At 41.1% G+C, this 143,125-nt stretch overlaps 9 protein-coding genes across 15 annotated transcripts; 2 read left to right on the top strand and 7 right to left on the bottom strand.

Annotated features, from left to right (window-relative positions):
- Positions 1-9,693: 9,693 nt before the first annotated feature.
- pitx1 (paired-like homeodomain 1) lies at positions 9,694-20,184 on the top strand. Of its 2 annotated transcripts, XM_053441631.1 has the most exons (4): positions 9,694-9,739; positions 14,222-14,380; positions 15,579-15,781; positions 18,844-20,184. In XM_053441631.1, exons 1-4 carry the CDS (start codon positions 9,694-9,696, stop codon positions 19,390-19,392), a joined length of 957 nt encoding a protein of 318 aa, XP_053297606.1. In that variant the 3' UTR covers positions 19,393-20,184. The 2 variants fall into 2 exon arrangements, with proteins under 2 accessions (XP_053297606.1, XP_053297607.1); XM_053441632.1 differs by lacking the exon at positions 14,222-14,380.
- A 10,307-nt stretch (positions 20,185-30,491) lies between these two features.
- LOC128457618 (pterin-4-alpha-carbinolamine dehydratase 2) lies at positions 30,492-43,515 on the bottom strand. The gene is made up of 4 exons (XM_053442401.1): positions 43,330-43,515; positions 42,133-42,264; positions 33,235-33,315; positions 30,492-30,759 (listed from the first exon to the last, which is right to left on the bottom strand). The coding sequence occupies exons 1-4, from the start codon at positions 43,450-43,452 to the stop codon at positions 30,664-30,666; spliced, it is 432 nt and encodes a 143-aa protein (XP_053298376.1). The 5' UTR covers positions 43,453-43,515; the 3' UTR covers positions 30,492-30,663.
- Positions 43,516-44,154: 639 nt separating this feature from the next.
- Positions 44,155-47,612, bottom strand: txndc15 (thioredoxin domain containing 15). Its single transcript, XM_053441422.1, has 6 exons — positions 47,398-47,612; positions 46,015-46,334; positions 45,532-45,669; positions 45,123-45,286; positions 44,582-44,712; positions 44,155-44,510 (listed from the first exon to the last, which is right to left on the bottom strand). The coding sequence occupies exons 1-6, from the start codon at positions 47,492-47,494 to the stop codon at positions 44,314-44,316; spliced, it is 1,047 nt and encodes a 348-aa protein (XP_053297397.1). The 5' UTR covers positions 47,495-47,612; the 3' UTR covers positions 44,155-44,313.
- Positions 47,613-47,950: 338 nt separating this feature from the next.
- c15h5orf24 (chromosome 15 C5orf24 homolog) lies at positions 47,951-54,837 on the bottom strand. 2 transcript variants are annotated; one of them, XM_053441475.1, is made up of 2 exons: positions 54,598-54,837; positions 47,951-53,514 (listed from the first exon to the last, which is right to left on the bottom strand). In XM_053441475.1, exon 2 carries the CDS (start codon positions 53,487-53,489, stop codon positions 52,884-52,886), a length of 606 nt encoding a protein of 201 aa, XP_053297450.1. In that variant the 5' UTR covers positions 53,490-53,514; positions 54,598-54,837; the 3' UTR covers positions 47,951-52,883. The 2 variants fall into 2 exon arrangements, with proteins under 2 accessions (XP_053297450.1, XP_053297451.1); XM_053441476.1 differs by having other exon boundaries at positions 47,951-53,503.
- Positions 54,838-56,289: 1,452 nt separating this feature from the next.
- ddx46 (DEAD (Asp-Glu-Ala-Asp) box polypeptide 46) lies at positions 56,290-66,712 on the bottom strand. The gene is made up of 23 exons (XM_053441657.1): positions 66,571-66,712; positions 66,168-66,338; positions 65,586-65,708; positions 65,182-65,269; positions 64,921-65,089; positions 64,437-64,702; positions 64,176-64,286; positions 63,918-64,083; positions 63,111-63,231; positions 62,648-62,823; positions 62,384-62,505; positions 62,145-62,223; positions 60,970-61,052; positions 60,627-60,791; positions 60,314-60,476; positions 59,779-59,972; positions 59,418-59,555; positions 59,144-59,293; positions 58,711-58,941; positions 58,161-58,379; positions 57,351-57,495; positions 57,155-57,228; positions 56,290-56,972 (listed from the first exon to the last, which is right to left on the bottom strand). Exons 1-23 carry the CDS (start codon positions 66,585-66,587, stop codon positions 56,925-56,927), a joined length of 3,219 nt encoding a protein of 1,072 aa, XP_053297632.1. The 5' UTR covers positions 66,588-66,712; the 3' UTR covers positions 56,290-56,924.
- A 1,258-nt stretch (positions 66,713-67,970) lies between these two features.
- camlg (calcium modulating ligand) lies at positions 67,971-72,703 on the bottom strand. Its single transcript, XM_053441063.1, has 4 exons — positions 72,387-72,703; positions 71,137-71,591; positions 70,866-70,931; positions 67,971-70,500 (listed from the first exon to the last, which is right to left on the bottom strand). The coding sequence occupies exons 1-4, from the start codon at positions 72,535-72,537 to the stop codon at positions 70,288-70,290; spliced, it is 885 nt and encodes a 294-aa protein (XP_053297038.1). The 5' UTR covers positions 72,538-72,703; the 3' UTR covers positions 67,971-70,287.
- Positions 72,704-77,368: 4,665 nt separating this feature from the next.
- On the bottom strand, positions 77,369-102,221 carry LOC128457500 (gastrula zinc finger protein XlCGF57.1). Of its 3 annotated transcripts, none has more exons than XM_053442211.1 (2): positions 101,823-102,221; positions 77,369-78,593 (listed from the first exon to the last, which is right to left on the bottom strand). In XM_053442211.1, the coding sequence occupies exons 1-2, from the start codon at positions 102,106-102,108 to the stop codon at positions 77,605-77,607; spliced, it is 1,275 nt and encodes a 424-aa protein (XP_053298186.1). In that variant the 5' UTR covers positions 102,109-102,221; the 3' UTR covers positions 77,369-77,604. The 3 variants fall into 3 exon arrangements, with proteins under 3 accessions (XP_053298186.1, XP_053298185.1, XP_053298184.1); XM_053442210.1 differs by lacking the exon at positions 101,823-102,221 and adding an exon at positions 92,275-92,583; XM_053442209.1 differs by lacking the exon at positions 77,369-78,593 and adding an exon at positions 99,755-101,346 and having other exon boundaries at positions 101,823-102,203.
- A 1,825-nt stretch (positions 102,222-104,046) lies between these two features.
- Positions 104,047-124,027, bottom strand: sec24a (SEC24 homolog A, COPII coat complex component). 3 transcript variants are annotated; one of them, XM_053440854.1, is made up of 24 exons: positions 123,873-124,027; positions 118,096-118,662; positions 115,375-115,614; positions 114,947-115,024; positions 114,331-114,393; positions 113,783-113,949; positions 113,136-113,323; positions 112,703-112,805; positions 112,088-112,214; positions 111,789-111,898; positions 111,547-111,659; positions 111,143-111,261; positions 110,437-110,492; positions 109,960-110,166; positions 109,352-109,475; positions 108,913-109,071; positions 108,619-108,792; positions 108,408-108,518; positions 107,364-107,539; positions 106,991-107,128; positions 106,651-106,755; positions 106,269-106,361; positions 106,040-106,143; positions 104,047-105,559 (listed from the first exon to the last, which is right to left on the bottom strand). In XM_053440854.1, the coding sequence occupies exons 2-24, from the start codon at positions 118,637-118,639 to the stop codon at positions 105,445-105,447; spliced, it is 3,414 nt and encodes a 1,137-aa protein (XP_053296829.1). In that variant the 5' UTR covers positions 118,640-118,662; positions 123,873-124,027; the 3' UTR covers positions 104,047-105,444. The 3 variants fall into 3 exon arrangements, with proteins under 3 accessions (XP_053296829.1, XP_053296826.1, XP_053296827.1); XM_053440851.1 differs by lacking the exon at positions 123,873-124,027 and adding an exon at positions 122,164-122,595; XM_053440852.1 differs by lacking the exons at positions 114,947-115,024; positions 123,873-124,027 and adding an exon at positions 122,164-122,595.
- Positions 123,239-131,691, top strand: sar1b (secretion associated, Ras related GTPase 1B). The gene is made up of 7 exons (XM_053440855.1): positions 123,239-123,435; positions 126,225-126,300; positions 128,290-128,409; positions 128,687-128,752; positions 128,979-129,082; positions 129,466-129,597; positions 130,032-131,691. Exons 2-7 carry the CDS (start codon positions 126,243-126,245, stop codon positions 130,146-130,148), a joined length of 597 nt encoding a protein of 198 aa, XP_053296830.1. The 5' UTR covers positions 123,239-123,435; positions 126,225-126,242; the 3' UTR covers positions 130,149-131,691.
- The last annotated feature ends 11,434 nt before the right edge of the window (positions 131,692-143,125 follow it).

The following is a 143,125-nucleotide window of genomic DNA, read 5'->3' as shown; positions in this document are numbered from 1 at the left end:
GCAATTCGGTCTCAGCAGTCAATTGTGACGTTTCACCCCCTTTTTATAGCATCAAAAAGCTGATTACAACCAAACTTACCAGAAAAATGAACACTTACATACATCAGTGTGATGAGAACTGACTTAAATGACAGAAACCAATGTATTTAAAGTGTACTTTGACTATTTAGTTCGGTCCATGTCCCACACACTAACATGCAAATTATGGGGTTCATGACCTATATATGCTGCAGCCAGCCACTAGGTGAAACGCTTTGGCTTCACTTTTGGGGAGCTGGCAAGTCGGCCAACTTTATACACGATCTATGGTTTTTCCACTGCTGGGTCACAACGTTGAGTATGTGAGACAAAACCTTTTGTTTACAATTAGTAAATTACATTATTTTTTCAGGTGCTAATAATGAACTAGCATCCCTCTAGCCTCTTTTGCAATGACATCCAAAGGAATCTCACACTGTTTGCACAAATCAATTTTTCGGCTCTGCGTAGCATGAATTACCTATATTTGAAAACGTGGATGAGTCACTCACCCACCTGAAACATGACCACCTGATCAACAGGTACAACAATAATCCAGAAGTATAAATCAGCCTGTAGTGTAACCTAGTCACTGAATGACCTTAAAACTGCAGTGAAACACAGAGTATGAGCGTGTGTGTGTGAGTGCATGTGCGTTGAGGGCATACAGCTGTAGAATGCATGTGTGTCTGTGCACACATACACATGGGAGCGTGTTTATAACTGTTTACACTCTGCAGGTTCAAGCGTTTGCTCGGCCTGGTTCCACAGAGCGGGGCAGGTACACCAGCAGGCAGGGAGGCCGTGGCAGCTTCTTAATCATTTCTCCCTCCTTTTTGTTTCTCGTTTGACAGTCCTTCGCTCTTGTGTGACGGCTCGCGCCGCCGCCCCGACCTGCTTACCTTTTCACGGCTCCTGAAGCGAGACTACTAATGCACTCGCTGCTCCGCTCGCCGCCTCACCGGCCCGCCCTGATCTCCAGCCTCCCGTGACAGCGCAGGACGCTCACTTTGTCTGCCGTGTTTGTCCAAAAATTGTTTCAATATGTATTTTTGGGAACGGTAATGTTTGCATAATAAATCTTTGTGTCAGGGGAATACAAAGAGAGCTATAGGTCGAAACCTGGGTGGGTCAGATTGGACACTCTTTCCCTTGCTCTCTCTCTTCTGCTTTTACTCTACTTTCCATTCTCTCTCTCTCTCTTTCTTTCTGCCAGGTTGTTTTTCCAGCCTGCTGTCACTAGGTTTATGTAGACGTGTATCAGACCATGTGCACCGACCTTCTTCTGAATAACCTTTGGCAGTTCACATGCCCTTGCATCCTACTGCAGTCACGTGCCCGAGCCACGACTAGGTGCTGATAATCTGTAAAGATCTACAGCGTGCGATATCCACATGCTCTAAACACTTTGTTGTCATACATTCCAAACGTGATCAGCAGCCTGTGAATCTAATATTAGCAGTGATGGGCCATGCGCCAGAAAATCCAATTATACAGCTATGAGTTGAGTCAGCTTCAAGCTCTTGGCCCATCTACAATTCCATTATATTCAAACATAAAATTATGGGAACTCTTTGAATGGGCCAAATACATTTTACAGATACTCCGGGCAGTTGAGTGCGGGGAGAGATGAAGTGATGCACCTCAAATGAAGGAAAATTAGATCTGCCTTGTTTCTGCAACAAGTGACACAGGCCAGAGAAACATGGATTTCAGCCACAGAACAAAAAGTGGATCAGCATTCAAAAGTCACAGTGACCTCCAGCGCCTGTTAAAGATCATTTTACTGAAATAAGAACAAATAAATGTCATTCGCACTGAGCTGCTTCTCTTTGAATACTCTTCGTCTCATCCACAATAAAGCCGTGATTGAGAGGTTTTTTCAACCGAAATGACAAACTAGGTCATTTGCAATTTTAAATCTTCCTGACCTGCTGCTGCTTTTGGTAGAATCGTTGTTTATCAGTGACTATTTCTAAATATATATGAACATTCTTCTATTTTTCTTCCATGATATAGTAGATTTAGATCTTGTCTGTCTTTATTCCTCACAGACAACTGTCACATAGATACATAGAAAGGTATCATGTAAATAAAACAACCAATGCTCTTTACTAGATAGTCTCATAAATGGATCATGGTCGAAATTATAATTCCATCAATTTATGGAAGCGTATTGAAGTTTTTGGAGGATCAGATTTAAAATAGCTACAATTCATAATTTTATACTAATCATGACAACAAAGTGACTTTATGAAAGTGGTCACACTAAGTCAAGGACCTACAAACAAACAAAGTATAACCGGAACTTATAACTGTTGATCGGTCCAAAAATAAACTGTTTACACTTTCATAGAATATTGTTTTCTGCAGGCAGCTGTTTATATTGAAGAGCTTGAAACTCATGTACATGACCTTTTTAGGAAGAGCTGGTGTTCATATTGACCAAAAACAGAGCAAAAGGAAAGTGAGTATTAGTCTTCGATCGAATTTAGGCCAGAAACATAGTTCTCATAGGATGATCATTTTGAAAATGCTGTATTATTACTGTAAAAAAAGCAATGATTGCTTTTCACCATATCAACACAAGGGGTGGTATGTGTTGTGTGTAGGGCCTACAGCTCGTGTCTCCTGCCCCAAGTTTGTAAAAGATCAGTTATTGCAGTTTTTATCAAAGATATGATTGGCTGTTAAGTAAGGTGAAGTAACCCCTCCATTTAATTAACTGTGTGGCTTAAATATCAGTTAAACCACCCCAATGTGAAGGAGGCGACCCGCAGCACAGTCAGGCCACTTCGCTACAAACCGCAAATGCCAGAATCCTCCTGTAATCAGAGCAGCCACATGACCACGGGTTTTATTGTCCCTCGCTGGTGACAGACGCAGACCGAGAGGGGAAGAAGGAGGTGGACAGTTTTCCCTCGATGAGCCAGTGGCTGGATTGAAAGCAAACGGGGGGACTGCAGGGGCGGGGGTAGAGAGTAGTGATCTTAGTGGGACCGCGCAGGGCAACGCTATCCCAAACACAGCAGAGTGCTATAAGCCTTCGCAATAAATCTCCGAGCTCGCTGAGCCACAGCCAAGCTTGTTCAGTGCTGCGTGCCGCTCCAGAGGCCAGAATCCAGATGTTGGAGGGAGTCGGTAAATAAAACAATCTATCAAAACTGAAGAAGGAAAAATTGAGACTTGCTTTTGTGCAAGTGATATCAGAACGAGAAAACTACCTGTTATAGGCAACTATCAGATACAATGCACCAACCCCCCAAGCACACACACATCATGTCCAATACACACTCTCTCATTGACTGAAATCAGTACTTTAATCCCATTTGGGACAACACAGATCTTATAGCACCATTTGCTTCATGTAGCTCAAGGTGTTTCTGAATACAAAACAGGCCTGTTCCTCTGGATTAGCTCTGATCATTTTATAGATGCAGGTGGATTGAAGGGATAAACAGATATAGAAATCTCATTGTGGAATAAATATCAACGGCTTAAAATCTAATCGTGCAGAGCGTAGAGATGGTTCTCTGTAAGACCTTTGCCTCTGGACATGGACTGCTGCCGGCCTGGGACTGAAACCTGGAGGACGGATTTGCATCCTGGGTCCCTGCTGCTAATGCTGCTGTTGTTCCTCTCTCAGTTTTCAGACAGTTTGATACACATGAAACCGAACATGTCTCCGATGCCATCAGAACATTTTGATATCTAACTTCTTGCTGAAACAGAAAGGATGAAGTGGATTTGGAGATTTACAGTTGCAACAGTTTCACTTGCGCTATTCAAATGAGCTTCTTGTGTCAGGTTTGATCAGTGGGTGTAAAATGCATCTAAACTGATCTCAGACAAACCCGGTTGATGCTCATCAGAGCCGTGCGTGCAGGTTAAAGACGTCACATTCAAAGGGTCAAACAGTTACACGCTGCTGCCATTAGGAGCCGCCACCAAGCACAGAGGCCGGGTCCAGCTTCTGTTGGAACACCTACTACTATTAGTTTTAGGATTAAGAATCTCAGGCCAATTAAGCTGTTTTCAGTAATTTGTCTTTTTACCTTCACCAAAGATGTCGCGTTTTAAAACCTGTCTATTTAATTGTTGCCTTGTTAGTTTTTAAGCAAGATTACAAAAATATACTGTGCTGATTATAACTAAACTTGATGGAAGGATGTAGAATGGGCAAGGCCATTTTTTTAACATTGCAAGACAATTCATGGAAGTGTGTGCACCTTGATGCAGCTTGGAGGTATGTATGCGTTCATCTGTGATATAGTAGTAGTATATTTCATGTACCTGACTTTCCCCAAATACAAGAAGAGATTAAATTGCTTCTGAAATGATGCAGTTTAGTCCAACATATCAAGTATATTAGCATTTAGTATTTAAAAATGGTTAAAGGGTTAAAGAAAATGTATTTTGTTGTCATGGTTATATATGTTCAGATTTATGTATAATTTAATCCATCGTCTCCAGACAATTTCCAGAGATTATGTTAAAATTCATCATTCCAACAAATTAGGTCTTTAATTTCTCAATTAAAATTATGTATAAATTATGTTAATACAAAAAAAAAACAATGAACTAGTTTAGGATAAGGTGTCTTCAGGAGATTATTAACATATTGTTAGGGAGTGAAGATAAGGAGTGAAGTTTTAACTCTGTGGGTTATTTTTAAATCCAGTGTAAAGGTTCAGGAGTGTTCAACCTCTATCATCGGGATCCTCCATATTAAAATCTACAATAGCCAGCAAAACTCCCTGGAAGGGGACAAATCTGGAACATTTTCTCAGACAAGCTCGTTCTAAAGCGTTGAGCCAAACGCAGCTGGTTTCTGGTGGTTGGCCAATTAAATGATCTACCACAAGGAAATGTCACTTTAGCCAGCGTGAGGTTTATGCAGATGAAAAACTGGAAGCTGGACGTCCGACTCTCATCAGCACTAAGCCAAAGGGGCCTGCTGAGTTCGAAGAAAGTGGAAAACGGGGATGATGCCTCCTCTTGAAACAATGATCTATGCACAGGACCTGTTTACGTTGGTAATCTCTGGGCCCTGCGTAATCAAAACATCACTAATTTCACCGCTGTTTGGAATCTGTGACATATGTCTTTTCAGCATACTTCAAGGGGGACTGCTTAGAAAAAATCCAACTGGGAAGCTTCTATTCTTCATAATAGCACCAGTGATGAGAGGGTGACTTCATCCTCGTCCGCTCACATGTTTTGAACTGGAGCGATATCCATAGTAGTGGAAACATGCAGTAAATAACCCATGTTTGTGTGTCTGTGTGTCTGTGTGTCTCTCTGTCTGAGAGTCTTGGCAAGCCGGCTGGTTGGGTGTTTGGCTTGTTGACATTCGGGCGGGCTCTCCACGGCTCAGCTCCAAGTTAGAAAAACGGCTGCGATGCTACAAAAGGCTTTTCCATCCTGTCGAGCCGCCCGGCCTCGAGCTCGCAGACCCCACCTGATTGATTCTACAGAGTCTGGACGACACACGGTTCAAAAGCACTTCACCGCTCTTTGCTCAGCGGAAACAGGCCTCACGTACTAATGCCACCAGCTCTGCTTTATTATGATTGTCCCGCATGGAGCTGGCTGCATGGTAGTCACTGGTTGAAGGGCTACGGCAAAGAGGACGGAGGGAAAATAAGTTTTATTTCCTGCAGGTTTGACTAAAAACTGCCAATTCTGCTGATTCAGAAAGACACACAACTTGGCAAGTGTGTGTGTGACGCACACATCGGGCCTCCTCCAAACTCAAACCCATCTGACAGGGTGTGAGCTTGTTTTCGAGCCTCCCAGTGTGTGCACCAGCCCTTCTGTTATTTAGGAATAACTATTTATGCTGCAGAGGTGACCATCAGACAGGCCCTGCATGGCCACAGACACACACAAAGACACACACACACCTCCTCCCCCTTTCACACACTCACTCCAAACGGGCTAAATAATCCCTCCACCTATTTGCACAGGAGAGATGAGGCCACGGCCTCACCTTCAGGGTACTACTTAACTCCTTGAGTCACTCGTTGAGTAATCACAGCATTCTCCTACCTGCCTGCCTACTGCCTAATTATAGAAAATGTGTGTGTGTGTGTGTGTGTGTGTGCATGTGTGTGCGTGTGTTAAGGCCTCATTATTTAGCAATGCAGGCCTCACAGGTAGACAATTACACCATCATTACTATTTGGTGGATACAGTTGCATATTAATGAGCTGGGGTCAGTATGGAGGCCTAATGGGGGCCTAGGGCACATTTGTATTGTCCTTGTCGAAACTGGATGACTTGCTCGTTTGTGTGTTTGAGGCCTGCGCAGACTGACTAACATCAATTTACTGTCAACCTAAATGTGGAACAAGTGGTTTTCAGCTCATTGTTCAATTTAAGGGAATGAAGCTCGATTTTCACTTTATTTATCATGAAACTTTAGAAAGTGCAGCTCTGGCCTCACCGGTACACCACTGCGTGCACAGGACAAACATTGACTCCATTTTGATACAGGAGTCCCGTGGTTTCCTCCTGGGTTAGACAAAAAACAGCTTACATAAGGATAGGTTGGAGAGAGCCCTCGGTGTCGAGAGGCACCCTGGGGAGGAGGGTCTGTCCGTGTCCTGGAGGGAGGCCCGCAGCTCCCCTTTAATCCCCCCGCGATCCCTCTGTCAGAGCCGGGGCTTTGCTCCGTGCGCAACTCTTGGCCGAGTTAAAAAGGAAAAGCGCATAAGGGTGGGACAAATTTCACACTTTCTCCCATTATGTCTCCGGCCAAAGAGAAAGAGCTTGTATAGCTAAGTATGTGGAGCTGGAAACGTTGCTCTGCCACACCGACGCTGTGCCGGTCGGTGGGACTGAAGGAGGCTGCAGCCTGGATCCGGCACGAAACAGTGTTTATGTCTTAAAGAGCCACTTCGCTAAATGTTATTTGGTATATAACTTAAATGATTTTATTCCATTTATTTGAATTTCACTGTTTAACTAAAAGTTTTAAGTCATCTGCAGATTATCGTCTAAATACTTTAATCTCGCTCTCGGCTACTTGTGACTAACTGTTCCTTTGCCTTTTTTGGGGCTCTAGTCTAAAACACTAATGCACAAATGCGTAATACCTGAACTGAATCATTACTTTATTTTCTGTTTAGTCTATTTTAATTTTGTTTGTGGTCATGGTTTATATTGCTTTTAGTGTTTTGACTCATTACTCTTCACATGACACACACGTACACACACAAACACACACAGGCCTCAATGTTCCCATACGCATCTCAAGAATTCTGTTTATTTTTTTCCAGATATTATGAGGTGAAAATTAAGTCTACTGTCCAGAATTTGAGCCAGCAAAAATAATATCTATAAAATATTGGCCCTGAAATTACAAAGTTTTATTAGTGGAAAAAAACAGCAAAATACAAATATTAAGATTCGAACAATAAATTGTTAATCATCCGTTAACAACAGCTTTTAAGATAAAATGTGCAATTCATATATACAAGACAAACATTATTAGTTTCCGCACCAAAACAATCTGTATAAATATTGGGTTATTTATAGAAATGCAACGCTGCAAAATGTTTGAGATCAATTAAGATTTACCTGGAAAATCTAAAAGCTCATGTGTTGAACTAGAGATTTAGATTTGTATCCTTTTCTGTGCTTTGTAAAATAAATAAATATTCAGGCACACTGTTCTAGTAAAAACTCAAAATGTATTTTAATATTTAAATTTTTCTACAATTATCAATCTTTAAATATAGTCTTGGTGATTTTCAAGTCTGAGAAAACCTGAGTGTGAGTTTACTGAGAGGCTGTTACAGAAATAAAAACTGGATTAGACTCAAGTGATGGGCTCCGTTAATGCGCATCATAAAAACTCTTAATCCCCAATTTCTTACACAGAAAGTGTTTCTCTTCACAGCGGCTGCCACAGCTCACACATACTAATGCCAGAGAGAGATGTCAGCAGAAACCGGGTGTAATTAAAAAATATATATATATTACTACAAAGTATTCTCATTAAAAGTATTTATATTATTATTGTGTTTGTTTTTCCCTTTCTTTAATTTCCCCCTCCTCGCTCCTGCTGGGAAATGAGGAAGAAAATACTGATGAAGTGACCTTTAGCTGAGCTGAGGATGATGAGGGAAGGGGTGATGATGAAGATGACGTCAGTTGAGGATGATTAGGATGAAATCGATGAGGATTTAATAAATGATGGAGGATGAAGAGATGGCTGGAGGCTGCGCGAGGATGAGGAGGATGACAGTTAACCGGGGGAGACGGGAGGTGGTGGGGGTGAATAGTGAAGGGGGGGGTTTGCGGTGTTTGTGACGTCACCGCGAGGCGTGCTGCGGAGGGCTGCAGAAGAAAACCACGGCAGCGGCGCGGGGACTCAACCAAAGCGCCGATTACCCCGGACACAGCGTTTCCCCGCAGCCGACGCGTAAAGTGGATTTACTGAACACCTGCATGGAGACGCTCTGAGACTTGGCTCCGTTCTTTCTTTTCTTTTTCTGTCGTCTGCCTCTGCTGGGAAACAACTGGTGAGTAAAAACAAGCACGGCTCCCCGGTGGAGTCGCCGGATTTGGGCTCGAAGAGTCGGTCAGATTTTTGGCTGCATGGCGCCTCGCTATGGGTCGCTATGGTGCTCGGATGTTGCAAATATGACGCGCCGCGCATGAGCCGCGTGTTAAGCATGATGGAGTTAAAAGTACTGGGTAAATTAAAGTGGAGCATGTTGTGGTTTACTTGGGGTAAAGAAGAGGCTGAAGCGGGCGCACAGAGGCCGGAGAAAGGGCACTGCGCGCAGCGATCACCTGGAATTAACCGCTTTAAAGTCCGTGTCTGAGCATCAATATCAGCCAGATGTAGCCAGATGTCTGCTGTGGTATTTACTCTGTACTGAAGAGTGTTAAATGTACAGTGTGTGTTACACTATAGACACGCACGCACATGTGTGTGAGTGTGTGTGTGTGTGTAGAGTAGTGAGGCAGGAGGATGGGTCAGAGGAGCTTTGTGAAGATTTACTGAGGACATAAAAACAGCAAAGGGATTCCTGCAGATAAGAGGGGCTATGTGTGTGTGTGTGTGTGTGTGTGTGTGTGTGTGTGTGTGTGTGTGTGTGTGTGTGTGTGTGTGTGTGTGTGTGTGTGTGTGTGTGTGTGTGTGTGTATACGTTTTTAATAATGTTGTCTTCCACGATGTTGTGTTATTGGATGGTACTAAGGTTCAAGATATAAATATCTGCGTAAAACCATCAACATCACTACAATAAAGAATAAGTGGCATTTGAAGGCATTTGGAAAAAGGCTGTTTATATCTCGTTATGGCTTCACTGTCTTTTTCGTTTTTAACAATAATTATAATAATGTATCATTATCACGTTTTGTGTAGGCCTTTTGATTATTACCCTCTCTAAAAATAAGTGTTAATAATTCAGACAAGGACAATGATACATAGCATGAATATGAAGGTTCCTGTTGATTATGAACAATGAGCAGTTTATTCAATTTCATCTGCAAAAAAGAGATGCATCACAAATCTAGCACAGTCTTGATGAAGAGGGGGAAATTAATTATATATTTTTTCTATTATTTTAACACTGTTTATAGGAAAACTGTCGACTTTTCTCAGAGAATAATGTCGCCTGATGCAAGTGTTCTCGTTTTGTTTTTCAGGCAACTGGAATGGAAATGAATCTGTCAAAGAATGTGATTTCTTGTGGGGATGCAGGTAAGAATTCATCTCTGTTCTACATTAAAGAGTTGGGAGTTGTCATAGTTTAATGATATTCACCATCCGTTATAAAACTATTTGGGGATTCAATGAAAATCAACATGATGCTGCACTGTTGTTGTGGAGCAGGGTTATAACTGTGCGTGTTCTCAGGAATCTGCTCTCAGGCTCAACATATTTGATATGTGGTGAATTGATAACATCCCCCTGCAAAGAGGAAATGGAAATATCAGATAATGAGATGCAAAGGAAATCAGGCTGAAATAACCTTGACAAATGTACAACATGCGGATGAGTTATTTTTGTATCTGGTTTCTGATGAAGCCATTTTCCAAACCAAAAACTCCATTGCGAAAGAAAACCCAAGTGATCAGTATTTTTTATTTTTCTATAAACCCACAGAAAAATATTGCTGGTGCTCAGTTAGCAGAGGGTATGATTCATTAATGCATTTCAAGCGATACAAGTTCAACTAAAAGAAAGTCGTCTTTAATTTAAAAAGCAGTTTCCATTTATTTAAATGTATTTCTTTCTTCCTCTGGGTGTTTCCCCTGCGTGCGATTGCAATGATAGGTTTGTTTTATTTACACCTGCATCCTCTGTCAGGATTGTTTGTTGGTTGTCAGGCTGCAGGTCAAACAGGCCTCGTTATTGGACCAAAGCAGAGGAGCCATCGCCAAGGCAATAATCAGCCCTGTCCTTCTCCAGTTACGCACCGTGTCCAGTTACATCTCCACTGCCCTCCCTGCCTCCGAGTCTAGTCTCCACAGCTTTAATTCTATATATCGTGCTTTGTTATTGGGGGCACAGCTTCTCCTCGCAGCCTCGCCATACATTAAAGAGCGGATGGGGGGGAGAAAAAACACACACAATTTCTGTGTGTGTGTGTGTGTGTGTGTTTGGTGTGAGATTAACGGCGCTCGCCGCGTTTATTTTCACTTCTTAGAGGAAAAATATGAGTGTTTGCATTGCCACTGGCCTTTAACCTATCCTGCCGGATGGAAAGGCTTTTTAAATCATCCATCACACGCAAGTGCCCTCCAGAGCAGAGGAGGAGCGGGACGCAGGGATGCAGGCAGAGGAGTATTTAGATTACCCCCCCCCCCCCCCCTCTCTCTCATCTATCAGCCTGTAATATCTGCTTGAGGACACGAGGAAGGTGGAACTCCTTCCGTGGAAAATCATGTGCTGTAAATCTGATAATATTGCTGTGGGGACATAAGGGGTCAGCGGGTTTACGGTGATGGTATTGTTGTGTCTTCTGGGTAAGGCCAGGGCGCAATCCTTCCGTAACAAACCTTTGGGACTTTTTAGGATACAGTGAGTGTATTTTGGAAATAAAGAGTTGCTCCAGTTCTTTTTAGGATACAACTGCTCTTTCAAAATCACGCTTTATTTTCACGGAGGCATCCTGTGTACCATTTAACTCGCAGCTAACGCGAACCCGGTTCGACCTTGGCAGCCTGCATAGTAAAAACCACCTGCTGACACTGGATGACCAGGTCTTTGGGGTCACATAATTGCATAATACATCTTCTATTGCTTTTCCACTCACTCCTTTGTTTGGGTCACATGCTGCAGTTTTCCTGCGCCAAACGTCATCAAAAAGGTGGATTTTACGCACGTGATTACAGCTTAGAACCTGCGTAAAAGAGGTAGCGAGTGGAGTTTTCCTGCCCAGGGGTTATTTCGGTAGAGTAATGTCTGTGTGAGGCTCGACCTTGTTGCAGACCGAGCCGAACAGGCCACCGTGACTCATGTTGGACTTCTAAAATCAACATTTGCAGAATTGTTAATCCATTTTCTAGACGTTTAGATATTTTCATTAAAGTCATATGACAGGTCTAATGTGTACAAATGTAAGACAGGCCTGTGTCTGAGTCCTTCTCTTTAACGCGCTCATGTGCACAGACACTGAACAAATATATATGGTGAGGAAAGGGGGGGGGGGGGGGGGCATCGAAATGCTCGTTGGGAGCTTGCACAATTGTCTTCTGAAGGAGCCTTCAGGGGCAGTTTTCTGGTCGGACCGGGATCTCCTGTCACACAATGGCCGAAAACGCTCAAGACTGGCGCCGGTGACAGTCCGAGTCTGAAACGGTCTGAGGCCTGAGCCGGTGCGCGTTTACCTGACACATGTGGGCTACAGGCTGGGGTGGCGTGGTCTCAAGTTGCAGAAGAAACCTAAAAACTTTCATAGTTTTCAATCAACCTATAAATGTAAAAGGTGACGTACATTTTATGGTTTGGAGAGATTTAATTTGCCCCCCAGACGCCAGTGCCCAGTGGCACAAGAAAACATTTGTCCTTTAATGATGGTTATTCCGCGAATTTTTTTCTCGGAGATATATGTTGGACAGTTTGACTTGCCTCGATTTATAGAAGAAAAATACTTATTACATCAGGATTAAAAACAAATGTTTAAATTAGAGCTCGACCCCTAAAATAGCAGTGCCAATATTTTGGGCCTTGTTAAACATCACAGACAAAAGTCCCTAATTCTACTCCAATATTTGTGCTTTTCTTAAAAGATCTTAATAGTGTAGATATAATACACACAATTCAAACTACCATCAACTACTTTCGCACATGCACAGGGTTAGTTATAGGTCCATTATAGGTTGATGTCTCTGCCCAGGGTCCATATTGCATGAACAAGAAAAACCTTCATTAAAAATGCCATCTGACTATAAATGCACCATCCTTAGTTTAAATATGAATTATAATAAGGTCTCGCCAGACGCTGTCATGGCTTCATATTAATTTTGTTTTGCCAACAGGAGAAACTGAGTTTTCTACCTGAATGTTTTACTGCGTGTTCCTCTGCACTGCAGCACATGTTCAACATCTGGGAGATTCTGCAGCTCTGAACACAGACATATGAATGTTCGGTGGGATGCAGTTAGTTTGACGGATTATAATCTGACCAGAAAACCCTCTGACGCTACAACATATGATTTCGAATGTCGGTTTTTCCAATTCACGCGTGGCTCTTTGAAAGTTCTATCTCAATTATCCCACTTGACCTCATTGAATCTTGGTTTCAGATTGCTTAAATAGGTCGCCCCAGTCTCTGCGAGGTAAAACAGACAAACTGCCTATTTAGTCATGTTTGCAACACTGGCTCCCATTTAAAGGTCATTACCTACAAAACGCACTCAATGCAAATGTGTAAGCAGCCAGAATCAGAATATCTTTAATAAAATCAGATGACCTGGATCATCACGATTTGATTTGTGCTGGAAGGTTTGGATCTAGTATTACGCTTAACGCCGGAATGCATAGAACATAGTGAGGCCGACATGTTGTTGGAGTGTAGACGTTTTTAAATAAAGTTTGAATATGCAGCGGTGGTTGTTTGCCTAAAGACAGATCTTATTTGGTAGATAAAAAGCCTGGTGTTGGTCGTGCAACAAGAAAAACACAAGTGCAGGCGTGAGTGGAGTAATAAGAGCGATATCCTCGGTGTTGTTGGCTTCCATTAGTCCTGGGTGCTGAGTGGTCGCAGTGTGCAGCGCGACGCTTATCAGTTTGCGTTCAAACACACAATATCTTTCATATCACCGTGCACGCGCTTAATACTGAGGGAACCCAACAGGGCCTGGACTGCAAATGTTTATTCAGCTCAGCACATATCCGAGATGTAGGGCCTATATTGTGTATGTGTGTGCGTGTGCGTGTGTGTGTGTATACATTCAAACATGCCTGTAGGAATAAAAGGCCCATTTTACTCTGGGAGCAAAGCGCTGCAATGCGCGCTCCCGACAAAAAAATGCGATAGCACACTGCAAAAAATATCCACGTTGACCAGAACCGAGTCTTATACTGAGCCTTATTAAATGACCTAACTTCAATTCTTAGGAATAGTCCTATTCCGAAGATACGTCACTATTTCTTACTGCATAAACCGATTTAAAGACATTTCGTTTGGGTACTTGCATGCGTTAAAAAGTCCAGTTTAGGGACACTTTTTGTTGCACTGGTTCCAGTTTGACGTGACGTTAAATATCCTGGTGTGGGAGGGTGTTTTCTTGCAGCATGAAAGTGGGTGGGACTGCTCTTTTGGGGGGTGTTGATCGCAGCAGATGGGCGGGTCTCATGTGTGGACTCCTCTCAGTCACAGCGGCCACAACCGTTTCTCTGCTGCGGAGAGAAGGAGTGCGCACTGGAACGTCACTGCTGCACGGGACCGAGACAAGGAGGAAGAACTCTGTGTGTGTGTGTGTGTGTGTGTGTGTGTGTGTGTCGCTTTAATTGTCTTCCTCTCCAAGTCTTTTCATTCCGTGGAGGAGCTCTCGTGGAACTTCTCTCCTGCATGGTTCTTCATCCTCTCATGTCGCGGTGTGCGTCTGGCAGCGGGTGGACTTCTCCTTCGTCTTGTTGTTGTTGCTGCTGCTGCTGCGTACCGGCCGAGGGGAGCTCTGTGCGGCCCCGGGACTCACACACCGTTTCCTCTCTGTGCGCATCCTTCTCTTCAAGGTGGGATGAATTTGGACAGAATCGCAGAGGCAGTGAGAGCCGCGCCGCCGCCGCCGCCCCGCGACGTGGGCCCCGCGTTTCATTTACCCAGAGCGTCAAACAGCAGCCGAGAAACGTTACAGAACTCAAGCAGCGAGTCTTCGGACACAGAGTTGGCAGGTACACGTCAGCGTGCTTTCAGCATTCCTTCTTCTTCAGTCTATTCCTTTCCCGTCCTCTTACGCAGGTTTGCGGCGAGGCTGTCACCGAAGCACGCCAGGCCACTTCTTACGCACACGGGGAATAGAAGGAGAAATGTTTTACTTAACTTGTTTATCCCAGTGTTTACTTATTTTCACTGCAGTGGCGAGTTAAGTCCGCGTGCTGCCATGAACGTGTATATATCCAAACCATTTCCCAGTTAATCTTATCCGAATCTTTATTATTTTCTCTAGTTTAATATGCAGAAACACAACAATACATGGACACATTGGAGGTTTCAGGGCAGTTACAACCCCATTTGTGTTGTTTATTGCGCAGGCTGAGCCACATATTTGGCAGGATCCCGAGGTCTGTCAGGGAAAAATGTGCAGCACAGCCTGGCCTGCTGTCAGTAAATGCATTAAAACAAACTATAAATACTGGACCCATCCACCAAACTGAACTCAAAGCCAACTCAAGCTCAAAGAATGTCCGTGTTAAAAATTCCCGGGAGAACTTTTTTTGTTATTATTGTCTTCAGATTTTTCTATAATTTAAAACAAAGACTTTTTTCTTCCCTGTTTCAGTTTTCTGAGGTAACAAACAAAGTCTGGTTGTCGTTTATTCACAATCCCCTTGGTTGGAATTACTCATGGGGTTTAAATTAAATGTGTTTTGTGGGATTAAGTTGAAGTTGCTTTTTATTTTTTGGCAAACAGTCAAAGAGAGGGCTCGTTTTTAGTGATTAACCTTTGCACGTGTTGATGCTTCAGTTTAATGAGGCAATCTTGTTAGGACACGGACACACGATAGCAGAGATAAGGGTGGTCAGAGCTCCCCATAAAGAGTTATTGACTGAGAGCAGATCTGATGTGTTTCAAAGAATCGATACAAAACTCCGAGTCACGTTTGTAAATATTTGGCTTCAGGCGGCTTAAAGTTGGCAATTTCTATTATGAAGAGCTTTGTAAACCATTTATTTAGACCCCTGGCTTCGGTTGTTACTTGCTGTATTGACCCAACGCTTTCATTTGCACGTTGTTGCTTTTAATTTCAGGCTTGATCATTTAAACGTTAAGGTGCAAAGACTTCATAGTGAATGCAAAATGTCCCATATGTTCATTCGAAGTGTATTGCTGCAACCTATAGTAATGTCAGCCTGATGTGTGATCCACAGAAAAGGAGAGGACCGCCGAACAGAGGAGCGATGACGGGAACGCGGACGACCCCAAGAAGAAGAAGCAGCGGCGGCAGCGGACTCACTTCACCAGCCAGCAGCTGCAGGAGCTGGAGGCCACTTTCCAGAGGAACCGCTACCCGGATATGAGCACCAGGGAGGAGATCGCCGTGTGGACAAACCTCACCGAGGCGAGAGTCCGGGTAAGAATCCAGCAGACAGGCCGCCAACTGTGCGTAAAGTGTGCGTAACTCATGCGTAAAATCGATTTATCAAATAAATTGGAACAAAGTTGATGGTTCTTTTGGGATGGAACAAATTTGTTCGTGATTATTGAAATACATGAAATAACTCCAAGACACATAAAACCAATTAAAAAATAAAATGTTTAGCCAAAGCCTTGAAATTAAACTACAAGAAGATAAACACATTTAAAGTTGTTTTTAAAGTTCTTAACATTTAACATTTACAAGAAAGAAAGCGTCAATGATATGTTGATAAAAAATAGATAAGCTCAATTCCAATGAAAACGTCTCGTTTTCACTATATTTAAATTCTTAATTATCCATTGATTTGTCTAAACTGAATTAATTATATAAACAGAGTAAAACAACCTCATCCGCTGTCAACTCTTACGAAACAGACTCACTCTCCCCGCATCTGTTTTATATCAGGACTGTTTCATGTGGCATTGAGGTCGATGCTTGCGCGTCGCTTTCCCTCTTACGACCTGTGCTCGGTGAAAATCCCGCTCATGGACAGTTTATGTAAACTTCTGCATAGACACGAAATGAATGTCCTGACTGGCAGCTACGACGCATCCAACTAGAGACAAGTAATAACTGCAGTTTTGCAACACACGCTCATAGTTCGTGTTTTGCAGAAAGATAGATTATGTCTACTGTGACTGATGTAATTCACACACGGTTTTTAAAGGTGTATCTGCAAATAGATCAGTAGAGGATTTGTCTTTTCATGACATTATCGTCATATGCCTGGACCCCTTATTTCTCCCCGTGGAGGAGACGCCAGATCCACTGGTGACCAGCACCGTGATACATTCATAACTTTTACATCTTTTTGAACAGCATCTAATTTAACTAATTTAAATAGCAGGAGATGAGCGAGGTCTTAGTATGGGAATCATCGGAAGTAGATAGTAGCTGACAGTGTAAGAACTGACAGACGACACTACTGTCTTTACGGACAGGTATAACAAATGCTGGATTGATGCGAGAACCTGGCGTTGGACACCAAACAATTGCAATCGGTTTTCGTTTACAGGAACTGGCGCCTGGCGGCCGGGCCTTGCAAAATCCAACGTCTCATATTGCATAAAAATGCATACAGCTATTTAAAGTGCAGGGGAAAAAAACTATTTATTTTTGAAAGTCTCAGAGCAAGTCGAGAGAGCTGGATTGTTTATGGGTGAGTTTGACAATAATGCGGCCTTTTTATTCAAGCGGAGTAAAAATAAAGAAGTGTAAAGACTGAGGCAAATTACAGACGGAAAAATCATATTCATATCTGTGCAACTCATAAAATATTGTTTTTACCAGCTCTTTTAATGCCGACCTTGTTTAACCAAGCCTGGCAGATAGAGCAATGAGACTGAATTATACTATTGGATTTGTTTAGAGTTTTGCATGGTTTAATTAGCTCGTTAATTACATCTAAAGAAAACAATATAATTTTTTTTTTTGTGGGATTATATTTTTCTTCTTGCTCGGTTCAGGAAGCTGCAAGTGAAACGCACCGTTCGTGTTTCCTCCGCAGCTTCTCCTTCACATCGCTCACGTCTTTGTGGACAATTTGTCCGCGGCACCTTGTCCCCCGCGCCGCTATAAATAGCCCGTCCCGACGAGTCCACTTGTAAACTGTTTCTACTATGAATTAAAAATGACTCGCAGAGTGCCAACGAGCGGCTCTGTTGTCAGGTTTCGATAAGAGGTGAGGATTTCCAGAGGCGCGTTTCTGATTCATTTACAGCCAGTTTGACTCATGGTGTAAACCTGTTGGTTTTATTTTGGCCAGTCTGACCTACATACTAACAGGCCCACGGAGGCATTCACTTCACCAGACGAAAAGCCATTGTTGTATATATTTATAGCAGAATAAATAAATAACAGTAATAAACACAGTATTTCCTCGAGCTCCAGTTGCAACACATCAATGTTTGCGACATGAGATTTTTTTTCTTTAGAATTGTTTCATTTAAACCGATATCCAAAATAAGAAAAATAATGTTATCATATAAACTTTCTCATGCCAAATTATTTAATTGCCAAAATACTATATTTATTTATTGTGCAGAAAGGTTGGATATTCATTGTGTCCACATTTCCGCACTCAGCAGAGATGATCTTAGGGACACTTAGGGACACGCTACACCCTTTGCGTAAATAATGAAACTTTGATCAAAAATTGTGGTTATTAAAAATTTGAAAATGGAAAAAAAAGAAAAAAAAAGAAGTTTGAAACTATGATATTCAAAATTAAGATTGAGTTTTCAGACAAACTGATTTTTAAGTTTATGTCTGGTATATTAATGTAGCCTCACTAAAATGACAATTGGACATAATTGGTGTGTGTGTGTGTGTGTGTGTGTGTGTGTGTGTGTGTGTGTGTGTGTGTGTGTGTGTTTGTGTGTGTGTGTGTGTGTGTGTGTGTCTGTGTGTTTTCTAAAATACAGACTAAATGTGTTTTTCTCCTGTGTTTATATTGTGCTATAAGCAAATCTTCAGACATCTGAGAACTTCAATCAGATGAATATGTATAAACCGATCTGTCAATCTTATTCAGCCCTGCAGCTTCACATTTTCAATTTCACTGTAGGTCTCACGATTGTGCCTCGATACTATTTATGCCCAGAATAGTATTTTTCTAAAAGAGGCCCCGAGTCTATTTATTACAATAAAAAAAAGAATTCGTTTCAAGATTTTTAAATAGCACACACAATAACTCACTTTTATTTAACACGCCCTGGAGGCAGCAACAGCAAAAGGCACCATGTGATTGTTATTCGAAAGTTAAATTGTATTCCATCAGTGCCACGTAGGCTCTTTGAATGTGGAGATTATACATTTCAAGGGGTGGAATTATAAAAAATACAAATAATAATTTCCATCTTAAACTCTTTGCTCTCCATGACAATTCTCCATGTAATAATAATAATAATAATAATAATAATAATAATAATAATAATAATAATAATAATAATTATTCAGTCAATGTCCTTGGCTCTAACCCTGTGCGTCCCCCTCAGGTTTGGTTCAAAAACCGCCGGGCCAAGTGGAGGAAGCGGGAGCGCAACCAGCAGATGGACCTGTGCAAGAACAGCTACCTGCCGCAGTTCAGCGGCCTCATGCAGCCCTATGAAGACATGTACCCGGCCTACACCTACAACAACTGGACCAACAAGGGCCTCACCCCGGCGCCGCTGTCCACCAAGAACTTCACCTTCTTCAACTCCATGAGCCCCCTCACCTCGCAGTCCATGTTCTCTGCACCCAACTCCATCTCCTCCATGACCATGGCCTCCAGCATGGGCCACTCCGCCGTGCCGGGCATGCCCACCCCGGGCCTGAACAACATCAGCAACCTGAACGGCATCGGCACGTCCGGCATCAACACGGCCATGTCCTCGTCCGCGTGTCCGTACGGGCCCCCCGGCTCCCCGTACAGCGTTTACCGGGACACTTGCAACTCCAGCCTGGCGACGCTCAGACTCAAATCCAAACAGCACCCCACGTTCGGATACAGCGGCCTGCAGAGCCCCGGCTCCAGCCTGAACGCCTGTCAGTACAACAGCTGACGGGCCGGCCCATGTGAGTCTAGATGCATATATATATGTACATATATATGTGATGAACGGACACGGTGTCAGAGCTTATAGAGGCGACCTGCGGCGGAGGGGGATTCAAAAAGACAACTGGATGAGTTGCACTCATTTCTCAAAAAAAAAAAAAAAAAAAGAAGCAAACATGGATTATGCGGGTTTTGTGTGTTTACCAATGAACTTGCACAGCAATTGAAATGTCCTTTTTTTAAACAATGAAGACGTGTACCATTGCTGCATTGTACATTTCTAAATGTAAATATACATTCAGCCTAACATGAAACTGACGATGGGATTTTGTTTTTGCGCTTGCTTGCTTTTTGGAGACCGGATTTGGGGGATTTCTCGACCAAAATAAGGATTTGCAAAAAAACAAAATTATATCAATAATTATAATAATAATAATAATAAAGTGTCGAGCCTGTCTTGAGTCCAGACTCAGAAAAAAAAGAAAGAAATCTTGTCTATCTTGTAAATATTTTATACCGCTTCTGTGTGCTTTGTATGTACCGTCTCTGCTGGGTCTGACTCCACGACGCCTCCCGTTCACTTCACTTTACTTTCAATACTGTTTATTCATTTTTGTTTGCTTAAAAATAGAGAAAAGTAGAAAAAAAAACCTCGCATGTTTTAACTTGACGTGTTTTCTAATGTAAGACTCTGCAGGAGTGAGTCCATCAGCCTGAACTGTGTACAAAAAGGTGATTCTCCCAAGTCCTCATGTGTTTATGGTAACATGTTTGTTTGAATAAACTCCAGGAAAAGAGAGGTTGATTTTACACGTGATTCAAAGGAGAGGAGACGCAGTGGCGCAGTTTTCTTTCCAAAGTGGCGCAAACACAAATAACTTAGCACAAAATCCGAGCAGCCATTGATCCAAGATGATCTGCGGGAGGGTTTAAAGGAATAATGGGATTAACCGGAAGTTAACTGGATTTTTGTTTTTTAATTATTCTTATTCTTATAGTAAACTGACTTATGATTAGTTTTATTTGACTTTCAAATGACATTACACAATTACATTTGGACTCAATTCAGGCCCCTGCGCATTTGTGTACCTATGGAATCCCATTTTAAGGAACATAAGTCAAATAACAATAGGCGTTTTGCACATTTTTTATTATTCGTTGGATTAAAAAAATATGTATAGGCTACAAAACTTGAAGCTTTTATTCGAGGGACAAATAAACGTGCATCTCCAGTGTATAACCCTCCCGGACACGTGCGTCCACGCGAACACACACACACACACACACACACACAAACACAAAACACACACACGTAAACTGAATTCAATCAATACCATATCTGGTTTTCTGACACCTGCAGAAATCCTCATATCTATATTACTCACCATTAGACTGATATTAGTGCAGCAGTCATGATTGTGAGCCTGGCTGATAATCTGCGCAGTGAAGGGAGGACGTGACGATGACAGGCTCTTTGTGGAAAATAGTTTAAGCCCTAATAAAACAGCCTGTGACACCTGAAGAATGGTCACATAGGAAATATGATAGTTTTGTACTGTGTTCCTAGTCAGCAATGTAAACCAGTGTCTGCTTTGTGCTTCTTTTTTAATCCTTCAACCTATATATCTTTATTAATAATTAATAGAAACTCCAGTGAGAGCACTGCTGCCTCCTCCAACTTCAGTGTCCTTACTCCAGATTTTATATTGTTATTTTCTTTTGGCCTATTTAATCTACAGCAATATTCCTTAAAGAGTAAGTTCAACCTTTTTGCGTTAAATCACCTAGAAATTTACCATCAAGCCAAAAAGTGTGTGTGAGACATCTTGCACATAAGCCTTTAGAGGCAGATTGGAAATTATTATCTTATAATAGGCTACCAAAAAATTATTCCTGTAATGTTTTATCACATTTTGCAGTGTACATCTGTGAATTTAAAAGAGTTAAAATTTGAGATGCTTTTTATCATAATCTGACACTCCAAAGACATGCATTTGGCAATTCAACAATATTCCTAAAAGATTTATCTCAGTGTGTGGTGATACTGAATTAAGTGTAGTTTTGGGGTGTGGAACTTATTTTTTCCCTTGTGGTGCTTTTACCATCATATAAAGCAGCTACCACCATCACTCTGACACAGAAGTTAGTTTAACTGTAATCAGGATAACTCTTTAAAGAAAGTATCTCATATGGGTCAGTGATTGTACAATATTCACGAGCCCAAAAGTCAGCTCATCGACAGACTCAGATACTTTATTGAAGTGTATTACACACAATGGCTCTATAATATGACTGCAATATATTATATTTAACATGGTTTTTAGTTTCTTAAAAGTACTCCAGTGCTACATGGGCATACACTCCGTGATGAAGGATGGGTAGAAGTTGAACAATTGGTGTTTGAAGAAACTTTATTGGAGATTTTATACCCTACAATGTATATATCTACCTTAACATGTATGGATTCTAGGACACAGCTGAGTAAATGTATATCTACAGGCCTTGATGTTAGGTGTTGGTCTTTGGTGATGTACGTTCCTTTAATAATTTAGCCTGTATCTTCTATAGTAACTGATACTGAGGCCAATAGAGTGTTAAGGTGGCTCATGATAGTTCCATCTACTTTCACACTCTTGTTATATTTTACCTCGGTGAGTCTGACACTTAAAGTGAGTTAATGTCTCCTCAGGTGCGTATTAAAACCCTATATGTCTATTTTAACACCAGTCTATATTTATATGAATAGACAGGCTGCTGTGTTTGACCCTGTCACAGTAACTGAAGCTCTACTGTCTCCTCCATCATTCACAACAAGTCACAACAGTAACATCATCATCAGCGTGCGCCGCCTCGAATTCTTTCCTTGGGCGCGCCTGCGTGCAAGGTATGGGGGGTGGGGTGTGTGTGTGTGTGGGGGGGGTTACTCAAGGCGGTCATGCGCACTGTGTGTAGCAGCAGAAATCTGCTGTGGTTTGAAGATGTTGGAGAACAAAGTGACTCGAGGATCATTGTGATTCGTAATGAAAACAAAGCACGCATCATGCTGCTGTAAATGTTACCCATAATTCTTCTACCAAGATAAGATGTCGTGAACGCGCCTGATCCTGGAGGGCAAAGTTCAACTCACCACTTTATAGCCGGTAAATATTTGAACTAGAGTTTCCCTGGTGAGGAATTCCCCCCCCACCACCACTGAATTATTAAAGATACCAATGAATAGAATATGGAAAAGGTCTGACAGCTTATGTGTTGTTTTTTGTGACCCTGCGTTGGGCGCAAACAGTTTGAAACTTCATATGAAGAGATGAGAGAAAGCTAGATAAGAAATAAATCAATAAGAATTTCGATAATCAAACAATGTTGACTAATTTAAGGGAAAAACATTCTCAAATATGACAATTTGCAGCCTCCAACGGGGTCTCAGAAATAAAAATGACTAGTTTCAAGCCTTTTGTGACATTCAATAGGAAATCGATTTATTGAGGAACTGAGGAAATGATGTGCAGATTAATCATTCATGAAAACAACAGATTCTCCTGAGGTCACATGCAGGGAGGGCTGCAGCCAAACTGGATTCAAACTGTTCCTTTTAAAACAATTACTGCAAATTAACTACAACGTACGATCAGGACGACGTAAAGAAGAAATGTTGCTGGATGACTTTTCTAAATAGTCCTGTGGTAACTAGGAGAGTCAATCAGCCAAACTCTAGTTCTATATGCACCATCATCATCAACTTGACAGTACTGGTTTTCCACAGAGGCACATTTACAACTTGAGTGTGCTCTTCCTTACCACACTGCGTCTACCTGCACGGTTTATCAACTGTTGTTTTTTTGTTTTGACAAGTACAATATCAACTCTTACAGGTTGCACATTGAAACAAAAAAGTTAGTTCATATACTAATTATTAAAATGTGCATCCTCTCATGGTTTTAGTTGTTCATAAATAGTTTTTATGACCCAAGGCCCCCTTAGAGTTTAATGTGACCATGGCTGGGGTTATGCCAGAGTGGGCTATTAAGGAAATAGAGTAAAGAAAACAAAGCAAAGCAGAGTTATAGTATTTGTAAATATGCGTAACAGCTGGAAAAAGGTGGCTGTAGTTATTTTCATTATGGTTGCACACAAATTAGTATTTCATGTTTGACAGGCAGAATTTAACACCACTCTAATAAGAGACTGGAATTTGAAATTAAAATGTCACTACATGTCTGTGACTGACATCTGAGCATTCGACATTTAACTAAATTAACTAAAATTGAGCTCTGCAAAACAGAGGCCGTCCTTCAGGGATGACTGCAGCTTCTGTTCGTTTTCTACTGCCGCTGCTGCTACTGCCGCTGCCGCCAGGTCCTGCTCATCTGGGCCTGCAACCTGCGCTACAGCTGCTGCGTCCCATAAACACACCAACTCCCTGTTTACGTCTCAATTTGTAGTTTATCCAGAAGCACTGCTGGGACTTTGTCCTATAACAACACTGACCCTGTAATCAAAGAACAGCAGCAGGGGTCTAGCGGGACAACATGGCAGCAGCGGCCTTCCTGACGAGAGGGATGTTTATCTCTCTGGGTTTTCGGCAGCTGCTGCACCTCAAAAACAAGACAACACTGAATATAGGTTTTACAAGTATGAATTTTTTTTCCAATCTTCCGTGACGCCCTTTGGTTTGAAAATCAAATTGCTGAGGGAGACATACCATCCCTCACAATAAAATCCCGCCTGTTTTTCTTATCCTCGCTGTTATTGCAGATAAGGACCAAGTGTACCAATCAGTCAATAAAGGCAGACATTTTGACAGATGACCTTTTATAAAACAAGCATATTTCCAATGGTCTCTGCAGGTTGATTCTGATACCAGACTGAAATCAATCAAAAGTTAACGGCTGCTCGGAAAGTTGGAAACATGCATTCAGTCCGAAAGAACTGTGGAATGCTTTGAAAAAGTGATTTAAAATCCATATGATTTGTAAGTGGTGTTAAAGTCGCTGCATAGCTGCATAATGCAATTCACGATTACAAAGGGTTTTTCAAATCTGCAGAAAAGGCTGAAACTGCTGCTGACGTCCGATTGCCTTTGGATTACTGTTGCCATGATGCTCCTATAACAAACAAATAACGCAAAGATGTTACGAGAGAGCACACACACACGCACACAGTTAAGTGTCAATGTTTGGCTTTATAGTGTTGTGTGTCTCTGGTGCAAGTTAACCATGGCTCAACAGGATTGTCACACTACCACAGCTGAGTGAAGACTGATCACACCGGCTTCAACATTCAAATGTAAGACACATGTACAGTAGAACGGATTCTTTTGAATTAGTTTTCCCAATATTCAGATCCATCAGGTTTTTACACAGATGTAAAATATAAGATCTGTTACACTGTGAGAAATACGGCATTTGTTTGCAAAGTAAATACAATGGAAGACAAGATGAACTGTAAAAGCTTTTAAGAATACCATTTGAAAAGGTATGGCCAAAAGTATGTAGACAGTGACAACTTGACAGCATGACAATACCCGCTACACAAAGCCAGTTCCATTTAGAAGTGGTTTTCCCAGTTTGGTGTGGATGAAGTGCACCGGCCTGCACAGATACACGACCCTTAAAACCACCATCGACTTTGGGATGAACTGGAACCCAAGCCAGGCCTTATCACCCAGCATCAGTGGTCGACCTCACTAATGCTCTTGTGGCTAATTGGGAGAAAATCCCTGCAGCCAAGCAGGTTCCAAATCAGGTTCCCAGAGGGGTTATATAGCAGCAGATTAATACCAGTGGTTCACATGATGTGTCCACATATACTTAGTTTAATGTTTATAATACTGATATCATGATTACTAGGTTAAAATAAAATGAGGCAGCAGCATATAAACTCATGTGACCTTCATGACAGTAATTAGGCGATGGCCCTTTCCTTAGCCACACTCTTATAGCCGAGTGAAAGACACTGTTAGTGATTTTTCTCAGAGCAGCTGATAGTCTTGCAAGTGGCTTTTATCCTCAGAAAAGTCCTGCAAATGCTCCAGACATTGCCCCACCAAGCTCCATTTAAAAATCCAGCAATTTAATGTTTTCTTGAGCTGGTGGTTATATAAAGATTTCAAACAGAGATTTATTATGAATACGATTGTATAAATTATAAATATCTATGAGGCCAAGCTGTCTTACTTTACAGCTAGCTCCTCTACTATTGCTCTAATCCACTTATATAGACTATTTGAGGGGTGATCGTGGTGCTGGGGTTTTCCAGGCACAGCCATATATCACCTCAGATCAGTTTTGTTAAGAACAGGGTGAAATAGCACATCCATGTCGATCCTTGTGCGTTCAGGTACCCTGCGGAACAAGACAAAGTTCAAACAGGCAGAGAGTCAAAAGTTGAATTTTCAGCTTCAGAGGGGAGAAGCATAATGTGGAGGTAAATCAACAGTTGCACCGAAATTAGGAAAAACAGGACAAAATGGAGACAAACACTCTAAGAAACACAGCTGGCATGACATAAGGGAGTAAAACATGAGCCGGTAACAATAATCTGACTGAGAATCACACTCTTCATTTTAGGAAGACAGTCTCACTGGCCTAAAAATGTGGCAGAAGCTTGTAACATGCATGAAATATACGATGGTACGACAGGAAATTATTACAATAATGGAAATTATGTTGAAAACCATTGTAGAAGATATATTTGAGGTTTGAGGTTGAGCAGAGACTTAAAATCACGATTAAATAAATACTACTTTCTTAGTTTCTGGTGTATTAAAGACCAGCTGCCCTCACAACCTCCTATAAACCATCAATATGATCTCAGACATTTGAAGTTTCAGAAAAAAGGCATAACATTTCAACTGCAATAACTTATAAACTATACAAGATACATAAAGATTAATACAAATTCTGTGTCTTAAAGTCTTGTATCTCATTGAAAGCGTAAATGAAGTTCCAAGCTCAAAGTATACTGAGGTAATTTATTTTCTTAAGAAGTTTTAGAAGATTTGAACTTTTGATCTATTTTTTTTAAACATCACATTTTCTGACAAAACTATGAATATTTAAAGTAGACATATACATAAAGTATGTCAGAAAACTAAACAAATCTGATAACTAATCTAATCCTTCTCATATCAACTTGGATTAATGGAGCTGAATATTTGTCACAAAATACTGATTCACGATCAAAATAGCATTTGCCCAATAGCCTATGCTGTTACAAGTCTTGAGTACAGCAGCATAAATCACTATAATTATATGTGTCCTGGGAAAATGATGTAATTACCACCAAGATTGTATCTCTGTACCGCAGTAACACAAAGCTGACACATGACATATCATTTTAGGATTAGTGACTGTGCTGAATCGAGCTGCAGTGACCCCACAGCAGTGTGTGTGTTCGTGTGTGTGTGTGTGTGTGTGTGTGTGTGTGTGTGTGTGTGTGTGTGTGTCACTACAGAGAGGCTGTCGGTGGCTGAGTGAAGAATGATTCTCACTGTACGCGGGATCTGGTTTGACATACTTCATTTAAGTGAACCAGTTATTTCACTTCTTAATTCATCAAAACCTCTAAATGGTAGTGGTGCACATGTTGTCATTTCAGAGGCGGGGATGAAAAACCAAAGAATTCACGTAAAGAGTTCTGGGTGATGTAGTAAAATACACAACACTAAACATATTACAAATCATACACAAATACTGACATAGCATACAGTCAATTTATATGTTAGGCAGATTATTGTTTTAAATATCATTGTGAAATATAATAATATTTAACATAATAACTTAGTTTGCAATTTGTATGTGAATGTATTGAATGTGTGCACAGAAATACACAATAGAAAATGATCACATATGTTGTAACAGTGATAGTTTACATTTCTTGTTCTTAGTAAAAATGCATGGTTCAGACATTCATGTCCGCCTCAGGATGAACTGTAATAATAATCATATTATTAATATCATTAGGATCGATCCTTTGGTTTACAGCCAAATACCTGCTAAACTAATGATATTCAGTCATTCAGCTGCATTTTGTCATAGTGCCAATAAGGAAATGTTAGAATTCAAACATTAAATCAAACTATAGACTGTATATAAAGATAGATGATGTATCTTCACTTCCTCCCGCTGTCCAGATATGAAGCCAAAATATTCCCGATATGAACGCTGTCATCTTGTGCCATTTGGATTCTGAACAGTAGTGATCAGGTGATAGAGTCACATGATCGAGGTCCCACCGATACAGGCACTTGACCAATCACGAGTCAGTCTCAGCTGTCAATCATTATGTTCCTCATTTGTAGTAGCAAATAAATAATTAAAACCAAACTTATCAGAACAATAGTTTTGATGGTTTCCCATCTGGCAACATGGAGGAGGTGAGGTGAATGACCTATAATGCAGTCAACCACCAGGGGGCAATCATTAAATTTTGGCTTCACCTGCAGCAGCTCAGATGTTTGTGGGATATGTGGAACCATGTTACCACGGGTTGATCAATTACTTTCGGTTGATTTGAAATTATTTAGTAATTCCCAGACCACTCTCTGTCATTGGAGGAGAGCGGGCACTTTTAAGTGACCAGACAGCCATTCCTACACAAGGCCGAGCCAGACCAGGCCAGGCCAGATGTGGCCCCTTCAGATAATTGGCCTCGGCTGATGGCCAGAAGCAGCAGGCAGCCAAGCCAGTCCTCCTATTACTGAACTCCCTGGATTCTGGCCCCTTAACCCGTTTCCAGCTTCACCTTCTAATTCTGCAAGGCCAGCACACACACACACACACACACACACACACACACGGAATGAAAAAGGAATAAGAAGCAGAGAGTGTGGGGACGGCAGTTGACAAACTGAGAGAAATGAGATGAGTGCAGGGCAGGTGGTGATTCCTCTTTCCAGGACCTTGACACGGACAATTAATAATTTTCCCCTACATTAAGTCTTGTGCCCTTGAGAGCAACACTGGTGAAACTAGAAAGATGGAGTGGGACCTTCTTCCCTTAGTGACAGAAGAAACCACAAACACGAGAGAAGCTGTCTGGGCTTTTTCCATGGAGCCGCTGTGTGTGATTGAGGCCCATATTTCTCCTGGAGTGTGCCAATCGCAATTTCACGCCCTAGTCTTGTGCGTACATGGTTGGAAGACTGGTAGTTGCAATCTGACACTTCCAAATAAAGATAACGATGACACTGAGAGTCAATCTTGACTTTAGTCTGCTTTGGGAGTCTCCAGGGGCCGGTGTTTAGCATGTGGGCTCGTCTGATGTGGGTTTGGCTGCACACTCACCACTGATAGTAATCACTGCGAGATGCCAAAAAGCAACCGGGAGCTTAACATCCGCAGAGACATTTGTGTGGAATTTGTTATTTGATCAAATTCACCCTGTTTGTACATTTCCCATGTGGCTCGGCAGTAACTACTGGATGATCACTGACGGTTCTCATCTGTTTGAACAGAAACATATTGTTGTCTGTATTACTGATAAATGGCAGTTTCGCGCTGTCTTCTTCCATTTACAAGACAAGTTGTCAGAACTACTTTTTTCATCCAAAGGAAAACACATTTTCCTCTGGTTATGTCGGATCTCAGTAATGGATGTCATGCTGATTCCAGAGTGAAGCTGCCCATGCAGTATGAAAATCATGTCCAGTTGTCAATGAGCTGTATCTCCAGAAATATACACCCTGTTTTAGCTTAGTGATTTTTTAATAAAGGGGTTTTATTAAAATTGTAAAATCACTAAAGTTGATATTTGTATTTACTGGAAAGCACTAAACAGTGAAGCAGTGAAGTTTTGTCTTTTTTTCAGAGTAGCTGTGTACATCAGTGTTGTGCACTTGAAAACATATCAGATGCAAGTTATTCTTCGGATGAACGAACAGGGGCCCAAGTGCTCGCAAATAATCTATGCAATGTGATATATGTCCTATTTAAGACATGTGATCTATTGTGACCGACATGTATGTGGGCCTGGATGGCCTTCACTGTAAAACAAATGTGAAAATTATCTAATTTAAGTAAACACAGAGCATGCAACTCAAGATCCCTTGACACCTTAGGCTAAAGAGAAATGGGTAAACTGAATTTTGAGTTTCATGGGTTTGAAGTGAACTGAGATCCAATAATGTCGTCTGATACGCATTCGCTTTTCAACATGAGAAACCTAAATGTTTTATATCCTTTTACAGAAATCATGTAAAAACATAGAGTGAGCCACATGTAACACATTCATCCAACCAAGGTAGTAATTATGATTTTAGTTTATCTTTCCCCATAGGAGTGATCAGGATTTTGGTTAAGATAATTTCGGTTTGTAAATTATGATTTACTTTCAACTTACGATGAATTTGCTTTGGTATGTGGTGCATGTAGCAAACACAGCAAGTACAAAAATAGGGGGGAGTAAAACATATTAAGAAAGTGCAAAAAAACGATAAGAACCTTAAGTACAAGAGCAATACGTGAGAAAACGATACAATATAAATAAATATATAAATAAAAAGTAAGAAATGTATAAAGATATGTACCATAAAAAAATATTGTAAGAATTAAGGAGTAATTTGAAACTGCACTGTATAGTTTTTACACTTTGGTTTTTGAATCAATCATCACAGCGTCAGTGAGCTGTGGCTGCAGCTTCATATTTCCCATACACAAATGTGGGTGGTGAGAGAAACATACAGCGTGAACACAGTCCTACTGACTTGGCTTCCATTTCTCCCTTTCCTTTCCTTCTTACTGATCTTCTCCTGATGGCGATCCAGTCCGGAAAACACAGCAGCCCCATTCAACTCATCCCCCACCGAACCGTAAATCAAATAAATCCCCTTCCTACTGACTTTGACCCCTTCTTCATTCTGCTCCACTCTCCGGGGCCAGATGAGAACATGTGGTCTGGTGGAGGAGTGACAAGGAAAAGTATCTTCTGGATCGTCGGGACACTGTTTCTGCAGAGCAATTACACGTCCTAATTCCATGTGTGAAAATAAACACTGGTGAAAACAAGAAAACCACACGCTGACATACACAATGAAGGGAAATCTGCCAGAATCAGCAGTGATGGTGTAAGGTTTTCTACAAAGTCCATATAAATGAAAAAAAAACACTGTTTGATTTCGGTGAATTTTATTCTCATAGAAAACATAAAAAAATGATCTGTAAACATTATTTTCACAGATTCTATTTGAGAAAAGAATGGGTACTGAACATGAAGGAGATAATACATTTCTTAGCTGGGATTGAAAAATGAATTAAACTTTCAGATTGAAAGACAAAAAATATCACATTGAAAGGGAAATCTTGTCGATAAACTTGGCCATCTTGATGTCCCGTTTCGACAGTCCTCCACAGTCGTGCGTAGTCAGTGTAATCTGGACCTGTGAGGACAAGTCACCATTGTTTCACATCACAAAATCAGGTCAAAGATCAAGCAGCAAAAAAAAACAATGTTGTAATCACAGTTTGAATAAAAAATATGTTAGCATGTTAAGAAATTTTTTGGTAAAGAAAAGGGGACAATAGAAGCTGAATACTTGTTGTGTATACTGATATAGACCTATGAGTCTGAAAGTCCCCTTCCAGTGAAAATCAAGTTGTTAAACATGTTAACATGTCCCTCTTGTGAATGTTATAAGCTAAAATAAACTTTGCACGAACTCAGCAGTCAACTCCATGGCTGATTGGTTCCACCTCCAACACTGTAGATAACAATTGCCAGTCTGAAAAACTGTTTTAAACAGCAAGGGTTTTGTAATGTCACAGACATAAAAAACAAATCATGTAAAGTAGTGGGTGGAGCTCAGGAGCTGCAAAAGGCTCCCAAACTGCAGATGAGCTGTGAGGGTGGGGAGACGGGGAACAAGATACTCATAGATTCCGGTCATGAAATGATGAAGGAGGTCGCCGAGTTACAATTAAGCCCTTTTCATGACAAACCTTTTATATATGTAATTCTGAGGGTTTTAGAGAAGAGTAACATATTACTGAGAGGGAATTTTAGGTTCAGTCATTTGAAACCCTAAAGTAAATTTGCAATCCTTTGTCCTGGATCTGTCAGTTTATCCAGATCCGCTCCAGAGTTCGATGGAAAGGTCATGCCCCTGCCTGCCACTAAACAGGCACGCAGAAAGACAGCAAAGGAAACATAACCTCGTGGGCAGAGATAATAAGCTGCTCCTTTATGCTTTTATTCTCGCTTGTAAAAGCGTAGCTTGACAATATTTTCTGCCGGTGGTCGTAAATGTGCCTCGTATTTTTGTTGTTGACTTAAAAGCTTACTTTCACGGGCAGTTGGGTGTTGGAGGTAATTCTTGACTAACAGCAGTTTATGTAACAGCATGTACTGTGCAGCTTCTCCAGTCGACTCCACCTCTGCACTTAAAGGCACAGACGTGACATTCTTCTTCATTTCAGAAAGAAAGCGGAAAAACACACGTCTCCCCAAATGGAGAAATATTACAATGAGACTTGTGCCCCAAAAAGTGACATACATTACACTGCTGTTTTATTGGAATAGCTAAAACGATACACAATAGACCTGCAGTCATTTTCTCTTCTTGAAGATTATAATATTCTTCTTTAGTTGAAAGTGTTTCACAAACGTGCTGATTCAACTGTAATGTTTGATGCTTCAAATTTATGGTGTGTGTGTGGGAACTAAAACCTGGCAACCGGATATATATATTTGATAAATTCATATAAGTGATAGATTCAGTGAACCTCCAACTCCAACAAGATAGACGACGTGTCTCCACTTCCTCCCTCTATCGAGAAATGAAGCTAAACCATCTTGATCGGGGGACGGAGCCGCGGTATCAAAGTGCCGTCTATACACATACTTGACTAATCATGTGTCAGTTGTTATAGCATCAAATTACTAATTACAACCAAAGGTATATTTTAACTTTTTTGCTTGGTCCATGTCCCATCATCTAACTAGAAGGAGGTGGGGTCTATGACCGATGCTGCAGCCACCCACCGGGTCGTGTCGTCCATCTTTCTACACAGTCTGTGTTCACAACACATTCAGAAACATATGAGGGGATGTTTTTGGCTCCACCCACAGAGGTGCGACTCAGCCAATGGGGTGCAGCTTTGGCTCACAAAACAATTTTCTAACATTGACAGCCACAAAAACAGAACAGACTGGGATATTAGCAGTAGCTCAGTACACAGCATCTATTTTGTCAAGGCTGAAGCTCAGTCATTGTGGGATTTATGTGTAAGTGTCTGGTGGAAAGTGCTGTGGGGCCCAGAGACCTGTAGCACTGTGCTACAGCCACTTTAATAAAGAGTGGATTAGGAGCAGCATTCCTCTCAGAGCGGCCGGCTTCCACCACACAGTAACACAGTGGCTGCAGCCTAATGCTGAGAGATTTTCAGGGACTGGGTTTGTCATATCAACCATTACTTTATTTCGAAGGCAGAGAAAGTGAGTGAGTGTTTGGGCTGCGGGGGCTTCGTGGAGGGCTTGGTTCAGATATCTGCAAAGCTTTTCACAAGAAAAACGATGGGATTACAGTGTGAAGCTACTGTGTTTTCTTTTTTTCTGACAAATGAACTGTGTGTTTCAGGCTCTGTGTGCAGAGCTCTCTAGAACCAGTGCAGATTGTTTGACATGAACAAAAAATCTGACTTTATCCAGAGTTGACTGATCTTGATGTGTCTGTAATTTGTTATAAACCGAGCGCAGAGTTGTAAATATGGCCGTAACTCAAACATTCAGACATGATAACACTGTTTGATTTTACAAGCTACGATTTCTGTTATGGATACTACACACAAGCAGCACTGTGAGTGAAACCTCAATTACCAGAGTGTGACTCAAGCCATAATGTGGAAACAGTTATTACCTTATTATATACATTGAACCATTCTGGGTGATGGTTCATCTTCTCGGCCTGCAGAGCCACACGAGACATGAAGCCAAATGCCTGGACGGGAAGAAACAATCGACTGTCAATAGAAAACAAGTATCTTCTTACAAAAACTGCAAAGCTAACTCTGCAATATAATGCAATACAGTTCAACAGCACCAACATCACTATAAGTTCAAATCAGTAGTTAATTGTCATATGGGGAAATTAGATAATTTGTCATTAGCCATTTAATAAAAGTGTATTTATTACCTTTAAATGCTAAACAGGGGTTAACATAAACGGATGAACTGTAGCACAGACAGTTTCAATAGAAGTAGAGAGGAGTTCTCCTGCAGCGTCTGCAGGGTCAGTTCTGACCAGGCCCTTCGCTGTGTGTCTTCCCCCATTCTCTCTCCCCATGTCACACTTTACTGCCCTTTCAATGAAGGGGAAATGCCCCCCTGATAAAAAATAACAAAAAAACAATAATCTTTTTTTATTTTATTGGGAAAATACATTTATTTCTGAAAGAAACTCTGGATCCCCAAAACTTGAAATACTCAATCCACTGCAATTGCAGCTAGATCAAAAAATGTGTTGAAGTACTCAAGGTCTGAGTCAGTAAACTGAAGATGAAAGAGATTTAAACATCACCAGCAGCACCAGACTCACACACGCAGCCCAAGGAGCAACGCTGCCATCTGAGGCACAAGTAGAAAACAGTCCTGAATGCACATGTGTATATTACCAAGCAGGGAGCAGAGATCTTGCATGCACACACTCGTACACAACATGCACACTTCATATTTCAAGTTGGGCATGTGGCCCTCTCCAATCACAGGCCATCCAGGGAGTGATTATGGTTATTTTAATTATCTACAAAGGGAAGAGTGAAATCCCTCGTCATGCCCACTGTGAGGAGGAGAAAAAAAAACTGGTGGACCTATTTCAGAGCAATTTCCCACTGCAATCTCAATTAAGCCCCTAAATACTTCCTCCCTGCCTAATTAAATCAACTGAAACGCCATTGTTTACCGGCCGTGGCTGCAGCCCCGTCCACCACCTGACATGACAAAATAGAATTACTCTCACAGAGGAAATTGCGTTGAGCCTTTTTAGTGCATTGTAACCAATTTCTGAGACGTCCTGTCCGTTGGCCGTGCAGCGCGGCTCGTGTAACACGATCGGCAGCTCGATCAAATTGCTTATCAAGGAAACCGTCTCCCGATCAATTTAAGTAATTGGCATATTCCTGCAACTTGACCCCGCTGGCACCAATTTAGAGACTGAGGCGGTCTGCTTTTTCTCAACTCTCATAGGCTCTAATGGAGATGGTTAGGCAGCCTGTCATGTCAGGTGTTGTCCGAACATGTCCCCTCGCTCTTTCATGGTCGAGCTCGGGCTAATCTGCCGCTGAGAAACTTTGAGTGACAGGTAAAAGGATTCAGTGTGAAAACTTAATGGCTCATGCACATTGTCCAATTTCCCATTGATAAACTCCACCGTCCATTATTTGAGTTATTGCAGGGGGAGACATATTAGTTTCTGTGCCAAAAATAATCCAGAATTAGTTTCAAAGTAAGGCTGCTGTAACGAATATTTTCATAAATAACTATTTACAAAAAACAATCCTAGAACTTGAAAGGGCTCGATCGTATCAGTGACATTTACCACTTGAATCTTAACAGCCAGATTCCAACACGTGACAAATAAATTCATAAACATCAGACTCCAAAATATGATATTGTTGCTCTGTAACTCTTAAACTTAAATAAGTTCAACGCAAAAGGTGATAATGTGTCACTGTTGCCTTGCCTAATTTTGAGGATTTTGATTCGCCGTGCAAATGTTGAATGTTGATTGAGGCTCATAACTTTAAGAGAATATTTTTGCATTTCACTGGTTTCTGGACTCGATCACCATGTGTGAATAATGGACATCCTTCCCCCTTTAATACAGGGAGGATTCCTTATTTTGCCAACTGGGTCACTCCACTCTAAAGCAAAATTATCAAAATAACACAGTTGTAGATTCCCTGATATTATGACGGGCCTGTAACTGCAAACATCTGCAGTGACATCTGTGTGATGCATTTCCAAAACCTGGCAGAGGAAGGAACTTCTAGTCTGGACCAATAATTGGTCACTTCACTTCAGTTTTAATTCAAGAAGTATATTTTTCTTACAAAGCCAGCTCCGGGCACGATGAAGCTCGTCGATGATCAATAACAAATGTTGTATTAGCATCCAAATAAGTGTGTTTTTTATTTAAATTCTGAATCAATTGAGTGAATCAACCCCAACCGGAGCTTGTGCTCGCTATCCAAACTTCTGTTGCATTGCTGTTGTCACACTTTCCAGGCCTGCTTAGAACCACAGAGCGAAAAGTCCTCCTGGGGAGAAGGGAATGTGAAACAGAAGACGATAAGTTCAGTCTGTGTGCGACATGAACCCTGAGAAAGAACTTCTCGTTTCTCAAGAAGAAAAAAATGCACAGAAAGCCGTAATCTCCCTCGACAAGTGAATTGGAGTTGAATGTCCAAAAAGGCTGAAATACTGAAAAGGTCTGCAAAATGGTAACTCCTGTCACAGGTGGTGGTCCCTTGGGGGCAGTAAGCAGAGTAGCGGGAAACAATGCTGGTGCAGCGCCTGTCTGTCACCTGTGGGTCACCTCAACGCCCTCCACTTGGGCCAAACAGGAAAATAAAACCAACGCTCAACTCCCAGCTGAAGTCTTATGTCAACAGAGGTCAAGGACTCTCCTTCTCTGAGTGCTTTGTTTACCCTGTTTGTTTTGCACGGGGCCACACGTCTCGAGTCAACATGTCAGCCGGCCGGGCGACCCGCCATCCTCCCGGCCAGCCAGCAGCCATTCTTTCCAACTGGCCCAACAAGCTGTAGCTGTCAGAGTCAAATAATTTGACATGACAATATGCAGGCCCCCATCTCAAATAATCAGAAACACCCGAAGGCAGACCCTCCTCTATGCCCCTTTCCCCATGCGCCCGCTTTTGAGGAGTCATTTTGGTGCTATTACGGCATGATTGTCATACAACACTGGATGAGACAATTTGACGTCGGAGCAGAGTGGTGTTCTCTCTCCCATTGCGGCCGTGGGCTGGAATACAGGACTCAGTTTCAAACACATGTGTCTGTTATTTACAGATCGGTTTTCCACTGCTGCGCGGTCCAGGGGCTTAGAAACGCCTGCTCTGCCTTGCCAGGACTAAGTGCATGCAGATTGTGCCTACTCTGCTCGCCTCTGACAGACACACGTGCACGCGCTGATGCATGTACGAATGCACACATGCAAACCTCCCCGGCGTTGCACACAAGTATGCGCCGACACACAAGAAGACGAGCTGCTCTCCTCCATTACACACCGCCATGACTACCCGATGATTACCGTGCAAGCCCCATCATCACCCGCGTCAGCATCGGTCCGCTGGAAAACCTTTGCTCCTCTGCAGTGAAAGGCAAGAACGCTGTGAATTGCACGGTGGTGCTGGTGATGATGATGATGATGATGATGACCACACCTCTTAGGTCTCATTTCTCTCCTTACCCAAACACAAGCTTCCAGCTGGCCGGATAAGGCTGCCCGCTAAGTTGACATGTAACTTCAATATAGAATATCGAATAATGATGAAGTGAAGCTGCCAAGTGCTGAGGTTCTTTCATGTAGAGGCGAGGGCTCTGCTCGGCATGTGAAACATCATCGTCAGGTATTAATCTTCTCAAATTATCGTTCGTAAAGTGGAGAAACTCAGCGAAGAGCTTCAATTTGATACCCTGACAAAGATGATTCATACACCGCAACGACTCTTTAAGTGACTAATATCTTGTGTAACAAATGTTCACGCATGTCACCTCCTATTTATGTAAAGAGTGTCATGTAATGCTCAAGCATGGCGCTAAGGCGGACTAATGCAAACCGTGTCATTAACTGCAGGGTTTCCAGCCAGGGCTTAAAAAGACACTGGGCTCGTCAAAAGCGCAGCAGACGTCAGGGCCATCTTATCTTACCCAAGAACCGATAGCCAGATTATCTAACCAGCTCCACTCAGGCGCCACACCTCGCAGCTTCCCTCCAGCCATTTCCACGAGACGAAATGAATGCATGACGCCTACAGTTCCCAGGGAAAGTTCCCTTTTGGAGACAGGGGTGATAACTGAACACCACTGAGCTGGGTAACCAGCCTCACACAGTAAGGGATATGGTGAAAGCACTTGTGTAGGGACAGTGTGTTAGATCAGCCTAAATTGACATTCTGTGACAAATATTCATGTTTTTTGTTTTTTTATTGCAACCATTTAGAACATTGTCTTGTCAGAAAATGCCCAGTCTTCTGTATTGCCATTAGAATTATTACTTCTGTTACGGTGGAAAAGCCACTGAAACGGTTTATTACCAAACCAAAACTGTCAACTAGCAAAACATTTTGAGGGTTAGCAGCTCTTTAAAAACAAGTTGTCTCACCTCACCCATCACATAGTAGTATAGAAGGTTTGGCAAACTCTGGGAACAACGTACTTGAATCACTCAATTATATAGATGAATTAAACAATTAATTAAGTGGGAGCTGATTAGTTCCAATACTGATCAAATATAGATTTTCTGTAAGAGTATAATATTTATTAAAAATTCACAAGTGAAAACATGCTAATCATAGTAATTTTGGAGCTGTAGCCTGCAAAGGTTCACTTTTGTCATCATGGCAAATAGTATTGACATTAATTAACGAGGTGAACTCAGTGGATGATTTGTTCAAAATAGGATTAAAACTTATTGACCCATTGATTAATTGATCAAGTCAGCATTCATATCACTGTTTTCCAAAATCAAAAAGTCAAATTGATTTTAATTAACAGCTTTAACTATCTAAACCCACCATACAAGTCTAGATAGGTAATTTAACATGATATGAAACAGCAAATCTTCATGTTTGACACCTGACACTGATTTGAGTCTACTAATCACTTATCTGGAAAACTCAAATGAGCTCTTCATTGATGGACATCCTGAATCTCCTGTTTTAACCCATAAAACGTATCAATGCTCATTTGCCTGGTTGAAAAGTTTCTGATCTTCAGCAAAGGACAAAGGCACTGGAATGTCATCATTGTCAACCTCGGCTAACCCACCACAAAAGTTGAGCATGCACAGCTCACCTTCCCAAAACACACACACACACACACACACACATCTAACCCATTTCACTTAAATGTTTCCAACTCCATCCACTAAAACATAAAGCAGACCGTCGTCTGTAAACAGTTGTGACATAAATGTTGATGCGTAAACAATACCAGTGCCTGCCACTTTAAAAAAACAAAAACAGAATTTAAAGTATTAAAGACACACACATACACACACACACACACACACACACACACACACACACACACACACACACACACACACACACACACACACACACACACACACACACACACACACACACACACACACACACACACACACACACACACACACACACACACACACACACACACACACACACGTTTCCACATATAATTGAAGGTCTTCTCACTGACCAAAGGGAATCCAGAGAAAGGATTTCACCACTCAAACCTGATTAAATACACTGGACTTGACAAGGAAAAAAACTCACATTTACTCCTCAGACTGCTGCCACTAACGACGCACAGTGTACCCACACACCACAGATAAATGACTGTGCTGGTTACAACAGCATCATAACACTTTCCACTTGCTGTAATCAAAGAAAAATAAACTCAAAAAAAACCAAGCTGTCATGTTCCTTCTAAATTCATTTGCAGCTATGAGGTGGCTCAGAGCCTCAGATCCACTTCGATAGGCCGTCCCTGTGCATTGACATAGTTATGGGTACAGCTCTATCGCCCCCTAGAGACCAAAGGATGACGTGTCTCCTCTCAAAGAATGGGGATTTGTTATTCTCATTATAAACTCCCAGGGATCTGGTTTCCTCAAGCCCATCACTCGCAGATAAGTGGCGAATGGAAATCAGCCAGCATGTCCCTCCTCATCTCCATTCCCCTCGAATAAAAGCGCTTTTAAGAAGCGCCACGAGAAACCCGGCGAGAAAGTTTTTGAAAATGTTTCGGTGGGTGGTGGTGGCTGGAGAGAGAATAAAAGAGGGTGAAAAAGAAGGACAGACGGAGAGACAGACAGAGAGAGTTGCCAACATGTAAAATTAGAACAATGTGATCTCATTCTCCCAATAACATGGGGCACAGCATGGGAATGAGAGACAGACAAAGACGGAGAGACAGAGGTGGGGAGCGGAGGGTGGCAACGAGTAAGAAGAAGAAAAAAAACGAGAACATCTACCAGAAGGAATGATGGGGTTGTTAGTGGTTTGTGAGCCAGATGAAACATTTTAACCAATTTGATTGTTTGTGAAAGAAATCATTCTGATCGAAACCCCAATTGCTGCCAACTGGCCGCCTGGCGTGTGTCAGCGTAATGCTGCCTGACGTGTTGGGGTAAGAGGAGAGGCTTTAGAGCCAGGACGAGCAGATGGGGGAGGTCAGTGCTCGGCCCCCCAACTTCAAACACGGGGAAGTGTAAAAACAGACTATTTTAGGGGCTAAAACAACTAACGACAGGATTAGAGGAAGTCCGCTAAGTGGCCTTGAGATGTTGCAGTTTACGTCGCTCAAGTACAGTTGCTGCTGAGGCAAAATAGTGAGCTGCCTATCAGCGCTGTGCCAAAATACATTTCTTCAAGATTTTCTTTCATCCACAGAAGTGTCAGAATTGGTCTCAACTCACACACAAAGCCACAGAATCTATGTCACAGTTGAGAGGATATGATCTGACTTGTCCTGCTTTGATAAACTCCGTCCGTCTGCTATCCAGGAATTCTTGAGGTAGCTCCATTAGTTAGATGTTCCCCCCCCCCCCCCCCAAAAAAAGACTAATTTCACAAGAAACGCGTATCAAAAATACATATCCGTGGAAACAAGAAACTATGATAATATATTATCATCTCAGCTTTCAGTCATATCACACTTGGTAATTTGTGCACTTGGGTTACAACAACACAAGTTCCCTTCACAATGGAAAGCTCCAGGTACATATTAAACACAAACCTTGAGCTCAGAATATTTTAGAGAAATATTATAAGGATAGTGTTTTCTTCATTTATCAAACTGTAGTAAATGTGATACAAGCACTGAAGACCTGTTTCAAACATTTCCATCACATTTTCTCACAACTCATCAGGACCACAAAATGAATGAACAATCTGTTATACACTTCTAGGTGTATATTACATAACTGTGCATAGTTTTCTTTTTTTCTTTCTGAATTGTTTTGGCTTCTGATTAAAATAATTATGTTACAGTGTGCTTGTTAATAATAATCTAAATGCAAATATAACATCAAATGGAACAATTTCAGTTTTTTGTGTGTAAATATTGTCTGTTTGTTTACTTTGTTTAGGAGCCGACATGTGGTATGAAACTGTGATTTGTCTTTGTTAACTGCGGATTTCTATACTTGCATGTTGTGTCATTGTATGTCATGTAATCCAGTGTAGGATAAAACAGTCCAGTGTTGCGACATACAGTTAAAACATGAATTCATTTTTTTCAAAAACAAGTTAATAGGGATCAAAGAGTGAGAAACTTTTTTTTATATTCTCAGTATCGATATTTATTATAACTTTGGTCTACCTGTTCAACATTATTGAAAACTTTCAATCCAAGATATGATCAACTTTTTCAAAAACTTTGCCAATGCCAATTCCAGTTATTTACATTAGCACTAAAATAAATAAAAATTATTTGACTATTATAGTCACATGTAGTAGATGCAATAACACTTTCAATATAAAAAAATATTAAAAAAAGAGTTTCATTTGCGGTTTCCAACATGCTTTGTCTTAGTTTAGACCCAGATCATCCATTTTACTTTCACTACAACAGCCAGTAACAATGGAGGCTTCTCTCAAAAACATTTTTTTTTTTTCAATATTCATCAATGTTTCTATTTATAGGTAGGGACCAAAAAAAATTGAATCAAAAAGGAGCAAGTGAAAGCGGATAGGAACTCACTACACCTGCAACCAATCAGTGTATAAACAGATGAATTTGTTTGATTCCGATGTTTAGCAAGCTGGCCTGCATGCGGTGGTCTGCGTCCAGATCCCCATCAAACAAACCCCCAGCCAGCGTACGACAGCCCCCTGAAGACCACAGCAGATCACAGACACACACTGATTTCCACCACTGCAAACTGTACCAGCCGTCTGGAATAACACACTACAAACACTGAAGCAGATGTCAGCTGCCTGAGTGTGTGTTCTTTCTTTAAGAAGATATATAACCTACACAAACTTTACATGTGCAGTGATGGACATGATTTGTTGTCGCACTGCTGTGGAAGGATATTATTTTTACTTATATTATTCATTGGAAGAAACCAAAAGTCAGAATCACCAACAGCTAATCTCCATGTACCTGCCTACAATGACCCAGATGTGATCTCCGCCTGAAATCCAAGTTTTAACTAAAGTACTATTTTGAAACACTTGTTTGACCCTAACTACCCATCAACCCATGAACCCATTAAACGCGCTGCAGTGAGACTTAACAAAGCGAAATAATTTTCTCTTAAATAAAGGATGTCTGCATTATGGTTTATTATTGATTTCATTAATATATCTAACATCTGATTCATGACCTTTGCTGTTGTTATTAGCTTTTACCTTGTTAAATGGTGTACTTTCTTACTGATCAATACTAATTGTGAATTCCGAAACAAAAATCGAAGCTCTGAAGCCAAACAAAACCAAAAGCCGCGACAAAATAACCTTAATTTACAACAAATGTCAGAAAAGAAGCGCATCAACATATCAACAAGACTAACACACATACACACCTGATTAAAAGTTTTAAAGTGAAGCTCTTTGAAGATGGCATCTCGGTCCTCCACCACCATCCAGCCTGTGCCCCTGAGCTCCATCACCATGTCCTCCCGGTCTGTAGGGGAGAGCCAGTGGGCGTCCGACGACTGGAGACACAACAAACACACAGTGCAACTCTTTTACCTGTATAGCCCATATTAACAATTTACAACTTGGCCCCTGGTGCAACAAAAATGCAGAAACCTCAGGTGGAGTCCCAAGGGAGGGATCCTTCTCCCAGGACGGACAGACCGTGATAGATGGTGCATGTTAGAGAACACATCAACAATATTCACAATATTCATATAGTCTATCAATATTAGAAACATATGCATCGGTTTATCTGTATTAATTGCAAACACACAGACCTCTGGTTTAGTTTCATTTGTATAAGAGAATTTATTTAAATACCACAGGTTGAGAGTAAAGTTTGAACACATTACTGCAGCAGTTACCTGGATGTTACTTTTACTGCGTCCACACGGTGGCAGCAAACCACTAAAAACGAGTCACTCTGGCTTCACCATGAACTAAACAAACAAGTTATAACTTCTCCTGTGAACTCTCAATAAATCCTTATCAAAACCCAAACCAAACTCCATTACTCATTCTGATTCAATTTAATGTTGACCTGCTATTTGGCAAAATATCCGTACACAGCAATATGGATGTTTGCCTTGACGGACCTGTTGCAGGCAACGCTTCACTTCGGCACTGACACAATCTACACAACACACTCTATTCAAGATATTATAACAAAATAACATCACAGTTGAGCACTTAAAGAATAAGAGGAGTTCTTGAAGACAGAGTAATGGATTAATTAGTTCAAGTTGTATACATTTCGAGTTAATAACTTTCAGAAAGTTATATCTACAAAATAATTCTCGCCGAATTGAGCCATGTACACGATGTAACGGGAATACTCTATCAAATCTGCGACATGTCTGCGTCAGTTCACAGCTGCACGTGGAAACCTTTAATTTGAGTTTTTCCGAAGGGGGTTTGGCGTGTTTCACCCGTTTCCCCGCGCTGCGGCGGGTTCAGAGCCCCCGGGTCCGCGCGGTGCTCGGCTCGAGTCTCACCGTCGCACCTGTGTCGCTTCCAGCCTAGCGTGCGACGGTAAATATGCGTTTACAGGCGAAAGCTAACAGACGCTAACTGTCACTCACCATTTTGGACGCGCTGTTGCTGGAGGGAGGGGGCGGCAGCAGCAGACTGCGCAGCCCGGACAGGTGGTGACTGCCGCGGGACCATGAGCTGCCCGTCCTCAGGCTAAACATTAACCCGAACATAGTCCGCGCTTTGTCCGCTGTCCTCCTTCTGCCCCTCACCTCTGCTCTTCCTCTCACCCTGCGACTTAGCTGCTCAATCTACTGCCTGATTGAAATAACACCCTTTTTACCCGGGAGTCTGGTTGACCCACGAGTTTTTGTATGATTCATTCAGTAAGAATGGGAGCACTTTTAAACCGTTAACAGTTCACACTTGACCGAAAAAAAAACTCCAGCAGTGGGGTGGATGTGCCCCGACCGGTCGGGGAGGGCTTAAAGAGAGGAGAGTGGGAGAAGAGAAACCAGGCACAGTTTTGTAACCATCATAATTTATGGGCTGTTTATCCCTGAAACTCCAAGTGTTTTGTGGACTCAAACACTTGATATAATATCTAAATAATATTTATGTATTTTTTATTTAATAATAATAATTGCTAAGAAGCACCAGATCGGGAGATTCCTGCAGAAAAGCCTTAGTGCATAATTTCCCAAAGAAAAATCTAAAATGTTTTAGAATATTTTCCTCTTCTTTCTTTTCATTATTCATTGTCATTATTTTTTGGGGATATATGCTATAAACTGTAAAGGGGTTATTTATTTATTTTTAAGATCAGAGGCCTTCAGCAGCCTACCCTCAGTGTTATATTCTGTTCGGTTTATTTGTACTTTAGCATTATGGCTGAAAAGGTAATAAAGTGCGCAGAAGAGAAAAGTGACTCAACAAAAGGTAATCATTTTTTTATTATAAATCCAAATGGCTCAGTAAATTAGTTTTGACCAAAAAACACTTAAAATATCGACAAATTAGGTCATGATAAATAACACACTTAATTGTTGATCAAGTGATGTTTACATCTAGAGATTTGCAGTGCTTTTCCGTTTTCAGTCCTGATGCTCGTGCTCCTGTCCCGGTATCAGCCAGCGGATGCTGTCCGTTCTCAGGATGGCGTAAATAAAGAAGCCTGTGATGAAGAGGATGGAGAAGACCAGTAGCCAGTCGATGCTGCTCACAGGGACGCTGGGCAGGGGGCCCAGGCGGTCAGCGTCCGTCACGTTTCTGTCAGTGACCGATTCAAACCCTGGGACAGACGAGGTTTTTTAGATACAGCATACTTTATGTCTTTAAGGATAAGTCTTTTACCGTTCATACCTGTCTGGTTAGCAATGAATGAGGTGAGTGTCTCCAGCGTTCTATCAGTATGGTTGAAGCGAGCCATAGGTTTGGCCCCCTGGAACAAAAGAATGTTGGGCACAGCCACGGTCCCAAACCTTGTGGAGAGGCTGGTGGAAGATGGAGCGGGACAAGATAAAAGAAAGACAAATCTTGATTGTTTTAAAGATTCACCAGAGTTACTTATTTCAGGTCTAGTTTACAAAGTCCTCAATAGGATCTAAAGGAAATTATCTGTACAAAAGCAGAAAATTATGTACACAAAAAAATTAACACACAAGTAATCAGAGCAGGTGTTTTGTGAGGCGGGCCAGGATCTAACAGAGCGTTTCAGACAGAGGGAGCTCAGCAGAAATGCATGTGTATAAGACAAATAATGTGTATTTTTTAAATATTAGCATCTAAACTTATTGCAGTTAACCCCAAAATAAAAAATGATGAATTTGCATTGGAAAAAATACGAGTGCTTTAAAGTGGGTTTTTCACTTGGAGCAGCATGAAATGTTTATACACCAATTACCTGCTGTGTTGAGAGGCATCAAGTGCCAAGAAGTGCATGCCGGGAAAGACTCTGGGCAGGGCGTTGAAGTGAGGGGCCAGGCTGGCGGAGAACTGGCACCATGCGGTGAAGAACAGCACAACAGAGCATTCTGTGCTGTTCACATTCAGGTACTCCATCAGGTCCTGAGACAAATGAGGGGCAGGCAAACAGGTTGAGGGATGGGTTTCGATTTCTTCTCATGGGAGAAACAGGTATAGTAATCCACCTCTCTGACATTTTGAAAATCTGAGGGATATAAGGCTAACAATATTACAAAATATGAGTTTATATATATATATATATATATAAGAAATGAAGGAAACTGCAATTAAACCTGTTGTGTTAATGGCAACCCAACAAGTGAACCTCAAGAGAGCCGCATAAATACCTGTGAAACGTTGAGGACATGCACAGCAAAACTATCCATTTCTGTGATGTTCCTCTTATCGCAATTCACTTTGTACGTCTTGGCCGTTTCTGTGGTGTTCTGCTCCTCGGAGATTGCGTGCACTATGTCAAGGGTGACCTGGAGGGAAACAACCAGGAATAAGTCAAATGCTGGGAACCATCACTTTACTATGTATATTTTATCTTGCCTGAGGCCAGCAGACTGTGCTCTGAATAACATTTGAAATCAAAACCAGTACAAAGCTTTAAGGGGTACTTAGACACCCTGTCTCTTATGCACTTATTCTAAGAACTATTTTTTGTATTTTGCTGTGTCTCATAAATCACTTAATCAGAAACAAAATACTGAAATCAAAAATGTGCTAATCACCAGCCTTTTGGAGAAGGTGCTTACTCCCACTACACATTTCTTTTGCAATTTCCAAAACTTAGAATCACATCTCTTCTTCTTCAAGACACCAACCTGCTGTGACGGTTCGGTGCCCATCTCCTCCAGTGACGCTCCTTTAGCTGCCGCAGCAGACGAAGCGCACTGGGCACTGACCTCGTCACAAGGCGGAGAGAAACCTGACTGGAAGTCTTTTACATTTTTGGGGAAAAGGGACTCGATGTCAGACGGATTGATGGGGGCTTCAGTGCCCATCACAGCATCTGCAATCTCAGCTGTCTTGAACTGCCTCTTCGGCAGAGTTTCCAGGTCTTCTGATTCAACAAACTTGGGGCTGTTCTCCAAGTCAGAAGCAGCCTCCTCTGACAGCGTGAGCGCCAGTGCCTCATCAATATCTGAAAAAATAATATTATGATTAATAAGCTCAGTACACAAGACTTTCTCTCTTTGCTGTTCTGTCTGTAAGCCTTACCTCAAATAACAGTCATCATTTATCTGCCATAAACTTTACTTTATCTCTCAATTGCTGAGTAACCTAAATGTCCAGATTATTTCTATTTGAGGCAAGTATTCCACATTTGGAAAGTGAGCTGAAAATGATCTAGCCGAATTCCAGGCCAATACTGTATCTGATTCAAATAGAAGTGAAAATAAATATCACTTGAGTCTGTGATCTGCAGACTTCAACTCATTTAATCAATTAGTTATTTGGATTATAAAATATCATAAAATTGACAAAGTGGCTCCTTCAAATTTCATATTTTATTTCATCATCTGTCTACAAAATAAAACAGATAATCCTCAAACTGAAGCCTCAGGAACAGCCAGAGATGAGTATCGTTTCCACTGATCTATTTAGGTGTTATAAACAGGGTTACGGAGGAAGTTAGGTTCGGGTTGAGGTAACTTTAACACACTTTGCTTTCCCCAGAATCTGCACTCAAGTGGTGGAATAACAGCAACAAAAGAACCAAGCACATATTGGAAAAAATGACCTAAAACTGTGGTGGATTGATTGTCAGTCCATCATTAAGTGAATATCATCTTATTGAGTTGACTCTAAAACTAATACAGTCTACAATAACAGCCCTGCAATGACTGATAACTTCAGGAAGGTTTCACTTCTCACTATCTGTTGTAACTATTCAGTTTTACCGACAGATTTGATAGAGCTGATAAATAAGTACTTTTTCAGCTGCTGTTCAGTTAACATGGTCGTACTAAAATGTCCTGAACTCACTTATACCTCTTCCTTACACAAATGTTATTGTTGGATCGTGTATCACTAGCTTTTCCTAAATATATTCATAACGATCATTAGCGTTGATCCGCAGCGGGTTATGAAGATGGTCAAATGTTTGAACATTATATTCCACATATATGATATTCGAAATAAACTGTAGTTATAAGTAGTGTTGTGCTAGCTCTGTTTAGCTAGCAGGCGGCTGGGTCTCTTACCTTGGGCTGTCACCGACGAAAACCTAAAAACACCAGAATGATAACTTATAAATAATAAAACGCACGAAATGTAAAGGCTGTTCAAAACCCCCGTCATAGCTTCAAGCCGTGTGCAGTTACACCTAAAGATAAACGGTTATCGTGACATGCTGTTGTTACTTCATGTTCTGCAGCTTGTAGGAACTAAGGTAATGTGATGTAGCAGTCCGGAACAAAATAAACATCCCACTTCCGGGTAGAGCGGAAGTCGTTTTACCCCATCAAAATATCAGTATGTTCAGGATTTGTGGTTTATGTCGCCAGTGTTTTTATTCAGTTTCTGTATGTGTTATTTTAAAGTCATATTTTATATTATATATATATATATATTGTAATATTTATATTTATTTTTGTAATTTTGTATTTTTCACGTTTATAAATGTCCTTGTTTTGATCAGCTATTGTGTGGTGTAGGGTTAGGGTTTGTGCCTGATGTAATGTGTAGAATTTGTGAGTTAATAAAGTTTTTATCTTTCTCCGTGGACAACAATTCAAGAAACGTTTTACCTTCAGATTTATTACACAACTTTTGAGCATTCCACAGTAATCATGCAGGAATAAAGTAGGAATGATACAAAGCTTCACAGGCCTCTCCAGTCACACACTTGGAATAACTGAGCTTCACATCTTCTCCAACCAAAACCCACTCAAAATAATATTTTAAGATAAGGGACCAGGTCAGGATTTTACACTGAAAGGTGGTGTGAGAAAAAATATTCACTCAAAAAGTAAGAGTGCTGATTGAACTTGGAATATTATCGCTACAAATGACAAGAAGGTGAATAAATCAACCTCTTTACTGAGTCTGTTTTTCATTAATCCACCTTCAATAATCATCTTTCAATCAGGGTCCAGGTCCGGAATGTCAGTGCACTCCACCCAATGAACAAATACAAAAACAGGGAAAACATTTTTTCAGCAGCATAAAATTGTAACACCTTGTCCACACCTTTGACAAATTATTTTAGATATGAACTTACCAGTGAAACAGATAAAGACCCAGAGAGTGATTCAAGGTTAAACCTTACTGGCCAATACATCAGTCACGACACTGGCCTCGTACCCCCGTCTTTAACTTTCATACTTTAGTCTATGATCACCTCACATGTCTGTGATACTATGACACCAAATCCATGTGTTATTCAGGTGTTCATGTGATGAAGAAGTCCTGCTTTAATTCTTATCGAAATCTGACATCAGCCATTTCTAGTCCTATAGTCTGAACAATCTATTTTCACTTCAAGCACTTTGATGCTGATCAGATGAGCGTTCAAAAGTCCCACTTTCCCTGACATAACCATAAACCAACATTTACAGATTAATTTACAGGTTTTCCTTCATCGAGCTGAAGCGTGTTATGTTTTTTAAATCAATTTTCTCAACTACACGAACATCAACCAAGACTGATCTGAAAAAAAAATTGTAGAATAATAACCTGATATTACCTGAGTGATTACAATCAACAACAAAAAAAATATCCCCCTAACTCAGAGAGAGCCAAACAGCTTTTCTGTTCTGGAACGATGTTCTGTTCTAGATAATGAAAACATGATTCACAATAACATAATAATAAATAATAATAAATAAAAAAAAATCAAGATTTACAATGTAACCTTGCAATCTGATAATCAGACTGGAGGGACACTTTGATTGACTGAATCTGATACAAGGACAGAGGACAAGGCTACAATCTCAATGGGACATCACTGAGGAGGAGGGGGGTACAGTTTTCAAATTTGTGGTATTCAATTAATGTAAATGTTAATTATTTTCACCAAACTCCATCATAAACAAGATCAAGACCTTCATGAGCCTTTGCAGGAAGCTGTGGAGCAGCCTCCAACAAAGTAAGCACCAGGTCAGAAGTCAATAGAGCTGTAGCTGCTGCAGCAACAGTGGATAAAGTCTATGGTAGAAACCCAGTTAGCCAAGAATAAGGACAAAAAGTCAAACATGTTTCAGCTTTTCAGTGAGAAATGCTCATCAGGTTTCAGGAGCGACTACAACAGAGGGAGATGACTGAGACAGACAGAATACCTTTTTCACAGCAGACAAGTCTCAAAGTGTAACAAACAACATTGATGATCTATTCAAGTGTCAAGATGTCAGCCTGCACAATACCGATTAGCTAAATAGAATCAAACCATCATTAACTTTATTATCTATAGCCTGCATGTACCTTTCGATCTCTATCTAAATATCTGCTGTGAAAAAGGCAGATGTAATTAACAGTGCATCCAACCAGCATTTTGATCCTATTACTCTTAATGTGTGAATCTAAAAACTATAAAACAAAAAAACACTTAAACTGTAAAAGAAGACACAAACCTCAGGATTATGCGACCGGCCGGCATCACTTCAGCCATAACCTCAACAAGAAATGTTCAGTCCAACATCAAACACGTGGCTACATATGAAATCTATGAAAAGAGACCTTTTTTTCCAACGCAGAATTAAAACAAGGACCTAACTTTATATCGTCAATGTGTTGAAATTTACAATCCTCCCAATCGACTATCCATGAAACAATTACACCTGCGTGTTTCGAGGCTTTAGACGCAGTGATTACTCAAAGCTTTTTGCATTAATCAAAACAATCGTACCATCTTTCATGGGACAGAGCTTTTCTCATTTACATTTTATACAGAAGTTTTCATGCTCAGGTTACTTTGTGAGACATTGGATTATTTTCTTCTATCAAATAAAGTTAGTTAACATCATATTCTTTGGTAGAGGGTGGAGAGAGTGTTTGTATTTGACGTTTCAATCACCTCTGTTAACACAAACACACGTCAACTAAACCAGTGAGAAAAGGTCTTGTACAACAGTATCAAAATACAACAATAATAAAAAGTGATAGTATCAAAGTTTACACAGTACAATATACATACGACAGGTTATTGCACCAAATTAAATAAATGTCTCCACTTTCTTAAACTGAATTCCCAACATATGAATTATACCAATGTTTGTTCTTCAGGCAAATTGTAAGATCAAACTCCCGAACAGAAACCGACACAGTGGCAAATAGTTTAGATCAAAATCATGTTTGACTACATGTGAATGACTGTATTTACGATTCAATGAACATGCTGTGAAATACCTGTGAACAGTAAACCAATCAAACTAGTCCATTTCTTAATTTCTGCCTGAATTTCAGACAAACATCAGCTTCTGATTCAAGTGCTATACGAGGCTATGATTGTGTACTTTATATTGTAGATACCTAATTAAACAATTTTTATATGAATTTGACCCTTAAATTATATATTTCTATAAAAACTGGACAGATTGATTAAAACAATTGATACAATTATTTTACGAGCAACTATGTAAAGTAAAAAACTGATTAAGACACTAAGACATCAATCTGTACTTGCCAAATTCTTAAACCTTTGAGTCTTGTTTTCCTGTTCCTGATAATTATGAGTTTTGGCTTGTCGTTCTGGAAAAACAACGCCCCCTGTCTGCAGATATCTCATGGAAATTCAAACTGGCAGCTCACATTGTAAAAACGCAGAATATAAACCAGCTCAGAGAGCTTTCTCAGCAATGGGGTCATTTGTTCACAATAATATCCTCTGCACTAATTTAATAAATCCAAACATGTGTCATGTGAGTATCAAATAAATAATAATAATAATAAATGTTTCTTCCTTTAGGATATTTTGTGTAAAATCGCTGAACAACTATAAGACAACTTCCATGTTAATCATTGTCGTTGACATGTTCCTGTGACAAAGCTGATTCTGTTAAAAAATTTGGGACAAATAATAATCAATATGAATGTAGCACAAGTGATTAAATCTTTGGGTGACGACTTTCCATACAAGACAAAATTACAAAGCATCCACTCTGTGTAAAGCAATGTGCATTTAACGTCACAAAGTCAACACTGACCTTATTATGCTGTTTTCTGTTGTGTAAGTTAAGACTTTACAAAACAGGAAGTCCAAATTTAGTAAGATTGGATTGACAACCACAAAATAAATATTTTTAGAAATGTTGCCAATAGACAATTTAGAACGTAATAAATATTAAATGACCAAAAATCATCAGTTATTTAAAGTTGAGACTGAACATATTATAGATTTTTACTCTCGATTACTTCCTCACTGAGACGATATGACATGATATTTTATGTATATTGAACTGAGTACACTTTTAGTTTTGCTGCTTTGGGTTGAAACCAATTCCAGCACAGATGCTTTTGAGAAATATGATTTTTTATTATAAAAATGTGAAATTTTGGTTTGTGTAGCAGCACCTAGTCCTTGGTAAGGAGACAAGTGCACTCCAGATAGAACAGTCCTAACAAGAGTCCACTGACAAATCCTCATTTCAACTGTGAGTCCACCAGTGAGTCTGGGGCTTCGAACATCTGCGCCAAAGAGGAAATATGACATATTTTACTATTGTGAAGAGCGATCAAGAAACAAACAGGAAATATCAACACTGTTCATTCACAAATACACAAAAAACAACTTTTCCAGGGTGACTAATGAGCAGATGAGGCAACCATAGGGCACATCATCTCATCTTTGCAGGTTGTATTAAAAAGCAGGACGTCTCTGCATTTTTTGCTTTATACTTTTGAGTGAAAAAGATAGTACTGACTTGGATTTTATACAAGAATCTGTGACTTTGAGAAGATTTGCATGCAAGTAACATGAAGACATTTAGTGGCTTGACCTTTAGAGAGTGAACAGTGATGAGTGAGTTTATTAACAGGAGTATTTTTCTGGGTGTTAAGTTTGAGTGGAAAAGGTTGTATTAACTAGACTTCAGTTTTAAGTGTGTGATTATCTATTGCCATTTTACAAATATGACACAATGGTCAATTAAAGACTGTAAAAACGACATTGCTGCTTGTCCCCCTTCTTAATTATTTCCTATTGTTTGATTAAACAGAAAGAAAAAATGCGACGGTCCATCACGACCTGATATGATATTTAAACTCTAGTATGACGATAACTTAAAGTCCATCAGTCCTTGTTTTGTGCTGTAAACATCTCAGAAAGGTTCACACACTTGTGGCTGCAATAAACATTTTAAAATGGATACTTCAACTATCTGTTGATGTTAAAATGAAAAATAAATAAGAAATGAATTACCACCACAGTTGTTACTAAGTTAAAAGCACCTTGCTCTGTGAACATCAGGAGTTCTCTCCCCCCCCCCCCCCCCCCCCGATGACAGAAACAGTGTAGAGTAGTTAAACCTTCCACAGGTTATAGATCTCCAGATGTAGCACTGTAAAAGTAACAGTGTTATATCAAGTGGCAGGCACACAGATGACACCAACACCAGTCATAGAAAATCATCTCGTCTCAGTCACAGCAGACTGGAAAAGATTACAGTCACCCACTCCCCCAAACACCTGCAAGGAAACCTGTACACGTGCATCACTTATTCCACTTATGGGGGGGGGAGCAGAAACAGAGCCTTCACACGTTTGTCGTCTTCTCTTTGCAGGAGGGTTCACAGAGAAGTTCTTTGTGTGCCAGCGGATAGGGGAAAGCCGCTCCGCTGCAGGTGCTACCGTAAGCCAGTTTGTTGAGGCGAGAGAAGCCCTTGATGCTGCCGGGGGGCCGACCGGGGCTGACCTTGTACCCCGCCGCTCTGGTCGTACCCAGTGGCCTCCCTGGGCTCGTCTTGAAACCAGCAGCTCTGGTGGTGCCAAGTGGTCGACCAGTGCTGGTTCTGTATCCGGCCAGCTTGGTGGTTCCCAAAGGCCTCCCGCGCCTGCCCGTCTTCCCCGCAGCCTTGCTCTTCTTCTTGGCATCGTCTGGTGCTTGATCAGAGCTTTTAATGCCTGGTATCTTACCCTCGAGCACTTCCTGTCGCTGGCACACCATGGGCTTGTGGCTCAGGGCGGGTAAGACCATGGGCGTCAGGGTCATCTGAAGGGACGACGACGAGGGAGGAGGGTAGAACTTGTTGGACTGGGAGGCGCACAGGTCGAAGTGGGAGGCGGGGTGGTGGCCGTCCTCCGCGAGGCACGAGGGCCGGCTGCTCATGCAGAAGTCACTGCTGGTCACCTGGCGCATCATCTTCTGCTGGGAAGCTGAAATCAGACTGTAAATGTGCTATTATTACACATCTCAAGGACTCACATCTTTGTGTAGACTCAGTGCTGTTGTGTGGGTTCCCCAATGGTGAAAATCTAAGTTAACTGAAGTCAACAAAGTATGAAACATCCTCAATCTGCAATAGAACATGCAGACAGCAGCATTTTGCATAGAAAATAAAAATGTAATGTCCCGAGTCTGAGACCTAAATGGTTCCAGTGTTGTCTAAAGAAAGTCTGCTAGTGTTTTGCTTTGTTGCTGAAAATTGCTTCCCTGAATCTCCTGCCTTCAATTCACTCTCACTTTACTGTGCCAGGCAGTGTTTTAGTATGTTTTCGCCCCTGTCCGTTTCTTGATTGGTTTGTATGTATATTTTTAAGGGCAGGGCGTGTTTAGCAACTTCCCAAGCACGTTTACGGAACTGATAACTATGAGTGTGTGCGATTTGGTGCAGCTTGATTGAGTTTCAGGGCTGTTGGCAGTATCAGTCAATGTGCTCTACAGAGGTACCATTGTCCCTCTTGTATTTGTGCTTCAATGCTGTGTGAGCCTCAAATTGCTTCTAACGGTTTCCTATTGTTTTGCATTCAATTCTTCATGTTTAACTTGTGTGTTTTGAAATGCCCCATTTAGGTAAGGTTCCTTATCAATAAAAGAATAAAAAGCTGAAATTCCAAAATCTGCCAACACACAAAAGCTGTTTTGACTAAAACCCAATATACATTACACAATACAGTGCTGTTAAGAAATGTGAAATCGTTTTTTAAAACCAAAGTCAGAGTGTTGATGTTGATCAGAGGATGAAGGGAGGAGGTGTGGACTTTAACACACACACACACACACACAAACACACTGTCTGTCTGTCTGTAGTACTCGACAATAAACAGACAAACACAGACACGAACATGTACACACGCACGCACGCACGCACACCTCCTGCCCTGCATGTCACTTCACCTCCTGTGAAACATTAGAACGTAAAAGCTGCCGCCGGCCTGAATTTATATAAAAAAACACATTAGGAAACACATGGATCATTCATCACCACCACAGGATGTCTGCAGACGTGTTCGCAGGGAGGTGACTGTACCTTGATTGTTCGCAGATCTGGGAGCAGAAAGGGTTAAAGAGAAAAATGATCTTTCATCCCTCAAAGCGTGAGTGGATCCATTTTCCCTCAAAAATCTTCCTCCTCTCTCCGCAGGACGTGGGTCACACAACGTGTAGAGCCGGGTCGCCTCAGTCTGAAGAAGGTGAAGAGGAGAGACGGTGCAGAGAGATGAAGGTTTTTATTTCCCAGCTCCAGAGGTTTGGATAAGAAACGCAGCCATTTTCCATTAAAAATTAATAAGACGGAGGAGCGCAGTCTGCGCATGCGCACAGCAGGGTTTTTTCCTCCTTACCCTCTCGAAGCAGCTGTTGTCACTCCGACAGCCACTGTGCTGAACATCTGCATCCATCAAACTGCTCCAATCCAACTAACACTGCTTTCTGAAAAGGGATTATTGTTCCTAGGCTGAGATATAATCCAGCTGCACTGCTCACAAAGAGCCTAAAGAACAATACACACATTTAAGCCTTTTGAATAATTAAGCATGTACAGTATCCAGTGCTGGATCCAGGCTATTTTTACATCAGGGGCCACAATAAACACAAAGGGCTCAATTATATGTCCAATATTCATGCACAATTCCTGATTCCAAAAGGTGAACATTCAAGTGAGGAAATTAGATTGGAAACTTCAATGTCTTTTCTAAACTCATGGCTTTAACCTGGTTTTTTCCTTCTTTCCAGTTTGATATCCAAGCACTGTTCTCATTCTGAGATCCACTAAACTGATCCCCTGGATCTAAAAAGAGGCTTTAATCCAACAACTGCTGCTTTTAAAAATCTATATTATTGTACTTATTGTTCTAATACTCAGCCATAACCCAGCTGCACCGCTTACGGAGAGCTTAAACAATTTAAAGCCTATTGAATAAGTAAAAAGGTGGCATGAATGTACAGTATCCAGAGACAGATCCATGATTTTTATGAAACAGGGTCCAGGATTTACCATTATATGTCCATCATCCATGCACAAAATTACCAGGTTCACAAAAACAACATTCAAGTGTTGGAATCAGCCCTCAAACTTCAATGTCTGTTTTCATATCATCCCTCAAAATATTCCTTTAATTAATGGATTTTTCCTTGTTTTTGTTTTTTTCCGAACCTGCCCCTGACAGTCTCTAGTCAACAGCTGCACACATCAAGTTAACTCCCTATCTGAAGATTAAATGTCTCCATCTTTCTGTGTGTATTCTGCTTAATGTAAATGCTTTATTTCCTACACTGAGACAATTTTTAAAAGAGAGATTTTATTCTAAGACACTCAGAGATTTTATTCTATTTATACTAAATAAGTATGATTGCAGCTGAAAGTAGGGGGGGGGGGGGTTATTTCAAGTATTATGTAGAAGAAAAGTTGCTTTGATATTCAAATTTGATTGGGGGTTGGTTGGATTTGTTTGTTTTTGAGTTTCTTGTTTTTCTCAGAGACAAAGAATTGATGTAGCGGATGATGTGGTTACTTAAGTTTTGCTGAAGAAGGATAAAATGAGGGAGTACTCAGGCATATGATTATATGCATATTAAGATTTCATATATACTTCAAATTTTGATAAGATCTGAACATACTGAGGTTGAGGTTGCTTGTTGGATGTTTGGAGTAAATATGTTTTGTCGAATATTTTGTAGTATTTAGAATTAAAAAAAAATAAAAACATTCTAGAAACATGACTTCCTTATTAACATCAGGTTTTATTCAGAGAGAAAGTAAAAACATCTTTCATCTGAGTCTTTCTTCTTGAGGACAATGGCTGGTATGTGGCTCTTACAAACAAATCCGAACAAAAAAAATTACATTACAAAAAAATCTGTCTTATATTAAAAGACATGTTGTATTTAGCTTGTTGTTGCATCCTGGTGGTCTCATGACACTGAAGGTGAAAACAGCATCACATTTTGGTATTTGTTTGTTCATAAAAAATTACTGTAAACCAAAGCTGCCTTCAGACACACACTGAAGACTGGACCTTTTCCACAGGGGCTGTATGTGGGAACTCAAACGCCAGAGTGTGTTTCTCCCGACATTTTCAAAAAATGTTCCTAATGGCCCCGAGATTAAAATGTCTGAGTGAGCTCATGTGAGAATGCAGCAGGAAAGCGCCCGGATAATGTCATTATCTGGAGTTCATGTCTGAAAACAACTTCAGGGGGAAACGGATGAAAAATAGAAACACACATACACTGAACTTAATTTGCCATTATTCAAAATATAGACTAAAACATTCTTCAACCAATCTGATGAGACATGATAGAAGACAGGAAACAGTAGAGAAATGAACACTCCTCCAACAAGCCTTGGTTTCTCCTCTACAGCACTTTGTATCGGCTTTTGCTCGTCGGCTGGTAGGAATTTTGCTAGAAGGAAAAGAAAAGGCGATGAGAAACATGTTTGTATTGACACATACAGGGGAACAAACCCCAACAAATCTTATTTTTCCTTCTCTAAAATCCAGCACAAGGAAACAGCTCCTATTAAAGCTGATACCAACATGATGTCCATTACTCGTTATTGATTTCAAGGAGCAAAAGATACTTACTAATCTGATGAGTTCTTCCTTGATTAACCGAGTAATCTCTGTCTTGGCTTTCTGCACAGCCAGCTCATTAGCACCTGGAAAACAAACATAACATTAATATACAGAATATGTGGATTAATGAAACACCAGGAAAAAACGTAATATTCAAGGGATAGATAAAATAAGGAGTGACATTTTATTTTTCCCCAACACTTACTCTCAATAGCCAGATAGATCTTGCGTTCTCCCTCCTTGGGCTCTTTGCCTGGAGGGAAATAGGTTCCTCTGATGGTGATGGCAGCTTCAGAGTATTCACCAATCCTCTGCAGAGCTTCTTTAGATGTCACCTTCCACCTGGCCGTCTGGAGAAGAAGAACAGAATAAGGATTATATTATATTAATTACTTTTATTTCTCTGCTTTTCCAAGTGGATGATACCAACTACTACACTACTTTAACAACAAGTCTTAGGCTGTTGTTTCCCTCTCTTGCTGAAAGCTTTGAGCCTGTTTTACTCTGCACGAATGAAACAAATCAGGCCTGTTTGATTGAGTGTATTCGGGTGTGGTAAAACATTTGCTGTCTTACATTCAACCCAACTTTCCCTCTCCAAACTCATCCCATCACGACCTGAACCCGGCAGGCGTTCCGTCTTTTTGTGTCAAGCCCAACCCAAATATTTAAAATCAGGCTTGGCTCAGGTAATCACACTCTTACATCTGTGCACACCCTCACCGTCCACACCTGTATTTCAAAGTGGCATGGTGAACTCACTTAACATCTACAAATTGTGTAAAGTGTGCACCACACAAAATGAATTAAGTCAAAACAAATCTATATTTCCATCACTTATTTCTTGCTCCTGTGCAAGTTGCATGTGAATGGGATTAACTGCAGTTACTTAGGACTCAGTGAACGCCCATACTCCAGTGAAATAAAAGCATTGAAAACTCCAAAACCACAGATGAAAACTAAAAGGGAAATGTGCTGAATATTCCGTCAGGGCTCTGCACTGTGGGCTGCTGACCTGAGGGAAGTCGTTGATTTCCAGCTCCTCTTCGTATCTCTTGACCGTCTCTGCCTGTTCAGCCGCCTGCCGCTCCTCCTCCAGCTTCTCCACAGGCGTGTAGTTCAGCTTGGCATTGATCTTCTCTGCCAGCTGCTCCGCGATGGTCTTGGCCGACACAGAGGGCGTCATGATGGTGCCGCCCCGCAGGATGGCGTTCGTGGCCTGTTGCATCACATCCTGTACAAGAGAAAGAGTTTGTTTGGTATTTTTGATTGGAAAAGTATCTAGACACAAAACACGATACATACAAACTTCTGAAATTATATAAAAACTATAAAAGAAAATGGAAAATGAACAAAGGAAAGAAACATTAGATGAAGAGCTTTCGCACATATTAGGTTACGGTGGAATAAATAAGAACTCGTTTTTAATTTCGTATATAATGCTTTATAGTCGTCCAGAAAAAACAACTGAAGGAGGAGACCACAGATGGGAAGATTATCAGTGCAATTGTCTATATTGTGATTAAATATTTATAGTTGTTTCCTTTAGCATCTACTTGACGTACCTGAGCCTCGGCTCCCAGGTTTTTCTGAGCGTTGATCTTAAGCGCCAGCCTCTTGGCCATCTCCAGTTTCTGTATGTTTCCAGCAGACGGGGGTCCAGCGCCTGGCATCCCTCCTCCACCACCAGCAGATGTGTTGGAAACTGATCCTGCGGGACCGGAAGCCGACCCGGGAGCAGACAGGTCCTTTACCCTCTTCTTGGAGTTGAACATACTCTCTATCTGCTCCTCAATCTGATGAGGGAAAAAAGTAAGGCGCACGATTTAGTGTTATTGGTTAAACGGTAATGATGATGTACGTATAACGGGGAAGATAGCAAATGGATAACCGCTTCAATATGATGCAGAGAAACAGATGATTCAGACAATTACCTCCATAAACACATCAATATCTTAAAATCATGCAATAAACAATGAAACTGAAAAGGTCACTCACATCCAGCGCTCCGTCCTCGTCATCAGAGTCCTGCAGGCCGAGAGCAGCTTTCTGCAGCTTCTTCCTCTCATTGGCCAGAGCGTGTTCTGTCTCGTCAAACTTGAAGCCTTTCCCTGAGAATCCGCTGCTGCTCTTAATTGTCTTACCCTCCTGTTCGGATAGAAAAATAGGAGGGACAAATATCAGGGTCATGCTATGAATTTAATGGTCACATTGTAGCTTTGTTGCAAACACACACACTTAACAGTTCATTTTCCTCTTTCCCTCATCTTACCAATTTCTGTTGGTCTTTGAAGGAGGCCCAGAGCTGCTCCAGCTCTTGTGGGACAGGAGAAGATGAGAGCTCCAACGCTTTGATGATGTCACCAGCATAGCGAACCTGGTCCCCTGTGATGAAGGTGTAAGCGAATCCCTGAAAGAGCAAGATGTAGATCAAAACATGTTAAGATTTGGATTCTGTTATCTGTCCAGTGATAACATAATCATTATTACATACGTTCTTCTTAATTGTCAAAACGTTGTGCCTACATTGCCCACAATGCAACCCCCAGTTAGAGATTCTGTGAGTAGATTTAGCAACTTTTCTCACATTTCTTCCTGATTTGTAAAGTTACACCCCCTTCCAGGTGACTGACCTTGTTACCTGCTCTGCCCGTGCGCCCAGCCCTATGGACATAGTCCTCATAGTGGTTGGGGCAATTATAATTGACCACCAGGATCAGCTGCTTGACGTCAAGGCCTCTGGCTGCGACAGAGGTGGCCACCATGAGGCGACAAGCCCCATTCTTGAAGTCATTGATGACGCTGTCTCTGTCGTACTGGTCAATTCCTACGGAGGAGCCAAGGGAAGGATTAAATGAAAACCAGCAACCTAGACATTACCATGGCAGAAAGTCCCTAAGTCCCATATTACATGTGATTTTCTTTATAAACTTCATATAAGATCCTGTGTGTACACTGTGATTTTTCTTTCCCCATCAAGTTGTTTGTAAACACAAACATTTACTTCTCAAGGTTATCAAAGATCAGAAATTGACTGTCCCCATTTCAATTGCTGCAACAGCAGAAACCAAACCGTCTAAATCAAAGCATTTTTCATACCTTCACATATATTGCAGTTTAATTAGATATGCTAAAACTATCTAAAAACAAATATAATCAATGGCTCACCTCCATGCAGTGACATGCATGGGTACGACGCTTTCATCAGGTCTTTCAGCAGCCCGTCCGCATGCTCCTGTTTGTCCACAAAGATAAGGACCGAGCCCTTCTCCTGGTAGTGACCCAGAATCTCCAGCAGCTTCAGGAACTTCTTGTCCTCATCAATCACCAGCTACAGAAACAAATAAGGAAGTCAGGGACATGTGAGAGCTCGGATGGATTACCAGTGTGAATTTAAAAAAAAGGACAACAAATAACCAAAAGTTCTATTTCACTTAAACCCTTTGCATTTAGACAGAGAACTGAAATGTAGATATTTTACCACATGTTGTTCCACATCTGAGCAGACGACACTGCGGCCTCCCACCTGGACCTCAAGAGGCTTTATCAGGATCCTACGAGCCAGTGCTTCCATGGCTCTGGGGAAGGTGGCTGAAAACATGACTGTCTGACGATCTGGGCGCACATTGTCCACGATACGCATCACCTGGTGGAGGACAAAGAAGACACATGGAGGGTTTGTGAATTTTGTCAACTCTTTTATTGGACCAACGAAAGAAATATCTGCAACAGTTCCTGCCATCAAACATTGAAAGTTGCAGCAACAGACTAAAACATTATGGAAAAGCCATGCAGGCCACAGTATAAATATAAAAGAGACCCACCTGCGGCTCGAAGCCCATGTCAAACATCCTGTCTGCTTCATCCAACACTACATATGTAGCTCTTCGCAGGTTAGTGACTCGGCCTATACACCAACGGAGAAGGGCATGGAGAAAAAAGTTAACTTGAAGAAAAGTCAGAACTCATGCACATTCTGTCTTCTTCAGAACACATGAAAGTAATCTAACAAACAGAAAACCTTTTGCTGGATATAGCTACTTCAAATTACTTCACAAGAAAACAAGTCATCTTAAGTTCAGCACACTTTTCAGTAGTGTAATTTCAAGTGGCCAGGGTTTTCATTTGGTTTGTAATTAATATATCTAAATATTGTTTTGCTCGTCTCTGGTCTTGCGTACCATCTCATGAGGGACCTAGAAAAGTCAGAAAACAGCTTCAAGATATAATACATGAGATGGAGCCCCATCAAGCATTATCTGCGCCTTTTCACCTACAAGGGAAACATATTACAGATTACCTCGCATGTGTGGAAGCCACAAAACCCCTTTTTACTTTAACACCCATCGACATAATGCACAATTAAAGTGTCAGCAAATACAAGAGTTAATACCGTCTGAAAACATTTACAGCATTCACAGCTTTATATGAACAGTCAGAGCTTCACAGGGCTCTTCAATGATCTTTTTCCAGAAAACATATCCACCTTAAATTAAAAATAATTAAAGATACAGGTGAAGTATTTCGGATGCATGAAAAACTTTATGCTTTGAATATCAAGCTGCACATTTGTACTTTGGCAGTTAAATAGGAAAGCATAATGGGAGCATATGTTGGCCTACCTAAACAACAACACTGTAGAACCCTGGTTGAGTATTCAGACTATTCTCATTTCAAATAATAAATTCCCAATATCCATATTAAGATACAGATATCATATACTGGTCATCCTGGCTTGGAGACTGAAGAACCTTGGAGGCAGCACCAGGTTCACCTACCTGTACTTGCCCTGATCTTCAGGACACAGCAAAGTCTTGACTGATTGCAGAGGTGGTCAAATAGTTCAACAGTTTAGTAAGTGGTACTGATGTGGATCATTATGTGCTTCATATTGTAACAATAATTCCATGCAAAATAATTAAGAAAACGTTCACAAGGCATCAAAAGGTGCTTGTTTGTGTCTAGTCCCCGTCAGAATGAAAAAAGTATATGAACTCACCACTGTTGGCCCCCAACATGTCAATCATTCTTCCTGGTGTACACACAATGATCTCAGCTCCTCTCTTCAGCTCAGCAATCTGCAACCCAACAACAAATTACATTATTAATATCATTCTCAGACGGTTTGTCTATATAGATGTGTGTACTGCTGCATAAATGTAAAATCATGAAAAGTAGAATAAAAGCACTGCAGGATGTGTTTGTTGCAAGAAGTGAAATTGCTCAGAATACGTTTACCTGTTCGCTGATACCAGTGCCTCCATAAACACACACCACCCTGAGCCCCAGCGACTTGGAGAACTTCTTACACTCCTTGGTGATCTGCAGAGCCAACTCTCTGGTCGGAGTCATGATTATACCTTCAAGAGGGGGAGGAAAGGAGGTGAGAAAAGAGAGCATGTTTTGAATTGAGCACTCATTTCCCACCATATTTAATAACTGTGACGGAAAATATTTGCCAAGTATATATTATCAAAAGTAAAATTGACTTGAATGACTTACTGATGGGTCCCTCAGACTCTTCCAGGGGCCTCTGGTCCATTATGTGTCGGAACATGGGCAACAGGAAGGCTATGGTTTTCCCACTGCCGGTCTTAGCGATGCCAATGAGGTCTCGGCCGGACATGATGGCAGGAATGGCCTGGGCCTGGATGGGGGTGGGTTTATCGTAGCTGTGCCTAGGTACATTTGGGAGAAAGAAATTAACACAAATACAAACGGTTGGTGGCGATTCATAAAGAATCAAGTGTCACATAAAATCTGATTATTCATGTGATATGAGTAGTTCATATCCAGCTGAACACCAATGTATTTTTTTTCTTTTTAAACAGAAGCTACTCATTGTACATTTACACAAATCTGTGCTCAGGCAGTTTACAAACAAGATGACGGCCCAACTATCTTTGACTGAATGTGATCACCATTGATATTGCCCCCAGAGTCAGTCACCACCAGTCACACTTACTTCTTCATTGCATGAAGGATCTTCATTGATATCCCACACTGCACCCAGGTCTTGATGGGTTTGGGGCAGCCCTTCCCTTTAACAACAATGCCTTCCAGGTCCAACCTGTAAGTGTTCACGTCTGTAGAGATAAGAAAAAACAGAAAGAAGTTATATAGACCATGAGGGATTGGATGACGACAAATACATGTGTTTAATCTGACAAATGAGCAGTTAACCTTCTCAAGGAACAAGCATTTGCTAGTTTAACTATAAACTGGTGTGATGGGCATGTTAAGTTGCTTTCAGACATGCACTGATCTCTGCAGATTCTCCATATTTTCTCCAGAAGAGGTGCATGTGTGAACGCAAATGTCAGAGTAAGGGGCTCCAGATTATCTGCAGACTTTATCCGCCTGGCCTCCTGGTATAAAGTCCATAGAAAGTGACACTTCTATAGCGTGACAGACACAAATTTAAAAAGAAAACAAATATCTCCCCTTGAAACAACGGTATCCTACACATAGAAGACTGACAGTTGTGAATGTGTAAAAGGCAGGCTCTGGGTAAACTCCAGACAAGGTTTTCCGGACTTTACCCGCAGGTCATGTCTGAAAATGGATTAATTGTACACTCAGCAGACGCTGTCCGACGGCTGTATAAGTCTTTATTTAATTTGTATTATAATGATGTTAGAAGCAGCCTAACAGTATAAATATGGGATATACAATAGGGTAGGGGATATGTGGCAGTTTTCAATTTCAATTTAATCTCTGTGATGGGATCCAAACTGAAAGAATGATTGATTCACATTTCCTGTTTACCGACCTTCTTGAGTCATCTTGGCCAACTCAGGCACCTCCACATAGAAGTTTTTACGGTACGATTCGTACTGGATCTTGCCGTGGTCAACAGGCTCCAGGACTTTCCTTGTTTTGGTCTGGAAACCTGTCAGAGCTGTTTGCAGATCGACCTCCTCCTCCTCTGATGAGTACTGTCAAACACAACCGATTAAAAAATACAGGTTTAATTACTGTTCATGTGACATCATTACCCAAAAAAAGCATTAACTGGGGGGAAAAGTACCTCCATGGCATCCTGGTCATTCTCCATCAGCTCACCCTTCTTCTTGTGAGTGTTGGGTCCTTTCTTGGTTTTCATAACAGTCATAACCTTAGACATTGATATCGCTCCTGTCTGTTGAGGATGAAAAAACACATACATCATTATTATTTAACAAAACAGCGCAGGAAAACACCCATGAAGAAATCTTCTGAATGCTGGGAGACAACCTTATATTGACGTAGGACACTGGACATAAAAATGACACATCCCTCTCACACTCACCTGATCATTTCCCTTCACTCCTCCCATGTTGAACTTCTTCACCTCCTGCTTCACCTCCTCCATGTAGGCGTCCAGAGGATCAATGTCGTCCTCCTCTTCCAGCTGCTCCATAGGAGTCTCCTTCTCTTCCTCCTCCTCCTCCTCCTCTGCCTCCACCTCCTCCTCTTTCTTCTCCTCCTTTATCTCCATCTCTGTCTTCTCCTCTTTCTCTTCTCCATCGTCGTCATCGTCTCCCTCCATAGGTGCTGAACCTTCCTCGTCATCGTCTGAAATGAAGAGTCAATCATTAGGGATGTGCAGCATTAAAGCTAAGGTCTGATGAAAGTAGATTAAAACATTATAACGTCTTTTATTTAACTTCTTATCACACCCAATTACAAAACTTTTATTGGATAAATAATGATTTTATAATGTAAAATAACAGGTTACATAGAATATGATTAATTATAAGTATTACAGGTTATTTTAAACTGTGCTTCTTCACCTTCATCATCCTCGAGGCTCCACTTCTTTCCCTGCTTCATCTCCTCCAGTTCCTTCTTCAGCTCTCCGATGCTTGTGATTGCCTTCTGCCTCTGCTCTAATCTCCACTTCTCCACCCGTTCCTTCCTCTTCCTCATCTCCTCCTCCAGCTTGTTCTGGTCAAAGTCTTGCTGCACAGACACAAGAGAAAGATTTGTAACATTTCCTTCCAATATGTGGTGACATTTTACTGACTGGCGAAAACTGTAGCTACAGAACTTACATCCTCAATCTTTTCATCCTCTTTCTCCTCTTTAATCTTTTTCTTTTCAGATAAAGGGTCAATGTTTTCCTCCTCTTTGCCCCTTGATCTGCATGGAAGATAACAAAAAGAGAGTTATAGAAACTGTTGATAATGTGATCCCCACGCCGAGACAGTAACTATCTAGAACCATTTAGGGTTATTGTTTGGCTTCATTTTGAGAAATCCTACCCCTGGTAACTAAGACAACTTCAATCTAAATTTAAGGAAAAGTCATCGACATTTTCTGGTTACATTAACTAAACATTCTTTACCTGATAAAAACATTTTAAATTTATGACCATGTGTCCCGCTGGATTGTGTATGCTGCACAAATGTATCCTGAAGATTCTCTGGGCTTCTGGTTAGTTAATGTCATGTCTCACTTTTCATCTGTTCTCCTGCTCTTGTTGGGGCTGCCAGATCTGGACCTCCGGGCTCTGCTTCTGCTGCCTGACCTCCTTCTTTCTCTGCTTCTGGACCTCCTCCTTTCTCTGCTCCTGGATCGCCTTAACAACAAACACAAACATATGACATCAAGACAGAAATGACCAGAGGGGAAAACGGTCTCTTCTCAAGAATAACTTTGTGGTCACACAAATTCAGCCAAGGAAAACACAAAAAACACCACATCTAATTAAGCCATCTTTAAACATACCCCATAAAAGGCAGAGTGAGGATGTAAATATGGTTTAGTTATGTAACAGCTAGAACAAACAAATTATCAAGTTTTTTTGGGGCCAAGTAACCATGATTCTCATCAAAGTCTCCTCTTCAGACTAATCCGGGTTTTGTGGTAGTTCACAGCTGAGAAACTCCATTTAGAATGCTAGTATCATACAAAGTGTGATCCAAGATCTCATCCCAGATTAAATGGACTAACAGTGACCTGACTTTTAAATTGTAAATTCAACTAGCAACAACTTTAGAGTTTAATTGTAGACAACATAAGGACATAGAACTCCCACCTAGGTCGTTTCCTGTCTCTGGACCGGGTCCTGCGGCGGTCCTTGCTCCGGGACCTCTCCCTCCTGCTCCGGTCTCGGTCCCGGTCCTCCTTCTTGGAGCGTTTGTCCGGAGAGCGGCTCTTTGAGCGGCTGCCTGAGCGTCCCCGAGACGTTGAGCGCTTCCTGTAGTGTCTGAGGAGCAAACAGAAGAAAACTCACGTTGCCTGCAGAGTGTCGAGCGGAGCCTACACGCTCGAGACCTTTGTTTTAATTCATATTCCACAGCTGTGTGAGACCAAATGTTGTCGGAGGCGCACTAACACACCGACGCCTCAGCTAGCATGCTAACGTTAGCCATGGGAACGAAACCAGCTCAAGCAGCTACAGAAGGAAACACAGGACGAAACGGATCTTTGTAACTTACCTCGACTCGCGTCCCATTGCTGTTCCACAGAGTTAGGTTTGGTAAAAAAAAGGAAATCAGATCATGGATTGTGACGAACGACCGACGGTGAATGGTTGTTTGTGCCGTTGATCCTGCGCGTAACAAAAATGCGACACTTAAGTGCGACAGTTTAAATTACAAACTTAACAACGGAGTGCGCCCTCGTGCGGTGGGAGGTCAGAGCGGCGAGTTGATGCCAAAATGAATCAATAATGACATCTGTGAATCAACAAGTGAAAACTCATGCACGTGTGAATATTAACAGTCTGATGATTCAGGTACTTTGTAAAACAATAAACAAATCAGATATTCTGAATGTTTTCGGATAAAATAAACAGTTCCATGAACTATTGATTTAGACAATTGTTTGACAGTAAGATAAAATTATCCTTAATTAGTCCCACAATGTGGACATTTGCAATATTACAGCAGCAAGAGTGAAAAATAGGCATCCGTAAGAAATAATAAGTAGCATGCTATACCTAAGTGTGAGGATAATAATTCTTTAGTGTGTAAGGCAATATTAACAAATATAAAAAAGATGTGACTGGAACAAAAACTGGTATATATATTTTAAAAACAAGAAAAAATATGTACAGTGTGAGAATATGTATAGTGAATAATGAAAATAGTGTTTTATCAATCAACTAGGCTCCATTATTCCCTGTACCTGTGGGTGTAGGAAGATAAATAAAAACCTCTCTCTTGTAATAGGATCTAGCAGAGGTGTTAGGTAATGTTCATTTAAAGGTAAGACCTGTATCTATTTTATAATATAATATATTACACTATCATATATCAGAGGGGTATGGTGTACGTTTTACTCTGCTATATTTAAAACATACAACAAAAAGAAAACTAAGACATTTGAGGACGTAAGATAAGTAAAATAAGATAACTTTTTGTAATACTCGGGTTGTTTCATATTATATATATTATATATATATATTTATACAACAACTAAATGATTCTATCCCAAAATCCTCTGATTTTCAACATATGTTTTCTGATTAATGCATTTTCAATATAATAAAATACTCTATTCTTACCACTTAAAATAGTGATAAAAGAGCTAAGTAGCCCTTTCATCTTCCTCTAAATATAACTGAGAAATAATTTCTCAAGACAAAATCCACAGCATGATGGAAAAGGTGCAGTGTGTAGGATTTGGTGGTATCTGGTTGTGATGGTGCATAATGCAACCAACTAAATATTCTATTGTATATTGGCCTACCCCTGCTGCTGTGCAATTAAGTTTCCATCTGGAGATCAATAAAGTTATCAATCGATCTAAACATCCTCGTCTCATCATGTTTATTAACATGCACTGTCCCTGCTACATAAAACAGTTCAATACAAATCGAGAAGTGAGTCTTAAGTTTGTCCCGCAAGTTGTATTTATTTGGTAAGAACGGTCTGGTTATTCATCCTTTTGTATTTTATTGAAGCACAAACTGTTTAGATCATATTAACACTGAATTTGTTGCTTAAGTTCAAATATGTAAGAGCCAATAAAACTGTTATTCTGTAAACATTATCAAAAACAATCAAGTGGCTTAGACAAGTAGTAAGATACGCTAAATCACATCAATTCGTTTACATGAAACCAAATATTCACATCAATAAATAAGGATGAAATTCAGAGAGGACATGAACAGCACAAACCCACAGTACACTGTATATAAAGTGTGAATCTGCATGAGGCCTGAAGGAAGCGAAGCAGAACACGTCACCATGAATTAATTGACACAAATAAGCGCACAAACTCCCACTGAAACGGCACTGGCAGAACTTCAGAGTAAAACCAAACACATTCCTGTCAACCGTACATTTCATTACCTACACACAGTTTATGAGGTTTACTGCCTTTTAAAGCCGTGCAAAAATAACTCACTCAACATTCAAGGTATAATATAATGTAGTTGGACCCCTTAAAACAAAAGGTGTGATCGCAATGGAAAACAAGACCTAAACCACAGCCTATGAGGAGGTCCATCACAACACAAATATAAAGGATTCTTATCATCTGGGACTGTTGCTCTAGTTTTTCACCCGATGAATAATTCATCATCTCCTGAATGTGAACGATGACTACGCTACAAAAATGTCCTTTTTAGTCTTTATAAAAACAAAAGCATAAGGACTGTGGGTGTAACTTTTCCTGCTTGTTCTGTGAACTCAGTATAGCAACATTTTCAAATGATGTATTTGAGAAAATTAACGGTTCTAGACCCATTCATACTAAATTAATTTGTTTAATTTTTCCCCTCCAGCCTTTTGTTCTTAGATACTCAAATCTATTAAACTGCTTCTGTTCTAATAGTTAGTGTGTTTAAAAGTATGCGGATTTAAGGGGGGGTTCTCTTCCTAACTCTTTATTTTATCAACAGAAAAATCATGCAGCCGTGCTGCTGGTTCTTCAGGGTCTTTACCGCTGCATTTCGTGCTAGTTGATGTATCAGGAGGAAAGAAACCTTTTGAAATATGGTAGATCTCAGAATAATCACAGAACAAAGTAAGAAAAATAATAAAGTAATCCAAAGATTTGATCAGGATCCTGAGGATAAAGTCTGAAATCAGTTTTTCTGATTATTTAAAGTAATCTCATAGCACTTGTTTTCAAATGTACCTAAACTTCAATTAAACTATAAAGTATTTAACAGTTAACCACCTGTATTGAGCCCTCTACTCAATTCAGTCATCGACTGTCAGTCACGACAGGTCAAGATCCTCAGTAACCCTCTCATCTCCCAAGGTTGGGGTCAATTCCTTTGCATTTCATTTGGTTCAGGAACTTGAAAACTCAATGTGTAATTAAAACACGACATGACATTTCTAACAGTGGTTTGTGGCAGTTTAGATTTTTGTTTTAAAAGGAGATGAACTCAATATGCAATGACCCCAACCTTTCTAACCCTCTGTACAGTTGAAAAAAAAAGGGCATCCATAGTGTTGTTGGAGATTTGGTTTAACGGTCATGTGCCTGCTGAGGAGTCAGGTTTATTAGCTGAGAATTTGACACCTTGTCCAGCTTATGCAACACATTTGGATTTCTTAGGATAAAGGAGGACTCGGGCAATAATTCAGTTCCTCAAATTACCCCCTCTTAGCATTCAGTGGAATTGAGCTGTGCACCTCATTTTACACAATTCGGTCAAATCCTGCCAGAGAGGGCAGCAACACAGCACCTGTCAGCGTTAATTGACAGAATTAGTTTTCCACTCATGAATAATATCTAGGATATATTTTTATCAAGATGGTGCAACAAGATTCATGTGAGGTGGACAAAAGTCAGATGGAATCAATGAACCCTTTGCAATTTAAGACCAATTGTCTTCCACTTTTCGGTGTAACGTTTTCCATTTCCTGAATAAATAAATATTACTGGTCATTATAAACGCCTGTATATCTGTCACACAAACACAGACTGTTCTTATGTTTCCGAGCGTCTGTAGCAAGCAGAAATAACAAGGAGCTCTGGAGCAAACACTGGACTCGCTGGTTACATGTAGCCTGGGTTAAACTCTGAAGTGCTGTAGAGATGAGCTCTCGTGCAGCTGAGGCGTGACCCTGGTCATAACACGGCAGGGATTCATTTCCAGACTGTTGACGGCAAACCCACATCAGAGGGCGTAAATAAGCATGCCTTGTTGCTATGGGGAACCGAACGAGGGGTCAACGAGAAGGAGGGCTGGGTTACTGAGGTCCTGCTCCTCCATCAGGAGTCTCTGAGCCAATGAGGAGCAGGATCTCGTTCGAGATGATGAAGGTGAAGAAATAGGCGCATAGGTCGGCAAAGACGTCGCCCATCCTCCTGTAGGTGTCCATGGAGCGGTTGATGACCTCAGAGGGGATGCCGGACAGCAGCAGGGCAGCGGTTAGCACAGTGGTCTGGGTCTTCTTCTCTACCTGGAGAGACAGGAGTGGAATGCAAAGACACTATGAAACACATGGATGCACTTTAATGATCATTTACAACCTTTTAGAGCCCGTTTGATTTAACAGTCAATATGGAAAACAGACAAAAAGCAACAAACCCATGTGTTTGAAAATCTGAAGTCAGAAAACGAAACCCATTCCTGCTTGACTAACAACTTAATATCACAACATCAATGTTTGGACTTGTTCCCCACTTACCAGTGCCTCTACAGCTCTACAACCATAACAGCCATCATTATTTCTTTGACATCTTCACAAAACATAAGAATCTGCATCTCAATAACACTGTTTGCTATCATATTAAATTACGCAAAAGGGATCAAGTGCAAACTCACCTTTGGAAAGTACTTGGACAGCCCCATGTAGGCCAGTTCAAGGGTCAGAAACGGAGCAAATATAGACTAGGAAGAAATAAAATGTGAGTCACATCACTGCAGCAACAATGCTTCTGTTATTCAGAGTCATCTTTATTTAGACATCAACAATATATTGTATGCAGGCGGAATTTTTCTCTGCACATCTGATTCTGATGTTAAAACCTCTGCATTTGGTGTAAGTGTGGCCTTATGGTAGCTGATAACAAGGTGTCGACAGCGGCAGACTCACCAGATACTTGCAGACGAAAACCCGGACAAAGATGGCGAGGAGGATGCTGCCGACGAGCCTGAAGACTCTGAAGGGATCAAACTCCTCTGGCTCGGACTCTCCTTCCTGGGTCGCCTTCTCGTTGGCCAGCTGACCTCGCAGTTTCATGGCATCATCGAAACGAGACAGGTACTTTTGGAGGCCCTCGCGCGGGGGCCCGCCGACGTCATCCGATGCCCGCTCCCCCCTAGGTCTCTGCCGGACCCCTATGATGTCATCTTCTATAGAGCCTGCGTGTGGCTCACTGCTGTCTGGCAGGGGCGAGCCCCTTCTCTCTGGGGTGGCGCTGTGGGAGCGGCTGCTGAGCCCGGAGGCCTCCGGCAGGAAAGGGGTCGGTCTCGGCAAAGACGAGGACCACTCTGTCCTGTCGAGATCGAGATGGAAGCGAGGTTCTGTCGGACGCAGTGACGCTCCGGCTGAGGACGTGAGACAACATCAGTGATGGTAAGTAAAATTACAAACATGACGTCATTTCAATCTCAAATATGACACTTTGCCGCTTTTCTTGGTTTCAAATAAATGTAAATTAAACAGGTTTATTTTCTTGAAGCAATTTTTTTATCATAAATCCAATTTGTGTTATTTCTATGCAAGACAAATATACACTGAACAAAAGTCTCACTCTGACATAATGGCTGTCCGCTGTGATTAAATGCTAAGCTTTGTATATGTCTGTAGTTCTGCTCCTGGAAAAGTAATGAACTTAACAAAAACTGACTCAACTGGCCGATATGAGTGGCTGTGGGTTTTATCTATTCTGAGATCAACTGGTATATATATATACATTGGTCAAGCAAAAAAACTAAAGTAATTTAGTGTAATGATTATCAATATTGACTAATAGCTTGATATGAATTTTGGCCATATTACAAAAGAAAGAAATCTGTGACCATTGGCTTTAACCATCTATTGATTATTTAAATTGTCATTATTGCTGTTTGACTCTCTGTGAAATGTCTGGGGGGAAAACAGGTCTACGAGGAGCCACTGGAATCGGGGAGTTGCTGGTTTGAATCCCAGGATAGAAGGATGCGTCACACCCCAACACCATTAAAGACATTCAAAACGAACATGGACATAACGTGACAGCGCTTTGCTCGTGGACTGAGTCGATGTTCTGACAGCAGGTGACGCAGCAGTAGACGGACGAGGCAGGTTTCGAGTGGAGGCATCTAAGCAGAACAGATATTCATGCTCGGATCGTTTTATACCTTTGGTTTCAGCCTCGATCTTGGTGAAGCCCACGATCCTGTTCATCCTGTCCTCTGAGTTCATGAGCAGCTTCCTCCTGCGGATCTCCGCTCTCCGCTGAGCCGCAGACGCCGGAGCCGTCTTCTCCTCCGCGGACTCTCCGGACTCCATGTTGAAGTAAACCGGCGATAAAAGACCAGTTTGTTCTCCGTGGACCCAAAGTAAGGACCTACTAGTCCGCTGTGGTCAACACAAAGGCCGCGTGTCTCTGAATTAGACGGTAAACACTGCGGTATGAACAAGAGGGGTCTTCAGCCACAGAGGACGCACGGTGATGACGTCACGTTGAGAATGACGAAGCGGTCTCTGCTGGTTCTCATCCCTCAGTGTTGACTCACAGGAAACACACGCCTGACTGATCCGTGCAGGCAAAGTTGATGTTTCTCCCGTTTGATAAGAAACATGATTTTACCCTGCAGTTTGATTAAAGAGGAATGTGTCCTCATCAGTTCGTAAATATTTTCCTCATCAGTTCGTAAATATTTTCCTCATCAGTTGGTAAAATATATTTTTATTTCCAAGTTAGAAAAGATACAATTGATGAAAATGAAATTATATAGCAACATAATCAATCAATCAATCAAATTTTATTTGTATAGCCCATATTCACAAATTACAATTCATCTCATAGGGCTTTAACAGGGTGTGGCATCCTCTGTCCTTAACCCTCAGCAAGAGTAAGGGAAAAACTACTAAAAACCCTTTTAACAGGGTAAAAATATGTAGAAACCTCAGAGAGAGCCACATGTGAGGGATCCCTCTCCCAGGACGGACAGAAGTGCAATAGATGCCACGTGCAGGAGAACATCATCAATAATCAAAGTCTCTAGCAGCATTTGATGAGGGTAGACATCCCGAAGGACAACCCCAACATGACATGCCAAGCAGTCCCGCTGCAAGCACAGTCCATGCTCAGCAACCATCTAGACCACGATCCACCATCCAGACCAGACGCCACTCCAGTCCTCAGTCACCGTCCACCGCCGACCACCAGGACCCATCACGAGCCACCACCGCGGTCCTGGTCCACCGCCCGTGCCCAATGCCAACGCGACACAGGGTCCGCCACCAGCACCACGATCAGCCCACATGACTCAGAATCCGCCACAATGGATCCACCACCGCGACCCCCGGTGCACGATCCACAAACCGCAATCCATGGTGCGGCCACAGAGGCCCTGGATCTGCGGGTGATAAAGCAAAGGGATTCCGGGGAAGGGGGATAGGGATGGAGAAGAGGAAGGAGAAGCTGGAAAGAGAAGCTCCGTGTGTCATGTGTCATAAAATAGAACAAGTAACGTTCTGGCGCACTAATTAGTTCTAACTATAAGCTTTATCAAAAAGGAAGGTTTTGAGTCTACTCTTAAATGAAAAGATGGTATCTGCCTCCCGAACTGAAAGTGGTAGATTATTCCACAGCCGAGGAGCTCGATGGCTAAAATATCTGGCTCCTACTCTACTTTTAGAGAATTTAGGGACGACAAGTAGGCTTGAATTCTGGGAGCGGAGTGCTCTAGCGGGTTTATAAGGTACTAACAGCTCTTTAAGGTAAAAAGGCGCCATATTATTAAGGGCCTTGAAGGTGAGGAGGAGAATTTTAAATTCTATTCTAGATTTAACTGGAAGCCAGTGTAGCGATGCTAACACAGGAGAAATGTGCTCTCTTCTCTTTGTTCTCGTCAGGACACGTGCTGCGGCATTTTGGACAAGCTGTAGAGTCTTTAACGACTTACTGCTGGAGCCAGATAATAATGAATTACAATAGTCCAGTCTCGATGTAACAAAGGCGTGGACTAGTTTTTCTGCATCTTTTTGGGAAAGGACATGTCTGATTTTGGAAATATTACGCAAGTGGAAAAAAGCGGTCCTAGAAATTTGTTTTAAGTGACTATTAAAGGATAAATCAGGATCGAAGATCACTCCCAAGTTCCTGACTGTTTCATTGGAAGCAAGGGCAATGTCGTCTAGCGCAGCTATATCATTAGATAATGCATCTCTAAGGTGTTTGGGGCCAAGTATTATAACCTCTGTTTTGTCTGAGTTTAATAAGAGAAAATTGCGGGTCATCCAGGTTTTTATGTCCTTGAGACATGTTCGAAGTTTAGTTAATTGATTACTTTGTTCAGGTTTTATTGACAAATATAACTGGGTGTCATCCGCATAGCAGTGGAAATTTACCGAGTGTGTCCTGATAATGTTTCCTAGTGGAAGCATATATAATGAGAATAAAATTGGGCCGAGCACAGAGCCCTGTGGAACACCATGGTTAACTTTGGTGCGCACAGATGACTCATCATTAATTTGCACAAATTGGGAGCGATCAGAAAAATACGATTTAAACCAGTTAAGGGCGGTTCCATTAATGTTAATTAACTGTTTGAGTCTTTGTAATAAAATTTGATGGTCAATTGTGTCGAATGCTGCACTGAGATCTAACAGAACGAGGACAGACACAAGTCCCTGATCTGAGGCTATTAAAAGGTCATTAGTGACTTTTGCCAAGGCTGTCTCTGTACTGTGATCAGACATATTGATAATGTCTGATCAGCTTAAAAAAGTAAGTCCAAGCTACAGTGTCTGAAACTTCTCAATGTGGCGTTTCCTCCAATTTAGGAACAATTTTGTATTTAAATATTTAACAATTTCATGTTGATCACAGCAAACCGTTCATCTAAGGGATTTAAAAAATATGTTATTTAAAAAGAATTATTGTGAAATTGTACATAAATCTGTAAATCAGAATCAGGATAGTCATTTTCAGATGAGTTTATTTTAGCATGTTAAAGCCCTCAAAAAGTAAATTAATTTGCCTGAAGAATAATAATAACTAGAAGGCACCAAGTAAATATTTATTTCAAACTTTTGTGAACAAAAAATCAAATAGGAAACCCCTGGAACGCGTTCACATTTTTCACACTGATCTATCATGACCAGACAAACAAAAAAAGTCTCAAGGGGCATTATGAAAAACTTTTTGCATTTAGTGGCCATATTCCACATTTTTACATTGAGCGACCTGTACCAGGGCTTACATCAGATCAACTTCAAATTGAGATAAAAACAAACAATTAAACATCAAAATAATACAATTTCTACAATTTCTAGGACTGCAAAGCAGCACTGAAAGGGCCCGAGCACATTCATTTTGAAGAGTGGCATGCGTTTTGCGCATTCGTGTCAACGAGGGCTCCTCCGTCATCGCTGCTTCACTGTCCGCCTGTGTGAGTGTAATGCTGCGTTCCAGACGACTCGTATGTAAGATATCCTGACCTGAAATTGCCCAGTTCCGCCTTCACGCCAAACGTAACAAACATGTCTGACTGTGAGAAGCTGATTTATTTGTCTCGTGATGAGACAATTGAACTGTATCCCGGCAGCCTCCGTTCATACAGAAACAAAGAGGACGAGGGAGACGATGCCATTATCTTTTTTATTAGGCTTTTATTCTTGGAAACACATTCAATACATAAAGGAGATCATATTAACTAGTTAGGAACACACATTCATACTGTGCAAGGAACAGAGGTGTCAAGTAACGAAGTACAAATACTTTGTTACCTTACTTAAGTAGACATCTTGGGTATCTATACTTTACTGGAGTATTTTTACGACTTTTTACTTCTACTCCTTACATTTTCAAGCAAATATCTGTACTTTCTACTCCTTACATTAAAAAAATAGCCTTGTTACTCCTATTTCATTTTTACTTGTTTTCATTCCGGTTTGTCATCGTTCAAAAACACACACAAAAAAACCCTATCCAGATAAATCGCACCATCCGGATAGAGTAAATTTGATTGTGGTTGGATGAGAAGTATAAACAAATACCATTCCGATACCCTATTGGTTTTCTTTTGCATCGGTCTCCAACCTTTTTTGCGTTACGGACCGGTTGGATGTCAGACAAAATTTTCATGGACCGGCCTTTAAGTTGTGGCTACGGACCCTCACTACGGAGGCCCTCTGGTACGGCCTCTGGTGACATTGGAAGATTATTTTTTAATAATCGAAATTAACAAATTGTTAATACGCGGCCTCAATTTAATTATTGCGTGGTAAGTTACCAGCAAGATGGAGACGGACGGACACCTAAGCTCCATTACGCACACGCTGCGCCTCTGTGCGCTTGGAAAGTTTTTTTGTTATTTAAAATTAAAAATGAATTTGTTCATTTAAAACTTTAATCCAGAACACCGGTCGAACATACTTTTAAGGCCGCCATCATTTGCGATCTCCAGCAGCTGATCTTCTTATTGCAGAGACATGCTGGATTCACCTGGTTTGTTAACAAATAGGTCGGACAAATACCATGTGGTTTTGTGTTTAGCGAAAATTTCACGTGACCGAGACAAGCGTAAAGCATGAGTCATAACGGTTAGGTTCCGGTCATTTTTCAAAATAAAACACCGTTCAGAATCAGATAATAAATAAAACGGAAATAATGTAAGTTGTTTATTCTTTCTATGTGGCCCGGTACCAAATGATCCACGGCCTGGTACCGGTCCACGTCCCGGGGGTTGGGGACCACTGGCCTAGTGCATCCCACGTTTTTCAACATAACCTTTTTAATATAACATTATAGTCATTATGGCCTTTAGAAAAAAAATTTTTTGGAGGTGGTGTTGTGCAATAGTGCTTAAAAAGTGATACCATAGAACGGTTTGCCTTTAGGCCTTCAATAAATTTGGTTATCAAAATAAAAAATAAAATATTAATATTAAATCATAACTTTAGTTGGTTAAAGTTCTCTCGGGGCACCACCCTTCAAAGAAGGGAAAAGATAGCCAATTTATTGATTAAGATCAGTCTCATTTAGATCTAGTCCAATTAGAAATCTCAATATTTTACTATTAAAGATTATATAATGAACAGTGAAGGTTATGGAGTTCTTAACAGTGCAGCGGTTGGCAAAATTCACTTATGCAACATTAATGACAAAAAATTTGTGAAAGAAAACATTTATTATGACATAATAGTATATAAAAACACAAATTACTAAACAAACGTTCTACCTAACATGATGTGTATGTGAGTGTATGAATCCTCACGTCTCGTACAATAGGACTGAGTCTTAAATCTATTACCACACTCAGATCAACTTAACAGTTTCTCTCCTGTATGACTCCTCATATGTGTATTTAGACTGCTCCTTTGGGTAAATGTTTTACCACACTCAGATCATCTAAACTGTTTCTCTCCTGCGTGACTCCTCATATGTCTATTTATATGGCCCCTATGTTTAATTATTTTACCACACTGAGAGCAACTAAAGGGTTTCTCTCCTGTATGACTCTTCATATGTCTATTTAGACCGCTCCTTTCAGTAAATCTTTTAACACACTCAGAGCAACTAAAGGGTTTCTCTCCTGTATGACTCTTCATATGTGTATTTAGACTGCTCCTTTGAGTAAATCTTTTACCACACTCAGAGCAACTAAAGGCTTTCTCTCCTGTATGACTCTTCATATGTGTATTTAGATTGCCCCTTTTGGTAAATCTTTTACCACACTCAGAGCAACTAAATGGCTTCTCTCCTGTATGACTCATCATATGTGTATTTAGATTGCCCCTTTTGGTAAATATTTTACCACACTCAGAGCAACTAAATGTTTTTTCTCCTGTATGACTCCTCATATGTATATTTATATCGCTTATATGGTTAAATCTTTTACCACACTCAGAAAAACTAAACTTTTTTTTGTCTATCTTACATCCCATATTTCTTGGAGGCTGTTTGTTATTTCTTTTATTTAAACCAGTCTGAGTTTCCCTGGTCTCCATCCAATCATCCTCACTCTCTTCAGTCTCAGAAGAGTCTTCGGTCTTGTCCTCAGGACCTGGTTGTAAATGTCCATCAGGACCTGAATTCCTGGCTGGTTCTGGTCCTCCACAGTCCTCCTTCGTCTCACTCGGATGAAGCTTTGACGATTTAAGTTTCTCTTCATATTCTTCACTCATCACAGCGACAGGAGTCAATGTGAACTTGATATCAGCCTCCTCCAGTCCTTGAAGCTGCTGTCCATCCTGATTGGTCCACGGTTCCTCCTGTTCCTCTTTAATGTGTGGGGGCTCTGGGATCTCCTGTTCCACAAGGGGGCTCCACTGCTGCTGCTCAGGAGGAACCTCTTCTTTAATCACCATCAGCTGATGGACGTCTGCAGGACACACTGAAACACAAATACACACATTAATCATTTCAGAGTTTCCTGAAGTGTTTTGAAAAACTTGTGTTGTGTCGTTTAATGTCGACTGTTGTGATTTTTGAACGATCACATTCAGGAAGTAGAGATGTTGCGGTTGTTTACAGTTGGTGTTAGGATGCAGCTCGTAAAAGAAGCAGCATAACACAAAGGGTTTCTAGTATAAAAGTTTTTCATTTTGAGGCCAAATAAACCAATGTAAGGGAAAATTCAACAGACCAGTTGTTTCACTGCTGTGGCCTTGGCAAACAGAGAGTTTGCTAATGCGGACGGACACAGCAGATAGACACAGAGGAGGATTTCATATCTTTTTCTTATTAAGTTTTATGAAGCACCTCTTTGTATTAGTTCTGGCATGTCTTCTTTTTTTCATATTGTCTTGTGAAACGCCTCCTGGTTTTTCATTCTGAGCACCCGTGCTTGTTGTATAAACACTGCAGAGCGTACTATTATAAAGACTCAAAAGCAACTCCAGTCTGAGAATTTCATTATTTCAAATCTCAAGATGAATTTCCATCACACCAATTAGATCACTAACAGAGGAAAACAGGCCGAGGGGAAGTTAGTTAATTGGTTAAGCTGCTTTCAGACCTGTGGGTAAAACTCAGAGAAATGTCTCCAGACTTCCTGTTTCAGACATGAGCAACACAGCAGCAGGCTTTCTGCACAGACTTGTTCACAACAGCATCAAATCCTCCTCATTATTCAGGTGAGAGATGGAGCAGCCGGGTGCAGCAGACAGAGACAGTACGTGGCGTATTAACTCCGCTGCTTGAGCTGATGCTAGCTAACGTTAGCCTGTGAGAGTTCCTCTAGGGCAGACCTGGGCATTGTAAGGCCCCCGGGCCGCATCCGGCCCTTTGGCTGTCCGTGACCGGCCCGCGTGAGGTCAACGGAATATTAGGAATCAGACGTAATAAGTGAACATCATGCCCATATTACAACTACATTTCTTTTATTTTGAAGGTGCCTTTTTTCAACCTTTTTACCTGACGTACATCCTGAATGCCCGCGAGCTGACGATGTGTTGGCGAACGGAGTTAAGGAGAGATGTGAGTTAGCTATTAGTCCGCAAAAATGTCAGCCCATGTTAAGAAGAGTAAGATCGATACACAAAGCAGAGTTTTTAACGAGACATGGACTGCTAAGTATGTTTTAACTGAAGTCAAAGGGAAAGCCGTGTGCTTAGTTTGCTGAGAATAGATTGCCGGTTTTTAAGGATTACAATTTGAATCGCCATTACGAGACAAAGCACGGAGAGACTTACAGAAACTTGACAGATGGAGAACGTGCTTGTACATAAGCTTTGTTAGCTAAGCTGCAGAAGCAACAAGGTTTTTTACCAAGCTTTCCACATCCAGGGATGGAGCTGTCAAGACCAGCTTTGTGACATCCCACAAAATCGCAAAAAGGGGTAAGCCATTCTCTGATGGGGATTTTATCAAGGAGTGTTTGGTGGACTCTGCCGCACTAATATGCCCTGAGAAGAAAGAGGCATTTGAGAATGTGTCCCTCTCCAGACGAACCGTAACGAGAAGGATCAAGGACATCACAATCTTCAGCTGCAAAAGCAAGTAGTTGATTTAGACTTTTTTTCATTGGCTCTGGATGAGCGCTGTGATGTCCGCGACACAGCCCAGTTACTCATCTTTATATGTGGGTTTACAAAAGACTTTGCGATTACGGAGGAGCTGGCAGCAATGCGGTCAATAAAAGGGACGACGACTGGGAGTGATTTGTTCACGGAGGTAACTGCATGCTTGGACAAGCTGGGACTCAAATGGGACAAACTGGCAGGTGTTACAACCGATGGATGTCCAAATCTGACTTTTGAAGCGGATGCAAGATAAAGTGAGGGAAATTAATCCCGAAATTAAATAGCTATTTTTGCATTGTATTATACATCAGGAAGTGTTGTGTGAGTCTGTGCTAAAAATGTATCATGTTACTGATGTTGTTACTAAATTAGTTAACAGGGCACGAGCATTGAATCACAGACAGTTTGTTGCACTTTTGGATGAGCATGAGACTGAACATGGTGACATAGGATACCTCACAGCTGTCAAATGGATCAGTCCGGGCAAAGTGCTTAAAAGAGTATGGGACCTGAGACCAGAGATTCGAGAGTTTTGGGGGAAAAAAGGCAAGGACATCCAAGAGTTCTCAGATGCAGACTAGATGGCGGATCTTGCATTTGCTGTTGATGTCACTGCATTAATGAATGAGCTAAATACCAAACTGCAAGGCAAGGGCCTATTTGCAGATGAAATGTACAGCCTGGTGAAGGCTTTCATGAGAAAGTTGCAGTTTCTTTCAAGCCAGTTGGAGGGTAACATTCTCAACCACATGTCAACACTGAAAGAAGCCCCACCATCAGTTGATCACCTCTGCAGGTACTCATCCATGTTAGGGCCACTGCATGGTGAGTTTTCAAGAAGATTTCAAGACTTCAAAATAGTTGAAAGTGAAATGCACATGATTTCTTCTCCCTTCACGTGCAGTGTGGATAATGCATCAGTGATGTTCAGCTCCAACCCAGTGTGTCAGCTCGAACTCATTGACCTGCAGTCTGATACACTGCTGGCAGAGCACTTTAAGTCAGTATTAGGGATGGGCATTTGATTAAATTGTCTTCATCGATCATCGGGAGAATTAATGACGAATTTTCGATTAATCATTAACATTTTTATATTCAAAAATTCACTATTTATAATCTTTATTAAATGCAGTGAAAATAAAAAAACAAAGCGTCTTTCCTCATTGAGATCTATATTGCAAGATGAACAAAATATGCGCTGCCGTAATCTTAAGCAGCGGAGCCGACAGCTAAAAGCCGGTGCTACTAAACACAACTGACCCTCTGAGGGGACTGACGCCGCCGTGATACACAGGTAGCTCCGTGCTAACTTGGCTAGCCTGGGGAACCGTATTCCAGTCACTTTCCACCAGTCTATAGGGGTGCAATCCAGGGCTGGGGGAGCTTCCCTCAGAAAGTTATGAAGTTCTGCTTTGATGCCAGAATCACGTTGAGTGGTATAGTGCTCCACAAGGAGTTGTGTCATAGTAGAGACCTGGGACTGGGAGGCCGCGGCTCCAGTGTCTGCGCTCCCCTCGTCTGTGTCAGAAAACGCAGGCTCCTCGTCTCCCCCAGCCTCTGGGATAGTTTCGCAGTGTTGGCAGTGAACCAAGTCATTTTTTAACTCAAAATGGTCCCACGCTACACTTCGCCGTGACCTCTTTATGTTTACTTTGGAAATGGAAATACACGGTAACTCGCAGGTAACTGAGTAGGCCTGTGGCGTTTTTTTCAAACACTGCCCCCCGTGGTCAAATGTGTAATTAGCAAATTTATTGATGATTTATCGACAATTCTTAAGGATCAATTAATCAATCGTCGATTAATTATGCCCATCCCTAGTCAGTATCTCTGCTGGAGTTTTATTCTTCTCTCAAAGGGGAGAATTCCATACATGAGGGGGCATGCTCAGAAGATGTTGGTTCTCTTTGGATCTACTCACATATGTGAACAAACATTTTCTGTGATGAGGTTTAACAAATCCAGATACAGATCCTCTCTCATGTGGGCGTCGACAGGACACACCTGTCAGCTGTCCTTCGCATATCCACCTCAGATATTCAACCTGACTTCAGTGCACTTGTTCATGCCCAAAACAGACTAGATTTCTCTCACTGAACAAAAAAAAAAAAAACAGAAAACCAGCAAATGGGGTGATTAGACTATATGCAAATAGTAATAGCACTTTGTATAATGTTAATTTAAAGCTGATCTTTGAAATAATTCAAAGAAAAATCATATTTTGTTCACAACTGATTAAAGTGTGATATAATGTTGGCATTATTACTTTGCCTGCCTCACTTTTTCATTGCCTAACCATAACATTTACTCTTACCTGTAGAAGCTTATCAAATTAATATGAGTAGAATTGAGTTCAGCTTATTGGTCCGGCCCTCTAGCCTGGATGCCAGACGAACTAAGCCCCGCCCACAATATTTGAGGTCGGGAAGTTCGGTCTTGCATTTCTCCGTTGGAGAGAAACTATGAGCGAGCAGATGCTGTTCGTACCAATCAAATTGTCAGCGCGGGCTTCATACGATGATGGACAGATGATCAACAGTAACGTAATCAACCACGTCATCAAAGAGCGCTTGGGTTGAATTCGTTTTCCACAGACATGCCTGCCGCTGGAGAGCTGAGATGTGTAGATGCTGCCATTGAGTCTGTTTTAGAAGACATCGACAGCTCATTCATCTGGAAAGAGGAAAGCAACGCGTAAACGCAGCCAAGCCTTAAATAACAGCTGGCTCCCATCCACTCCCATGTTAAACCCTTGTGCTGGTCACACCAGAGGCTGAAGCGCAGCGCTGCGCCAAGGCTGCCTAGCGCCGTGCTGCGATCGTTTTGGCGGCGAGTCTACTTTTTGCGCTTGATGTGAGCGTATCGTGCCAGGAAACACACTGAAAATTGATTTTAAAACGATATTGATGACATATTTGACATGATATAAATGATCAAATATGCATCCCATACTTTGAATTCCCCTTCTGTTGTCCTGGAGTTTTGATTTTACCAATTTTACCCATGACATTATTAAATGTCCCCCTCTGCCCATCCACTAAAGCCACACAAGCAGTCATACAGATAAAAAAAAAGAGAGAGAGAGGGGGGGGGGCTACGTATTCTCCACCTTGAGTGGAGAATACGTTATTTACCCTAGACACCCGACATTTAACGGAGCAAACAGCGGAGAAGTTCTCCAACATGGATGACATCAAATTAATAATTGAAGTGGAGAAGTACAGCGAGTTGTATGATCCTCGGAACATGTTGTATAAAGACAACTAGCTACTGGATCAACGGGCGATATTATTAGCGCTGCCCGGCGCTTCAGCGTCGCTTCCGAGTCCGGTGTGAACCCGGTGTTCCAGTTTAACTGGCGGCCATATCAACTGGAGATTTGTTTACCTTTTTCAAGATGTTGAGGGTCGTTTGCAGAGCCAGTGGCAGATTCTTCATTTTCACAAAACGCTTGTGTGTGAAGTGCGGTGATCTACTGAAGGTCTCGCTGAAATAAAAACCCTACAAAAAACATTCCCGAGTTATTGTGTCCGTGTCAGCATCACGTCGAGACAGCAATATAAATAAAATGGTTTAAAAAAAAAAAAAAAAAAGACAAAAAACTTGAACGGGATTCGCAACAGTGGGCCGAAGCACTATTAGCTTCTGGCCTGATGACGATCTCATTACGCCACCGAGCCGCTGAAAACTCTGTCGCGCGTCAGATAAATGTCTCGTTCTTTGCTTTGTCAGGTGTATAACACCAGATGTGCTTTGAGGTAACGCCCATGTCATCTGGTGATAGTCCGAACACAGAATAAACGCTGTAAACTTAATACCAGGCTTTACAAATCTGATGCTCCTTTTCATAGGAGACACAGGGAGTTATGAAGAATACACACGCATGACCAGCTCCACGCAAAGTGCTTTTGTTTGACACTGGTGATCATTACAATGCGCACACACCAAACAACAGGCACATGAAAACATCCCTCACATCAACAAGCCGGAAGCTCGAGCGGTGTTTTTATGAGTAAAGTTGGTGAACGTACTTCTAATGGACGTGTGAAGCTTCACGTGTCCTCCTGTCGCTGCTGGTTAAAGTCAGCAGACGTGATTTTAAAAGATGTTCTCGTTGTTGTCGATAATCAGGTTCATTCATCGGAGAATGAAAACAACCCAAACCAGGGTTCCCACGCTTGCCTTGAAAAAAAATTCCATGCTACCTCCTGATTTTCCAGGTACCATATTAAGTAATGATCTATAGGCCCCTGAACCTTTCCGCGCCCCCCTCCCCTCACAAACACAACCCCCTAGGACACCTGACTACTAACTTGATTTAAAAGATGTGCCAGTCAAGTCTACATTGTAAATGCTTAGAGATCATGTCTTATTGATATATCAATGCATGAAATAATGCAACAATCTGTAGATGAACAACAATTTATTGAACGGGAACTTTGAGACACATGAGCACTGGGATTGATATTTGTTCTCTCTTCCACTCCTCTCCTATCTTATCCTGTCCTCTCCTCTCCTTCCGTTTCCGGTGTGAGTGAGTGGTGGTGGTGGACGCGTGAGTGGCGCGGAGATTCAAACTGTGTTTAGCCTGTTTATGGGTATTTCTGTATTTTTTTATAGTTTTCTCATCGCTTCCGTTTTATGAAGAAGTAGGTTTTCCTTTCTCGTTAATATTGTTTTTGATTACTACCGAGAGACCGCTGGTTGTGTCGGCGTCTCTGGAGGAATGGCGTCCCCGGGGACGCCTCCTCCGTCTATCCGGCAGGGAGTGCGGATAGTCCCGCCGGTAGAGGACATTAGGGTGGAGGAGGTCCTGCTGGCTGTGGGCGAAGCGGTAGGACACGATAATTTACTTTTCGCCTCAAGAATGAGCAGAGCGGTGGTGGTTTTTTTGAAAGAGGAACGCCAGGTGCACCAATTAATTGAGAGTGGCCTGTTGATTAGGGACAGCTTCGTGCAGGTGAACCCGCTGTCGGTCCCCGCAACACGGATCACGGTATCCGGAGTTCCGCCTTTTATTTCTAATGATTTATTAAGAGCCGAGCTGAGCAGGTTCGGTAAGTTTTCAAGCGGGTTCAGGATGTTAAGTTTGGGCTGTAAGGATATTAAATTGAAACATGTGCAGTCCCTGAGGCGGCAGGTATTTATGTTCCTGGAGTCCCCCACCAACACTCTGGAGGTCTCCTTCAGAGTGAAGCACGGGGACGGCCACTACATGGTGTACGCCAGCTCCGGGAGCATCAAGTGCTTTGAATGCGGGGATGTCGGGCACATACGTTCCTCATGCCCGCATAAGCAGAGATCAGAGGAAGCGGGTCCGCTGCCGCTCGCGAAGAGGCGGCAGCGCCTAGCGCCGATACGGCGGCTGCACTCAGCTGCTCAAGGGCCGCGGCAGCGCCCAGCGCCGAAACGGCGGCTGCGCATAGCGCCGAGGCGGAGGAGTCCGTTCCCACCACATCGGTGGACGCTCCTCGCGCTGAAGTGGCACAGTCCACTCGCGGCAGAGTTTTGAGTGGTGAGGATACCGTGAGTGGGGGGGAAGATACACAGCCTGGAGGTGAGACTTCTGAGATGCAGGGTCTGACAAAGAAATCACGTGTGACTGAGGAGGTAAAAAAATCCTCCCAGTCTGCAGCTGCAGAATTGTCACAGACAGTAAAACACGTTGAGGAGGCAGTTCCCTCAGATGCCACAGAAAGCATTGATAACACCAGTGAGGGACAGGGTCAGTCAGGCAGTCAGGCTGCATGCGGGGACATGGAGGATGAGTCCGATATAGAGAGTGTATCTTCTGTTGGGACCCCAGCCAGGAGTACCTCTCTCTATACGCTGGAGGAGATAAACAGTTTCCTCGATGAAACCTTCGGCAGGGCTAATAAAGCAGATGAGTATTTTGAGGACACTGACAAACTAATTAGATCTGTGGCTGTATTAAAGAGACAGGTGGGCTTTGAACAGTTGGATGAAAGGAAAAGATACCGTTTAAAAAAACACTTAACAACATTGAGGAAAGATGCGAAGGGAAAAACCATGAGAAAGACGAGGAGCATGCTAAACTGACGTCATCACGTGGTGTTTTCTCCTTCAATGACTACTGTTCTTTTCCTGTTTACTTTTCTGCTGTTTTTTCATCACACCTGGATTTTCAGAACCACTGTTTTAACACCATTTATGAGTTCTGAAATACTGCAGTCTGCCCTAACCCTAACCCAGCCTAAGACCCAACCTCAGATGAGCCGGTTGCACCAAACTGGACCTTCTGATAAAGATGAGAGGGAGCAGCTGCATCAGGTCTACCAGACCGGTCAACTAGGTGTTGGAGGAAGCCTGTGCCGACCTCTCACAAACCAGGAGAGCCTTCTGCTGGGAAATAAAGATGTGTTTCTCTGTGGTTGTTTGTGTTTGTTCCCTCAGAGCTGAGCTAGTTGATGAGATTTACGTTCATCACGAGCTGATGACAGCGAGTGCGACTGTAGAGGATTATTACACCGAGATGAAATCCCATCGTCTGACTGCAGTAAAACCCTAGAGGCTCAAGGTGGAGCAACATTTGGAAAGGGTGTGGGTCCTGAGAAACACAGAGGATGTGGTATGTTATTTTTTCCTATCTTTATTCCACAGCTGTGTTTCAATTCGGAGATCAACATCTTTCGAAGGCTGCATGTCAAGACCAAATGAGGGAATTTGCTAGTACAGTTCAATCGCTGCTGGTCGGCATCGGATGTTAAAACTCTTAAGGTCCAACTTTAAAACTGTGTGCCGGATAATATTGTTAAAGGAAAGAAAACTTAAAATGCCAGAGGAAACAGCAGTTTTGGCCATTGAGTAAGTTTTCATCTTATATCAACACAAACTGCTTCCCCTAGGTTTACGATGGCTGAAAGGGTCAACGGCCAATGGACAAGCTGGTGAGAAGAAGAGTAGACTGTCCCACTGAGGTAGTCAATAGACCAGGAGAAGTGCATTCAAGTTTAATTTGAAATGTCCTGTCACCACCAGGGGGCACTGTGTTTGTAGTACCAGATGTCTGTGTAGATGTTGTCAGGCCGGGACTCTTGTCAGACATGTAAAGTTCGGAGAAGATTGGGACGATGTACGTCCAAGATACAACAACTTCAAATTCTAATCAGCTCATCAATGAGTCCAAGTGAAATGTCAGGTAATTCCCTCCAGGCCACCATGTGCAAAAATCAAATCAGATGTTTATTGAAAGTGAATGTCTCATAATGTCCATCCACTGTCTTATTATTAACAGATGTTAATAATGTACGGTGAGTTTGCACATCCACTGAACATTTGTACATTTGCACTTAACTTATTCCTACTGTATTATTCCACCTATAGTGTATTCATATTTTTATATATTTATTCTGCTCTTAGTGTATTCATCATTCTTATATCATACCTTACCTCTTAATACTGTTCATATTCCATTTATATTTCCATGTATATTCCATGTATATTTCTAACTGTACTACATATTTATTTACATATTCCATCTCTGCACTTTAACTGCCATTTTTTTTGCTCTGCTGGTTAGATGCTAAACCGCATTTCGCTGTATATGTACTTGTACTGTGCAATGGTAATAAAATTGAATCTAATCTAATCTAATTCTTAGTTTGGTTTATTTGCAGGTGACAGCCAACGTCGAGGGGCACTACCGCCCCCTGCTGGATCTCTTATTTCCCTTTGTGACAAATGCCTTCCTTTGTGTCCTGTTCCGTCACGCCTCTGCACTACAGTAAATACATCAAAGACGCCATTACATCAGAGACAATCTGACATCAAAGCATCTGTACAATCATAGAAATTCCTCTTCTTTGTATCAGATGAGTGATAGAAATGGTGGTGGTAATAGGAACCTTGAAGTGGTTCTTATTACCGAGTGGTGTCGCCACCCGCAAAGAAGTAGAAACAGTTAAACATATTCAGAGCAATCACCTGAAGCTCATATCTTAACAGTGCAGTCCACTGAGGAAAAAAAGATGATCATGACAAACAAGAACGATGACAAGTGTGAGAACCAGCAGCTGAGAAGTCTTCTGCAAACCATCGATGAACTGAGGGAGAAAGAGAATGAAGAGAAATTAAGAAAAGAGCTGGAGAAGATTAAACAGATGTTAATAATGTACGGTGAATGCATTTTGAAGCGGAATGCGTCCAAGCTAAGAGACACCTCAGACGCCTGCTTCCCAGTCTGTCTGCCGGCTACAAGCCAAGAGCAACCGGTGCTGGAGCCAACAGAATGCCCGGAGAGCCGCCAGGAGGAAGTCTCACACAAGCATGAAGCAGGGAAGTCCAGTAAAGAACTGACATGTATGGAGGAGAGGTCCAAACTGTCTCAGGACCAGTGCAGGGAGGCAGTGAAGGAAGCAGAAGACATCAAACAAATGAATAGTTTTCTGAAAAATGAAGACCAGATGCTCCTTGAAGAGCTGGAGACGATGAAGGTGATTGACCGACATGTCGTGGCCTCGCAGGCAACAGAAGAAATCACGCAGCTGAATCGGGAAAATCCAAGTCCGGAGCTCATTGGAGAGCGTGAGAGGATAACAGAGGAGGAGAACCCCCCACAGATGGTCAGGGACTGGTCATGTACCGAGGAACTCACTGAGGAACTGGAGAAAATGATTGAAATGAGAAGACAGGATGAAGCCGAGTATGAGAGGACACATTCCTCTGATTCCCCTTTCAGGTCAGATAACTGTGAAATAGCCGCTCCAGAGTTATATCAGCATCAGAAACTGGAAAAAGCCAATCAGCTGCTCCAGGAGTTGGTGGCAGATTACAAGGCCAACATGGTCACTCTCATGATCCAGGTCTCAGAGATGCGGAAGACTCTGCTGAGTCTTCAGATAGAGCGGGCGTCACTTCAGAAAAGCTTCTCAGAAGCTCAAGCTCAACTGAGGTCAGAGACCAAGTCAAATGTTGCCTTGCGCTCAAAAATCCAGCAGCTTAGAGAATTATTAGAGCAGCAGCGCAGGCAGAGCACAGGAGAGCAGGAGGAGGACTCGAGCTCTTCACAGCTCAGCTCCCAAGAGCTGCCTCAGAAGAAGAAGAAGAAGAAGAAGACATTTTGGAGGAGGTTCATTGGCCTCTGTCTTTGTGGCCGAAAGGCTGGGAAATGTCAAAGCTGCATTTAGTGACTCTTATCTTGGTTATTATATATTTTTAAAATATTAATAATATTTTTGGTGTATAATGGTTGCAGCTAATGTGCACTATGATCACAACCAGACTGCTTCTCATACAATATGTCTACTCACATATTCTACCATTAATGACAATGAATCTGTCATTGATGCTCCCTTCATCTGTATCAGACGTTTTATCTTATGTATATGATTATATGCATATTTTTGTGTAGTTTTGTTGAGGGTTGAGGACAACGGATGTTGCATCTTGTTACGATCTATGAAACAATTTGTGATTGTGTTGAATGTGGGCTATACAAATACAATTTTAAATGTATAGTTACACCTGAATTAAAGAATGCTGATACATGTAAAACACAGTTTCTTCCTGCATTTCTTTAGCAGCTGATAAAGTTGTACTGGCACCATCAAGAACGAATCACACAAGATGCGATATTTTAATAAAATAAGACTCATGTTTATGCCTTATCAGGGTTCCCACGCTTGCCTTGAAAAAAAATTCCATGCTACCTCCTGATTTTCCAGGTACCATATTAAGTAATGATCTATAGGCCCCTGAAGCTTTCCGCGCCCCCCCCCCCCCCCCCCCTCACAAACACAACCCCCTAGGACACCTGACTACTAACTTGATTTAAAAGATGTGCCAGTCAAGTCTACATTGTAAATGCTTAGAGATTATGTCTTATTGATATATCAATGCATGAAATAATGCAACAATCTGTAGATGAACAACAATTTATTGAACGGGAACTTTGAGACACATGAGCACTGGGATTGATATTTGTTCTCTCTTCCACTCCTCTCCTATCTTATCCTGTCCTCTTCTCTCCACACCTCCCCTCTAGTATCCGCTCCTGTCTTCTCTTCCTACTCTTCTCAACTCCTCTCCACTCTTCTCCCTTTTCCTCTGTCATCCTCTACTCTTGTATCCTCCTCTTTCATCTTCTCCCCTCTTCTCTTCCTCATCCTGAATCTACAGTGTGTCATTGTCACTCACTCCTGTAATGCATCACACATTTGAGATTATGAGTCTTACGTAGAAGAGGTAATATGCCTACTCTTACTCTGTAAAAGCTTTTGTAATTTAAACTAATGAACCTAAAAGGAAAAACATAAGGCTGGTTCCCCTGTGGTTCCTCAGTACAGCAACCTAAAAAATGTCTCACCCCAAATGTTCTTATTTAGTAGTATCATTTTTTTAAAGAAAAAACGAAAAATCACAAAATAGCTAAAAGTAGATATAAGAATGAATGTTACAAAATGTATCAAGACTAGACTGGTCATGTCAACTAGCATAGAAGTAATGTCACAGCCTAATGTGAAAATGTATTGGTAGTTAGCTAGCAACGCAAGCTAGCCAACAGTAGCTAGTTAGTTAGCAAGCTGAATGTTGGCTAGCAAGATTGCACTGCATGTTCTTGCTAACCATCATTAATGAATCCAAATTCAAAACAAACTCCCCTAAATGTGGTGAATAACACGGTTTTAGGAAAAGTCAGTGAGTGAAATACATATGGGGATCGAACATAGTTCTAGTATTTTAAAAGCAAGGTAAAAATTACGTCAACAATTCTAGTGTAAGCTGAAGCTAGCAAGTTGCAGCTTGCTAGCTAGCAAGATTGCACAGGTTACTAACTAACGTTGATAAACCCAGGTTTATCACACAGTTGAAACACAGCTTCTTACATTTGAGGATAAACTTGCATAAGACGTTTCACTGTAGATGTCAAGGCTCCTGTGTTGGCTGGGAAATGCATGTATTTGACCCTTCTATTGAGATTGCGAGTTATGTTTCTCGGTTATTATTCCCGAAGTCCACCAATCCGAATCTATACTTTTAAAGTCCATATCACCAGGTTGCCTCATCAAATTCCAACATCCAATACACCAGATAGGATGCCAAGAGCATGTTCTACAACATGGGATCATCCATTTCTATCTACAGTAAGAGCTGTTCACATGTAAAGGGTTTTTTATAAACCTATCTTAATTCTGTGCTCAATAGTTTCATTTTATTACTATTTTACACATCACCCAATACAATCTTCCAGGATAACTGTTTCAATTTCCATGGAAGTGTTCACTTTTGCTCAGTTTCCATGACTTTTCCAAACCTGGAAAATGAAAAAAAAAAATTCATGTTTTCCATGGTTTCCAGGTACCGTGGGAACCCTGCAAACGCTCATCAGAAAACCGCAATCCCGTTCAAGTTTTTTTTATATATATATATATATTTTTTTTAACCATTTTATTTATATTGCTGTCTCGACATGATCCTGACATGGACACAATAACTCGGGAAGGGTTTTTGTAGGATTTATATTTCAGCGAGACCTTTCAGTAGATGAGCGCACTTCACACACAAGCGCTTTGTGAAAAGGACGAATCTGCCACCGGCTCTGCAAACGACCCTCAACATCTGGAAAAAGGTAAACAAATCGCCAGTTGATATGGCCGCCAGTTAAACTGGAACACCGGCGTTATCGTCGTGGATGAAGTTCATCTAACTTACAAATGGTAAGAGAAAGACTGTCTGACTTAGTAAATAGCTCACAATGTCGTGACATGAATCAAATGTTGTTAACATAGTATCATAGGTAGCGATGTAAGTTCGCTAGTTATGTTGACAACAACTATGCGTCGCTTAACATACGTCACATACTACGTTGCTCTGATTGGTTGTAAGTCTATCCAATTGAGCGAAGAGGAATTTTTTTCCCGATTCGGTTGAAACACGCCACATAATCACAGCCCAATGGAGCAGTATCAGACTAATATTCTGACTAGAATTATGAGTATGACAACGTTAGGCTACCGGCCCTCCACAACTGTCCATGTTTCTCATGTGGCCCCTTAGGAAAATAATTTGCCCACCCCTGCTCTAGGGACTGACCTGCTCTGTGCAGCTGGACTAAGGGCTGCATCACGGTATCGAGCAGCCTCCTCTGGCGGCAGTTCTCCAGTTCGGACCGCTCCACTCGGTCCTCGTACTCTGCCACGGTTTCCTCAAGCACCGCGAGGATCTCCTCCACTGCAGCCGTGAGCCGCTCGGTGAGCATCGCTCTCAGCGCCGGGACTTGAGCCTTTGCTCCTCGTTTCTCCACCTGCAGCAGAAAGTCTTCAGCGGCAGCAATGATCCGCTCATGTACCGACACCCGCAGCAGCTGCACGGCAGACATCTCCCTCCTTTCTGTGGACTCTGAGTCTCTGAGCGAACAAAGACAGCAAGCGGCAGGAAACCAGAGACTCCGAACTCCGAGCCCGCAGCGACCCCTGTTGGACTGGATGACGAAGACGAAAAGGAAATTACTTAAGGCCAATGTATGCTTCTCCGTTTTGACGGACACGGACAGATAGGACCGCCCTCTCCAACGTGGAACGCCCACCGGGCCTCTCCGGAGAGCTTTTCCTGCAGCTCTCATTTTTCTACACCTCGAAATGTCACATTAATCATAGAGTCGTAGTTGTGATTTTGGTTTATTGTGATGTAGGGAATGGAACAGGAGATTTGATGTCCCGAAATGCTGGCGTTAGCGGACCAATCACAGCCAAGGGCTATCCGTGGGCTCTCCGCCATTTCGACGTGTAGTTAGAAAAATTAGAGCTGCACGAAAAGCTCTCCGAGGAGCCGCGGAGAGGCCCGGAGAGGGCGTTCCACGTTGGAGAAGGCGGTCCTATCTGTCGGTGTCCGTCAAAACGGAGAAGCATACATTGGCCTTTATACTGCACAGTAGAAATACTCTGTTACAAGTACTTGTGAAACAAGTACTAAAGTATAAGCAACGAAGTAAACTTAACCAATGGTGGAAGAAGAATTCGGATCATTCACTGAGGTAAAAGTACCAAGACAGTAAAGTAATATTCCATTACAAGTAATGGGCCCGAGCACATGCATTTTGAAGCATTGCACGCATTTTACGCACTGCGGAGACTCCATGTTGATCTTGCCTGCTAACTGCTCACTACGGTAAACACTATCAATTGCATATAACACTATGAAAACTTTATGTAAATTGAATGATAGTTGTAAAACAAAGCTTATTTCCTGTTGCCAGTAGGTGGCGCAATCTGTATTATTACTTACAGACTAATAGATCTGTTCAAGTAGGAGCTCTTCATTTTCCCACTAATTAGTTGGTGGCGCTATGACCCGGAGGAAATAGTGACACATAGAGCTGCTCAGGCTTGGACTCTGATCATGAGACAGAAGTTTGGTGGTGATAGGACAATGCACAGTGGAGTCATGACAACATTGTTTCCTTTAGGGAAAGATGAACCTTCGCCGTACCTCAATGTTTACACGCTTTGAGGAAATGTCCCAATTCTGAGAGAGAAAGAAAAATCGACCTTTGAGTTAGTTTGTATCTCCATCTTGTTGTGATGACACTCATCTCCATTTGAAGTTGATCTGATGTAAGCCCTGGGACAAGTACCTCAAAGTAAAATGTGGAATGTGGCCAAAATGGCCACTATATGCAAAAAGTGTTTTGCATTCCTGTTTTGTTTTTCTAATTGCACCCCTAGACTTTTCTGTTTGTTTGGTCATGATTTTTTTTAAGATCGTTCAATGGGAACGCGTAAGGGGGTCTCGGGGGGCACCGTGGAGACATTTTGCCACGCCCATTGAAAACTACTCCAGAATACGTACATTTTCATCACTTTCTAATTTTCAGCCAATTTTGGTAAGAATTTAAGCATATAAGAGCCCTCAAAAAGTCAATTCATTTCACTTCCTCCTCCTCTTCGGTGCTTGGGCCCTAATAATATAATTCTTACAATTTCAATAGGGCCTCACTGTCTGTCAGTGCCTGTCCAACTTTAAGACTTTTACACAAGAAGTCAGTTTCTTTAAATGTTTTAGAAAAATCTGTTATCTGAGGTTTGCTATCGGTCTGTAGGTCTGCACTGTCAAATTCTCAATATCCTGCTCTCACAAAATGTTCCACTACCAACAAACTGATTGAGTTTATCTGTTGTCAGGAAAATGGGAAAACTGTTGAGCCGCTGAATGTTTTTTTAATGAGTCATTAATTTGGTTTTGGGCAGAAGATCAGGTCATTCCAAGGCATAAACCCCCCCGATTTTACACCCAATTATCCGCCTTGTGAACACATGGTCATACGTTATCGGTGTATAAATCCAATTCAAGTTAAAACTTTATCATCTACGTTTATTTTGTCCAATATTAAGCACAGTCCAGTCAAATGCATGTGACTCAAGTCCCACACGTCTGTGATTTACTCTGTACAAACACAGGCTATAGTTTTATTTTGATCAGTTTTTTTATGAAAGACAATTTGTGCATGAAGACCAAAACATATCTCTTTGCTCCTAAATACATTTCTGCTTATATAATACATAGATTACAAACCGTATATGAAATCAGACCAAATCAAAAACCTTCACTTCAACCGCAGTCTAGAGAAATATTGACAATATTGGTCCATATTGTGGTTTTTCGTCTTCATTTCCACTGAATAAACACTGTTCAGCCACCAACACACAAACTACATTTAAAAAGTGCCAAACATTTTATTTTCTTAGCGTCATTTCACCATGATATTTATACTAAAATCATCAGCATTTTGTCACTTTTATATAATGCAGTCTCTTCATATACAAGTATCAATAAGCATGGTTAAAACAATGGCTTTGTTATGTCTGTGTTAAAGAATTTCCCATATCCTATTATATTAAAAATATTCCATATGTAGAGTCTGTATTTAAACAGAGGTTCCATAATAAAACTGAGTTCCAATACAAGGCAATTATAGAATTTAATCAGTTAGGGAGTCTCATAAATTAAACAATCAGAAAAAAAGAACTAAACAAAAGAACAAAGATGTCATCAGAGGTGTTCTGCCTGTACAGGGAGGGAGAAGATGCCAGATCAGACCAATGAAAACTGCTTTTCACTGCTGAGTCCACACATTCAAGGCAGCAGTGACAGAGAGCTCCATCCGGCTCGAAACAGTTCAGCATGTTACCGACAGCGTCTACACGTTTGTTCGACACACTTATAATGACTGAGAAGTCATTATAAGTGTTGTTAGAGTGTTGTTAGAGCTCAGGTTTTCTATATGCAAATACTCCAGGTGACACCCAATAACAGTCTTCAAGCGCAGACATACAATCCCTCCTAAGAAACCTGAAGCAGACACGCATACGAACATACATAACCGCTGATTTGTTTTGGTAAAGACGAGTGTGCTTTTGGAACAAAAACACATGACACCATCCCGTTACTGCAACTACCCAAGGGCTGCCTTAGTCAGACAGCATTGTTCTATGAGAATAAACACTGATCCTCTCGATCACTGACAAACAAACATAAGTATCATCGGCATGGATTTCTTGCTTATTTTTCTTCCGCTGCATCTCTTCAGCTGGGTAAAAAGTGCCAAAAAAGCATCAAACATGTTTCTTTGTCCCACTGTCTTTGCATTGTTCGTCAGATTGTTTGATTTGAGTGACGATTCACTTCAGTTCAGCACAGAAGGTTTTTCCCTCAGAGAGATGGTGGACCACAGCTGGAAATGGAGCAAGAGGCATCCTGGAGTCAGCCACACACACGCACACCCACACACACACTACATACATACACTCCTGATCAAAATCTTAAGACCAGTTAAAAAATTGCATGAATTTGCATTTTGCACTGTTGGATCTTAGGAAGGTTCTAAGTAGAGCTTCAAAATGCAAAAAGAAGAAATGGGAACAAGAGCCCAAAAGTTGTGAGCAGGCAATTTATTGAAAACAACAATTTAACTGAAGTAGGCTGTTCATCAGCTGATCAAAAGTTTAAGACCACAGCCTTTAAAAGCCAAAATCTGTGCAAAAATTTCGATTCTATGTCATTTCCTGTCAAGTAATCACACTGTGAAGATCTCTTGATGGCAAAGGCAAAAAAGCTCACCGTCTTTGAACGTGGTAGGATTGTTTAACTGCATAAACAAGGCCTCTCACAACGTGCCATCGCTGCTGAGGTTGGACGCAGTAAGACAGTCATTTTGCATTTCTTAAAAGATCCCCAGGGTTATGGAACAAAAAAATCAAGTGGTACACCCAAAAAAATCTCACCGGCGCTGAGCCGGAGGATCCGAATGGCTGTCCGTCAAGACACAGGATGATCCTCGTCCCAAATTAAGGCCATTACTGGTGCTGACTGCAGCCCAGTAACCATCAGACGGCATCTGCGAAGGAAGGGGTTCAAAAACAAGAAACGTCTTCAAGGCCACGTCTTCTTCAACGCAACAAAATTGCCCGTTTAGACTTTGCAAGGGAGCACCAAACATGGGACATTCAAAGGTGGAAGAAAGTTATATTCTCTGACGAGAAAAAATTTAACCTTGATGGTCCTGATGGCTTCCAACGTTACTGGCATGACAAGGAGATGCCACCTGAGATGTTTTCTACGCGGCACAGTGGAGGGGGCCCCATCATGATCTGGGGTGCTTTTTCCTTCAATGGAACAATGGAGCTCCAGGTTGTGCAGGGTCGTCAAACAGCAGCTGGCTATGTGGAGATGTTGCAGCGGGCATCCCTCATGACTGAGGGCCCTCGTCTGTGGTAACGACTGGGTTTTTCAGCAGGACAACGCTCCAATTCACAATGCCCGTCTGACCAAGACTTTTTTCCAGGAGAATAACATCACTCTTTTGGACCATCCTGCGTGTTCCCCTGATCTTAATCCAATTGAGAACATTTGGGGATGGATGGCAAGGGAAGTTTACAAAAATGGACTTCAGTTCCAGACAGTGGATGCCCTTCGTGAAGCCATCTTCACCACTTGGCGCAACATTCACACTAGCCTTTAGGAAACACTTGCATCAAGCATGCCAAAACGAATTTTTGAAGTGATCAACAATAATGGTGGAGCTACTCATTACTGACTCACTTTTTGACACTTTAATTTCTCTTTAGGAGGTTTTTAGTTTTTTTTTTAGCTGTGGTCTTAAACTTTTGACCAGCTGATGAACAGCCTACTTCAGTTAAATTGTTGTTTTCAATAAATTGCCTGCTCACAACTTTTGGGCTCTTGTTCCCATTTCTTCTTTTTGCATTTTGAAGCTCTAGTTAGAACCTTCCTAAGATCCAACAGTGCAAAATGCAAATTCATGCAATTTTTTAACTGGTCTTAAGATTTTGATCAGGAGTGTATATACGTGCACACATCCACTGATGGGTATCCTTGCTTCAGTGTTCCTTCATCTCCAAAGTCCCACTGAAGATTATTTGGAGATTTGCTGTTGGATGTGAAGCAGGAACTCGTAGTATGACAGGGCCGACTCTGTTCGGTCCTCGATCATGTTCTGCATAAAGCTGGCTTTCAACGGGCTCTCGTCCCTGAGGACACCAAAGAATAAAAGGGGGGGGGAGGGGGGGGTAATTAGAGAGACACACTGATTGATACATTTCAAAGTGATTGCAGATTCAAGACTTGTTTACAATGAAACCACAAAGGCTCTTTGGATCAGCTTTGATTGACACATTAGATCTCAGATCCACCTGAACAGGCGAATACAGGTTTTCATTTTTCTCTGTGAGCATCTAGTTTTGCTTCTTTTACATTGACTTCAAATTCTGTCACATGAAACCTCATCTATAACCTCTGTGCTGCTTGGTCTTCAGATTTTTTTTCGTTACATTGACCATACATCGTTCATTTCACTCAGTGGAACAGAAAATGTACCTGCCACAGAGGCTGGGAGTCAAAACTAACTTCGAGGGAAAGGTGATAAATCTTCCACCAGCTGTTGGCTTTTTACATACACCCCAAAGGAAGTACCCATACTTTGTGCCACTTTTGCTATGTTAATTTTGTGTTACCAACCTGATGACATGCACAGAGGGGAAGAACGGCCTCTGATCCCTCAGCCAACCAATGAAAGCCCTGGTTCTCTGCGACTCTGCAGTGTCCAGCTCTGGGAGCGTATACTACGAGAGAAGAGCAGGAGTCAACTTTTCCTCAGTGCAAAATCATTTAGTGCAAAGTGTATGAAGGAGCAAAGATCACAGCAAGTGGAAACTGCACGTGGCTGCTGTAACATGAGATTTCCTACCAAGTTTTCAGGCACGGCAGCATAGCTGGGAACTCCCAGGACTTGTGAGAGGAAGTTGGGGTGGCAGTTCCGTCCGATCCACAGATAAATCACCTGCAGGAGCAGAATATGGAATATATCATATATGCTCATAAACAAACCGTGAGTATTGTAGCATTTTTGCTCTGACTCTTAACACTTACCCACCTCCTTGCAGGGGGCTTAAAATACAAGACATAATAATGAAGCTTGTGCTGTTAAATTAATTCAAAGCCACACTGGATAATATTTTGGCTACAAAGTATATTTACATACTGTTTTACAGCTTCATTTACAATACATTTGTTCATCAAAACAGGTGTTATATAAAAGAAAGCGTGATTTTTTTGAAAATATTCCTCTCACCTCATCGTTCAGGTCGTCGATGCGGTACAGAGATGGATGGATCATCAGCATGGCGTAGACCAGTGGCTGGTACTTCAGTTGACACATGGCAAACACTCGGTCATCCAGTCGGGTGCTGGTTCCCGTCCTGAAGGCTTTCTGCACGAGTCACAAACAAACACATTCAACTGCATCAATAAAGGCTGAATGCTTCATCTAAAGTCACTTTTTCAAAGGCTGAATAATTTTTGTTTAAATTTTCTTTGTTGGTTAAACTAGTATGTTATTAGTAGTAATTTGTAAGCATTTGAGCTTGTTAAAGACCTCAAGAAGCCAATTAATTTGCCTGAATAATAACAATAACTAGATGGCACCAAGTAAATACTTATTTCAAACTTTTTTGAACAAAAAAATCTAATTGAGACCCTTGGAACGCATTCACATTTTTCACACTGATCTATCATGACCAGACAAACAAAAAAGTCTCAAGGGGCATTATGAAAAACTGTTTGCATTTAGTGGCCATATTCCACATTTTTACATTGAGCGACCTGTACCAGGGCTTACATCAGATCAACTTCAAATTGAGATGAAAACAAACAATTAAACATCAAAATTACAATTTTTACAATTTCTAGGACTGCAAAGCAGCACTGAAAGGGCTCGAGCACAAGCATTTTGAAAAGTGGCATGCGCTTTGCACATTCATGTAAACGAGGGCTCCTCCGTCATCGCTGCTTCACTGTCCGCCTGTGTGAGTGAAATGCTGCATTCCAGATGACTCGTATGTAAGATATCCTGACCTGAAATGGCCTAGTTCCGACTTCACGTTAAACGTAACAAACATGTCTGATTGTTAGAAGCTGATGAATTTGTCGCGTGATGAGACAATTCAACTGTAGCCAGTGCAGCCTCCGTTCATACAGAAACAAAGAGGACGAGGGCGACGACGGCATTATCTTTTTTATTAGGCTTTTCTTATTGGAAACACATTTAATACATAAAGGAGAACACATACTGTCATTGAATCTCACAAACCAAAAGACCATTGTGTTAAAACAAACATATCTAACTATATGAACTAGTTAAGAACACACATTCATACTGTGCAAGGAAGAACACACTCTAACCTTAAAATGACATGAAGGACTTTATGAAAAATAGATAAATTATGTAGAAATCATTAGAAACAAGATATATAAACACAAATCTTTCATGTTATTCAATGAGTTATATTTTCTAGGGACATAAAAAGTGTTAATATTCTACTTAAAACAGTGAACTATGAATATGTATAATATGAATATCTGCTGATAAATCCCAATAAATACTTGGTTGCAAAGGTTGCAACTGAATCACTTCTCTCCTGTATGAATCCTCACGTCTCATACAATATGACTGAATCTTAAATCTTTTACCACACTCAGATCAACTAAACTGTTTCTCTCCTATATGACTCCTCATGTGTATATTTAGACTGCTCCTGTGGCTAAATCTTTTACCACACTCAGAGCAACTAAACGGTTTCTCTCCTGTATGACTCCTCATATGTATATTAAGATGACCCCTTTGGGTAAATCTTTTAGCACACTTAGAGCAACTAAATGGTTTCTCTCCTGTATGACTCATCATGTGTTTATTTAGATTGCTCCTTTGGGTAAATCTTTTACCACACTCAGAGCAACTAAACGGTTTCTCTCCTGTATGACTCTTCATATGTGTATTTAGATGGCCCCTTTGGGTAAATCTGTTACCACACTCAGAGCAACTAAACTGTTTCTCTCCTGAATGTCTCTTCATATGTGAATTTAGACTGCTCCTTTGGGTAAATCTGTTACCACACTCAGAGCAACTAAAGGGTTTCTCTCCTGTATGACTCCTCATATGTGTATTTAGACTGCTCATTTGGGTAAATCTGTTGTCACACTCAGAGCAACTAAAGGGTTTCTCTCCTGTATGACTCTTCGTATGTGTATTTAGACTGCTCCTTTGGGTAAATCTTTGACCACAGAAAGAGCAACTAAATGGTTTCTCTCCTGTGTGACGCCTCGTATGTCTGTTTAGATCGCTCATGTGGTTAAATCTTTTACTACAATCAGAGCAACTTAACGTTTTTTTTTCTGTCTTACATCCCATATCACTTGGAGGCTGTTTGTTATTTCTTGTATTTAAACCAGTCTGAGTTTCCCTGGTCTCCATCCAATCATCCTCACTGTCTTCAGTCTTGTCATCAGGACCTGGTTGTAAACGTCCATCAGGACCTGACTTCCTGGCTGGTTCTGGTCCTCCACAGTCCGCTCTGTTCTCCTTCGTCTCACTCGGATGAAGCTTTGACGATTTAGGTTTCTCTTCATCTTCTTCACGCTTCACAGCGACAGGAGGCAATTCGAACAATATATCAGCCTCCTCCAGTCCTTGAAGCTTTTGTCCATCCTGATTGGTCCACGGTTCCTCCTGGTCCACAAGGGGGCTCCACTGCTGCTGCTCAGGGGGAACCTCTTCTTTATTCACCATCAGTTGCTGGATGTCTGCAGGACACACTGAAACACAAATACACACGTTTATCATTTCAGAGTTTCCTGAAGTATTTTTAAAAACCTTTTGAACGATCACATTCGGGAAGTACAGATGTTGAGGTTGTTTACAGTTGGTGTTACGACGCAGCTCGTAAAGGAAGCAGCAGAAAACAAAGGGTTTAATTTTGAGGCCAAATAAACCTATTAGGGTCACTAACAGAAGAGAACAGGGCGAGGGGAAGTTAGTTAATTTGTTAAGCTGCTTTCAGACAAGACCTGTGGGTAAAACCCAGAGAAATGTGTCCAGAGTTCCTGTTTCAGACATGAGCAACAAAGCAGCGGGTTGTCTGCACAGACTCGTTCACAACAGCAAATCCTCCTCATTATTCAGGTGAGAGGTGAATCAGCCGGGTGCAGCAGACAGAGACAGGAAGTGACGTGTGAACGCCGCTGATGATGCTAGCTAACGTTAGCCTGTGAGAGTTCTATTAGGGACTGACCTGCTCTGTGCAGCTGGACTACGGGCTGCATCACGGTATCGAGCAGCCTCCTCTGGCGGCAGATCTCCCGCTCGGACCGCTCCACTAGGTCCTCATACTGCGCCACGGTTTCCTCAAGCCCCGCGAGTATCTCCTTCCCGGCCGCCATGAGCCGCTCGGTGAGCATCGCTCTCAGCGCCGGGACTTGAGCCTTTCCTCCTCGTTTCTCCACCTGCAGCAGAAAGTCTTCAGCGGCAGCGCTGATCCGCTCATGTACCGACACCCGCAGCAGCTGCACGGCGGACATCTTCCTCCTTACTAGTGATGTGTCCTCCCGTGTCGAGGCTTCGAAGCGTGTGTCGAATAATCGAGGAAGATTTTTGTGAAGAGTGTATCGAGGCTTGTGTTGATGACGTATGTGATGACGTTCGAAGCCTCGCGAGCCGGCCGAGTACGTCACTGATTCAGGAAATGGTTCGCGGGTTTGGTGTGCGATTCAAGATATAAGGGGCCGCGAAACGCAATGGATTCCCCCTCACACTACTTGTCTTGGGACTTTATTGTGCGTTTGCTTGCAATATATTCTACAGCTTCATCTGTGCCCTGTGAAAGGATCGTTTTTAAAGCAGGCAAAATTATTTCTAAAAAAGGAAACCGCCTGAAACCCAGCACTGTTGAGAACTGTTATTTTTTAATAAAAATAAATAAACTATTATCCCTATTGTACATGTTACATGTATTGGCATCACAAAGATCATTAAATAATTTATTCAATTCAAAGCTTCACACACCAAAGCCGTGGTTTCATTATAATTACATTTACATTTAATGTCCACTTGATGGCGCAGTTGAGCAAATTAAGCATCATGAAGCTTCGGCCCATGAGCGAACCAATTGGATGAAAAGCTTCATGAAGCTTCATCTCGCAATCACTACTCCTTACTGTGGACTCGGAGTCCCTGAGCGAACAAAGACAGCCAGCGGCAGGAAACCAGAGACTCCGAGCCCGCAGCGACCCCTGTTGGACTGGATGACGAAGACGAAACGAAAGTACTTGTACTGCACAGTATAAATACTCTGTTACAAGTACCTGTTAAACAAGTACTAAAGTATAAGCAACAAAGTAAACTTAACCAATGGTTGAAGAAGAATTCCGATCATTCACTGAGGTAAAAGTACCTAGACAGTAAGGTAATATTCCATTACAAGTAAAAGTACTAAGACAGTGAAGTAGAAATATACTCAATAATTTAATTAAACAAACTCCGAAAGTAAACCCAAAATAAACGATAATTTCTAGGACTGAAAAGCAGCACTGAATGGGCCCGAGCACATGCATTTTGAAGCTTTGCACTCGTTTTGCGCACCGCAGAGACTCCATGTTGATCTTGCCTGCTAACTGCTCACTACGGTAAACACTATCAATTGCATATAACACTATGAAAACTTTATGTAAATTGAATGATAGTTGTAAAACAAAGCTTATTTCATGTTGCCAGTAGGTGGCGCAATCTGTATTATTACTTACAGACTAATTGATCTGTTCAAGTAGGAGCTCTTCATTTTCCCACTAATTAGTTGGTGGCGCTATGACCCGGAGGAAATAGTGACACATAGAGCTGCTCAGGCTTGGACTCTGATCATGAGACAGAAGTTTGGTGGTGATAGGACAATGCACAGTGGGCCTCACTGTCTGTCAGTGCCTGTCCGTGCCCCTAATAATCCTACTGATGTTTTGACAAGTGTACTTCCATCTATATTATACAAATTGCTGTTTTATTTACCCTAGAACGGGCCCGTTCTTATTTAAATACTTATTATTCACATCAGAGGGGGTCTTCTCTATGGAGGCCGCCATGTTTCTTGTCGAAGGCCCAGACTGGACAAACTTAATGCTCCTCAACATCCTGCACTCACAAAATGTTCCACTACCAACAAACTGATTGAGTTTATCTGTTGTCAGGAACATTGGAAAACTGTTGAGCCGCTGAATGTTTTTTTTATGAGTCATTAATTTGGTTTTGGGCAGAATATCAGGTCATTCCAAGGTATAAACCCCCCAGATTTTTCACCCAATTATCCGCCTTGTGAACACATGGTCATACGTTATCGGTGTATAAATCCAGTTCAAGTTAAAACTTTATCATCTACGTTTATTTTGTCCAATATTAAGCACAGTCCAGTCAAAGTCATGTGACTCAAGTCCAACCGTCTGTGATTTACTCTGTACAAACACAGGCTATGGTTTTATTTTGATCAGTTTTTTTATGAAAGACAATTTGTGCATGAAGACCAAAACATATCTCTTTGCTCCTAAATACATTTCTGCTTATATAATACATAGATTACAAACCGTATATGAAATCAGACCAAATCAAAAACCTTCACTTCAACCGCAGTCAAGAGAAATATTGACAATATTGGTCCATATTGTGGTTTTTCGTCCACTTTTCAGCCACCAACACACAAACTACATTTAAAAAGTGCCAAACATTTTATTTTCTTAGCGTCATTTCACCATGATATTTATACTAAAATCATCAGCATTTTGTCACTTTTATATAATGCAGTCTCTTCATATACAAGTATCAATAAGCATGGTTAAAACAATGGCTTTGTTATGTCTGTGTTAAAGAATTTCCCATATCCTATTATATTAAAATATTCCATATGTAGAGTCTGTATTTAAACAGAGGTTCTATAATAAAACTGAGTTCCCATACAAGGCAATTATAGAATTTAATCAGTTAGGGAGTATCATAAATTAAACAATCGGAAAAAAAGAACTAAACAAATGAACAAAGATGTCATCAGAGGTGTTCTGCCTGTACAGGGAGGGAGAAGATGCCAGATCAGACCAATGAAAACTGCTTTTCACTACTGAGTCCACACATTCAAGGCAGCAGTGACAGAGAGCTCCATCCGGCTCGAAACAGTTCAGCATGTTACCGACAGCGTCTACACGTTTGTTCGACACACTTATAATGACTGAGAAATCAAAAGCTCACCTTCTGTCTTTGCGGTACGATATTAGAGTGTTGTTAGAGCTCAGGTTTTCTATATGCAAAGTCTCCAGGTGACACCCAATAACAGTCTTCAAGCGCAGACATACAAACCCTCCTAAGAAACCTGAAGCAGACACATACATAACCGCTGATTTGTTTTGGTAAAGACGAGTGTGCTTTTGGAACAAAAACACATGACACCATCCCGTTCCTGCAACTACCCAAGGGCTGCCTTAGTCAGACAGCATTGTTCTATGAGAATAAACACTGATCCTCTCGATCACTGACAAACAAACATAAGTATCATCGGCATGGATTTCTTGCTTATTTTTCTTCCGCTGCATCTCTTCAGCTGGGTAAAAAGTGCCAAAAAAGCATCAAACATGTTTCTTTGTCCCACTGTCTTTGCATTGTTCGTCAGATTGTTTGATTTGAGTGACGATTCACTTCAGTTCAGCACAGAAGGTTTTTCCCTCAGAGAGATGGTGGACCACAGCTGGAAATGGAGCAAGAGGCATCCTCGAGTCAGCAACACACACACGCACACACACACACACTACATACATATATACGCGCACACATCCACTGATTGGTATCCTTGCTTCAGTGTTCCTTCATCTCCACAGTCCCACTGAAGATTATTTGGAGATTTGCTGTTGGATGTGAAGCAGGAACTCGTAGTATGACAGGGCCGACTCTGTTCGGTCCTCGATCATGTTCTGCATAAAGCTGGCTTTCAACGGGCTCTCGTCCCTGAGGACACCAAAGAATAAAAGGGGGGGGAATAATTAGAGTGACAAACTGATACAATACATTTAAAAGTGATTCCAGATTCAAGACTTGTTTACGATGAAACGACAAAGGCTCTTTGGATCAGCTTTGATTGACACATTAGATCTCAGATCCACCTGAACAGGCGAATACAGGTTTTCATTTTTCTCTGTGAGCATCTAGTTTTGCTTCTTTTACATTGACTTCAAATTCTGTCACATGAAACCTCATCTATAACCTCTGTGCTGCTTGGTCTTCAGATTTTCTTTCATTACATTGACCATACATCGTTCATTTCACTCAGTGGAACAGAAAATGTACCTGCCACAGAGGCTGGGAGACAAAACTAACTTCGAGGGAAAGGTGTTAAATCTTCTACCAGCTGTTGGCTTTTTACATACACCCCAAAGGAAGTACCCATACTTTGTGCCACTTTTGCTACGTTAATTTTGTGTTACCAACCTGATGACATGCACAGAGGGGAAGAACGGCCTCTGATCCCTCAGCCAACCAATGAAAGCCCTGGTTCTCTGCGACTCTGCAGTGTCCAGTTCTGGGAGCGTATACTACGAGAGAAGAGCAGGAGTCAACTTTTCCTCAGTGCAAAATCATTTAGTGCAAAGTGTATGAAGGAGCAAAGATCACAGCAAGTGGAAACTGCACGTGGCTGCTGTAACATGAGGTTTCCTACCAAGTTTTCAGGCACGGCAGCATAGCTGGGAACTCCCAGGACTTGTGAGAGGAAGTTGGGGTGGCAGTTCCGTCCGATCCACAGATAAATCACCTGCAGGAGCAGAATATGGAATATATCATATATGCTCATAAACAAACCGTGAGTATTGTAGCATTTTTGCTCTGACTCTTAACACTTGCCCACCTCCTTGCAGGGGGCTTGAAATACAAGACATAATAATGAAGCTTGTGCTGTTAAATTAATTCAAAGCCACACTGGATAATATTTTGGCTACAAAGTATATTTACATACTGTTTTACAGCTTCGTTTACAAAACATTTGTTCATCAAAACAGGTGTTATATAAAAGAAAGATCTAGCAAATTTTTGTTAGTACGTACTAATCCAGCATCCATGAGGAAAGCTCCTTCCCTGCTGAGCTTCTCCACAGACAGCTGCTGCACTCTGGGCTGAGGGATGGTCCGCTCGTTGATGTTCAAAGCTCCCTGAGGATGCAGGAAAGAAAAGATTACTTAAGAAAGGAGGAAAACTGTTGGAAATTCTGGTCAAGTGCCCAATGCCCCAAAGAACCCTACACGGTGAATTGAGAAGTGTTCATTAACACAAAAAAACTTAACCTCCCAATAAACAGTCTCTTTGGCCATGTCAGAAAAATAATGCCTGTAAGAAGATCCAGGATTTTGTTTTTGCCACGGCATTTACTGAAAATATTCTTCTCACCTCATCGTTCAGGTCGTCGATGCGGTACAGAGATGGATGGATCATCAGCATGGCGTAGACCAGTGGCTGGTACTTCAGTTGACACATGGCAAACACTCGGTCATCCAGTCGGGTGCTGGTGCCCGTCCTGAAGGCTTTCTGCACGAGTCACAAACAAACACATTCAACTGCATCAATAAAGGCTGTATGCTTCATCTAAAGTCACTTTTTCAAACCCTGAATCATTTAATTTTAATGTTCTTTGTTGGTTAACCTATTAAGTTACTAGTAGCCATTCAGTGGTGTAATCAAGAGAGAAATGTTAAATAAAGCCCAACGATTTGCCCAACAGTGCAGCTGCTGTATAATGGCTGGATGGTGAAAAAAAGCTGACCTGTTTGAGCAGGGCGAGGATGTAAAGGGGGAAGAGTCTGAGGCAGGCCGGGGCCAGCAGGCCGGGCTGCTGGATGGTCAACACAGACTGTCGGTAGGACGACAGCGAGTCAATAGCAGCGTTGGTCATCGCATCTCTGGCGTCACTCAGACTGGCAGCCACTGATCGATCCACAGCTGGAGAGAGGGACAAGAGAAGGACTGAGCATCTTACCTCATTTCAAGTCTCTGTGTGAAAGGTTTTCTGATATTTTGGAAACCCCCCCCACCCCCCCAGACGTCATAACAGAACCGACATACATGAACAACAGTGTTAATGGTTCCTTTAATGTAACATTAGGTCTTGAAGTATTGTGCGCGGTAATGGGCTGTTCAGTACAGCTGTGGATTTCAGTAGAAATCAGGCAAAAACAGCATCATACCCACCTCACATGGTTTAAGTTGTAGATTTCTAAATAAAAGATGTTCCAAATTCAAACCAAATGTCAAATTCGTCTGTGCCATATTCTGAAGAAAGTGTGAGCGCCTGTTCTGAAAGTGATTGCGAGATGGGCCTAGTAGTCAGCGGTTGCTAGGCAACCACAGCTGTCGCTACTCATGTCCATCTGTCAGTGCTAAAAAAAAAAGAGAAGTGGAAGAAAATCCTGCAAACCCCTGACTATTTACTGTAACAATTTGATGCCAGATACAAATCAATCTTATCCATGCTTTAAACACACATCCATGATGTACTCACAAGAAGACAGGAATACCAATAGAATACTACATAAACAGACTAATTTATAAACTAACTAATGAGGAATAAAATAAAGCATGCGTTGAGATATATGAGCTGGGATTATACTTTCCCCAAAATTAGGGGCTACTGCAGCTGTACCCAATCTGAATAGACAAATTATCTGATGTTATAGTGAATTAATACACACAGAATTAAAATGTGTTGCTCAAAGTCTGCTTCATAGGAAACTTAATTAAGATGTATTAAATTTTTAAATAGTCTCATCAGACCTGTTCCCTTGACCGTGTAACATAATGTGGTACATACCCATGCAAGCCAGCAGCCCAGTAATGGCCTCAACATCTGCCCCAGAAAAGACATCGGACAGAGAGTTGACCACAGGGAGACACAAGGTGTGGACACGGATCCTCCTTTCTCCTTTAAAACAAAATACATATTTCAATAGAAGACACAGATTCAGATTGGATTTTCTTTTAAGTAAAACATTAGCTATTTGTGTAAGTATGTGTGTGTGTACCTTTGCTTGAGGTGTAAAGCAGGGCGGCCTGGAAAGAGACGGACTGCACGTCGGCCAGATTTTCCTCGATGGACATTTGAACAGCAAAACCAGCGTCCGGGTTCACGTTAGGGAGGGACAACAGATCTGTCGAGCGCACAAAGAAGTTTCCGTGGAACGTGTGGATGGACAGACCTGCAGAGAGACAGAGAGGAAACAATCAAACCATGATAAATCAGGATGATGAACCCTGAACTTCTTTTTCTTTCTATTTTAATAACGTTCGCCCAAACTCCAGCTCTTGTGATGACGGACCTTTAGTGCAGCGTATCCTCATGACGGCCTCAAAGCCGATCTTCCTGGTTAAGTATCTCTTCAGATCCTTCTGGAAGCGCTCCACCTGAGCAGGGCTGTGCTGGTGGTGGTATGAAGGGTAATAGTAAACGCTCCCTGCTGAGTATCTCGAAATACAGCCTGAGAGAAGGAAGGCACACAAGAGATGATGCCAAGATAAGTTTGATTGTCCATATTTATAGATATAAAAGGGAAAAAAAACCATTTTCCCTCTCTGTCCTCATGTAAATGTATTCATCCTTGTTGTTTGTTTACAACCAGAAAATAACCACATGGTAAATAGATATCAAACTTGTCAATATCATAGATTGAGTACTAAACATGTAAACAAACATCAATAATACAATAAATGCTCTTTTGTTCTTTACTCCATTTCCCATTCATTCAGTGCAGGACTCACCAAGTGAAGCCAGATCACAGTACTGAGAACTGAGCAGGAACAGGTCAACAGCCACCTGCTGGCCGGAGCAGTCCAGAGCCAGCTTCTTGTAGAAGTCTGTCGCTGGAGATAGATGCTGGATGTCCTGAAAGGAAAACAAAGCAGGGTAATGATTACAATTTTATTTAATATTTAAAACGCATTTCCAAAACTCTCTATAACTTTAAAAAGGGTCCTTGACAATGTACTGGAAAAGACCATTTTCATGAAACTAACTTATTCATTGTACCGTGTTTGTCAATGTTTTCCTGTGCAGTGAGGGGTCTGGCTCGAAATACCATGAAAGTATGACACTAGCAGGCAAACCACGGTTTTAAGCGAAAAAAGGTTTAAGAGTTTCTTTTTTCTTTTTATACATTTTAATATGGGGGCATTGCATCATCATTTTTGCCTAAACAAACATAGCTGTTATAAAGCACTGTTAAATAGCACTTTAATGAGCGTGGTCAACATGATGTGACATTGGGAGTTTTAAAATAACATAAGCAGCTGTACAGTTATTGTATCATACTAACTCCAACCTACTCGTCATCTATGTCCTGGAGAAAGGTCATCTTTAGAGCTCCTACCTTGGCAGACGCTCGCTGGTTGGGGTCCTCTCTGGACTGCAGCGCCCCCACACCCAGGTTTGGCAGTTGTGTCTGAAAGACAGACATACGCCCTCCAGTGGGGGACAGCAGCTTGAAGGCTGCTTGCAGAGCTGATCCCAGAGCAGATTGAGTCTCCATAGTCTTTTGAAATAAATTGGGCAGACTCCTCAGCAGATCCTGCACAAGCTGAAAAACAAATACAGAACCCAAGTCTCATTTTTTTGGGCCAATTTTTGAGCTCTGAAGGAAAAAGCGTTGTTTGTCATCTTTTCATCATCTGCATGGTAGTCAAGAGCCCAGAACCAAGGATATTTAAAATCCGTCTCATTTAGCAGGATCAGTGATTATTAATAAATGACCGTCTTCAATAAACAGTAGTTATTAGCGGTATTAATACACAGTGTAAAGAGAATAAAACATGTTCACAACAACTTTAATCAAAGGAGAGATTCTTACTTCTTTGCATTCATTGAGGTTTACGAGAAGGCTGTCTGGTGTTGGTAAAAAGATTTCTGGAAAAACACAAAAAGTAATTGTTGAAACCAAAATAATATACACACAAAAACATTTATGTTACTATAGTAATGAGACTTGTTTTGAAAAAGGACAGTCATTGGAAAAAGATTCATTGCAACTGATAAGAGATTAAGAGTCAAGTAATAACGAAAAGTGAGAATTCACGTTGAGGATTTTTCTTGATATCTTTTGGGTTTCATACAATGTTTCGAAATCTGGATCACTTTTCTCAAAACTGTCGCCAAATGCTGAAGGCAACAGTTCTCTGATAAGAGCTCACACCACATCACATCAAGCCCTGAACAATCCCTTAGTTATGCTGCAGTAGGCACTACCATCTTGCACTGAGCACTTCTCTCACTGGCTTTCTCTGCACCCCAACCCCCATTTATTTATATTACTACTCATTCATTATAGTAATTAGTCTATCAGAGCTGAAACATGACGGTAACTCAACTGTTCTTGGTCTTTCTTTACTCCATCCCCCCATCTATCTTTCTTCTATCCTCTATTTCCGCCCATCTCCTCCTCTCTTCCCATCATGATTTGGCGCTATACAAATACAATTGAATCAGGCAGCCAGTGATTTCTTTATAATTAACATGTGTTTTGTTATTGTCCACTTTTGCAGTTGGCCGTGTCTCACCTTCGATGTCAGACACGATGAGCATCTGAGGCTGAGAAAGTCCCTCCTGAAGATTGTAGAAGTGGATGGTGCTGTCGAAGGTGATGAAGCCTACCTTCGTCCGCGAGTCTCCAGGAAGCCTAGGCCACATAAACACACAACCTTAGATAAATCTAGCGCTTTAACTACCTTCATCTTAATTTTAAAGCCTCACATAAATGTTGCAGTGAGACGTCATCCTGCTTCTGCTGTGTTAAATTGCTTTACTTTATGGCAATAATTAAAAAACAGTTTCCCCAGGTTCTAGTAGAAATTACATGCTATCCCACTGCTGAGAGGATAAAGGAATACGTTCATAATTGTTTTCATGAACAACCTAGAATACACTGGTTAATATAAAACTGGAAATTTGATATTGTACATACGTGTTGATGTTTTCCAGCAGCAACTGACAGAACACATTCAGGTAGCCTGTCTCCACTGCATTGTGGGATACGTCCAGAACAAAGAGGTAAACAGCCGGCTGCGGTGGCCTCAGCTGGACAAAATCAGGTCAAACAGGTTACATAGGATGAGGGGGGAAAAACAAGAACAAAAACACTCTCAATCCCACACATTCAGATGTCAAGACAATGTGTAGAAGAATATGAGCCAGCTAAATACTCACCATATACTCTGAAGGAGCAATGAACTCAATAGTGGCGTTCTGGACCTCAGGTCTTTTGTGTGGTTCTCCATACGATCTGCTGACTGGGTTGTACATAAACTCTTCTGGAACTACAGTCAGACACACAAGACCCGGTAAGATTTCAGTGTTAGATATTGGACTGCGCACTTTGTGTGTTATAGAATGCATTATTTAAAAATAATTGTATCCATTTAAAATCTTTTTATTAATTTTGCAGCTTCTACTCCACCTACAAAAATGAATTTTTTATGTTATACGAAACATATCAACCCTCTTACCATCATTGACCCGATTACACAGGTTGCACGTCCACCTCCTCTGGTCAAGGAAGGTGACAAACGGGTTAATGTAGGTCCTGCAGGACCTACATCTGACGATGGTGCTGGAAGTCACCACAGGAAGTTGCTGCAACAATAAAATTACAAAACAAAACAAACCTCTGTGTGAGAAGCTTCTTGTTTGCAGTTCACAGGAATTGGAAATTCAATAAAGACTTTCTTGTTTTGCAACATTACAGTGGTCTGTTCTCAATTAAAGACAGACACACTCATACTGACAAATTTTACCCGAAGGCTAATAAGTCTGATCCTATCCCAAAACTGAAGTATTGAGAGAAATGTCAATATTTAAATCAATAAGTCAGATGTAGTCATTGAATTTAAATATCTGAAACATAATTGATGAGGTTGTAGATGATATTTAAACTTATTCAGCAAACTTTCTTGAGGATAACATACTAATCATCACTCCTCGTACCATCATCCTTCACATATTAATTCACATTAACATGACATCTACTAAATAGGGTTATTATACAGAACTGACATTAACAAGGTTATTTAAGTTGATTTCCACGTATTAACTGATGTGTGTGCATTGGACTAATGTCTTACCGTGAGGTCTTTGAACGGGTGGAGCAGCAAGCCCAGCGGCATCTTGGCTTTATTGAGCAACGACTGTGTCTGAGGGATGCTGGTCAGCGTAGAACGGAAAACCCTGGAGACACAAAGACAGAGGGTCAAAGCACGTGATAAGCATAAAGAGAGATGTTGTCTCTGCTGATTCACAGGTACCAGCATGGTATGTGGGTGTGACTTGGTTTAGTTAATGGATGAACATTTATTTGATCATATCCAATAAAATTTCCCCATGCGATGTTTTAAAATTTAGTCTCCGAACTACGTCACCATGGGTTAATTCACGGTTATGACAAAATAAACTGTAAATACTAAACATCACAGTAATATCAATTTTAAAGAATAACATCATAACATAAAGTTCTTTCAGATAGATGCATACTGTTGCTGTTAGTCAACCATGACTTACTCTGGGTTGCAGTTAATCTTCTGCAGGTCCTGGGGCAAGCAGGGGGTTGGGGGAGGGGTCGGGCTTGGTGGCAGCAGGTTTCTCTCCTGCAGCAGGTTGACCACTCTTAGTGCCTCTGGGGTACTGGACTGGAGGCTCATAGCCGCCATGGACGGGCTCAGTTGGGCTGGCCCTGGGCCACCAGGTGGCTGGGAGAGGGGGAAACAACTTTCAGTCCATTTATTTACTAAAAACATATAACTGCCAAGCCACAGAGCATTGATGACCGAATGTAGATCTCTGCTGAAATCCCAGCCTCAAAGTGTGACCACTTAAAGTGTTAAGGGTTTGACATGAGTCAGATATATCAATCAATCAATGGTTAAAAGTATTATTTGCTGGTAAAAACTTTTTATTTTTTTTGTCCACTAAACTGTATGTGCTTCATACTGTAGAATGAACTGCTCCTCATCAAGTCAACTTTGCTTCTATGAGGGTAAATAATCTTCATATACATACAAATGCAGATGTGTCTCAATGACAACTTAACGCTTCCATAGTCCACATACATGTGAGGGTTTTGCAAGTGTACAAGATGAAAAGCAAATGCATAAGAGAGCAGTTCATGCAAAAGGCTCTGTAGTACCAGGCTGTTGCTTCCTTCTCACCTGCTGGTATTGCTGAGATGACTGAGTGTAAGGCTGTGTAGCGCTTTGCATCGCAGGGTGCATGGGGGAGGGGGATTTGTGTGGACCCGGTGTGTTCTGGTACCCAGGGGGGAGGGAGGGGTAGTGGCCCAAGTGCCGACCAGGTGGTCCGTGCTGGGGAGGACCAGCTGTGGAAGAAAGTTCCATTAATATGAGAAAGGTAACCTATTGAATAGCAGGGATTCCTGAAAGTGTTTCATCTTTAAATAATAAATAAATAAATAATTCATACTGATGTGGCTCTGGTGGTGTTTTAAACCTATGATAGTATGTCACTGCAATTTTGTTTACATAAAAATCAGCACAATGGGTCATTTGACAATAGTACCGAGAAGATATGATGAAAAAGATTCTGAAATAAAAAGAAATGCTTTGCATCCTCCAAAATCTGATGTGAAACAAAAGGACCATTTACCCATTAACTACATGTGTAACTATGAAATCCACTTTGTGAACACAGAAATGTAGTATGTGTGTGTGTGTGTGTGTGTGACCGAAAATGTCCTTACCCATTTGGTTGTCAACATGATTATAGCTGTTTGATGGTTGGGGACCATTGCCAGCCATAGCTCCTGTTTCAAAGAAAACACAGATGTGATATGAATAATTGATTTTTGTCCCATGTCCCTACCACAGGGGCTAGATGTGAAATAGAAGGAACTACGGTGCAAGATACGAGGTGACACACTGATGATGGGAACTGATGTGTTGAGTTTGATGGTACTGTACGTTGGATCTTGTAGGATGTTTATTCAGAGGTCACATGGGAAATAGGGTAAGAGTGGATGAAGGAAAGACAAATAAACTACGAACAAGAACTGCATGTGTCCAAAGATGCACTAATACTGGGATGAAGTGGCCCCAACACCACTTACGTCACTCTAGGTTTTAGAGATCAAAAAACATAATATCAGTTAACTCATTATTTTCTGCTTTGTCCTTTAAAATAATAGACTTGAATTTAGTATCATCTAATTCTGCAGAACTTCATATCTATTTTAAGTGAATTAAAAAAAAAAAAATCAGTGCATCCTTGGTTACAATGCGACATCAGCACGGAGAGGAAAGAACGGGCATTACGGCACCGACACAGCATCTAACATCTACAGACAGATTTGGCCACACCTGGACATTCAATATCCCCCTGCTGGCAGTCGGGCTCAGTGGGGGACTGAGTGCTGTTAAAAGTCGCCCCACACTGAGCTGGCATGTAGAGGAAGGAGGGGAGGGAGGGAAACAGCACAAAGTCATCAGAAAAAAATGGCGGGCTTTTAAAAAAGACGAGCTCCTGGCCCACGGTCATAATTTCATGATCATCTGAGCAAGGCTCTCACTTTATAATCACCACACACACAATATGTTTTGTCATCTTATTAACATTGCATATAACAATAATTTCCTAAATTAGGAAAAAAAAAGTTTGCTCTGAGTTTGACCTGCAACATTTCTACGAAGCTACAAACCAAAAAATGGAAATTAATGCACAAAGTTTACAAACTGTTATGTGAAGACGAAGCTAAATTAAATCCTTCAAGAATAAAGAAAGAATTTACCATCATATCTGGGTGGAGTAGGTGTGACATTGGCCACTGGGGGTCCAGTGGGAAGTGGTGTCGGTTTCAAGGAGGGTGGTGGGCCTGTAGGTGGGACTCCTGTAGGGGGGAGTCCTGTAGGTGGTGGCCCTGTGGGTGGGGGTCCTGAAATTGGTTGTCCTGAAGTTGGGGGCCCATAGGCAGGCCTGCTTGGATGGTATGTGTGGGAAGCCATGGGATTCATTTGTGGAGGAGCAATGCCTGATGAGAAAGACCTTATTAGGGCTTAACAATTTATATACATGTATTTAATATATGAGACGTATAATGACTTCTCTTTGTGATTAACACATTTCTTATTCTGTGTATAAAATGTTAGAAATTTGCAAATAATGTTAATCTCACCTTACCAGAGGGAAAAGCAGAAATTCGAAAAATTTGATTTATTTGAGAAGATATCTATTACTAAAGTTTCTGAATCATTTATCATACATTGACTTATCGCTTCAGCCATAATTTTGGTGACATTCACCACCATCCTCTCAGGTAAGACTGGGCAGTTAGTGAAGTAACTCAGGAAGAGTTACGACATCTAAAATTATGTTAAACGTTTGTGTCGTGTAAAACAAGAGCTCCCTGTGGTGTTGCCACATATCATGTAAAAGACCGATATCAAGCATCAAAGTGTTGTTGAAACATTAGAAGCTCTGACTGGACGTGACAACAGCTGATGACACTGCTGACCCATAGCCAACTAATGTGAGAACAGTGACAGCCACGTCAATATCTACAAGCCAGTCAGGTCAAAGGTATCTGGACAGAAGCATGTTCACTCTTGTGTATATACAGGGAAGCCTGCAGGCATTGTGTATTCAAATGCACAGGTTGATCTTTCTTACAGCAGTGACACAAAATGGTAACTGCCAAACACAACAAAAAATTGGCTCTCTAGACTAATATCTACAATTTTAGGGAACACCAATAATGTATTTAATTCAATTAGAGAATAGAGATTAGACTGAGATGAAGCATGTGCTTACGAAAATTACTTTACTCCGCATTGTGCACAGTCTATTTTATATTAGGTTCGGGAAATTTTACATTTATGCTGAAACAGAGCCTGATTGTTATATCAGCTGATATGAGCCTTTTAAAGAGCATTTATGTTTAGCGAAATCTTATGGTTTTTAAAATGTCCCAGAATAAACAATGCAGAAAGATGTGCATGTGTGTTATGTTACACAAACAAATGATGTTACATTTGTCATAAGTGTTTGATGAAGACATCTTAAGAATCACTGTGCCAGTTTTTTTATACATCTTGGCGGATATATCAGCATTAGATATTTTTACCCTATATACCTCTAATGATCTTTATTGTTTGGGCTCTATTCTGGGTCATTTTAATGCAGGATTTCTTTGTCACTGTTAATACTTATGGCTAAACCATAAGGATCTACATTATTAATCTTTCAGCAGAAAACTTAAGAGTAAGAAATGTTCAATAGATTAGAAATGTGTGACGTTTTACAATTGCTGTAAAATGTCACACATTTTAATATAGGAGGAGTACTAAACAAAATATACGTCTCCACAAAGAGTCAAAGACCAAATAAATTATGCTGTTAGCCTCCAATCTCACTGTTACCAATGTACTTGGTAGATGTGTCATGATGGTTCCTCTGGTGCAAAGGTCGTCAAACTCAAGTAGACTCTTATTGATGGTGTGGGGGTGTGTGAATACGAGCATGGATTTTCAAGGAAATCTGATCATGGGATATGCTGGTAGCACATAGACTGAGGCAGTCTTGTGACCCCTGCTTCTATTGGGGAAGTAATGCTCTAAAGATGGTTTTCACACACACACAAAAAAATCAAGGTTACCTAAAAAATGCTATGACAAATCAATCAGGACGCTGTGGTAACAGATTACACAACCAACCTCTATCAGGCTCATATCACTGAGCAAAGCCAGATCCTTCAGAGAAAACAATGATGACTACAACTGGTCTTTTGCTCTGACACTAAGAGCAAACTACTTCTCAGGGGAACCTGACTTTTAAAACCTTAAATTAAACATACATCCATCTCGATGCTTTAATTACCTAAGATATAGTCTTGATTATTTTGCTAATTTCATTAGTTGAAACAATTATTTCTCAACAATACAACCAGAAACTAAAATTGAGATTTCATTCATTCATAAAAAGCTGTATCATACTACTACTTTAAAGCACTCTGGAAACGATAAAATTCTTATCTGAACTTTGTACAAGTTTAGTGTCATAAGAGTTTCTGGGAGGGAGACAGCGGCAGAAGCCAGCCAACATGTGGAGTGGCGGAGCAGAGGGCAATGTCCAGCTCCAACACATCAGCATTCTAGATATGAATATCTGCAGCATGTCCCTTAAAGGAGAAAAGACACTTATAGCACTATAATAAATTTATCGGAATGGGTCAAGGCGGATATTTAGAAATAAATCATCTATGTTTAGTCTATGCATTAAAATTAAGTGATTAAGAGTTGAGGCGCATCAAGATTAATTGGCTAAAGTTCACTGGTATGAAGGATGATTTATCTTTTTATCGATTTGACCTAGGGAGTGGCTGCATCACTAGCTTATCAGTTACTACAACTGTGAAGTGTTGACACATCTCCATGTCATTATTCCATTCCATTGAATTGTGCATCTACAGCTAGTGTAACATGTTTGGCTTTCAGTGGTGCTTTGGTGCTCCTACCTGGCTGGTTGTATCCTTGCAGGGTGGTAGGGGGCATCCCGGGGCCTGAGCTGTATGCTACTGATGACAGTGGGGAAGGTGGCACTGGTGAACTTGAAGATGGGTTCACGTGATTTGCCACAGGCCCTCGGGGAGGCGTGCTTGTGGAAGTTGGTGGCCCCATTGGTGGGGGACCAGTGTTGTACTGCCATGATGGAGCCATGGGCTGCAGCTGCTGGGGGTTTGGATAGTAGCTACTAGAGGATGCTGCAGGAGGGGGCGGTGTGGCCCGTGCAAGGGACGGCCTGGGACTAGGGCTGGCAGACTGAGGAGGGGTTTGTGATGGAGGAACACCCATTAGAGGCCTGGTCAACAATGGCTGGCCTAGGGGAGCTGGGTAGGAAGTGGGTGGTTGGCCAGGCTGGTAGGAGCTGACGGGGGGAATAGGCTGATATGCCCCAGAGGGGTAAAGTCCAGGGCCGGGGGGAGCGGGAGCTTTGGACTGCATTGGATTGTAGATTGGTTGGTGGGTCATACCATAGTTGACCCCTGGGAGCTGCTGCATGGCAACTGGATTCTGTGATGGACCTAAAGACAAACAGAAGAAAAATATAGGGAAATTATTTTCTAGTTTCTAAAACTATTAGGGTAACTTTACACGTCAGCTTTGAACATCTTTCCTTCCGACCATTCTATAGCAGTGCTGTCACTGTGTTGAGGAAAAAAAGCTTTTGGACTCAAACTTATATACCAGATGCCAAAAAGTGCACAAGGGTTGCATTTTTCTAGGTTACGCTCTTCTCCTCTCATCTAACCCTGCTTGAGCAGGGCCATTTCTGTAAGGCTAAAAGTCAACCCATTAGCCTTCCAGACAGATGAACAGTGTTACAGATTCCTTTTCCAAAAAAGGTTTTGTTTGTAAGCCAAATAAGTGACTTTTAGAACAGCTTCCAATGTACTATGAGTACTCCTCAGACAGGCGTTTTAAGCGAATCTCACCCGCCTCATATCTCAAATGCCGCCTGCAAATACCAAGATCTATGGAACAAGATCTTGCCAACAGCTAAATTAAAAAAGGTTTCAAAGTTGTTGTTCCAATGCATGGATGGTTGAGACGCTGTGTACGGTTATGGTGTCATCTCTTCACATCTGCTTTATTCTTTTCTACTTTCTATGCCCGTATCTACTGTATTTGAATATAGCAGAATTCCCAAACAAATATTTTCTCTACTAAATATTCAGATATATTGGTTTTCATCTGCAAAAATGTTTTAATGGTATAGTTAAACTTTAATAAGATTTTTTTTGAAAGCCAAACAAATCCCATCTCCATGGAAAAAGAAGTTGACTGGTCAGCACATAATGTAGATGAGCGCTTGGGCAACCCACACTTGGTTTCCCTAAAGATCAAGGAGAACAAGGTAAAGAGGTTATTTTATCTCTTAAGTATTGTGTCCTCATATTACTTAGTAATTGTGTTTTTTGAACAGCATTTAAAAATTAAGTGATATTACTGTAGGCTATTATATTTTCATTATTACTTTGCACTGAAACAATGTGCAACAAATGGACACTTCACTTAATTACCATATGTACATTACGGTATTTCCATATGTATATTTTGTAGCCTAATGTGCATTTATTTATCTGATTAACATCTGGTCTTTTTCTGCAGATATGCAAATCAGGCCTTAAGGCAAAGTTTGGTTAATCACAGTATCAGTTTTTATTGAGCATATTATTCCACGTGCTTTTGTCAGTTTTTATCAGCTTTCAGTTATATAATAGCCATTATTTTTGAATGCACATTATTTTATCTGAATTACTTTTTTAATACATTGACATGCCTTATTTGAGATGTCAAAATATGTTATGTAATTTAATTATTTGAATCCGATGACTTATGAAATGGTCCTCCTCCACCTAGTTGTTTGCAGTTTCCTGATGTACCTCACTAAAAAACGATTGAACACGCAGAACAGTTAACACAAGAGTTTTTGTTGAGTTAACAATGGAATATTATTTCATCCATATTTTCTTACTATATTTTGCAATTTACCCTCAGGTGTGAATAAACTAAACGCTCTGAACTTCTTTTTAAGAAACATGAAATTATTATCTGTATCAGCCATGTGAAGCATGTAATGATCACTTATCGATAACTCTACATAAATGGAAGCAAAGCTAAATCAGTGGAGTGAAAGGGGATTAGAAAACAACTCTTCTCAGTGAGCAAAGATGGATTAAGACACATAATCCCATGTAAATCTTTGTCCTCCCTGTGAGCAAGGGAATTGTAAGAACTAAAGCTCCTTGTCATTTACAGATCCCATCCAGTCCGAAAATAACAGATATGGGATCAGCCCAGTCAGCCATACAAAATTCAGCCCAGTCACGATAAAATTGCTATAATAATACGATAAAATAAGTCACGATAAAGGTGGAAATTTAAAAAGGGGAAAAGATAAAGCAGTGAGTATTTGCTTAATGTCTGTCAGTAGAACATAAACTCCAACTGATATAGATTTATAGTGTGATACTTAAATGATTAAAAAAAAAGAAATTTTGAACATTTTAATTGGTGCCAGTAAAGCTGACTGTATTGTTCTATTATTAAACACTTAATGAAATAGCATTGGACTTTGGGGAGGGCAGACTGACATCTTTACTATTGACAGTACATACTTCAATCATCTGAGGAAGCCTATACTATTGTAGACTTTGGAAGAATATGGCAGAAAACATAAGTCGATGAAGAGCCTACACTAAGTGTGAGGATTAGCGGGCTTATAGTAACTAGTTTAACTACAGTTGCGTTCAGTCTATGAATCTTGCTGATGACTTTCTCATGACTGCTTAATTTGATGTGTTCATTTACCTACAAATATAGCTGCATGGTTTTTTTCTCTTCTGTTTCATTATCTCTATTTCTCTCTCCCTTTCTGTCAAATTTGTCTGTGACAACAACTAACTATTCTTTCCCACTGTAGTTTATATGTACTTCTCCCGGAAGTCTGTCCGTTCACAGCATCTTCCACGGGTCTTCATTTCCATTTAGCTTCATCAATAAAACAAGTTAAAGGTCTAAAAAAACATCACCAAGGACATTGAATTGCATGTATTCATGATTAGTTCAGTTTGTCAGACAAATACCTTGACTAGTGATTGATCAGAAGTGGGTTAACATCTCAATCAAATTGGATAAGACAAAGATAAGGAGAGATGTAGTGAACCGCTGGAACGTTCATCTACTGCTTGAGAAGAACAAGGGATGCACAATGAACGTGAGCTGCAGTTGCTTCATGTGCACTGTACAAAATAACAGAATCTGTACACTTGTATCATAGATGCCACAGATTGTGCTCATGGGAACCAGTTAGACATGTTGCAGTAATGTCAAAGTTTGATATTTTGGTATTGGAGGATGGAGGAGACAACACTGCAGCAACTTATCTGGATCATCCCCAATATGCCACATGTACAGTAAAACGAACACCAGCTGTTTAACCTACTAGAAAATCCTTATTGCAAGACCACGAGAAGACTTATTATAACACCATTGCGATAAGTCACGAGCGATGTAACGACACAACAAATTTTCCTGAGGAGCCAAAAGTCAAAGCTCGTAAGTTTAAATGTGACAGGAAACGACAGGCTAGCCGGTTAGCTTGACACAAGAATACAAATGCTAACAGTCTGATAATCACCCTAATGTTAGCTTTTACCACCTGATGCATGTTTACCGTTTGGTTCGTCAACATGTTAGTGACGACCACCGTAAACCAAAAAACGGCTAATAAAGAGTGGCTAGTTTGTGAGCAAGTTAGCTCTACTTAGCTTACTTTAACGGCAGCCACTATTTAAGTCATCTTAAGTCAACAGGGCAACACGGGTCAAGATTAACCGAGGCGATCCCAGTGTGACCCCGCCTGACAGCTCACTCCTGCTCGGCTTCTTTAAGTTACGGAGCAAAGCAGTTAGCGAATAGCAGCAGAGACAGTATCCAACACCCGCTAACACCGTTAGCTTGTTTCGCCGTTTGCTCCTTCGCCTCGTTTTAAATTTAATTTAATTGAAAACGTCACTCACCGTTCGCATATGCCTGCCCCGTCCCCGTCCCGTTCTGAGAGTTGAACCCCGCAGTTGACATCTTGAAACGGACACCGGGAGCTAATTTAGAGGTGCTGGGTTCGCTAAATAGCTAGCTGCGTCTTTAGCTAGCTAACTAGCTGGCAGTCGCGGGGGTGACGTTCAAACCTGTGGCTTTGGCGTTGTGGCGTTTAGTCAAAGCGTCGTTCACAGCGACGTTTATTCCTTTCTTTTATTTAAAACAAAAAAGTTGACGAGCTAAGTTGCTGTTGATCACAGGGCCATAGCTCCTGAACCGAAACCCCGTTGGACGAGCTACGGGTGAGGCCTCGTCACAGTAATCGTGTAAGACACTTCTCCTCTTTCGCCGGAAGTTGGGATCACCCAGCAGGATCAGCGTACAAACTGTCGGGCATGCGCAGTGTGTACACGTGGCATTTCCTCCGGTGCTCCTGACTTTATAGGTGTACCGGAAACAAGAGGAGGTGATTTATTGGCCCGCTTCTGCACCAGAATTCACAATTAACCACCATTTTTGAATATAATTTTAATATTAATATTTGGTCAATATTATTGAATGATTTGCTTTGTTAATTAATATCTTGTGGGGAAGATCATATGAGATTATTCCTCTTTCTGCCCATTTTCTTTCAAGATTCAATTATTTTGTTTGGTCAATGAAATAAATAAACTTGGGATGGAATTGTTAAAATACATAGGTATGTTTTTGATTCACTAAATGACTATGTATTGTATATAAATGTTGGTTCACATATGTATATATATATATATATATATATATCATGTAAATATTATATATTTCATTTTTTCTTATTATTAATATAGTTTTTTCCCCCCAAACCTAAATAAAAGAAACACCCTATGTTGTATATGTTTACTTTAAAACTAAGCTAAACAATGCACCACTCTGTAAAAGGTACAGAGCTGATGATGACTGCGTAAAGTGTAAACAATATGTGAAATAAGAGACTAAATAAATACAAATAATAATAATAAGATAGGAACCTAAGATCCCCTGTGTAAGGCAGTTGCACGGTCGGAGGGGTGAGTGTGAAACATCAACCGGAAGCGGCAGGGCAGAGTTTGGGGAGTAGTTTCTCAGCCATTGCAGCTTCGTGGCTCAGTAACAAAACACGAAAAAGCCGAGGAAGACCTGGCAGCTCTCAGGCCCTCTTTTTCTGACCGGGAGACCAACTTACATGTGTCGAGGAGCGAACACATACATTGAATTAGTCTGCACCTAAACAACGGGTAAGTGTTCTCAACCCTTTTCTCCTGCTAACCTGAAAACAAAAAGTCTAATGTGAGCGGTCGGCGTCTCGGCTAGCGAACAACCCCGGCTGCTAACGGTGCTACGTTAGCATTGCTAACACCAAGCGGGCTAACTCGGATATTATCTAAGAGCCTTTAGATTGATGTTAGCTATCGAGCAACTGGTGTATGTTTTACCTTTATCCGTATTTATCAGTTGACGACAAATATCGCCCGCATCACCACGCGACTCTGTTGCTTTAACGGTTGAGCATTTCTCCAGCTAACCGCTAATTAGCCGACGTAGTCAGAAACCACTCGATGCAACGTCGCCTCTCTAAGATTATGACACGTAGCTAGTGGCTTCCTACTACCCCTCCCGTTAGTCGGCCTCGCCCAGGCTTTACACGAAATAGACTTAATTAAACACAACTTACTTTTATTTCACTGTTGTTATTCCGCTATTTGGGCCTTTTGCGCTTGTTTTCCTGACGCGAATCCCGGCGGAGATCAACGATCCATGAAATGTTAGCCGCTAGCGTAAAAGTTGGCTAACTTCACTGCTACGTTGACAGTGGTTGTGTGAACTGGACTGATGTGTCAGTCCACTCAAACTGCTCCAGGTCTCTTAACTGTGTTGTGGAGTCAGTGTCGAGAGCCTGAGAATCAACAGACACAGTTTCTCCTCAAGGAAGGAAATGTCTTAAACATAATTTATGACCTAAACATCAGTCTGAAGTGGCCGCGACTGTGCTTAAATAAATACCATTAAAATGTCAACAGGATGTCACTGTCATTCTAGTGAAAGACACGTTTCTTCAGACACTGGGGAATTAGTTAAGATGGATTTATCAGTAAGGTCAAGTTGTCATCACACTCGGCTTCGTAGATTTTTATCAAGTGCACTTCAACAATGCTCATTATCTCTGATATATTTACAGATAATGATGGTTTGTATGCTTCAACTCTAGTTCAAGTTAAACTCTAATCTTAACCCGACAACCAAACATTTCCGTCTCACCTTTTTTATCACTTTCATTATTGTGCAGAAAAACAATGAATTATTAATTATTCAATAAGACATTCGAAGGGAAAGTCACCTGCAACCAATTTTGATAACATTTCAACGAAAAAGTCTAACATTCTTTGCTTGAAAATTTTCCAAATTACATTAGAGCCATAATTTTGGTTCAAGCTCCTCCATGACCCTAAAAGGAAAAGCGGTAAAGATAATGGATGGATTATTATAAAATATTGGAGATTGGACTGTTGATTGATCCAAACAGGGTTTATATCAGTTTATTCGCTAGGATGTTGTGAAAGACACTACACTGTTTTATTTAATGTGGTTGGTTCCGCTTGTAGTACATATTTGCGTATGCCGGTAGTTGTTGTCAGTTGCTGTAAAATTGCTTCACAGCTGCATCACGCTACACGTGGGAGCATCAGACTGTAACGCCTGCCCACAGTGTTGCCAATGAGACTGGAGCATAGCTGACGTGTAGCTCAGCTGTATTTGTGTGGTCTTGACCTTTGGATACTTTATACTTTAGTCCTGGAGTTGTTTGCACGTTACGTAACTAGGGATAGAGGTCAGGACGTGCCTACTTTTCTCTGGTGTGTCTTTAGCTGTCAAAGAAGAAATTTGATTCATTTGTGTGCGTTTATTTCTTCGACGGATCGAACATTGTGGTTTCATATCACTTCTGCTTACAAAAACCAGAAGTTTGCTTTTTCTGACCTATTTTCTCAGATTTCCACAAAACTTGACTAGGGAACAAAAGAAAAGCCCGTAACAATCAGTTAGGTGTTACAGGTGAGGGATCTGATTTCACCTACTTACAGCAATCCTATCTCTGATCCATTTTATTTTGATTGAAAAACAATCTAACTTGCTTATCCTGAAAGGCTTAAGACCTGGCTTTATTTCCATGTCCCTTGCAGATGGCTCGTGTTGAATTAAACACTCATGTTGAGGAGCTGTCTGATGTGATCAGTGCTCTGCATGTTCTGTCCTCCTGTCCAAAGACTACTACTGGAACAAGCTAATCATTGGCTGTAGAGAGCCAGTCATTGTTCTTATCACCACTTGTCAATAGCTGTCTGATAATCCATGGCAGGACTCGTATTCATAGAAAGACTTGTTACTTATTTGGTTCTTAATGATCTAATTATTTATCTCCTGTTGTCTGATTCTTTTAATCGTTTTTTATTTATTTGTAATTTATTCCCTGAAGGCTCTGGGTCTCTAAAATATTAAGCCACAATTTAGTCTTAGTCTTTGTTTAATGCGCCACTGAATAAACTTAAAATTCAACCTGAAAACTAGGAAGAAAATACTACGTATGGTTACAACTTCTGTCTTCTCATCCAAATGGTTCTTCATTATCACCATTAATTTAAACCAACATGTACATCAATTTAGTTTTTTACTGAAAATGTTGTCCTTTGTGTGAGACTTCAAATTAAGATGTTCACCTGACTATACCGTCTTGTGAATCAATTTAAGCTTAAATATTGGTTTATGCTGGGGCGTAAGAGAGAAACTTTCCAAATTTCTCAAGTGTTGAGCCAACACTCATTTCATTGTGCAGTATTAGTAATATCTCTGTTCATGAGAACACAAACGCAGTATAATGTCACAGAAAGCCTGCTTACAAAAAGAGGAGCAATGGGTAAAGGTACCAGCTCTTAATTAAACTCGTAATTCTCCACCATGTATTGTTCTGCTTGTGCTGAGTCATCCTTTGTTTTCTTACCTCTGTTCTTTCACACTTGTCATTTTTCAGGATTCAACAGCTCCGGATATGGCATACATATTTGATTGGATTTGTAGCGGATTCAATAACGTACTACAGCTTTTAGGTGAGTACTGGTGAACAGACATACTAGCACTATTAAAGGTGTGACTTCTTTTGCTTGTTAAGTCCTTATTTAATGTTAAAGGCTTATGTGAAATTACGAATGGAGTTTTGATTATTTGATTAATGTCCTTAGTGATCACATGTAGACCTTTAATTGATAAAGCTACTGGCCTGTCAGGAATACGACATTATGCAGGACTGAGACTGTGAACAATTGTAGGCTTTGTTCCTCAACATCCTTTCCTGCGTTGGAGGAAATGCATTGGAAGGTGCAGTTTCTCTAAAAGTGTTAGTTTACTTTGTGCCTGCAGACACAAATCTGAAAAACAAACACCCTGATGCTTCAGCAGATGCCACACCTTAAAAGCAACATACAAAATGTTACGCAATAAAACCTCTTCAGCAAAGTTGCTTTCTCAGCTAAAACCCACTTGTGAGACAAAACACAGCAGGTTATTGCACAATCAAAGAAGTGGCTCCTATCCAGAGGGCTGAACATTATATCTAAAATATACCGTCATCACGATATCAACATGCTTGCGATATGTATTGCAAAAGACTGATTGAACTGTGGATAACTAGATAATAATAAATTAAAGATCTTAAGATCATTGACAGGCCCTGTCCAGTGCGAATGATAAAGACACAGAGAGGAGCAGTTAATTACTGCCAGAGCAGGTAACAACTGTAAAACATAACCTTTTAACAGTTTAAACGTGTATGAAAAGACCCTAAATGATCATTGTAAGCAGACTCAGGTGAGATGTGCATGGCTCCCTGGGTGTCTGCCCTGGAGCCGGTGGTGCTGTAGCCGACCTGTGCGCAGAAAGACAACACCTTATACCTGAGCATTTGTTTATTTATCGAAAGGCATATCGTCATCGCAACATTCATCTACGGTATCGCATCTTTTCCCAATATTGTGCAGCCATACAATTCACCGGCTTCTAATGTGGTCCACGAGGTTAGAAATTCATGGAGCTCCATCACAGGCTTCAGTGTCTTGATTGGGCCTCTTCTTCCTTTGTTGGAGCACTAACACAAGCTGGCTCATGGGTTTAGTTCCCGTTGAAGCATCATTTGCTATTTACAATTCTTTGTCTCAGTTATTGTCACTTAAAGGAAAAAAATCTTCCAGGAAAAGTGTTTATTTTAAATCTGTTAAAAGCTCTTATGTGAACCAGATGTTGTCCTCACTAGCTCCTCTTTAGTTTCTGTCAGAGCTGCTCTTGTGACGTATTGGTTCCTGTTCTCCCTGTCAGACAGGTTGCATAGAGCTGTTATGAGTAATCATCTATTCAAGCTGACTCAGTCAGAAAGTTTACAAATCTACTGGATATCCAGGCTGACTCATAGAGAGTCAAACTCAATGCACTTTAATCTCTACAGCAAAGTTCAGGAAGGAGTCACCCTGCACCTGTCCTGTGCTGATCTGTACGAGCGGATAGTTGGACTAAAATCTGTTAGTTTCCCTTCAAACTATAAAGACTCTTTGTATCTGCGTTAATGTTCAGGTATATCCACTATTATTTTACACAATAAACAATGCAGAAAAGAGCCACATCTTTTGTTAATGTGTTATGGAAACAAATGCATTTTCAAAATATTTGTTTGTATTCTTCTTATATCATTATTTTATAGTAATTTATCTAAAATTCATATAAAACTTAAATGAAGAAGGATCCTATCGTGAAGAATAGTGAGATTTGAAAGTATAACTGAATGGTGTTCCTCTACAAAAAAGAGTAAACCTTTACTTAATTTTCCATTGTACATCTAGGACACTATTCTGTATGTGTGAAACTACTACATGTCTGAGAACAAGTCTTACAGAGAGTTGACAAGTGTTGTTAAAACCATGAAAAACTATCAAAATCCGACTGATCACATTAATTCAAAACAATAGTATATAAGACAATATTATCATGTAGCCCATCTAAAGGATTTCTAGTGTCGAGGCTTAATTCTGAGATGCTTTTCCTTTTTTCAGGACTGTACAGGAAATCAGGCAAGTTAGTCTTTCTTGGCCTGGACAATGCTGGCAAAACGACGCTACTGCACATGCTCAAAGATGACAGATTGGGACAGCATGTGCCAACTTTACATCCAAGTGAGTGGATTCTCTCTCACACGTGCACATTACACACCCAGTTTCCCTCAGTTATGTATTGAAAGCAATCAGCGGAAGGAAAGAAACAACCCTGATTATTCACAAATCCTTTTCATCCATTTTTAAACGAACCTGTTCAAACAGTCCTGTTGAATGGGTATTTTGTTGTTATATGAATTTGTGTTTTACACATGTAAATACACTAAGTTGTTGTTTATCAGGGAATTTTTAAAGATGTTTAAAGAACATTTGTTGATGATTACTTTCTCTCCTCTAGCCTCGGAAGAGCTGACGATCGCCGGCATGACCTTCACCACCTTTGACCTGGGAGGCCACGCACAAGGTGTGTGGACAGGGGGAGATGTTTTAGTGAAGATCTGATACCACTACTTTACCACTGATTGGATCGGGGGATAACATTATTGAGATTAAGTGAAAAGTTACATGAAGAGAAAAAAACAGCTTACAAAAGAATTCCTCCTCTATCAACACATTTGCAAATAAAAGGCAAATACAACACAGGACTGAACTCATGCTTGCTTTTGTTTTCTTTGTGTTTGTTCATACAGCCCGCAGAGTGTGGAAAAACTACCTCCCTGCCATTAATGGTATTGTCTTCCTTGTGGATTGTGCGGACCACGTAAGATTGGCTGAATCAAAATCAGAACTTACTGTAAGTACCTCCAATCTGCTTGTTCAACATCGTACTGTATTTAAAACATTTCCAAATATTCATTACTGGTGATTATTTCTTCGCTGATGATAATAGTACCAGGAAATACGAGATAGCAGTGGTTTAGTTGGTATAATAATTTGAAATGTATCTTGTTTTCTCATCAGTTGTATCTGTAAACATGTATAGTGAGCAAAATATTTTTATCAAAGCATTTAAATGCAAAACTATCTTCCTTAAGACATTTTTACAATACAAGTAAATTATCCACAAAACTTCCAGTAGACACTAAATATTTGTCTAACAATCACAATACATGTAACATCTGTATCTTTTGGTCAATATTTGTCCAAACATTAATTTGACCTTGTCTCCCCTCCCAGGCATTAATGACAGATGAGACCATCGGAAATGTGCCTATTCTGGTCTTGGGAAACAAAATTGACAGATCAGAAGCCGTCAGCGAGGAGAACCTGAGGGAATTCTTTGGATTGTTTGGACAGACGACAGGAAAGGTAAGTAGACACAAGAGCCGTCTGTCAGCACACTACAGTCGACCTCATTTTAGAAATCTTAAACTCATCTATTTGTCATGGGAAAAGAGTCAGTTGCCTTTCAACAGGTATAAACATTGTCGATACCCTGTAGTTTTGGTGTAAAAAAGGTAATAGTAAAGCAAGATGTCATTGTAGATCAACACAGTGAGTGTATGTACTAAACCCTCCACTTCAGTAATGGTTTTAAAACTGACTCCTTACAGTGCAGGAGAAATATTTTCCAACTCCATTTCATACGCTCTAGTCCTAAATAAGTCTCTGATGAAGTTCAGCTTACAGTGTGCTGTCTTCATGCAGGAGCTTCGGTCTTTACCCTCCGTCAAGCCAAAGAACAAGTTATCAGCCATTTCACATATTCAAGAAATGTATTTGTTTTCCTTCTTTTCTCTCAGGGCAACATTCCAATGAAAGAGCTGAACACAAGACCACTGGAGGTGTTCATGTGCAGTGTGTTGAAGAGGCAGGGCTACGGCGAGGGCTTCCGCTGGCTCTCACAGTACATCGACTAAAGAAGCCGCGCAGCCGAAAACCTACCGACACCACCACCACCAGGGGACGCTAAAATCAACCACTCGAGATGCCCTACGTTGCCACCAGTACCATCATACTCAGCCCCATGTTTGGTTAAACAAATGCCTCCACCATCAGAGAAACCAGTACAACTTGATCCCAATAGACTTTTATTGGTCGAACTCTTGGTTCCGCACTTACAACATTCATACCTGTATGTGCACACATGACACACACACACACACACACACACACACACATTGTCATCTCTCTGTCTGTTTTAAGAGAGTAACATAGCATTGGTTCCACAGCAAAGGGTGTTCAAATTTAAACGGATGAGTCTTTTCTATATTGTCGTTTGCTGCCCTCTCTCTCCCTCCCTGCCATCTGTTGAGTGTGATGATAGACGCATTATAACTGTAAATCTGTACAAATATCAAAAACCTCTGGCGCCTCTTCCCCCTTCTTCATCTCAGTTTCGGCCGTGACAGAGAGAAACATCGCAGTACACTTTTTTTTCAAGATCATTGTCATCATTCAACATTGTTTTCAATCACCGTGTTTTGCTTTATGTTCTTTTTTCCCTACATGATTTCAATAAATGTGTGGCCACGTTCACAGCCCTCCTATAGACATGTGGCTGTTTCACCCATTTATATAAATGGACCAGTGCATTTATCACAGTGAGCCATTTCTTTAGGGTACCTGGAAACCTATTGTTCCAGACTCCTATCTTGCGGGCACAGTACTTAACGGTGAACTGTGGGCTCCCTTTTTAAAAATATATAAAGACACATGGGGTGGTAGAGATGCAATGGGTGGCAAATTTTAATAAAAAAATAATTACCGGCTATAACCCCAGCAAGGTTTTATGGAATCGTGTAGATAGTACAGTGGTCAGTTGAGTTAAAGACAACTATTTAAGTAAATGAAACCTTTGAATAATAGATAATAACATGCGGTAAGCGATGAAGGGAGGTATATAGGGATGGTTGTAACACCAAGTAGTAGTCGACATTAATCATTCATCCGGGTGTATTTTGCAGCGCAGGCCTTTTTACAGGGTGATTCTAGTCACTAAGGGTAGAAACATAAGGACACAATCCCATAGTGGGAACAGGTAGTTAGGCTTATGACACCTCTAAGAAAGGGACCATGTATATATGAAATGTACACGAACATCGTACATGGATTTTGTATTTATCAGTGGTATCCTTCGATCTATGTGCATTACCAGAAACTATTATGCATGCCTTGTTCTTTTGATTTTTAATGACCATTACCCCAGAGTACAGTGGGAGGGAAGAAGATGCCAAAATTTACATTGAGAGCTGATTATCATGTTTTGTTTGTTTTTCCTTTGTTTTTTTTACGGAAACAATGGAATTGCGCGTAATACATTCTTTTTCTGTCCCCGTCTCTATGTCTCTTTCATTCCCTCATGACTAAGTGATGAGCTGTTCCAACAAGGGTGGGACTTGCTGTTGTTTGCATCAAAAAATGTAATAAATGTTTGCAATGAATAACAGGCTTTAACATTGATCCACAATGAAGACTGATTCTTTTTGTCACTTTTGTCTTTGGTGTGATCGATGATGATCCAGTGCTACAGCATGGAAAATATCTCACAAGTTCATTACAAATCCCACTTCAATTATACTGTTAATGCATCAATGCATTATCAGCAATTAATGATAGTGCTATAGTTACACTTTACATACATTAATATTTATATACACTTTGGTTTAATACCATAGGGAATTGGCTGCAGGCAGAAATTACGAGGAGGAAATCCCTTTTGATAGAAATGCTAACAACTCATTAACACGTGGCCCCAAGTAGACACTGTTTTTGGAGAAACGTTGCAGAGAAGCAGGGGCCTTATATTGTAAACTATGTAAAGTAAGGATTAAGTACAGCTATCAAAAAAGGAATAGTAAAATTGTTTTACTGCTAAAATGTCTAAAAATGGAAATAAACAAGTAAAATATCAAAATTGATCCTAAATATTACTCGATTAAGTTTAGTTGCTTTACATCACGTGTGAGATGACTGTGTTTAATAATCAGTTATATGTCAGACAGTTTTAGCTGAAAATATCAACAATAGACAACTTGTATTCGATGCAGAATCTAATATTTGTACATTTGACTGGAGGACATATTCTCAAAAACCTCAAGCACTTAACTACCATGCCACTAGGGGGCACCCATGACATTAAAACCTTTGCATTTTCAGGAGTGCTGAGAGCTTCAATTTATGAAAAGAACAGTAAGAACAGTTATCACCTATGATCAGACTGCACTGTAGTAATATGTGGGGAAAGTGTGTGTGTGTGTGTGTGTGTGTGTGTGTGTGTGTGTGTGTCCTCCCTCACTTTGACTTTGCCTCTATCCCCATCCAATCAGTATTCAGCTCACACCTGAAACAAGTATCAACAACACACAGGAAGGTAGAAATAACTCCTCTTCCTGTATTGTAACATAACAGATGTTGGAGAGAAATTCAACTCCACCTTCCTAAGTATATGAGATGATCATACAAGGGTGAAATCAAATCTAAGAATAATCATTTCCATCGGAAACACCATCAGGTTTTGTGTTAATAAAGTAAAACCACAGCAATGAAGACAGAATCTACAGTGGAACATTTTTTGAAACCCCCTCAGTACGTTTATTACAGTTCATGAACCTGACACAAAGAGGTTTCCCCCGAGGTGCTGCAGCGCTCTCACTCCTGATGCACTTAATCTACCGGCTGAATGTTGCCAGCGCAGCAAAACTGAAGTCCAAGTCATCCTTATAAATCAAAATGTACGATGTGAGAAAAAAAATGTTCTGGGTAGTAATTGAAAAATTCAAGCTAATGACATTTTAGCATATGAAGCCCGTGGGCCTTGTGCTCACAATAATTAGGGTTCACTTCATCAGGACTCTCCGAGCAGAATTAATGCTTTAATTAAACACCAGCAACCAAACACTCTCATTCAGACAAGGTGGACGTCATTACATCCCCTGAAAGATACCTTCAATCAAAGGATGATTAATTAAAAAAACTAACTTTGAACTGCTTGATATCGTATTTCATTTATTTACTACTTTAAGTTTAAGTACAGTATAGTATAGATTTAATTTGAAGTATAATGGCACCTTAAAACCCTTAAAAAGACAAATGATTTAATGCATTCAGAAGTTTATTTGTATATTTGTTTATCCCCATTAGTCTACAATAATCCTATTTGAAATAGTACAATAATAATACACCAAAAAAGTTCATAGCAAACTAATGATAATAAAAACAAAAGCAAAACACCAAGGCAATGACTATAAGCCTATAAGCAGAAAACTCCTATAGTTTGTGGCCAGTTGGCGCAGTGGTTAAAATGCAGTTACTAATAAGTCATATCATGTCGTGCCACCAGAGGGCAGTATTGGGAAGCAGCTGAGGGTCTCTGTACTGGAAGTCCTTCTGGATTTTGTCATTTTCCTGCTAGTCAGAGAAAACCACCTCCAGGCAGACAGCAGGGAAAAGGAATGACATAACATTGACGTCAGATTCTGTTCTTAACAATGACACTGCTTAAATTACATCAAATCAGGACCAGTGGAATCCACAATACAGCTGATCAGTTCTCACTTTAAAATAAAGGGATAGGTCACAGAAAAATGAAAAGTCAGTCATTATCTTCTCATCACTATGCAGATGGAGGTTGGGTGAAGAGTCCACAAAACACTTCTGGAGTTTCAGGGGTAAACAGTTGAAGGACAATTGAAGGACCTGGGGATCACTTCTTGTCCCAGATATTCAAATTCAATGGCGTCATTTACAGCAGTGATGCTTCAGCATATTGGATTTAGCTGCAGTGCTGTTTACCCCTGGACTCAAACACTTCACCCACCCCTCCTTCAGCATAGTGGTGAGGAGGTAATGAGTGCATTTTCATTTTTCTCTGAACCATCAAACACATGCAGATTGGGCTCAGGGTAATGGGAGACACTAAATTGACTGTAGGTATGAATGTGAGAGGGACTGGTTGTTTGTCTCTTTGTGTGTTAGCTCTGTAATACACTGGCAACATGCCCAGCGTGAACTCTGCCTCTCGTCCCAATATCAGCCCCCCCCACAACCCCTTAGGACAATGGATGAATTAAATTAAATTAAATTGAAGTATTTGATGGATTAATCACCTCCCATATCTCACTATCAATAAAGATACAATGTTAACTTTGATATTTACTGGGTAAACCATTGCCTCACTTCATAGGAGTATTATTAAACGTGGCCTTTGCTCTGAAGGGATACTGCTCGCTTTGAATCTTAACAAGTCAATTATTATATTTCAGAAAAAATATAATAACTCCTTCTGTAGGATGAGACTTTATTACAGATGATACAAGGTTGGATAAAATGCTGCGGGAGTCTCTCAGCTGAGGAGGAACAAACCTGATATATCTCTTCTCCCGATCAATTCAGTAAACAGAACAATGTCTGAACAACAGTCCCACTCATTAAATATACAGCATGTGAGGTATTATCTGTGTGAAGCAGAGCCTCTGCTCTTCTCCCTGAAGGGTAATATTTTATAAAAACGTTTGTTAATTTTTCATGTTAGCGCAGGTGATCTCTAATCTGGGTGAACGCCTCCAGCGCAATTCTCTGCAGGAAACCCTGCGATGTAAGATTTCCCTAAAACTGTGTAATAGATGAAGGAGGAACTGGTGATCTGTTAATTTGCCACTGGAGTTGGTGTCCTCTGTGTTCGGCAGCAATTCTTTATTTTCTATCTATACATTTTCTCAATTAATCAATTAAGTAATTTGTCTCCAAAATAAAAGATGGCAGTGAAAATGGCCTTTATAATTTCCCGAAGCCTACATTAACATATGTCTCGTTTTGGTCCAGCCACTATCATATATAAAGCAATGCTGATCTGCCCAACAGAATATTTAAAGCAACATTGTGTGACTTTTACGGAGCAACAGCGCCCTCTGCAGCCAAAAAACAAAATGCTTCTGCATCAGTTGAGTGGAACTTACTGCCTTTCTAACTCACTGAACGAAAAGTGTCCCGTGAGATATTTGATGCTCTAATAATGGGGGGGGGGAATGTCAAGATTGACACCTGAGACAGACTCATACAAAATACAAGATGGCAGCATTTCTATCGAGGATATTTTTGGGACACGTGGATGTGTCGTCCATATTTACACATAGTCTCAAGTCATAACTCTGTCTTTTGAAACTGTCAATATATACGACTCATAAATCCCACTGTGGTTTGTATTTGATAAATGAAATCTCTAAACACAAGCTCAACCCATCTTGTTTTTTTCTCCGTAGTCCTCCCTCGTTCCCACCTCAGCTCCGCCCTCCTCCGACTCTCCTGTGTATTCAAAGGGGCTCTCGTATGGAAAGTGCATCACTTGCTGTCTGGAGCCGGACCAAGAGCAACAAAAACAAACCATCTTTCATGTCCACGGGTTCTTAGACTTTTTTCCCCCTCTTCTTCCTCTTCTCTCTAAAGACAAGTCCTCAGCTGAGTCCAGTGTTTGTTGCTTTAAGATGAACTCGATGACTTATAATTCATCAGTAACAGACTGAAAGCTCCAGTGGCCTCTGGCTGCTGTTGGACAGTTTCAACACCAGACATGAAGATGCTGGTGTGGGGATGACGTGTTACTGTAGTCGACAAGGATCTCCTGGGAGCTCGACAGTAAGGAGCTTGAGTAGCTACTTGTGTCGGGACCCTGATGATCTGCTGATGTATATATACTGTCACTCTGTGTGTATGTGTGTGTGAGTGTCTCAGTATCTCAGATCACAACAGATAGAATGGTTCAGACCCTCGCAGCAGAGCCACCAGACTCCTTCGCCTGTCGTTCGCTGGACGTCCTGAAACTGATGTGGATTTCACGCCTTCACTGTTCTGGATGTCAGCTGCCAACTGTTTCTCCAAACAGCTTTTCTGCTATCTATTGATTCCTCAGCAATGTGTCGGATGAACCGACTGCCAGCAGAAAAGACTGGTAAATGGATTCCTTGACGTTCAGATTTTTTCCTTTTGCCAGACACTTGTCACACTGGGGAGGGAAGCACTTTCTGCCTCGTGTCTTTTTGGACTGAAACACAGCTTCTTATCATTCCTCATTGAGCCGAGTGTTTATCAGAGAGCTAATGAGCTAACTGATGATCCATGATACTTCACATTCCTCACTGACACATGGTAGAACAGTTAGCCATAAAAAACAATATGACTCACAGGACAGAGACGTTACACCAGGGAAACAGTGGCAGATGGATGGATGATGGATGATGGATATACAGTGCCTTGCATAAGTATTCACCCCCTTTGGACTTTTCTACATTTTGTCATGGTATAACCACAGATTAAAATTTATTTCATCGTGAGTTTATGTAATGGACCAACACAAAATAGTGCATCATTTGGAAGTGGGGGGAAATATTACATGGATTTCACAATTATTTACAAATAAAAATCTGAAAAGTGTTGAGTGCATATGTATTCACCCCCTTTACTGTGAAACCCCTAACAAAGATCTGGTGCGACCAATTGCATTCACAAGTCACATTTGCAAGTCACATAATTAGTAAATAGGGTCCACCTGTCTGTAATTTAATCTCAGTATAAATACACCTGTTCTGTGACGGACTCAGAGTTTGTTGGAGATCATTACTGAACAAACAGCATCATGAAGACCAAGGAGCTCACCAAACAGGTCAGGGATAAAGTTGTGGAGAAATATGAAGCAGGGTTAGGTTATAAAAAAATATCCAGAGCTTTGAACATCTCTCTGAGCACCATAAAATCCATCATAAGAAAATGGAAAGAATATGGCACAACCGCAAACCTACCAAGAGGAGGCCGTCCACCCAAACTGAAGAGTCGGACAAGGAGAAAATTAATCAGAGAAGCAACCAGGAGGCCCATGGTTACTCTGGAGGAGTTGCAGAGATCCACAGCTGAGGTGGGAGAATCTGTCCACAGGACAACTATTAGTCGTCTACTCCACAAATCTGGCCCTTATGGAAGAGTGGCAAGAAGAAAGCCATTGTTGAAAGGGATCCATAAAAAATCCCGTTTGGAGTTTGCCAGAAGCCATGTGGGAGACACAGCAAACATGTGGAAGAAGGTGCTCTGGTCAGATGAGACCAAAATTGAACTTTTTGGCCTCAATGCAAAACGCTATGTGTGGGGCGAAAACCCAACACTGCCCATCACCCTGAGCACACCATCCCAACAGTGAAACATGGTGGTGGTAGCATCATGCTGTGGGGATGCTTCTCTTCAGCAGGTACAGGGAAACTGGTCAGAATAGAGGGAAAGATGGATGGAGCCAAATACAGGGAAATCCTTGAAGAAAATCTGATGCAGTCTGCAAAAGACTTGAGACTGGGGTGGAGGTTCATCTTCCAGCAGGACAATGACCCTAAACATACAGCCAGAGCTACAAAGGAATGGTTTGGATTAAAGAATGTTAATGTCTTAAAATGGCCCAGTCAAAGCCCAGACCTCAATCCAATAGAGAATCTATGGCAAGACTTGAAGATTGCGGTTCACAGACGGTCTCCATCCAATCTGACTGAGCTTCATCTTTTTTGCCAAGAAGAATGGACAAACCTTTCCATCTCTAGATGTGCAAAGCTGGTAGAGACATACCCCAAAAGACTTGCAGCTGTAATTGCAGCGAAAGGGGGTTCTACCAAGTATTGACACAGGGGGGTGAATACTCATGCACCCAACAGATGTCAACTTTTTTGTTCTCATTATTGTTTGTGTCACAATAAAATTTATTTTGCACCTCCAAAGTACTATGCATGTTTTGTTGATCAAACGGGAAAAAGTTTATTTAAGTCTATTTGAATTCCAGTTAGTAACAGTACATAATGGGAAAAAGTCCAAGGGGGGTGAATACTTATGCAAGGCACTGTATAGATAGACCGATGGATAGATGGATAGATAGATGATATAGATAGACAAACAGAGAGAGAGATGGATAGATAGAGAGATAGACAGACAGATAAATAGATGAATAGATGGATAGATAGATGATATAGATAGACAAACAGAGAGATAGATAGATAGATAGATAGATATATAGATAAACAGAGAGAGAGAGATAGATAGATAGATAGATGGATAGATGATATAGATATGTATGGATTACCAAAGCACAATAGCCTGTAATCACATATAAGGGAACTCAAGCTGCTATAAAAATGAAAACCTAATGCAGGAGTTATAAGTTGGTTTTTTTCTTCTCTATCATTTATCCATAGCTCTGTATTTTTGTTTGCAGAAGGATTGTGAAATCATTTGATATGAAGTGGATCTACCTTGAATTATTTTCACAGGGACTAAATGAAGGCAGAGTAAACACAGACTGTTCTGATTCAGTTCAGTGCCTCGGAGCCAGAAACAAAGGCTGATAAATCAACCGCTCATCTTTTCTGTTTTAGGTCCTTGTTTCTTTCTCTGTAGCTTTCTCTGTTTTTGCTCATCCATACCCAGACTGTCTCCTCCAGCTGACTTCTATTTGCCTTATAATGCGACAGACCCCAGCCCTCTCTCATCTATCGGATTCACACAAACACACCCTGGATACAAGCCAAGCAAACAGACATATTCATTACAATGGGAATCAATTTAGCAGCGCAAAGCAAAAACACCTGGGTCGACTTCATGCACATGGCTTTCCTCACAAAGCCTTTTTTTTTCCATTCAACTCCTCAGAGGCCATTTTGAGAATCGTTTGGTTTCGTAATCTAAATGTTATTTTTCCACTGAAGGCTGGAGTGGTTCGATCGACTCTAGTTATACTAATGAGCCACGATCACGCCACAACTTCAGGGATCTGTCAGCTTCAGTTTTGAATATATCCAAATGGCTTTTCTGAGCTGAATGTGGTTAAGCTGCCTACATATACACCCATCCACCTTATCACTTACTTACTTACCTACCCACCTACTTATTTACCTACCAGGGACCCCCTTCATATTACACACTTATTTTAATCTAAAACTTTAGATTCATGCATCATTAAAGAGATTCCAATGTGACATGATGCTTTGTGGGAGCAGCTCTTCTTGACTCATCCCTGGAAACATCTGCATCAGTTTGGCACATTTGGATTTTCCCAAATCGGCATGATCTTCGAGTCTTTCCACCGATTTTTCTCTGGAGTCACGTTTGAGGTGGCTGAAGGACTTTCACATTCTTACGGTTGAAGCCACTCCAGTGTTGATTTGGCAGCAGGTTTGAATCCTGCTGGAGCAGAAATCTGTTGGCTCCACTCTCAGGCCTTTGGCATTCAGGAACACGCTCTCCTCGAGATTTGCCTGAGTCCGGATCCTCGCATTGTTCCTCCGGACCTCTGGCCAAGTCCTCCTGTTCTCTCTGGCCAAGGCTGAAGCTGCTCCATCATGCTGCAAGGTGTGGATGGAATTAGACGATTGATTGACTCTGCCAAGTGTTTTGAATTGTATTTCATCAGGCCACAGAATCTTTTGCATCATGCTCTGCATTTCACATTCTGTCTCCTTGCAAACACCACGGATCCAACATGGTGTTTTTGCAGTATAGAGGCTGATTTTTGTTCTAGCAGTTATTCCATCATGATTGTAAAACACTGCAGTTTTGTTTTGTTGGAGTGGTCCTGAGGATCTCGGCCAACTCCTTCATCAATGTCTTTCTTGGCAGGTTGCTGTGTTTTGTCAAAAAACAGCTCTAGGGTGAGTCAGGGTGAAACTTTGTTCTTTCATCTTATAGCCCTCTTAGACACAACACAATTTGCACTGTGCTCGTCACTGGGATCAGCGCACAGAGTTAAATGGGCAGTTTTCAAAACATTAAGTGGAATACATCAAAGTGTTTATTTCATTTAGTTGTTGCCATGCAGAACATCTTTGTTTAAATGCTTTGGTCTGTTCACTGAGGAAGAGGCTGCGGGTGCATTAGGTTTTGGCTTCTCGTAAGACAGATGATATCTGTGGTGACCAGAAGAGGAATCCCAATGACTCTTGTAATTACAGAGACTCTTATTTTATATCAACAACAGCTGGAGTTTTAATGTCTTTGTCATCCTTCACATCCTGTGAAATCTTAACGGTGGATAAGGATCAAATTTGAACAGACATTCATGGTCCCCAGATGGTGAATCCTTGACTTTGGTAACTTCAGATTTTTCCTTTTGTTGAGGTTAACATTTGTGGTCTGAGTAAGTGTCTCTACAACTCTGGAGAGACTGACAGGAAATATGGAATTCATGTCAAACTCGTGAATCATACTTTGATAAAACCAAACTAGCCAGTTTTAAATCATTCAGCACTTGAGTTTGTTGACATTTCATTCAGCCTCAACAATATTTGGTGCCAATTAGTAAATATTTGCCTGCTAATTCTAGTGCTTGGTTTCCTAAGCAAGGTCAACATTATATCTGCTTCAAAAATGATTTGACAATCTGTTTTTTGGGTGATTGCAGATCTAATTACAGAATAAATATATATATATATTTTCAATAATATTTTATATTGTGATATTTTATCTTTAATAGTTTCAAATGTTAAGCTTTTACATATGATTTAAAATTTGTGAAGCACTTAGTGACTGTGTTTTGAAAGGTGTTATATAAATAAAGTAAATTATTTTTATTTATTTATACCTGAGAAAAACCACACAATTGCTTACACAAATATTCAAGGTATTTTTTGTTGTATAAAAACGTCTTTCTGCTGATCCAAACACACGTTCTTTAATTTATAAATGTGTCTTAAAAAAGGTAAATATATAATGAATATATGCTATAATGTTTTTCTTCTATCACTTAAAAAGTCCAGAGAGACGTCAGTGATGAAGAAGGATGAGAGGCTGAGAGTTGCGTGTACACAGAAAGCACTGCTTTATTGACTGCACAGGACTGGATTGGTCTGGACTGGATCAGATGGGACTAGGACTCCATTAGATGAGGGTGGGGTTGAGGTGGCGGGGTCAAGGTTGGATGGATGGGTGAGGGTGGGGGGGGGGGGTCCGGTTGGAGGTGGGGTGGGTGGGGTCATAGTGGGATGCAGCCATCATTAAGGCAACAGAAACAGCATGCAGATACAGTCACAGGAAACATTGTCATCATCATCATCATCATATTGCTTTTCAAAGTCTCGCTTAAAACATCGAAATTGTACAAAAAGGAAGAAAATAGGTTTTTCGCACTAATGAAAAATACATTTTTAGATTTTTCCCTCCTACAAAGAAGATTCTAATACAAGAAAATAAATATAGCAAAAAAAGCCAAAAAATAATTTAAAATAGCTCTTCTTTTTCATATATGTTCAATAGTTCTCTTTGCTATTAACAAATGGCACAACATTCTTTGAAACAAAGAACACAGAAGCATTAACTCCTGCAACATTCATATTATTGTATTGAAGAACCGATGCAGAGTGGAGGAGAAACCGGACACAGCAGCGGAGGGTTAAACGCCGGTTATCATACGACCGGAGGACGAGGAGGGGAAGGAGCCGCGTGTCCAGCTCTGCTCTGATTGGATGATGCTGATTGGAATTCAAACAGTGCCTGAAAACGACCGAGAAGATGCGGAATGACAACCGATAATATTTAATCATGACGAGAGAGCAGAGCAGTGGGAGAGGAGCTGTGTTATCAAATAAACTTATAGGAGAAGGTGTAAAAAGTTGTGATGATGAAGATTTGCAAACCAGAAATACATGTTCCGTAATGGGATTTTAAACCCGGGGGGGAAAACTTTTAGATTCGCAGGTGAGGAGAGGAGAGCATGAATTTGTCTTTTTGTTATTAATGAGAGTCAGAAACTGCCTGCTCTGCACTGGAGGGGGGTGATAGGGAGAGGGTGAGGCAAAGATAAAGAATGGAGGAGCTGAGAGTGAGACAGAGAACTCGAGCAAGCGAGAGAAAGAGACGGGTAATGATAAAGAGGAGAGAAAAACAAGGAGGAGAGAGGTAAACGCTCTCTGAGCACATCCACAGTGAGCCGGCTGAGTCTGGTTTGGCTCTGTGTCCACATGAAATGAAGCTTTTTTTAAAACAGCCTTAAGATGAAGACGATGATGTCAGCCTGATTGTGCAAAAGTAAAAGTGAAGACGACTCTCTCTGTAATCGATTGTGTGAACGTATCCACCCACTCAACACACAGGTTATCGTTAGGTGTTTATGTCGAGGACTTTGCAATTATAAAAACATGACCGATAGAAGTCCCAGCCGTTTGTCCTGTGATCATATCTTTGTTTCCTTTAAGTCAGACTGAACCAGAACAATGTATAAATGAGAACCGAACTGCGACTTTGTGTGTGTTTAAACAAAACTCTACACAAATAACTTTCTCACATAAACAGTGTTTAAAATGTTTTTGCAGTCTTAGCGTGACTTAAAGTGTCGTCCCGAAGCGGGGGAAAATTTCACTTTGTATTTCTAATTCAAGTTTTAACAGGTGTCTGTTAAATCACCTGAAATGATTAATGTAGTGACTGTAAACACATGAGCTGCCAACAGAGCACAGTGTAGTGTGGATCAGGCCAAGTCCAGACAACAACTATAGAATTTATATTCAGATTCGATCATTAGCTGCATTATCAGCTTGATTTTTTACTGAGCAGGTGCCTGTAGCCGTGGCCCCTGGGTTCGAACATAAAGTTCTCTCTGGATGAGTGAGAGGAGGATGACGAGGAGTGAAGGAGGAGAAGGGGAGACTTTAGCCAGAGGTCTGAAACCTCACTGGAGGAGCAGCTGACCCGGTGAAGACTTTAAACTACCTTTAACCCGGAGAGTCTCTCTAGCCAAGAACACATAATCCAGGATTCATGCTCGTGTACGCTCACTCATTCCTGAGGCTCCTGCAACCACAGACACACGCTGTATTTTCACAATAAAAGCACAAACCACGGCTGCTTTTTCCTCGATTTAGGAAACAAATATGACTATTGCTCC

The sequence above is a fragment of the Pleuronectes platessa genome, chromosome 15, assembly GCF_947347685.1.
Source record: "Pleuronectes platessa chromosome 15, fPlePla1.1, whole genome shotgun sequence".
Lineage (NCBI taxonomy): Eukaryota > Metazoa > Chordata > Actinopteri > Pleuronectiformes > Pleuronectidae > Pleuronectes > Pleuronectes platessa.
Note: the sequence above shows the minus strand (reverse complement) of the source record. Positions and strands in the feature narration are given on the sequence as shown.

Coding starts and splice junctions, on each gene's coding strand:
- sar1b (XM_053440855.1), top strand. CDS start 126,243: ATGGCATACATATTTGATTGGATTTGTAGCGGATTCAATAACGTACTA. Junction 128,410..128,686: donor TGTGCCAACTTTACATCCAA/GTGAGTGGATTC, acceptor TCTCTCCTCTAG/CCTCGGAAGAGCTGACGATC. Junction 128,753..128,978: donor CCTGGGAGGCCACGCACAAG/GTGTGTGGACAG, acceptor TTGTTCATACAG/CCCGCAGAGTGTGGAAAAAC.
- ddx46 (XM_053441657.1), bottom strand. Junction 61,053..62,144: donor CATGTTGGGGGCCAACAGTG/GTGAGTTCATAT, acceptor GTTGGTGTATAG/GCCGAGTCACTAACCTGCGA. Junction 60,477..60,626: donor CAGATGTGGAACAACATGTG/GTAAAATATCTA, acceptor TTGTTTCTGTAG/CTGGTGATTGATGAGGACAA.
- camlg (XM_053441063.1), bottom strand. CDS start 72,537: ATGGAGTCCGGAGAGTCCGCGGAGGAGAAGACGGCTCCGGCGTCTGCG. Junction 71,592..72,386: donor GATCGAGGCTGAAACCAAAG/GTATAAAACGAT, acceptor TCACGTCCTCAG/CCGGAGCGTCACTGCGTCCG. Junction 70,932..71,136: donor TTTTCGTCTGCAAGTATCTG/GTGAGTCTGCCG, acceptor ATTTCTTCCTAG/TCTATATTTGCTCCGTTTCT.
- pitx1 (XM_053441631.1), top strand. CDS start 9,694: ATGGAAATGAATCTGTCAAAGAATGTGATTTCTTGTGGGGATGCAG. Junction 9,740..14,221: donor GATTTCTTGTGGGGATGCAG/GTAAGAATTCAT, acceptor CTTCTCTTCAAG/GTGGGATGAATTTGGACAGA. Junction 15,782..18,843: donor TCACCGAGGCGAGAGTCCGG/GTAAGAATCCAG, acceptor CGTCCCCCTCAG/GTTTGGTTCAAAAACCGCCG.
- txndc15 (XM_053441422.1), bottom strand. CDS start 47,494: ATGACGGGGGTTTTGAACAGCCTTTACATTTCGTGCGTTTTATTATTT. Junction 45,670..46,014: donor GCACCGAACCGTCACAGCAG/GTTGGTGTCTTG, acceptor GTTTCCCTCCAG/GTCACCCTTGACATAGTGCA. Junction 44,511..44,581: donor ATTCATTGCTAACCAGACAG/GTATGAACGGTA, acceptor CGTCTGTCCCAG/GGTTTGAATCGGTCACTGAC.
- LOC128457618 (XM_053442401.1), bottom strand. CDS start 43,452: ATGTTCGGGTTAATGTTTAGCCTGAGGACGGGCAGCTCATGGTCCCGC. Junction 42,265..43,329: donor GCAACAGCGCGTCCAAAATG/GTGAGTGACAGT, acceptor TTGTGTCTCCAG/TCGTCGGACGCCCACTGGCT. Junction 30,760..33,234: donor GGTTCAATGTATATAATAAG/GTAATAACTGTT, acceptor TTGTCCTCACAG/GTCCAGATTACACTGACTAC.
- sec24a (XM_053440851.1), bottom strand. CDS start 122,224: ATGTCAACTGCGGGGTTCAACTCTCAGAACGGGACGGGGACGGGGCAG. Junction 118,663..122,163: donor GGGGCAGGCATATGCGAACG/GTGAGTGACGTT, acceptor GTTTGTCTTTAG/GTCCATCACAGAATCCAGTT. Junction 106,756..106,990: donor TCGACGACCTGAACGATGAG/GTGAGAAGAATA, acceptor CTGCATCCTCAG/GGAGCTTTGAACATCAACGA.
- LOC128457500 (XM_053442209.1), bottom strand. CDS start 102,108: ATGTCCGCCGTGCAGCTGCTGCGGGTGTCGGTACATGAGCGGATCAGC. Junction 101,347..101,822: donor AGTCCAGCTGCACAGAGCAG/GTCAGTCCCTAA, acceptor TTTGTGTTTCAG/TGTGTCCTGCAGACATCCAG.
- c15h5orf24 (XM_053441475.1), bottom strand. CDS start 53,489: ATGATGCGCCAGGTGACCAGCAGTGACTTCTGCATGAGCAGCCGGCCC.